Raw genomic sequence first — 130,994 nt, 5'->3', positions numbered from 1 at the left:
CAGTAATGTTATGTTCGCGGCAATAAGCGGTATCGAATCCAACTAGCAGCGCCTTTTTTTGTCATTAAAAAAATGGCTATACTGTAAGTTATGACAGTTTAAGAAAGAAACACGTCTTGACAAAGATGACAGGACACCATAACCCTTTTGTCGTTTGAAAGTGAACTAACTGATAAGTGATAAACATCAACATCTTCAATTCAAAACCCAGCCAACTCCGACTTGTTTAGAACAGACATCAGCCATACAAGGTAAGCTATGGGTAGGTTTTTAGTCTGGCCCGCCGTGGCATGGCAATCATATATATGCATGTAGCCTAATATTTGTGAGCACGTTTATTATTGGCAGGTTGTCGATACAGGACATTGTGATTTCTCTTCGTGATTATCAGGTTACAGCGTTACACGTTACAGCCGTCCACACTTTGATTGATCGCACGGAGCTTAGTGCTTACAGTATTTAGTTTCTGTGACACTATTACAGCAATAGCGGAATTTTAAAGCAACCTTGCAAACGGTCCATCCTCACGTCGTGCTCAAACATTACAAACACAGCTCATACGGGGGCTTGGCATCAACATGTAGAAGTTGACTAGACAATAGACAATAAAAGGTCCAAAATATAGGCTACGGAATACTGTTAGCTAAATTTCAGTCGGATATTTGGATTTTTCTTCCAAATTAAGGGGGTAATGCGAATTATTCCGGCCCACCCACACTATTGGAGGCCCACCCATCATCAACTTTCTGCCTACGCCACTGCTCTACACATCTAATATACAGACACGATTGCGATTTTACTTTCACTTTAGACATAACCGACTGTGTTTATGTTAACCTTGTGTGTATTTGACAGTATTAACGCAGTAAGACGACTACTTAGTTCAGTATTCACGTGTTTGACAGGCTTTTAGTGCGCGCGCTCGGAAAAGCGCATGTTAAAACAGTGCACGCGAATGAAACCGGCAAGGCTTTAAAACGCATGCAAATAATTAACTTTCGTGATTTTGAATAACTATAGTGTTCCGTGAGTATAACTCTACCACTAACGTGTGATGTGAATGTATGTCGCGTTGTTCAGTATTGGGATGGAGGCAAATTATAGAATTTGTAGAAAAATAATTAATTAAATGCGAAACCGAAAAAACCGCAATTCACAATCGCGTATTGAACCGTGAATGCCGTACCGAACGGTTCAATATTATATTGAGAATTGTGGCATCCCTAATATATATATATATATATATATATATATATATATATATATATATATATATATATATATATATATATATATATATATAACATTATCAAAATGATATCATACGAATCCGCAAAAACAACTAAAATGCTGTATTATGCCTGCCAGACAAGTATTAGGCGAAGTCACTTTGTAAAGAAAGACTACGCGCCTGCGCACATATGCATTCAAGCACGCATATAGACAAACCAAACAAAAAGTCACCATTTTCACAGATGTGCATTTTTGTAGTTTACACAGACGATAATGGTATCATTTTTAAAAACTTGCATTTTTAAACCTGTTTTAAACGTTTGCGTTTTTAGGCCACCAAAACACCGTTGTCATGTAAATGAACGGCCAAAACGCATAAAAAGTTGTACATTTTTAGAAAACGGTGTAGTATAAACAGCCCCTTTGTTAATTCCTCTCTGTGCTTTTTTTTTTGTGCGTGTGTGTTTTTTTTTACCACCGATTAACTGCCTTTTCCTTTCTGTTAGTTGTCAGTTATCGTAATTAGTAAAGAGTTGTTTGTGTGTATATTGTCCTGAAAATCTTTGAGTATTGCCAATTGTGAATTAAATTCTGTTTATATTGAATTCCTGAGTCATTTGTGTTTGATTGTTTGATTACTACCATAAAAATTAGTGCTTAATTAGTATTAGTGATTCTCACTAAAAACACATTCATAAAACAGCAGTAGCCTATCTTATCAAATGATGCTCTATGGTTACAAGTGCTGTCAGAGAGACACTGCAGTTACAAAAAGGTTAATAAAAGACATATCAGCAATTAACATAATGGCTGCTGTCAGAACCCAGATACTCGTAGATCAGCGTTATCAGCTAGCTCACAATAGTTAACAGAAGCTATTTAGTCTCTACTGTCAGACTGTATTGTTTCAGAAATGACACATTATCATGGAAATTGGCTGAGAAACACTTACAATAGAGGTGAGATAATAAAAATAATAACATAGTGCCAGAAATGAAATATGTCCTATTTAAAGGTGACACCTCTGTAGGTCAGCACACTAATTGAGTTTTGCGCTGTGGATTCTCTGAGGTGTATTAGAATTACAGATTAAGTGCGAGTAAAGAGGAGAGCGGAGGCTTGACTGGAAAGAGTGTCAATAACAAAGGCAAACCGAAATGCCAGTGGAGTCGTGGAATACTTCCAATTTGCCTTGTGCAGCACAATATCACGGAGCACAATAACAGGGTTTTTTTTAACAATGTCCTAAACAAATGAGAACTTTTCTCGTTAAACTGAGATCACGTGGGTCAAAGCCCATGACTTTTTAAGCTAAGCAGCAGAGTAAGACAAAATATGAGAACCTCACCCAACAGAGCTAAGTCTATTGAAGGCATTTGACAAAGGATAATTTACAACCATGTCAACTAACATGCATTCATTTTGCAACTATATTTCAAGTCCACTAATTCTCATTTATCAGACTGTTGAGTTAGGGTTAGTAGAAGTAGGCTAGGCCTAACAGTGTTGCCGGAATTGGGCTACTTCAATACTGTTGCCGCGGGTTGAAGCGACCCCAATTATGTGATATTTAGCCCCGGGAAAGCGATTTTTAGCAGACAAAAAAACACATATTTTACCCTCCAAACACGATTTTTACCAGAGAACCCCCCCTAAAACGCGATTGGGCTTGTTTTGGGCTAGTTTTTTTGAGTAGCAATTGAGCGGGTTCCCTGTCGTACAGTGCTCTGTCGTCAGCATCCCGCAAGCTGTCACGCCGTGTCCCCTGTGCTCTCCGGCACTTCGGTGTATCCTTTTTTGCACTTCGAAAAAGAGCAAAACGACATTTTAATGTCGAGCCACCTCTGTGGTACGTGCAGCTCCGAGCTGTGTACTCTGTCTGGTTAAGGCCCACGTGGATGCAGCTCTAACCGGGTCAGGCTGCTCTCACTGCGAGAGCATGCCAATCTCCTCTCTCCGCTCGCGGATAGCGCTCTTCTCAGAGCGCGACCCTGCCCCTCTCGCTCTCTCGTTCCATTTTCAGAAAAAGCGGTGGAGCCAGAGGGCTGAGTATTCTGAGGCCAGCAAACTCATGCCGTCCCAGTGTCCGCGTGACTCGCTTTCACCTCAAGAGAACATCTCCCCGGTGATGTTCTCGCGAACAGACCTGCACCCTCCGCTTGACGGCGAGGGCCAGGTTTTCTTCGGCGTGTCTGACGATGACACGTGAGAGTGAAATGATGACTCAGTGTCATTAGCCGCTTTAGATGCGGAGGATTGGTCGGCCTCCTTCGATGACCCTGCCCCTTCTACATCTCAGCAACGCAGCAACTCCAAGGCTGGTGTTGACGCCGAACTCATCCGCGTCCTCACGAAAGGCGTCGGCGAACTCGGCCTGGATTGGGCCTGGCCAGAGGAGCCTGCACGCAGTCGCCTGGACGAGTGGTTCCTGCCGGGGCGCCAACTGAGGTTCATGAAGAACTGGCGAAATCATGGCGCGCCCTACTCTGCGCGCCTCTGCTCATCCACCTCGCACGCGTTCTCCTCTCTAGACGGCGCTGATGAGAAGGGATATGAGAAGCTTCCCCCACTTGAAGAAGCTGTGGCCGCGCACCTCAGCCCGCCCTCTTCGCTGGGATGGAAGCCCAAGGTTTCGCACCCGTCTAAGCCCTGCAGAGCCACTTCGACATTAGCGGGCAGGATTTGCGCTTCCGCCGGCCAAGCAGGCTCCGCCCTCCACTCGATGGTGGTCCTGCAAGTGTTCCAAGCTAAACTCCTCCGCGCTATGGACGAGAATGGAACAGATCAGGAGGCTTTCCGCGATCTCATCCACGCTCAAAGTCTACGTTGCAGCTATCACTGTTTTTCACACGCTGATAGCTGGCCAATCAGTAGGAAGGAACGATATGATTGTGCGTTTCTTAAAGGGAGCCAGAAGGTTGAATCCCCCCAGGCCTCCTATGGTGCCTTCCTGGGACCTCTCTTTGGTCCTACGAGCACTCAAAGAGCCTCCTTTCGAGCCATTGCAGACGGCTGAATTAAAGCCACTCAAGTTTAAAACTGCCCTGCTGTTAGCACTAGCGTCAGTTAAACGTGTGGGTGACGCTATTGCGTTAGCGTATGATTCTATGGGCCAACAATGCCCCATAGGTGTCAAAGCGCCCTCCACCAGAGGCATGGCCTCTTCCTGGGCGTGGTCCAGTGGAGTTTCTATCGATGAGATCTGTAAAGCGGCAGGTTGGTCCTCACCGTCTACATTTACCAGATTTTACAACCTGGAGGTCCCTGCTCTGCAGGCACAAATCCTTGGTGTATAAATGAGAGGTTAAACGGCCTCTATGAGCCCTCTCCCCGCTAAGCGACATTTGGAGCCTTATGTACTAATGCTCCAGTGCTAATTCTAGTGTTTAGCTGGCCTCTGTGAGCCCAGTTTGCAAAGGAATGTGTCAAGATATGTCATAACTCTGGTCTGAGGCCCTTCTTTCTGTGCTCTAGCATGAGGGAGTACATATCGTTATGCTATCATAAGCACAGCGGGATTTTATAGGTTCCCCTAGCGTCTTCGACGCAGTACGACTGACCGCTCGAAAGGGAACGTACTCGGTTACGTACGTATGTAACCTCGGTTCCCTGAGATAAGAGAACGAGTACTGCGTAAGACTGCCATGCTATGATGCTGACATCTGGCGACCGTCGCTTCAGTCGTTAAACCTGAATTTATGGCAATACGAGCGTCTTTTATAGGCAGATACCCCGCCCATATTGGTGGGTTCTGTGCTCTGCCATTGGTTCATGCAGTTCCCACTGGCCAGCCAATGGCGTGCGAGAGCCCTCTTCACTGCTATGGCTGTGCAGTAGCACCGCGTGATTTTATAAGCTTTCAGTGAAATCGTGGAACAGGATTTAACCCCTAGCGTCTTCGAAGCAGAACTCGTTCCCTTATCTTAGGGAACCGAGGTTACATACCTAACCGAGTACGTTTTGTTGTGAAAACCTGGCAACTCTGAGGCCTAATTAGGCTAAGTTATTTATAGTCAGTAAAGTAATGTCTGTTGGAGGACCATCAAAATAAAGTGCCGACAGTCTACTTAGTTGACATGTATTTGCAAAGTTACTTATAGTTGGTAGAATTTCTAAAGTTGAATGTTGCATCCACTCTCAAAGACGTTACTTAATTCCAAAGTCTTGTTTCACTACCGCTGTACAAGATATAACAGTTGTGTTTTTGCGAATGAGAGAAGCTGCGTCCTAAATCACATAATACACAGTAGGTAGGACTACTACTTTGACGAATAACTTTAAAATATTTTTTCACTTAAGTGGTCCTAATTATGTGTGTGGTGTGAATACAGCCAACATGTGACCTATGGAGTTGTTGTGGTGCTTCCCTGTCATTGACGACTCCCTCTGTGTCCCATTCATCCACAGTTTTATAAATAGGTACTTGGGATCCTCACATATTTCAGGTATTGCTAAATAAAACAGTCGCTCTAAAGTTTTCTGTCCTTTATAGCCTATGTCCTTTACTCCCATTGCAGTAAAGTGATCAATCATTATATGATTCTAGCCAGAGGTGAGTCTGAGCACAGATATGAGCTTAGCTTTGGCTTTGGTCCATTTTATTTGGAATGGGACATGTGTGCCACCAGATGGGTAGGCCTAACTTCTAAATATAGTGCAAGAACATCAATAATCCCCAAGCAGTGGCTGTTCCTCCATCTGCAACTATGAGTTGGATTCATGGTGGGGGACTTTAGTTTGATAGCATCATAGTGTGAGTTTAAGATTGGCTCAAAGACATACTTCACATCATGCTGGTATAAGTAGGCCTAATGTATTTTTACAGTGAGATGTGGTGCAATATTGTTCTCATCCACTAGGGTGCAGTCTGTGTTTTCATTAGTATGCCTGTCATGTCAAAGAGAACAATGTCTTAAACCAAGGCCGAATCCGAAATCGCCCCCTATACCCTTAAATAGGGCACTAGAGAGGACAGCCATTTGTAGTGGTGTCCGAATCCATAGTGGACGTTATTGAGTGCACTCATTCTATCCCACTTTGCACCACAATAACGAGTGTACAGCCGATGTACACACAGCGGCTGTCCGAATAGCTCACTTGTTTTCATTCACTCCTTCAAGTGAACTGTATTAGTGGACTAAATTAGGGAAAGTGATTGAGGGTTTAAGGGACGATTTCGAATTCAGCCCAAGTCTGTCTTAAATGCTACAATAAAAATAAAAAAAAGCACCGACGATATGTTGTAATGTGTCATTTATTTAATTTAAAGCAAATAGAATACAAAACCAAAGTGGTTTCAACAGGTGGTTTGTGACCTAAAAATATCTCTAAGAGATGTTCTGACAGTATCACAAATAGCATAAAAAACAAGATGATAATAATAAAATGTGAATAAATGTATAATTGTGCATGTATTAAGATAGCAAAATAAATAGCCTACGCTTTTACATTTTTGAAAGGGAAAAAACTCTTTTGCATCCAATCAAACTATAGTAATATTGGCAACTTAAAACAGTCAAATTAGATAAATGCCAGTAGCTATAGACAAGTTGTGTAACATGATCTCATCCTTGAAAACCATGAATGAAACTGGAATAAATATAGTTTGTACAAATTGAAACATCTGAATTTGTTCTAAATTATTGTACACTCAAGCCCATATAAAACCTTACGCTTTTAGTTTTTGTACATTGATACAATTGTGTCAATGTATCATGATTGTAATCATTTTTCAAATCAAAGTTATTTATACCCAGAGAAGCCAATCTGATAAATTCAATGCAACAAAAACAACAGATAAAACAGACAAAATAAAATTCAGTTGCAACAAATGAACTCCGAAACTCTACAAATGGCAGTAAAAAAAAAAAATCTGTAAAAACACAGATTACTCAGTTTGTACTTCTTTCTGAGTGTGTGTGATCGTCTTTAACCATATAGCCTGAGGGCAATCTCGTGTACAATCTGCTGCGCTGTGGTACACGAAGAGCTTGTTTCTGAACAGGTTGGATGTGCAGAAGCCTCCAGGTGAAGCATTGCTAGGTCCATTAGTCACTTGTTCAGTTAAACGAAAGAGCAGTGAAAGACTTCTTTGTTCCTGCTTTTAAATCTCAAATCACGTTTCAGTTAATACCAATAAAGATCTTTTTTCTCAATCACCTGTACACCTAAAAGGCAATCACAAGTGACTTGATTAAAATGCTGAGGGCAGATAATATATATTATATGACTAAAATGTAAAAATGTTTTGAAAGAAATTAATACATTTATTCAGTAAGGAAACATTCAATTGGTCAAAAAAGTCACAAAGACTGAATAGAAAATAAGGGCATTTACCAGAGTTTAGATTGATATCACAAGTCATCTGGTCGCCAAATCCAGGATACTTTGTCCATCCAGACATGAGTTCTTGTTTGGAGGAGGGTACCATCACCGCACTCGTGTCAGGACGATCATTGTGGAGCAAGTTTAACAGAGAATTAGAGTACTGTTGTTCTGCTACCATCAAACCATCCGCAGAGGGGTACATCATGGGGGGCAGAGGGAGACTCATACCCTGCCTAGACTCCCCTGACCACAGAACAGCACTGTTTGCAGGGAAATTTGGTGACATATGATGATTTGATTGAGACTCGCTGCTTGTTCCTAGCCGGAGATATTCTGGAGAAAACATGGGCTGAAACCTGGGTTGTGACTGTGCTTCCCATTGACTTAAACTAAGTCCATCTAAAAAAGGAATTCAATGTTTAAAGTCATTCAACAAGTCAAATATTTCATGTAGAAAGAAATTTGGGGGGACTTGTTTACTTGTTTGAGCAGATCTGCAGTTTCTTTTGATTTTGGGGCGCTCTCCCTTCGGTTTAGTTGCTTTACTTAGAGCACGGGAGAAATGTTCATCCACCATGCTGTTGATGTCTCCTTGGAAGTAGGTGAGGAGGACACTACCAGACTCCTCCTTAATCTTAGCCACTGGGCTTCCCAGATCCTCCTCCATCACTGATCTAGGTATTGCAGATATGGTGTGCAATGCATCATTTATCAACCTAGATTATACATTGCTCATGGTGTCATGTCTTCTCAATCTAATGTGAAATTACAATAAAATCCCATCACTTTTTGATGTTCTTCTGGTTTTGAGGAATGAGGAAGGATATAAGGATGGGATGGATTTGGAAAGCCCAATCGTATCTTATTCTACAATTGCAAATTGTAGGCTATTTTAGCTGAATTCATTGATTATTCAAGTATTTAGGTGGCAATAAGATACCATGACTGACATAGAATGAATATTTATTTTATTATTATTATCATTTGACAGCTTATCTTGATGAGCACTGTTCTGCTAAACAACAAAATCTGACCATTAATGCAGTTTCCACATAAACTTAGGCTTTTTAATTCTTTCTACATTACCCGAGTGCCTTGGAAATTCTTAAATTTTTTGAGTTTGCACTATCCCTTATATCCAAAGAGCACCGAAATAAGGAATTCACACCCCGTGCAGCATTCTTTTGCATTCTTTGTTTTGACAAAAAACATTTTTTATCTTTTTTTAAAATTATTTTTTATATATAATCTGAGCCACAAATTCAATGTTTTTATGTTTTTGTTTACTAAAAAAGTTAAAGTAGGTTGTATCGGTCATTCAGAAATCACTTTAATATGCCGATTTGCTGCTCAGGTAACATTTCTTCTTATCAATGTTGAAAACACTGCTGCTTATAACATTTTTGTGGAAATGGGGATATTTTATCAGTATTCTTTTTTTTCAGGATTCTTTGATGAATAGAACATTGTAATGAACTTTATCTGCATTTATATATATAAAAAAAATATTACATGTATTAAAGCATTTATTAAAGAAATTGCACTTTTGATCAATTCAATGCATTCTTGATGAATAAAAGTATCAGTTTCTCTTTTTTAATCTTATCACAAATGTTTGAAAGGTATCATTGTTTCCGCAAAAATTTTAATTAGCAAAAACTGTTTTCAACATTGATATAATAATAAATGTTTCTTGAGCAGCAAATCAGCATATTAGAATGATTTATGAAGGATCATGTGACACTGAAGAGTGGAGTAATAATGCTGAAAATTCAGCTTTGCCATCACAGGAATAAATTACATTTTTAAATGGATTAAAATCGAAAACAATTTTAAATAGTATAATGTTTCACAATATTACTGTTTTTACTGTATGTTTTCATTAAATAAATGCAGCCTTGGTGAGGAGATTTCTTGTGTAATGTTTCCAAAGTTTTGACGGGTAGCCTACTATATATAGCTTTGGTAACATTTTACAACAATCTTTACAATGCCCTCTTTCTCTTAATACTGCAGACTGTGCTGACGCACGTAAAATTACATTCAATCTCTAACAGCCCGCTTCCAGATTTATAGAATTACGAAAGTTTTGTAAATTGATGTTACGCTAATGTTACAGTCATTTTAAAAAGATAAGATACTAGTGTCATGGAAATAGCCATATAGCTTGTACTCACCGTGCAACAGTCGTGAAATATCGAGTGTTTTAATCAGACGCTGCAGCCGGATAAATTACATTGATACAGTAAAGGTGATATCCGTCTTTGCACGAGATTTACACATGCTGCTGTTGAATCGTTTCTCTCTGAGGTAAAGTTCGACTAAAAGAAACTACTTCAGTTTTGCCCTTAAATGTGGGGCGTCAATCTGTGAACTTTAACCAGTATGAGTAGAATGTGACTGAACAAGTCAGACAATTTAACTGTCATCTCTGGAAAAAAAAAAAAGACTGACAGAAATTAGGTTTTTTTTTTAGAACACGTTTTACTTCACTTGAGACATTGTGGATCAGATGACATTGATCGAATCATCGTTTTATTTCTCATTTCATTATTAATGTCACAATTTCTCTTCATACATATATTGTAACGCAAAATATTTAGACCTATATGTTTACCAAAACCCAGTTAAAATTGTAAATAATTTCTTACTAAAACGTTTTAGAACAGGCAGAAAAAAACGCTAGTGTTTTTTAATACTGATAGTCTGAAGCCAAAATTACTTGCCAAGTAATTCTGAAAAAAGTGATGTCATTTTACATATTGCTAATGTATATTATTCACTGGAATGACACCACTCATAACAGTTTAAACACATGACCTCATTAATTCATCTCTCTGTAAGAAAAGAAAAAAAATAAAACAAACCATTTTAATATCAATGAAATGATGACAATGAATTAAAGTTTTTAAAACTTTTCATGAATTTCTGCTGGAATTCTTTTGTTTTCTGTTCTGTGTCAGGAAGACACCATCATGGCTTGCCCCTGAGTTTGAAGTATCAGAGATCTTCCTTTCACTGGTAGTCATGGATGTTGAGGAGACATGTTCACCGCCTTTCGCTTTGGCCCCCGGTGTCACAGAACGACTCCAGTCTGGTTAAAATTCAAATTATATTATTCTTTTTCATTTTCCCAAGGAATTCTAATTGACAACGGTTGTGTATGTAAATGTTGTGGGACATTGTTTACTTTTTAATCTAGAACACTACTTCTTTATTATTATTTTTTGGGTGTTTGATAGTTTTGTATAATACAGAATCATTATACAATATTATTATAATACAGAATATTTTCTCTTATAGGTATTGACTATATGTTAAGTATGAGTATTGTAAACTATTGTTTATGTGAGCCAAACCTGATTCAGTCTTTCCAAATCTTCCACAGCAGAGATGTATCCTCCACTGCTTTCTTACGTTGTCTTTCATCAGACAATAAAACAGGAAGATAAAGAAACCTGAAATACAGCAAAAAAACAAAACACTTGTCCAATGACCTTTGTATTTCAACATTACAACCCAAAAACAACATATCATCTTTTGTTAAACACTAAATAATGCATTCTTGCTTATATATCACAAGTACCACTGCATCTATGCCCACAGTGTTAGACAAACTTTGAATGCATAGCTTTAACTTTCTCTCCATAGGCATCTCCATGTTACCTTGAAGACTGTTGAGGATGGAGAACAGGTACAGCAGGGGTGTTTTGGCTGGGCCCCAGGCGACGAAAGCTAGCGTCCAGGTAAGTCCCAGCAGGAAGGTGAGGCTTGCCACCACTCGCAGGTCATGCAGGAGTCCTTTTCTGTTGCTGGCAGGCTTATTGACCCGCATCTTACGAATCTGTACCAGCACCACGGCAAACACGCAGATATTACAGACCATGATCAAGGTCACAAACGAAACCACCGTCACATAAAAGGTCACGTCATTCTTTAACCAGCAGCTGAAAATGATGGAGAGAGATAGTATGACCATACAGTTCTTTGCACCAAGAATGCACACTATGAAAATAACCAATGATAACTATGTTAGCGTGCATATATATTTATAAGAGCACCGGTAATGTTCTGTGAATATAGGAAGGCTGTCACATTGGCTTTCAATATTGTAATATTTTCGATCATCAGCTGGACAAACATCACATCATCTTTCTTCTAACACAGGGCCATATTTTAACGATCTGAGTGCATGGTCTGAAGTGCATGGCGCAGGTGCACTTAGGGCGTGTCCGAATCCACTTTTGCAAGTTTAATGATGGATAAAACGGTCGGCACACCAGGCGCATGGTCCAAAAGGTTTGTACCTATAGCCTCTTAATGAGTCATGGGTGTGTTTTGGGTGTAACGTGCAATAAACCAATCAGAGTCTCATCTCCCATTCCCTTTAAAAGCCAATTGCACTTGCACCATTCACTGTAGGGATGGTGTGGCGAGCAGCGAGGCCGAGGGACCGTGAGGGCGGGACGAGGCGGCGCTCATCAGAGAGGATGAGCGCCAGCTGCGAGCCGCAGCGATCTCGGCCCTTGCGGAGGAGTGAGGGAGTATAAAAGAGGAGCGACGACAGTGAGGGACGAGAGAGGACCAGGCCTGGATTTTGTGTTATGTTTTATTTTGTGTTCGCTGCAGTCGTCCGTGAGGGGCTGCAGCTTTTTATTTTCATTTTGTATTTGTTTGTATGTAGGCGGCAGTCGACCGTGAGGGGCTGTCGCCGCCATTTTATTTTGTGTTTATTTAATTAAAAGTTTGTTTATTGTTCGCCGGTTCCCGCCTCCTTCTTCCCGTACGAACAACGTTTACTACAGTGGTGCCGAAGCCCGGGAGGAAGGAGGGACACACTGCCGCTCGGTCCTCAGCCAGCCGAGAGGCTCTTCCTCGCGGTGCCATGCGGTGGTACTGGACGGCCGGTGGACGGCTCGACACTCCTCCGCCCCCTGGCGGCCGGCGGTGGCTCCTCCTTCTGAGGGCGGCCGGAAGAGAGTCCCCGTCCCGCGCTCCCTGCTCCTCCCCAACCTGGCGGACGGCAGCGCTCCGGCTCCTCCCCAATATGGCGGACGGCAGCAGGCTTCGGCTCCGGGCAAGCGCTGGGGACTCCTTCGCCCCCTCGCGGACGGCAGCCACCCCACCTCGACCCAGGGGCACGGCAGCGAGCTCTCCGTCCCACCGACCTTCATCCGCTCCAGCACCACCGCTTCGGGCAGCCGCTCGCAGACTTCTCTCCTCCGCGCTGCCCGAACTCCGCGGCACCGCGATCCCCCTCAGCTGCGAGGGCTCTTCGACAGCGTGTCCCTCCTTCCTCCCGGGCTTCGGCACCACTGTAGTAAACGTTGTTCGTACGGGAAGAAGGAGGCGGGAACCGGCGAACAATAAACAAACTTTTAATTAAATAAACACAAAATAAAATGGCGGCGACAGCCCCTCACGGTCGACTGCCGCCTACATACAAACAAATACAAAATGAAAATAAAAAGCTGCAGCCCCTCACGGACGACTGCAGCGAACACAAAATAAAACATAACACAAAATCCAGGCCTGGTCCTCTCTCGTCCCTCACTGTTGTCGCTCCTCTTTTATACTCCCTCACTCCTCCGCAAGGGCCGAGATCGCTGCGGCTCGCAGCTGGCGCTCATCCTCTCTGATGAGCGCCGCCTCGTCCCGCCCTCACGGTCCCTCGGCCTCGCTGCTCGCCACAGATGGTATTGGCCAGGTGATGAGCGGTGACTGATTTCCTCCATTGCCATTCAGCCCAAAGAGTTCAATCTTTGTTTCATCAGACCAGAGAATTTTGTTTCTAGTGGTCTGAGGCCCCGTCCACATGGGGACGCGTTTAGCTGTATACGTTAAAAAAAAAAGTATCGTATCAGCGTTTCGTCCAGACGGATTCGCCGTTTTAGGAGCCTGAAATCAGTAACCAGGGTGGATAAATCCAACACCCTTGCATTTTCGTGTGTACAGCCAATCCATATATTTTGTGAAAAGGTGATGTCATGACACCACGTCCCGCACGGTAAAGACTAGAAGGGATACAAGTCGCTTGTAAATTTAAATGGATACAGCTACGGGTACTGGGCATGCGCACATTAATATTGCATAATTTAATTACTGCATTATTGTAAGGGTAGGTTTAGGGTTGGGGTATGTGTAGGCGTCAATTAAGCACAATCTGGTAAGTAGCAAATTTATTTATTGTAACTTTATCGTGAGATTTTGCCTCACCTCCGACTGTTGCTGTACCCCTTCTAGCCACAACTCTTCTTTTCCGTTTTTAGTGTATTTCTGTGGCAGAATTACAGCGCCACATACTGGCCTGGCATGTATACTACATAGTTTTGGTGTATACTACATAGTCCTGGCATGTATACTACATAGAGTCGGTTTCAGTGGTTTCGTGTATATGCAGATATTTCTTGAGACGAGGAGAAAAAAATATCGGATAGGGAAAGCTCTGGCTTTGTGTGGATGTGGCCTGAGAGTCCTTCGGGTACCTTTTGGCAATCAGCTGAATTTACCACAGGTGGACTCCAATCAAGTTGTAGAAACATCTCAAGGAAGATCAGTGGAAACAGGATGCACCTGAGCTCAATTTTGAGTGTCATAGCAAAGGCTGTGAATACTTATGTATATGACATGATTTTTGTTTTGTTTTTTGTTTTTAATACAATTGCAAAGATTTCAAACAAACTTCAGGGTATTGTTTGTAGAATTTAGGGGGAAAATAATGCATTTAATCCATTTTGGAATAAGGCTGTATCATAACAAAATGTGGAAAAAGTAAAGCGCTGTGAATACTTTCCGAATGCACTGTACATTGCGGAATTTGCTAGCGGAAAGACTGAACGCTTCTCCAGAGAGGAATCCTTTTATTTTTAATATTTAAAAATGTTTGTGTGCTGCCGCGCGTCCCTGTGTGTGCAATAAGCAGAGTGTAAGCGCGTTGTTCACCCGCCTATATTACTAACACACCCTTTAAATAACAAAAAAATACTGTGCTATTGACTCAACCAGCAACAGATGGGCGCAAGTGCATTTGCTATTAAAACAATGTGGCGCTGGACATGAAAATGATACGTGTCACAGGGTGTTTTGATGTTGTCATCTGCTGCGTAGGTGAGGTTTGTTTAGCCATGTCAAGTCTTTGTTTCGAGTATTGCCAAGTTTTTGTTTCATGTTTTGATGTTTTTGATTAAACTGCACTTGGGTCCAACAACTTGCCTCGTCAGTAGAAAGCCGTGACACTGCGTCAGGCTGAAACTAGCAAAAAACTCTTGCGTCGTGCCTGGCGTTGCATTGCGCCAGGTGTATGATGGGGCCCACAGTCTCATGACAATTCCTAACTATTTTATGTTTTAGTAAATTGGCGAATTTGTACAGTCATGCATGCATTTAAAAAATGTTTCACATTCTTTCTGATTAGGTTGCTTTATGATTATTGTTCTTGGCACAAATATAAATGATGCATTTAAAATTGTGTTGTTTGGCACCTACAATGCAGTGGATTCTTCTGGGAGAAGTCCTCTATAGAGGCCGGCACCATATGAATTTGTATCAATGGCAAGCACTAGACTTACAACCAACAGAGGTAAACCTGCAAACAACATTTTAAAAATTAACCAACAGAAACATTGCTTCTTGTTTCTTTTGTTAAATACTCCACAGTATAACATGTACACGAAGAGAAAAATGCAAAACTGTCTTACCCCATCCAAGAGCACAGAATTTGAGGATGTAAGATGGCACATATGAATTAAAGACCTTGACCAAGGCCAGATACATGTTGATTGCACCCAGTCCCATCCAAATAAAGGTAGCCAAGAAGAAGTAATGTAGAAAGGCAGCTACAGTAATGCAGAGGGCATTGCTGTTAAAAGAGGCAAACCAGGAGTTCACCAGGAACAACATGTTCAACCCTAACAAGGCCACGGAGAGGTTAATAAGGATCTTTGAAGGGTAGTCTCGCCTCAATTTCCTGTGGTAAGAAGACACATGTAAGGAAAGACATAGGATCCTGGACACATAATGCAAAAGAGTCTGTGAACTCACTCAAAGGCCAAATAGGTCAACAGTGTGACTCCAAGAAAGATGGAGGATATGCCACAGCCAATGTATGAGATGACAGTCAGAATCTTTTCATCTTTCATGTTTATTGGAGTTTTAGAGATATCCTGGAAGACAGGTAGGTTCAGGGAAACACACAAAACGGTTATAATAATCGAAATCTAGGCATGAATTATGCAAATGTTGCACACATCTCCATCGTTTGTCATCCATAAATTAACACTGACCTTTAGTTTCTAAATGTTTTCATAAAAGCTATACTGTTACCGGTAATTATTATATTGCATTTGCTGCATAAATTGACCGTTTTAAATCACTGACCTTGTGCTGTTGCAATGGCACATTTATTTTCACACAACCAAAAATAAAACTTTGTCTACTTTAACTGTCTATGTCGTGAGCACACAAAACTGAACTCACAAGAAGAACTCCAAAATGTGTGAGGTGATCACAGGAACAGAATGTATGAGTGGCATTAGACCTCATGGTCTTGCATCCTGTATCGTTCCATCCACCTTTCTCATCTATGAGACATTCAAACAACCATTGGGATATTTACCAAAATGAAGAGCTCTCTTACTATAGATAGTCCTATAAATGTGTATCACAAAACTCACTGTTTTTCTTGAAGTCCCAGAAGACACACTTGACAGTGTCCCAGTCCTATAGAGGAAAAAGAGAGTGTGGTGAAATATTACTTTTATGATCAGACTATGCATTTGTGATAATGTCAGGGGTTATCATAGTGCGTGAAATACAGCTGCCTTAGAAGCTATACTTGGCAAGATATTTGTTGACATAAGATACCATGCATTTAGTGGTAGCATATTATTTTAACTGTTTACTGAAGTTTGATCAAACAGTTGCATAATGGGGCAATAATGATGTTGAACTGTTGATTTTGGGATTTGTTTTGGTGGTGGCTGGTTGATTGTATCCACAGACCTCTTTGTTTTGGAGATGGCGGAGAGTGACCATCACTGGGACCTCAAGGTTGCTCACTGTGGCATTGGTGACACTGGCAGACACCACATAAGAGTTCAGCGTCATGTTGATTGCAGGGTCCTAGATGTAAAAAAAATGTGAAGTACTGATTCTCACAAAACTGCTCCATATAAATAGTTATAAAAAGCAAGTATATAGTTTTGCTGTTATTTACATTAAACTTTCTTCAAATGCTTTATTCTTCTTCTAAAAGTGGGAAAAATACACAATCTGGCCACCAGTTCAAGGAGTATATGTTACCTCAAAGAAATTTTCTTTGGCATAAAATTGGAACTGAACACGAGGTCTGGCTTGATTGTTTGGGAAAAAGCTTTCAATTGCCGGAGGTAAGGATATGAAAGCTACAGTTCCTGCGTCTGGATGTTCTGTAAAGTTCTCGTCATAAAATATCTACAAAAAGAATGGGAAGAAAACATTACTGCAAGAACAATGAACCATTCAATTTCACACTTTTTTATGGCTGAAAATACCTGCCTTCTTTCTACAGGTTACATTTTTACCCCAGGACTATAGGTGGCAACAAGTGACTGTCTTTATGAATGAGTCATTGAATTATTCACTCAGACGATTAGTTGAAAATACTAGTTTGGTGATAGGGGATGTGTGTGGTTGATTCTGCTTTAATTTTGTGACTTTTTTCTTTAATAAAGCAAGGATGGACAAAGTAACTAATGTATAGTTATTTAATATTAACTGCTTGTGCATTTAACTGCACTCTAAAAAAAAGGTTCTATATGGCACAAAAAATGGTTCTCGTAATCATGGGGGAGCTTTTTAAGTGCTATATAGCACCAATTTTGGTACTTCAGTGGTTCTTCAGCGGTTCTTCAGAGGTTCTTCACCGGTTCCTTGACTAAGGTGCTATATAGCACCGCTAACTAAGGTGCTATATAGCACCGCTACCATATACAGAACATGTTAAGATATGGTGCTATATAGCACCAAAAGTGGTTCCTCTATGATTACGACGAAGAACCATTTTTGGTGCCATATAGAACCTTTTTTTTTTAGAGTGTGTTGTATAAAAGCAGTATGACAATCATGCTGTTGGTCCAAATATCAGCTGATATTTGAAAATTATTGCACTCTTACTGGTGTGATGTTCCTTAATTATTTATTACACTCTAAAAAAAATCATAGGGGAACCTTTTTTAGTGCTATATAGCACCAATTTTGGTGCTTCAGTGGTTCTTCAGCGGTTCTTCAGAGGTGCTATATAGCACCTTAGTCAAAGAACCGGTGAAGAACCTCTGAAGAACCACTGAAGCACCAAAATTGGTGCTATATAGCACCAAAAAGGTTCCCCTATGATTACGAGCCAAGAACCATTTTTGGTGCCATATAGAACCTTTTTTTTAATTTTTATTATTGTGTGTTTTAGTTCTTCCTAAACCATTGCAGAATCATGTCATGTCCAGCAAGCTCTAAAGACTCACACATCACATGCGCAGACCACAAGAAATAGCTGATATCAGTCCGCTTTGGGATGTTTTGGGAGTTGGTAATTGGGAATGAATGTGATGCACTCTAAAAAAAAAAGGTTCTATATGGCACCAAAATGGTTCTTCGTCGTAATCATAGAGGAACCACTTTTGGTGCTATATAGCACCATATCTTAACATGTTCTGTATATGGTAGCAGTGCTATATAGCACCTTAGTTAGCGGTGCTATATAGCACCTTAGTCAAAGAACCGGTGAAGAACCTCTGAAGAACCACTGAAGCACCAAAATTGGTGCTATATAGCACTTAAAAAGGTTCCCCTATGATTGCGAGCCAAGAACCATTTTTGGTGCCATATAGAACCTTTTTTTTTAGAGTCTTCTGCTATGCTTCGATCGTGGTCAACGGAGGTTTGCCAAAATGACAGTATTTTGAGAAAGTGGATCTATGAATGGCTTATTTATAGGTGTCTCTGCATATTAAATTGGGATATGAAAGTATTTTAACACACAGAAAAAACTACATACTTCAGCTTTAATGAAACAATGGTGGCTGAATACATTTACATCTCACTTCAGAGTCATTCAGTGGTCAGGCTTAATATCACACCTGACATGTAAATGGAGCTAAAATAGCCACTTGAATCATCACACGATCTATTAACGAAGACAAGGACACAGAAACCTTGTGATCACAATAGTGTGAACACACGTTTGCAAAGGTACTGTGATATTTTAATATCACACTTCTATTTTCGCTAAGAGTCTAAAGTTTCCATAATGATCTTGGTCCCGTGCAGTGTTAGATATACAATCTCTTTGTCTCTCACCTCAGGGGTGCTATCATTATGTAAGGAGGACACTTCAAATGTGAGACCGTGGAACGGAGAGGTGTCAGGGTTGATCAGCTGCAGTGCTAATGAAGGTGCTGTCATGTTATGAGCATCTCCCGTGAACACCGTCCTGTCTCCCATAAGGTCTGTAATAGAAAGAACTCTACCACACACAAAGACAGAAAGCCACAAAGGAGTGAAGACAGTAGGAAAATAGGAAACTGGGACATATTTCAGAGATATATTTATGATGTAATTTTGCATACATTGTAAACACTCAAAATAATTAACTGGTTTGAGTAGAGTCAAATCAAATTAAACAAATTAGTATTTAGAACTTTCTTTTCTTTCGAGTTCTCAAAACTGACACATTTTAAGTTTTATGAACTTCTTTTACATTTTTCTAGACAAACTTAAATTTAACCAAAACTGGGCTGGGATTTCTATTTCCCAGCATGCTTTGCCATGACACTCAAAAGGGACAGTGCCAAAATTAAGTGTTATATAATGTTTTGTTTTTTTGTGCAAGATTAATGTTAAGTGGGAGGTTTAGTGGTGTTTAATGTTTTGTTATGCTAGTTTAGAAGAGTTTCTGTTATGTTTTTTTACCATCATGGTGACGAGTGGAGCACAAGCTTAGTTTGAGAACAGATAGATGTTAAATGTATTATATTGCTGTCCTCATTCAGCAAGTTCTATGCTAATGCTACCAAAACATTGTGTAACCAATTAGCAAGGTGGCATTTATTGAATTAGCTAGTTAAAGTCAAGTTTCCACCACTAAAAATGTGAGATTACATTATACTTTTATGTTAAATGTATGAATTAGCTTACTCAAATATTTCAAGTTTAGAGCAATTAAAATGTATGATTACAAAATAAAAAAACAAACTTTAAATTTCTTTAAAAAATTATAGGCAGCTCTTTGAGTTTTGCCAACTTATTCGGGTTTACAGCGTATGTATTTTTTAAAAATCTAAATCTGCAAACAAAACAATTGGGGTTAAACAAAATGGTTCTACCCTTTAAGGGTTAACCCAGGCTTTATTTGTGATATAAATATTTAAAGGAGCATTCACACAGAAATAAATATTCTATCATCATTTACACATCCTCATGATCCAAACCTGAACGAGTTCTTTCTGTGGAACCCAAAATGTGAAGTTTAGCAAATTTTGTATTATTCTATAAGTGGATGGTGACCATGGACTGTCATGCTCCAAACAGGCATTATCCATTTAAAAAAAGTCCATACAACTCTTTAGCTAAATGTTCCGGTGACTTCTGAAGACATATTATAGCAACTTGGGCATTATATTTACATTTTCAAATGTTGTACCCACAGATGAAAGAAATCTAGGCCTATACAAATTTGGAACCACATGAGGCTGTGTAAATAATGACAGAAAATGTCGATTTTGACTGTATAAAATGTATAACTGCCTGCTTGCATACTTACTTGTTAGTGACTTGGGTGGGATTAGTTGTGATATAACAGATATCTGAAACAATGTTAGTAATGCTGCTGGACAGGTCTGTGGTCAAGGTTCCAACCTCAGCAACTGCAAACAGCTTTTCAAGCACAATGTCCATCTGAGCATCATTCAGACTGGTTTGTTCCCTTAATAGATCCTCAATCATGTCCACAATGTATGCTGAGTTGTCTGGGGACAGATGTCATTAAAGTGGTCAACTTAATTGTGCTTTTGTCTTCTCTAAAAAGTAAAGGATAATAAAAAATAAATTAAAAAAACATATTGATAACTTACCAGCTGTAACTGTGATATTTTCCAAATCATCAAAATCTACAGTCCTTATACACTTGCTCATGTCTGGGGGATCCCAAACTGCTCTGTCAGTTGCCCAGTTTAATTTACTGAATAGAATGGGAAGAGATGTAATTCTCATTCACCCATGTAAAAATGCATTATCCTGACTTTGCGATGGTAATGAGGGAAACATTATGTACAGCAGGAGTTTAGACCAGAAACTGCTTTTTTCTTGTACTCGACTTATAAACACAAGTAAGATAATTTTTCTAAAGCTCTGCAAAAACAAAGGTTTATGTAATGGTGACTGGAGTTATTGCTATCCTGGTCAGTTTAAGAGTTAATATTTGCATTGTCAGGAGTCCAAGCAGAAGCTAATTATTCAATTAAAGGATATTGCTTTCCACAAGAAAAAGATAAGATATATTAATCAGTAGAGCAGCACAGGGTAGTGTGTATAGGTTGTGTGCTAAATGACGCAAAGATAAACACATGGCAAATTAGCTATCTGAATGTTTTTCCAGGGCCATTGAACTGTTTCTATAGAAACAAAACATTTCATTTTAAAGTATATGCCATAGAGATTTGATAACGGAAAATATAACTTCCATAAAACATATTGGATATCACTTTTTTTTTTAAAAAATATATCAATAGTTTAATTGATAAAGAACAAAATGCATTTCGTAATAACTAAATCAACCTGTGATGTTAACATCAGTATTAAATGCTGCACAAAGTGTAATATTACCAAAATCTTGTAGCACTTTCATCCCCTCGCTCACACCCCATCTCATATTGGCTTTGAGCCGTCATGGCGGGCCACATGTATATACCATACACTGTGAGTATGATCTCGTCTGGACAAAGGCCTGGATCTGCAACAATAAACAGCTTGCATTGAGAAACAACACACGTTTTAACTCCATTAGACATTTACAACAGTGATTTGTATTTTTTTGTTGTAATATCTAACATTTTGTCTCCTTTATTTTATGCTTTGTCACCAGTAAAACGCCAAAATCATACCTATATTGTTGACCTTGACTTCTCCAGTTGGGACACTGATACTGATGGTAGCATTGGTGTATCCTTTTGTTAAGAGTTCAAAAATCAGCCTCTCTGTCGCTGTAACATTCACAGCTGCCAATGCCTGTACCTGAAAAGTAGTGATGTACCTGAAAAAGATTTCATTTGATTAATGATACAGCATCTATTTCATCTGCGTTTGAATCTTCCATTTGTTCAGTGTTGGAACACTTACTTAGGAGCTCCTTTTAGCACAAGATTCAAAACGTTCATTTTGCAGTTTCCCAGTGTTTCCTGGAGCTGAAGAAAAGAAGGACATCAAATAGAAAGGTCTGCTCTAAATCGACTTTTTATCTTTTGTGTCTTTACTCACCCATTTCTGTATGGTGTGTTTAGGGTCTGTGATACTGCCATTCATTGTTAGGTTGAGATAGACTCTATAAAAAACATCTCCAAATTCTGGTGAAACATTAGTGAGTTAAACCCCTGTTCAGTTTAATGAATACATAGAACAACTGTTTTCAGTTCGGTCACTTTTTTATAATACGTAAATGACTGGTAATAATATATCAATAATTTAAAATAATCACGTGATAATTAATTCAATATACAGTATTTGTTGTTGTGCAGAACAAAGAATGACAAGTATACAGGCAAATTTGCTCAGGTAGAAACTATCTCATCCAGAAAGCCCTAAAGTGACCACTATGTCAAACATTTTTGAATGCAGGTTTTGTGAGGGTAATATCCCCAATGTACAAATGTTATTGTTTAACTCACCTCTGTATGAAGTTAAGCCTGAACAGATATTTTCAATGGCCAGGGTTTGTAATGATGTGCGAGTTACTAAAGAACAGAATATTTTACATGTGAGTTCTTGAAAGGGAATGTGATCCTTTACCTTTTGATAAAAACTAAAGTACATTGTGCTTCTGCATTGATAAAAGCATTTACTTCAATTGAGTTATGAAGCTATGAATGGCACAGACCTGATGTTGTAATTTTTGTACTTCCACTGTCCGGACTCTTTGTGGCTGGTGCAACAGTGGTCACAGAAGTCACATTTGGTAAGTCAGCTGTAAAATCCAAAACAAAAGAGTTTTGATCAACTGAATTCTCCCCTTCCCACCCATCACACAAACTGTAACTACATACCTACTGAGAGGATGTTTATAGAATCTGGGTTTGTTATCAGGACATCGCTGTAGTTATAGATGGGTATTAACAGCCTCTGTATCTTAGACACTGTTTCACTCACATCAGCTCCAGGTATCACTCTCACAAACACCACACAATCAAACCTAAGATAGAATAATGACAAAAAAATCATTTAAATGATTTGACACAAAGCACAAACTCCCTCTTTTACTGAATATCCACGACATACATGTATGTAGCTAGTGAGGATTTTTTTTACCATTGTGTCTTAATTGGTGGCTCTCCACTACCCTGCAAAAAAAGCATATCATAACATTTATAACACATTTGAGAAAAACACTGTGTTTTGTAATATTATAACATTAGGGTATAAATTATAAATGTCCACTTAATAATCAGTTAGATGTGGTATAATAATCAGTTAGATATGGTACATAATAATATTGTACCTTATTTTTCCCCTTATTTTGTTCAGTTAAACCAGCTCCTGTCTGAAGGCTAAATTAGAGCACAGAAATGAGAAACGTACATGGAAATGTACCAATTAGCTGTGGGAAAAGTGACATGTATGATGCAATAAAAAAACACTACCCCTTTATCTCTTGCTCCAAATGAAAGCAGTTTACAGTGAAATAATTGTGAACATTGAAAACATTGTGTAACAGTGAAATGCCCGTCTTTTGCTGCTAATTTTTTATTATATTTATTTTAAATGAACTATTTATAATTCGTATAACATAATATGACACAAATATTAAACTTTGCATTTAAATGAATATGATATAAAAACAAGCTTTTAAAATGACTAAGTTTAGATGTTTTCTTTTGATTTATTTGCCATAAATGATCATTTCAATTGATTTGCTTACATTGATAAAGTCAGATATTCTCCTTCAACTGCCTTCTCAAACTTTCACTGCAGCAGCAGTGTTTATTTTTTAAATACATTTACATTCATGATATATTTCATAACAATCTCTTAATTTTCAAGGGAGAAGTGAAATGTTCTATTGCGAAAAGTCGTTTATATCGAGTGTTGTGAGCCCGCTGAACCTGGGGCCAACCATGACTCATGGTTGTGGCTATGTTTCAGTTTAGTTTGGGCCAACTCTGGGTTTGGGCCAAGCCTGCAGCACTCGTGTTAAAACTGAAGCCGACGCGCCTTGATCGCCCCTATGTGGTTGGTCCCATAGCTCATAACCCCCGCCCCTCCGTGTATTCTAATGGAAGCAAGACAAACTAAACAATCAAATTACGCTACACTTCATATGATGGTTTCCAAAAGTTCATTTTAGGTCATTTTAGGCAGTTTACGCTGATTTCATTTCAAGTGTTTGTTTTTTAAATAAGTTGAGTTTTAGTTAGTTATTTGATGCTATAAAAACGGGGGTGTGAGGTCATGATGGATTGCTGAGATTGACGGCTTCTCTGAGTGGAGTTGTCACTGAGGCACCGACTGACTTTTTTCTGGATTTTCAGGAGGGGATTGGAGCTTTAGCTTTAATTTATACATTTCCATAACTGTTTATTTCACTGCATAATGAATTGTTCTGCATCTGCGAGAGTGTGGGCGGGCTTTTGATATTGCGGCTCTACTTCATGCTCTGTACTGCGCAGACACCGGTCCCGAGGTCACTACTGCGCAGACACCGGTCCCGAGGTCACTACTAAGATGTCAGCGCCATATTCGGACCTCCGGAGGCTTCACTTACTTCAGCGGAAGAGAATGAAGTTGCGTCGCCATATTCTTTTACGTTCTATGGTTTGGTCACCATGAAAGTGGTTTGGCTTTTAGCAGTGTTCATTTCCATAGTAACTTACACTCCACGGCTATCCTGCTCTGGGTCTGGGACAGGTTGTGTTCCAGGTAAAAGATCTCAGACCGATATTGGACCAATCAGCTGTGAGCAAAATCACACGTCTGATGCAACAAAGTCACTCTCTCCATTTGTACTCTAAGTTAAAGGTCACTACATAGCAAATTATATTTAACGACGAATGTTTAACTTCACAAGTTTTACTGGCACTGATATAGCTGAGTTTATAGACAGCTCTTTTCTTCTTGTCGTGTAAAATTGTCTAAATTCTTAATATTTTTCATTCTCATATATTCTGCAAAAGAGAGAAGCTTATCTTGCGAGAAGTGAATCTCAGTTACACTGATCCATAGCATGTGATTGGCTTTTTGCTACTGATGTCACACTCCTAAACTCAGGATCAAAGCCTGATTTGACAGAGAAAGTTGATGATCAGCATCATGGGACCAACAAAGCCTGATTGGATTGGTTGGGATTTGTCAACTCAAAACTAATCCTGTAACCCTGAGTTTGTTCAGCTACCATCATGGCACAGGCTCCTGATCTAAACCAGGTTGGATTTGTGTGGTTTTGTCAATTTTAAACCAACTCTGAAACCAAGAGTTTGTTCAACTAATTGCCACATGAGCAGGGTTGAAAACCTGTGATTTATTATGTTTAAAAAATGAAATAATTACCTTAAATCTGACAGGAACACTGAATGCACTGATATTTCCTGAGGGAAAATGTGCTCAAGCTGAAATAATAATAAATAAAAAAAACATACATTAACACAAACAGCTTACAGGCGGTAGACAGTTAACGTCACATTTAACATGGGATATTTAAAAGCCTGTGTGTGTGTGTGTGTGTGTGTGTGTGTGTGTGTGTGTGTGTGTGTGTGTGTGTGTGTGTGTGTGTGTGTGTGTGTGTGTGTGTGTGTGTGTGTGTAAATACAGTATATAAATGCTAATATGGAAGTGAAAATGTTAATTATTATTATAACATGATGTATGTTATAATTATACATTATATATACATATATGCAAATATAATCTTACCCAGTGTAGAACAATCTCCTGGGTTTCATTCTCAGTGTTGCCATTATTGGCATTTAGATGTGTAATAGATGTGTTCATTTGAATTTTATATTTTGAGGATTCTGAAATGTTTTAAAGATACAGTTCATTAGAGTGCAATTTCAGTAACGCATAAAATCATATAACACAAGTTCTTTGTAACATGAATTCTATATTTCCTCTCCTTAACAGAGAAAGACAGAGCAGAGCAGTTTCTCTCACCACACTTCAAGCTGTCGTCCTGTATTGGTGGGCACTGATAATCCCAGTCCTGTGTTCTCCAAGTCATAATGTTCCCATCTGCACATTTGCATGCATCCAGCTGCAGTGGACTCAACTGCACTCCCCACATTCGGAACAAGGACATATCTCCAAGGAACTCTTTCCCAGTCTCAAAATCAATAACGCCTCCAACAAAACTGTGTGACACTCCTAAAGTCAGGGTACCATTTGCGGCAAGGGACCTGGGGGATGTTTCATTCAAATGAAATTCAAATACGGCTTTATTAACGATCATCTGGAAAAGCCTAGTGTGACTTGACCATGTCAGACAAACTGTGTGCCACTTGTCTTTGGGAAGGTCATAAGCAACTATCCATTCTTTTCCAAAAAGGGAGGCTTTTAGATTTCCCCTATTTCCAGCCAAGCCAAGCTCCACGTGCTGTTGCCCTGGACCTTTGTAGTCGAAAGCAGTCCATTCCGAAATAATCGTCTTTTGCATGATGTTGACACAAACACTCAGTTCCTCTAAAGGTGGGATGATAACATTTTTATTCAGCTGCCGAACGCAGGATCGGTATGTAAAGGCCATCTTCTTCCCCCATAGGCTTGAGCCTGAAAGTTATAATACGGATTAAGCGTCTATTTTCAGTTATAGGGTTGGCTTTGGATCTTGAGTAAACTATATCCTACCTTTGAACATTAATAACCAACAAATATGCTCTTTAGCAATATAAAAACTTCAATCATATTTTTTTCAAGAAATACAAGAGAAAAAATATTTACATAGAAATGCAAGGAATATTTTTGATAATGTGAAATATCATACCTGAACATATGAGAGAGGAGCCCACAATCCATATGTAAATAGTCACAGGCAGGTATTTCTTAAACGTATGCATGATTTCTCTATAAATAAAAGAGAGAGAGAAAAACAATAATAACGTCTACGGTGTCCTCACTTCAAAAAACGTTCAAAAAAGGATTTAAAGTAAGTTTAAAAAACGTTAAATAGATACACATTTTTATAACTATATTTTCATAATGAGTTAGATACTTACTGTGTTATGACATGTCTCTAGAAAGGAAAAACTTCAGTATTCACAAAACAAAGTAAACGATGGAAACAACTTCAACCTAGAAAACCATATGACATAATAAGGGTATGTTGTCCTCTAAATATATCCAGCGCAGGACCTCTCCCCAGGAGACAAAATCCACGCCCAATCTCTTGTTGATAAGTTATTTATTAATCATAAAGACAGTAATAAACATAAAAGGATCCGTACATGGGTCAATAAGGAACAGTATCCGGAACCAGTTAATCCTATGATGAACCAGTTAGTTAAACCCTTTCGTTTTATAAATCTGTGAATGTTACACTTTCACATAACTGAGACCCAGCTTGCTTATTTTGATTGTGATATTTGCTTGTTTTGAGACCCTGTTTATGATTATCACTCATGAATGTGGGAGGAGACACACCTCATTTATAGTTAAAGATTAATAGTGCAAGTTATGTGATGAAATACTGCAGAAAAGGCGTGAAGAATGTTTCTGATAGGCTCACATGGGAATGTGATTGAAGTTGTGATTATTGCATTTCCAAAAATACAAAAAAAAAACTTCAATGATAATGCCATAAAAGACAGCACATGACAGTGCATGATGTACTTTTCATGTTTTAATTACATATATTTGTGTGGGCAGAATGTGTCTACCATCTTAACAGGAAGTTGTTTTAGATTATAAGCAAGCGGTTCAGTTAATGTTCTTCCTCAGGTGTTCAGATCCAAATCAGGTCTTCCAGAGAGCTTTCATCATTCAAATTTAATTAGATTTTATAGTGGCTCTCCATCTGCATAGTTATCTCTGAGCTCAATTACATAATTCTCATTTGGACAGATATTAGCATTCATTCATTTGTATACATATTTTGTGAATATAATTTTTATAAAAATATTTTAAACCCAACCCAATGTTTCTCCATATTTGACCCAAACATGGTTTAAAACAACCCAGCATTTTTTATTTTTTAGCATTTCTTAGTGTAGGAAACCACATGTGTGACATCTGTCGGCTGTGGTAGCCTACCCTTAAAGGGTTAGTTCACCCAAAAATGAAAATTCTGTCATTAATTACTCACCCTCATGTCGTTGGACACCCGTAAGACCTCCGTTCATATTCGGAACACAAATGAAGATATTTTAGTTGAAAGCTGATGGCTGAGAAAGGCTTCACACAGGCCTCCATTGGCATTCAGTACATTGACACTTCCAAGATCCATGAAAGGCACTTAAAACGTCGTTACAAAGTCTATCTCACCACAGTGGCTCTACAATAATCATACAATGCGACGACAATAGTTTTTGTGCGCAAAAAAAATTCAAAATAACACCTTTATCCAACTTGTTCTCGACTTCCATGTGTGCCTCCACGACGCATGCGCGAGAATATGACGTAGCGCCGGTGTTCGGGAATCGATGAAATACACACTTAAGCCCCATTTTGAGCACTACGCCGAGACCTAAAGCACGATCAATGTAGAATCCAACAGCTTAGACACGCGCGTCTTCCTCTGCTCGTAAACAAATCGCTTCTGGGTCATATGTCCGAACGCCGGATCTGCGTCATATTCTCGCGCATGCGTCGTGGAGGCACACACGGAAGTCGAGAACAAGTTGGATAAAGGTGTTATTTTGATTTTTTTTTGCGCACAAAAACTATTGTCGTCGCATTGTATGATTATTGTAGAGCCACTGTGGTGAGATAGACTTTGTAACGACGTTTTAAGTGCCTTTCATGGATCTTGGAAGTGTCAATGTACTGAATGCCAATGGAGGCCTGTGTGAAGCCTTTCTCAGCCATCAGCTTTCAACTAAAATATCTTCATTTGTGTTCCGAATATGAACGGAGGTCTTACGGGTGTCCAACGACATGAGGGTGAGTAATTAATGACAGAATTTTCATTTTTGGGTGAACTAACCCTTTAAGTACCAGCGGATGGCACCATACTGCTAACTGCTCCCTACTCCCTAAGCACGGTATATCACTTGAAGTGGACTTCGCTGACAATAATCGCTAATTTGGAACGCCCTGCAATGTCATCAAAGAAAGGCAACGACAGAGTCGCGCAGATTATGATATAACATAAATTAATATTGTAATTTACTCTACTTTCAAATTGAAAACCATATAGGCTAATTAAGCATTTCAATTTACAAAACACACATTAGGCTATATAAAAATATAATCAAAACATTGTCTATTAGTTTTATTAGTTTACATATAGGCCTACCTGTTAATTGACTATGAACAGATTTGAAGCTGCACCTGTGATTCAATAATATGAAAATTAATTTTGATTTGGTTAACTATATATAAATGTATATTTAATCAATGGTCTTTGTAGGGGTCTCATCTCGTGCTGCACATTCTTGAGGTAAATCAAGTAAAATATTAAAAAATGACAGCCCTCGGCTGCTTCTCAACACTTTTCACGACGCGCAATGACAGTTGGGTGATTTTCACTCTCCACTTCCTGTGAAGTGATGTAGGCTATTGATGTACCGACCCTCATTCCCTACGCCGTTCGCAGTAACCTTCAAACTGAACATGTTCGCTCCCTTTGGATTGGAATCTCACTTAAGATGGCGGAAAACCCTGTGAAGTCCACTTCGCAGTCCACTTACGGTCAAATGGAACGCACCTTGTGTTACTCCCGGACTCCACTTCCCAGAACCCACTGCTCATTATTGGTTTACTGGTTTCAGTTGTGTTTTGTTTATCATATAATTTACCCTGTTTATTTAAATGCTGTTTGCCCTTCATTCATTATGAAGTCTTGTTTGTTTGTATTGGTTTGCATGTTACGTTCAGCATTCCCGAGCAGTCTCTTGGTTCTTGGTAATTATTTTTCTTGGAAGGAGTCTTGGATTCCTTGTTCCTTTCTGCCTTTTGTGGAGTATGTGTGTATTTGGACGGATTAGGCCTATACAGGTGCTGGTCATATAATTAGAATATCATCAAAAAGTTGATTTATTTCACTAATTCCATTCAAAAAGTGAAACTTGTACATTATATTAATTCATTACACACAGACTGACATATTTCAAAGGTTTATTTATTTTAATTTTGATGATTATTAATGACAACTAAGGAAAATCCCAAATTCAGTATCTCAGAAAATTTGAATAATGTGAAAAGGTTCAATATTGAAGACACCTGGTGTCACACTCTAATCAGCTAATTAACTCAAAACACCTGCAAAGGCCTTTAAATGGTCTCTCAGTCTAGTTCTGTAGGCTACACAATCATGGGGAAGACTGCTGACTCGACAGATGTCCAAAAGACGACCATTGACACCTACACAAGGAGGCGAAGACACAAAAGGTCATTGCAAAAGAGACTGGCTGTTCTATATCCAAGCACATTAATTGAGAGGCGAAGGGAAGGAAAAGATGTGGTAGCAAAAAGTGTACAAGCAATAGGGATAACCGCACCCTGGAGAGGATTTTGAAACAAAACCTATTCAAAAATGTGGGGGAGATTCACAAATAAGAGTGGACTGCAGCTGGAGTCTGTGCTTCAAGAACCACTATGCACAGATGTATGCAAGACATGGGTTTCAGCTGTCGCATTCCTTGTGTCAAGCCACTCTTGAACAACAGACAGCGTCAGAAGCACCTCGCCAGGGCTAAAGACAAAAAGGACTGGACTGCTGCTGAGTGGTCCACATTTATGTTCTCTGATGAAAGTAAATTTTGCATTTCCTTTGGAAATCAGGGTCCCAGAGTCTGGAGAAAGAGAGGAGAGGCACACAATCCACATTGCTTGAGGTCCAGTGTAAAGTTTCCACAGTCAGTGATGGTTTGGGGTGTCATGTCATCTGCTGGTGTTGGTCCACTGTGAGGTCCAAGGTCAACGCAACCGTATACCAGGAAGTTTTAGAGCACTTCATGCTTCCTGCTGCTGACCAACTTTATAGAGCTGTAGATTTCATTTTCCAACAGGACTTGGCACCTGCACACAGTGCCAAGGCAACCAGTACGGGGTTTAAGGACCATGGTATCCCTGTTCTTAATTGGCCAGCAAGCTCGCCTGACCTTAACCTCAATGGGGTATTGTGAAGAGGAAGATGCGATATGCCAGACCCAACAATGCAGAAGAGCTGAAGGCCACTATCAGAGCAACCTGGTCTCTCATAACACCTGAGCAGTGCCACAGACTGATCGACTCCATGCCACGCCGCATTGCTGCAGTAATTCCGGAAAAAGGAGCCCCAACTAAGTATTGAATGCTGTACATGCTCATACTTCTCATGTTCATACTTTTCAGTTGGTCAAAATTTCTAAAAATCCTTTCTTTGTAATGGTCTTAAGTAATATTCTAAAGAGATACTGAATTTGGGATTTTCCTTAGTTGTCAGTTATAATCATCAAAATTAAAAGAAATAAACATTTGAAATACATCAGTCTGTGTGTAATGAATGAATATAATATACAAGTTTCACTTTTTGAATGGAATTAGTGAAATAAATCAACTTTTTGATGATATTCTCATTGTATGACCAGCACCTGTATGTTATATGCTTGACCCTCTGCCTGGCATGGACTATGACTTTTGGATTTTACTTGTAAATAAACTGCATTTGGATCCTCACTCCTGCTGTATGCTGTTTACACCACCAAATCATTACAGAAACCTATAAGCAGTGGGTTCTGGGAAGTGGAGTCCGGGAGTAACACAGTCTGAGGAGACATTGAGGAATGAGGCTGCCATCTGCTGGTACTTAAGTGTACCACAGATGTCACAACATGGAACATATTTTATAATTAATATTAGGCCTTTAATTTAATTTAAACTCAAAACGTTTTAATATAGTTATCAAATAAAAGATGGTTATTTATACATTTTTATAGTTCACCTTTTGTATTACTTTCTAAACAGTTTAGATTATTATTTTTTTTAATTCTGTACATATTTATATATATATGTGTGTGTGTGTATATATATATATTGGACTGGACATGTAAATAAAAGAGGAAATACTGTTATTTTAAAAAGTAATGCAGGTAAAGTTGTGTGTTCTACGTTTAAATAAAAATACAGAGCTATTTAGCAGAATTACAGAATCATACAGAAAGATCCAATGTTTTAAATGTCTTGTGTTGTGTAAAACAGGGTGTTTTCAATAAAAGCATGAATGATCTTCTGGATTTATGTCTGTTTGTATGATATATCATTTTAACAGAAGGGGAAAGGAAGGTTTCAGCCTCAACCTCACCATTTCCTCTAAATTTCCCATTCAGGGTATTACAAGAAGCTTGAAAGAATTTACCACAAGACTGTGAAAAATTACACAACGGTGTTCCCGTGTTTGAGGTTTCACACATACTTTTATATGCCTACACCTCTTTCTTCCACATTTAAAACTAATAGTATGACCACACTTATAGAAAGGAATTTCATAGTTTTGACAATAAGGTGTGACAGATATCTTTGATCAGTTTTGTTTTAACAATAGTGGTCAAAGCTAAATTATTGTGCAAATAAATATTGGTTGAATTACTTGTAAAGATGACTTCAAATAACCTTTTGCAAAATGCTAATATACGAAAGACATTTGCAACATTATAGCATATTCTTCAACTGTATCAGTTAAATCAGGTCACACAAGTTTGTAAAACCAGTTTTGTTTTGCCCTGCACTGGTCACTGAATTAGTTATAGCAGCTATTGTTATAAGATTGTATCTCTGTTGTCTCTCAATGGGATATATGGGCTAGCGCTTCATTTACTCTCTGAACCCATGACATTCCCTCACAGGCACACGGCTGCGTACTGTAAGTGTTAAATGACACAAGTGCTGGTGCATTATTTAATACATGTAACTGATACAAAGCTCAGCCTGCTATAAAAAATGAATGAGGGGCCTGCATGCAAGCTATATGGTTAAAATGAAAGCAAGCAGTCTGAGATGCCTGAAAGCAGTACTACCAAAGGGAATATGATGTTTTCTTAAAGGGAGGGGTTAACCACAGCTTTGCTGATCCTATCAGTTTCTCATTCAACATACTGTCAAAGCTTATACAGTAAAAGAAAATATACAAAGCCTGTACACCAAACCCTTCGTTTAATTATTTTGTTGATTTAAATCATAAAACAAATATCCATTGATATCTCAAAATCTCTGATTATAGCCTACGTATTATTAGCCTCCTAATGTAATTACATTGTTTAGAGCATATAAGAAACAAATGGAAAAATCTTTTTTTTTTTGGAAAAATGATATTTTATGCATATGTTATGCTATATCCTCATAAGTGACATTACTCAGTTGTTTAAAAAAATGACATGAAATGGCATGTATAGACAAAAACAATGGGATTTTATTTTTCATTCAAAAAAGCTGAAAAAGTTCCCGTATTTCTTTAACCAAACTTTGTTTAAAGATTATTCTCAACTTTGTTATGAAAGATATAATGTAATGAATTGATATACCATTTTCCTTTATGCAATATGTGGGTAAAATGGCCATATATGCATGGGCTTTCCCACTCAATGCAATGTAGACTATCTAATTTGCATATTTATGTGTTCTTGGAGCAACATGTAGCCTAATGAAAAAAAAAGTGTAATGGGAGTAATAGTTGGCAACATTTTCATAATAATATATAATATTTTATAGGAATATTGATATGTAATTTATTTCCCTATTCACTTGTTGTGTCCTAAAATGCCTGATTAACATGATTTAAGTGTCCTCTGTGAGTGGACATGTATGAAATCAATGCCCTGTTTCGTAACAAAAGGTCATTTTGATTAGAAACCCCATAACATTTTCCTGAGATGTTTATTCATAACAAACAATTTGAAAAGTAGTCAGATTTAAATGATAAGTACAAAATATTATCATGCTAAATTTGATCATTCAGTCATTTTTAAAGACAAGGAGAAGTCGTTGTCCTGGTGAAACCTCAAAACAAATGGTATTTCTGAAAAGGCCTGAATGTGCTCTTTACAGTACATTACAGGACAAGACTAAAAACTGTGACATGTATGATGACAGATAAATTTACTAAATATAATGTCCTCGTACGTGGACAGTGGAGGTTAGAGTAATGTGACAGCCCTAAAATACATTTAAAATGAAATATTTTTCTTTCTCATGTTTTCCACGGACCCCGTGGCTCCCTCTTGTGGTCACGGACACCAGTTTGAAAATAACCGACTGAAGTGGAGAAGTGGAGAAGGGGGGGACCACTCATGTTCAGTCATGCAGTGTGTGCTGTCGACCGCTAGATGTCGCTGTCACCATCTGTGGCGCTTGGCTGGTTGAGCTGTCGGCGTCCTCGCGCGCCTCTAATGTGTCAGCGCCAAACAGCAGGAAAAAAAACTTCGGCAAAAATGGCGGAGGGTGCAACGTCTCTCAAAGGGTTGCGGGCGCAAATGGGTAAGAATTTACTAATTTACAAGCTCTTTTGCCAAGTTCTCGTTTCGTAAATCAGTCATATGACATATCTTCAGTACTATGGCTTTGTTTGGAGGCTGTTTTGGACGGCTGAGGACTTAAATCCATTACTTTCATTGAGGCGGTTTTGAGAGGGGAGAGTTAGCGGGCTCAGATGGACGGATAACGGCCAGCTAACTGCTAAACTTACTCCAGCACCAGGCAACAAGTTTGTGTTTGTTCACTGGTATATTCTAGTGGAGTTGAATGCTTAGTTATGCTGAGTTTACGAAGCCCTACGCGTTTTTAATGTGTTCGCCGGATCTGTTGAGAGGTTTGAAAAGTGATGTCTTGTTTGACAGGGATACATCATCACATCTTTGTATGGAGCTCTCGTCTGTACGGACCGAACCTATTCGTTTATTATTTTGAAGTTGTTAATATACTAAATATTCTCTTGACAAGGTGCTTTTAAAATGTGTACAAAGTCTTCTAAGTTGGTTTCTATATGCGCTTCCCATCTGACTAGCAAAAAGAGACTGAAATTGATGTCGAAAGAGTTATAAACGTATAAACTCCAAAATCATTTGGAGAACTGCATGTTTGATGAAAGTGACCATTATGTATTGAGTTGAGCCATATAAGTGAAATCATCAAGTTTTAGTGTATTATTGCACGTGAAATTAATGCAGGCAGCACTAAGCTAGTGTTTACTGATCGTTGGATGTTTAGCAGTATCTTTCGCTTGATATCTTGTGTTGTGTGGTTGAGTTTCTGTCTTGCAGATGCTGTTGGCCATTTTTGTCAGTAATTGCTAAACAGGATGTCTACACGTATGACTCTCATTACACTTGGAGATAGACCCTTAACTAGGTCGTTTACCATATGCTCTTTTAGGATTAATATAAACTGTCATTTTTTCTCACTATCAACATTATTGCAGATGCATTTTGCAGAAAACCATCAAATTCTATTTACTTTACTTCGAGTGCCTCTTACGAATACACGTATGCCTGTTTTGCATTCTCTTCTGCCTTGCTAATGAGGAATGATTTGCACTTTTGATGTATTATGTTTAGCCTATGCCACTAATAGACTAGTAGATTTAGCTTTCACTGTAGCCTGTGGTTAATCTCATGGAGTTGTAAAAGATCTTGGGGCCTGTTGTGTAAGGTACACGACTGTCCTGAAAGGCTTATGCTTTTGAATGTCATTTTAGCTTTTTTTTTTTTTTTACTGTAGTAGAACTTGAATTCAATTAATTTGATTGTTAGAAGTGGGTCACAGTGGGTTCACATCAAGATCTGCATCCTGCCATTGTTAACCCTGTCCTGACTGAAAGCACTAGACCCTATATGGTCTAGTCCAGTGGTATTAAAAAAATGCACGTTATTTTTGTAGTTATTTATTTATTTTGATTAATTTGTCTCTTGCATTTTAAAGCTATTATTGAAGAGAGTTAGGGCCATTTGTTATCATAATCCACCGGCTGGTTATAAGTCAATATTAAACAGGTAGCACCTTTGTTTATCGAGCGTACTCATCATTCTTGGCTGTCAGAATGAAGGCTTTAATTCTCATTGTTAATAAATAGCGTCTTTCCCCTCAGAGTTATTTTTTTTAAAGTCATTAGCTTTTAGTTAAACCAGTATATGGAACAAATTTGTGAAGCAGAATGGCTTATTTTTGTATTTCAGTCCTACAGGTGCTGTACATGACCTGCTGAGCCTTTTGACATTTGTTTAAGTGCTGCAGCATTCAAATGTGCACCCCAGTCTCGTTGGAAAATCCTGCCTGTGGCAACATTTCTACTAAATTATATTTACAATGCTTTTAAGTTAAATATCAGTGAGTGTCCAAAAATGTCATTCAGTTTTAAGCTAAATAGATGAATGTGAACCTGGCAATGTTTTAATGCATTGGTTGTTGTACATATCCCGGCAGCTCAGAAATATTGTGCATAATTTTACAGTGTGTTCACACCGCCACAGGCGAGAGCGTCAAAGTGGCCGGAAGTCATTCATTTTCAAATGCCTTAAAGGGATAGTTCACCCAAAAATGCAAATTAGCCAATGATTTACTCACCCTCAAGTCATCCTAGGTGTATATGACATTCTTCTTTCAGACGAATAAAATCGGAGGTATATTAAAAAAGTCCTGGCTAATCCAAGCTTTATAATGGCAGTGAATTGTTGCCCTTGCCTTTATGAAGTCCATAAAAATGCATCTAACCATCATATAACTGCTCCACATGGCTCCGGGGGGTTAATAAAGGCCTTTTGAAGCGAAGTGGTGCGTTTGTGTAAGAAAAATATCCATATTTAAAACTTAATAGACTAAAATAGCTAACTTCCTGCGGGTTACTGTACGCATCGGTTTACGGCGAAGGAGTGACCTTAGTTTCTGAAGCCATAGTTTAATGTGAGGTACAGATGAATATTTAAGTCGTTAAATTCAAATTCATGTGAATGCTTCCCTCCGCTGCGGCTGTCAGTCATTCTCCATTCAGCATTCATTCATTCATTCAGTTTTGCATAAAATGACTTTATCTGGCTGGAGTTTATTGCTGTTTCACATGTTACTTTATCTCGGGTGTCTGTTAGATCACAACACTGGTGTAGATAGCGCTATAATTGTTCTTCACGTGCACAGTAACTGAAATATAAAACCGTTAAAAGAAAAGGCTCAATAAAATATTGCGGATTACACTACGCATTAGGGGTGTAACGGTACACGTATTCGTATTGAACCGTTTCGGTACAGGGCTTTCGGTACGGTGCGCGCTTGTACCGAACGGTTATGAATGCAATCTTTAACAGTTAACAGTCGGCTTGTTTAAAGCGCGGAACACACTTCAATCCGAGTTTCCTCACAAACATATTGAGTATTCAGTCCATTTTATCACGAAATTCAAACGATAAATGCCGTTTTAACTCTCAATAATGTGACGTGACTGATAGACGCGTATCAGTTCAACTTCAAGCAGCAGCGCGCGAGTGAACGCGATCATCTCCTCCTAAAGAAATGAATATCTTAAGGTATGTTGAGGATACATTACAACTTACTGAAACGTATCATATGTTGTGTAATCGCTCCATCTGTGTTTCAACCGCGGAAAGACAATAAAACAGCTTGTAAACAATGTCATGTAGAATCACGTTTACCTCAGAAGTCATTCAGTGTCCACAGCTGAGAGTTCACTAGAGAGATTAACACTTTCACTGAATACATGCACTATATTAGCCTATATATTCGTTATATTAGCCTATATATATTCATTATATACTACTTAGCCTGTTAGTGATGTCTTGTTTATTTATGTTTAAATTAGGGGTGCACGATATTTCGATTCAATATCGTTATCGCGATATCACGTTGCCCGATATTATATCGTAAGTCTCGCGATAATTATGCGATATTTTGTTTATGACAAAATGAGACGCGTTTCACTGTATATACATTCTTTATCGAATCTATTTTTTTTAAAAACGGGTCCATCCTACTCGCTCCAAAGCTAACTGTCACTCTCTCACTTCTCCCTCGCTCTACACACACACACACACGCACTCTTGTCGGGCCGGCTCGACGCACACACCAGCGCACAACAAAAGGAAGTGAAAAGAAAGAAACGACCTAAAGAGAGAGCGAAGGGAGCAAGTGGAGCAAAAGAAAGAACACAAAAGTAAGAAAATGAGTGATGCTCAGGGAGAAGATGAAATAGTTAAGAACCACCACAAGCCACTTTTTATTTCTCTCCGTTTTAAATATTTCTCTCAGTTTATTTCGGCTCTGTTTGAGTGTGCCTTTCAGTCTACGCGCTGATATGAGCAGATATCCGATCACTATGCACAGGTTAGGGGTGTTTAGCCACACTTGCAATGCTGGTGTCAGAGAGTTATACTCACGGAACACTATAGTTATTCACAATCACCAAAGTTCATTATTTGAATGCGTTTTAAAGCATTACGTTACCGGTTAAACATTTCATTCGCATGCTCATGCACTGTTTTGACATGCGCTGAGCTCGCGCACTAAAAGCCTGTCAAACACGTGATTACTGGACTAAGTAGTCTTATTGCGCTAATACTGTCAAATACACACATGGTTAACATAAACACAGTCAGTTATGTCTAAAGTGAAAGTAAAATCGCGTGTCTGTGTATTAGATGTGTAGAGGTCTTACATTGACAGAAGCGCAGCCTTTAGTGAACATGCTGCCGCTTGTCCTTAAAGGGACAGTTCACCTCTAAAACAATGTCATTATTTACTCACTCTAATGTTGTTCAAACCTGTATTAATTTATTCTGTTGAACACAGACAGTTGAATACCAGACAGTTGATGGTACTGATTGATAGGTTCGTGCTGCGGAGCCTGGCGAAAGTATAAACAAGCGCTTGCGCACGGATGGGAGGGGCGGGTGCCATTCATTTTCGGTTTACGTTTTCGGCTGTTTTTTTATTTCGGCCCGAAACAGATAATGCCATTTTCGGCGGCCGAATTTTTGGTGCACCCCTAAATTTAAGGTGATTGTTTTGGCTCTGTTGTTAATCTTTAATAGCAATATGTAAGTAAGGGCTCCCTATATAGTTTACAGCATTATCTTTAAGAAACTTTTAGTTATATCTGAATTAATTTAAGGACAGACACAATTTTTTTTCCCTAAACCACTGTTGAATAAAAATTAATAAAAAGCAATTTTGTAAAACTGCTGTACCGAATCCGTACCGAAACGTGACTTCAAAACCGAGGTACGTACCGAAGTTACCGAGTTTTGTGTACCCTTACACCCCTACTACGCATCAATATCTCTTCCCTTTGTGCTTTGAACTTTTCAATGCTAAGCAATGTGACTCAAGCGCATCATTCCGTGCACGTGATGCGCATAAAGCTAGTGTTATACTTTCCGCGTGCGCGAGGGTCTGCTAGGGTCAGCATGACGTAAGAATCATCATCGGAGGGTATACGCGGAGGCTCTTTGCTGACATCCACGTGCCTCCCGTTTTAGCCTCAGTTATACTCCAGTTTGGACGTACACGGGCCGCTGCGGACAAACGAGTTTAACTGAGCCTTAAGCGGTCTGTGATGCTCTGTATTGGAGCCTTTTATATTACAATAGTTTTGTACAATGAAAGATTATTAATAGCCTTTCTTGTTCTGTCCTATTTATCATATGTTGCTGCTTCATTAAAAAGTTGTGCTTAAAATTGAAAAGAAATGTCTTAATTTTATAGTATATATTTATAAATATATTTATTTGCTTTTCATGAATGTACGAGTCAGCCTGACTCCTGTTTATTTTGAATTTCTACCAAACCAGTGAAGCTATTGGTTTATTTGCAGTTGTTGCACTGGTGCACAATTATTTAATAAATAATTCACCTCATTTGTGTCTGTGTTTTGCTTTACAAAGTTAGGAAATAATGTTTAAGTCAAGACTGATGCCTTTTTCAAAAGAATGAAACAGAATCCACTAGGGGTGTGACGAGATCTCGTGCCACGAGACTAAACTGTGACGAGATTTCTCGTCGAGGGTAAAAGCTGTCTCGTGTCATAATCTATTTTTTTTTACAGTCTATGGTCATAATGTCATGACGGAGTGTGAGGGTGAAGTTAGGATAGAATAGGCCAACAATACGTTTACATTACGCATCCATTCTAGTTTTGCGTTTTATATAAATAAAAACTATTTAATTCAGGCGGATAACAGTCGTTTCAATTCCATCAGCTCACCCAACACGAGCTGTTTTGAGTCGTGCGCGCAGTACTGATCACTTAACTAGAGTGTTATGAGTGTGCGTTACGTGTGTTAGTTAAGGCGCTCGCATTGTACGAGTGTGTGTTACATGTTAGTGGACTCGACTGTGGTGAGTTTACATTTTAAAATGCGTGTTCGGCACCACCGCTCCCTATAGAGATTGCTAATGTGTCGTCATCATGACGTATTCCCAGTGGTAAACGCAAAGCATTTTGGGAATCCGCAGCACAAACGGGCGCCGGTCGCCACTCGCCAAACTTCTTAGTTTGCATGGAGGGAAGAACGCAGTGTTGATGCCGTCTACCTGCTGTGTAATAAACTGCAATAGTCGTTCTCACGATAGAAGTGGCATAAAGCTTAAGCACGGGATATACAAATATAAGTTTGCAGTTTGAATGATGTCCTGTATGAACAAAATGACGGAGTATATTTTTATGTGCCCACTGTTGGATTGCGCCCGCTCCTCCCTCTCTCAGGCCGGCTACACACTGTGAGCATGGTGTTTCTGTTGTGTGTCAGCTGCGTGGCGTTTTCTGTGTCTTTGCACACCAGAAGCGTGTCTGACGCGGCGATGCTGCTGCTAGGTGACGAAGTGGAAGGCCTATACTTCATGTTAAAGGGGTGTTAAACCACGATTTCACTATTCTAACTTTAGCTAACGTGTAATGTTGCTGCTTGAGCATAAACAACATCTGCAAAGTTACAACGTTCAAAGTTTAAAGCAAAGGGAGATATTTGCTTTTAAAGAAATCAGTTTCTAAGAACTACAGCAAACGGCCAGTAGGCGACTACACACATTCCTCCAGGGTTGGTGACATCAACAGGCTCAATATTTACATAAACCCCTCCTCCGAGAATATTAAATAAGGGGGGGTGAGGCCATTTTGTATCGCGGCGCTGTTGTGGTATAGTTAGGCTGGAGTGTTGTTGCCGCGATGCCGAGGAAACGCTGTTATTTTCATCCGGATTGCAGGTCTGGGGTACTTGCTCTGTTCAGCCTTCCTTGGGACGGGGGTGCGTTGCAGAGTGTTTAACATACAGCATGTTATATGCACGTGTGTTTGAGTCAGCGGGGAATCAGGCGCGCGCAGGGCTCCCTGCAGCACATCTAACAGAGGAAAACATCCACCGTCTTCGCGATTTCAATGCCAGATTTGCACAACGTCAGCTGCGTGAAAAAAACACTGCCGGTGCGTGGATGCATGACGCGCGCGCTGCACATTTCACGGAGGACAACACAAACTTCCACAAACTTCGTGAGTTCAATACAGGATATGCACAACGGCTTGTCCTGAAAGCTGGATTTACAAACAGAAGCTGTTCACGGGCCACAACCTGTAAGTCTGATTTATTTTTCATCGATGTGTTTTCCTGTAATAGGTTGTAGCAAGGAAGTAAACAGATGACAACGCTGTTCTGCAAACCAGTCTGTTAAATGCTTATTCATACTTAACGTTATCCGACGAACACCTAACGTTACAAACACTAACGTTAAAATCTCAACAGCGAACCTGGCATTAGTGTAAATGATTCTTTGATTAGAGCTTTTATTTATTGTTAATCTACAGGCTTGCTAAACATGGTTCTGTGTGTGATTTGGCTAACTTACTAGTTAAAGCCAGTGCTTAGTGTTTGTTTTGGGTTAGTTCTTGCGACAGATATTTGGCTATAATCGTTCTAAAAATACAAAAGTTAAAGTGCCATTCAGTAGCGATCATTATAGATCCGCAGTCTTTACTCTTGAGGACTGAACAGGTTCTGCTCGATCATCTTCACTCAAATGTTCTGGGTCTGATTCGGGCTCAGATTGGTGTGGTTTTATTGACGCCGTTGTTTCTAACACTGACCAAAGCACAGCCTCCGGTAAGGGGCGTGACGTTTCCGACATACGTGCACTAGGCGTTTAGCGAATCACAACACACTGGGCCAGCTAACCAATCAGAGCCCACTGCGTATTTTTGAGGGACTGGCTTCATACAACCCGGAAAGCATCAGACCGTTTTACAAGGAGGGACAGAGCAGTGTAGAATAAAGGTCAAATATATGAAAAATAAGGCAATTTTTTTTAAAACGAAGCATGAACACATGTTACAGTGCACCCCACAAACACAGTCAAGCCTTCAAAAGAATGTGTTTTACCACCCCTTTAAACGCTTCCAACACGCAACACGCTTGACCTATTTCTAGCATGCACGCGTTTTCCGCGTCTCACGCAGGCAGTGTGCACGCTCTAACCTGTTAACATGGGAGCCGAAATAAAAACGGACACGCCGCGCTTGCAGTGTGTGGCCTCACTCACACACACACACACACACACACACATACACACACACACACACGCACGCAGGTTTGTTGAATTCTGACTGTATGCAGATAGATGAGAGAGAGCGAGGAGTGTGGTGCTTAAAACTTAGCATAACTTTGAACGGGCGACAGTTTTCTACCCCACTTTTACAATCTCCTGGTGCTAGACCCATCCATCTGTAAAAAAGACTGCAGCGACTTGAATTCTGAAAATTTTGCGTGTGCGTGTACGCACTAACAACACTTAATATCATGTAGTTGTATATATATATATATATATATATATATATATGGGTGCTGGAAGTTGGGCAACAGTTTGACATCCCTTGACCAGTCGCTCAGCTCGTAATGATCCAGCCATTTGATTCCCTTTTTCTCATCAGATCTCGTCTTTGCATTAGGATTTAGTTTTAGGCAATATGGTCTGACAATGTTTTCTTTAGCCCGCTGCATTTTGTAGGATTATATTCTGCTTTTCTCTCTAATGTTTAATTATTTTCATGCCAGAACACTAGCCTGCTATGCCAGGCCATGTAAACGGGCCAAACGTACCCATAATTCTTTGCATTCTGAGGATGTTGCCGTGCCAGTTGGTCACATGTCTTAGCGATCTCTATTCCCAGAGTACGCACGATCACGAAATTCAAAGTGAAAGTAAACGCGAGCGCGCATTCAAACGCGATTTCAATACGTTACCGCTGTTTGAAAGCGGCTCCTTGAGGCACGCGAATATCTCCCAATATAAAAGCTATCTCGTTGTAACCATCTCTTAGCTCTGTATCATGCTTGAAGATACATTTGGTCTCTATTTGCACTTTGAATATTGAGTGCAACCACATGTCTAACCTCGCAAAATGAGACAGTTACTTGCAAAATATGCTACACGGTATTAAAATACAGCAGTAGTACAAGCTTCTGACTGGTGGAAAGCCAATAAAAGGCGCTGGCCACTCTAGCGAGGTGATCACTTAGACATGTTTTTTTTTAAATATAAAAAAAAAAAAAACATACAAGGTGTGCATTGAGGTAGGCCTGCTATTTTTATTTGACAAAAAAACTATTCCGGTTCTTCAAAGCTTCAAACGTATTCAGTGTATTTGCGTTTTTTCATTTTATGCTTTTTATTACCGTCTTTTTAACGGGTCAGACACTCGTCAATTGTATTTTTATTTAATGCCAGTTCAATATTATAATCTTATCAGTTAACGGTTAATAATCGGATAATGAGCAGCGGTTGTCGGTTGTGAAAATTAACTGAAATGAACATCCCTAATTTCCAGTGAGCCCGTGTTGCACATGTGGGTACACTCACTTGTTTATAGGTCCAGAGCTTATGATGATGCTATCAATAGCCTCCCGGAAGGAAGCGTAACCTACTGCCCACATGTCATCATCGCTCTTCCTCTTGAAATAGCCCGAGCTTACGTAGCCCAGGTGTCCCCACTAATCTTGTGCAAGAACTACATTGTGAATGGCGTTGGGTCAACTAATTAGTGGGTCAACTAGGTCATCTAGACTTCTTTTTTTTTTTTTTTTACTTTTTTAGCAACTGTGCTTTTGCTTTAATTAGCACGCTGTGATTTAGCTGTGAAATTATGTTTGGAAAAAAAGTTGCATCTTTTAAATTCATTGCCTTTAAGCACCATTGCAACAGCCATACATGTTCACATACATATCTCTTTAGATCAGGGGTTCTTGACAGAGTTTAGCGCTAACCTTCATTAAAGTCACCTGCCTGTAACTTTCTAGGGCTGTGTTTAAGTCCACTTTTTTTATGCTCTTCCCTCACTAACTTCCCTCCATCTCATTCACTCGGAGGTACGTCATTGCTTACATTGCATGAGTGCCCACTACTAGCACAACCTGGTTTAAATGGAATGCCCCAAGCCATTGATCACTTGTGGGTAAATTAAGTGCACACACACACACACACTGTGAGTTGTGTTGCAAATAATTAATACCGTGCAGTGCACAAAATTAAGATTCGAGAGATGGTTCAAGTCAGTGTTCAACAGGGTTGGGTACCGTTCACATTTTAACCATAATCGGTACCGGTACCCAACGGTACCTTTTTTCGGTACTTTAGGGATGTTTACATCAATAAATATAAATAACCTGTAAGTCATTTATAGAAGTGTTATTGACATTATGCCAGAGCTGCCCTGGTCTCTGTCTGCCATTGTCTCTGATGTTTTTTTACTAGTAGGCTACTAGGTACTTAAATTTAATTAATAAAAACAATATTTTTTTTCTTTTTAATTTCATTTCTATGAAAAGATTTCCCACAAATGATGTGTTGTGTATTTTCTGGTAATCAAATGAAGACATAAGACATTAATTTAATTTATCTTTTAATTTAATTAAACTTTTTTTGTCAAATAAAGTGCTGCACAACTGAGCTTTATACGGTTAAAATTAAAATATTAAAATTGAGTTTTTTTATTTATTACTTAAAATAAAGTTTTGATTATTATTATTATTATTATTATTATTATTATTACATTATTGGGGCGGCAGTGGCTCAGTGGTTCATGTAGGTTGTCTACAAACTGGAAGGTTGGTGGTTCAATCCCCGTTTCCACCTGACCAAGTGTCGAAGTGTCCATGAGCAAGACACCTAACCCCAGCTGCTCCCGACGAGCTGGAATGGCGCCTTGCATGGCTGACACCGCCGTCGATGTATGAATGGGTGAATGTGAGGCAAGATGTAAAGTGCTTTGGATGGCCATGGGTCTGTTGAAAGCGCTATATAAATGCAGTCCATTTACCATTTACCAAAAATAATTTACTAAAATGAAATTCAACACTGGCCATATAATTGCACGTGAAAAATTAAAACGAGTTTATTCTTTTGTGGCACTTAAAAAAATGTAGAGCCTAGCTTGACCAATGGCTCCTTAATTTATTTATTTTTTGTCGGGAGCCCTGTTGTCTGCTGTGTTCAGACTCAAGTTATGTTTTATGTTTGCTGCATTTAAGAAGCTCTGTTTCTTAAAATGGGAGGTCATATATATCTCACTGTATGTATTAATTGACAAAAATGTAGCCATGTGCAGTAGGGTGATTGAATTTGTCATCAGTAATAAAAATCCCTTTAATTGAACTAGAAGTGTTAGAAATAGGACTGGGTCAAAGACGAGACGTCACAGTTTTGGTGTCCGCATCAAAGTAAGTTTACAAAAGTAATTTTATATACATGTTGAATTAGGGATGGGCGATATCTTATCGTTTGCGATATACGGGTAAAAATTCTCCCCATGATAAGAATTTGTCTTCCCACGATAATAACGATAAAGCCTAGTTGATGGCGCGACCCATCCGCACAGTGCCGCCGCTGGCCGTCTTGATGCCCTAAGCGTTATTACTTTATGATGGCCGCTGTGGCTGCGTTCGGCACTTTGTATAGCTGAACAGGGTTTGGAGAGAGAATTTTCTTGTGGTGCCCTACGCGCAGCGCGTGATGAGAGGGGCGGCACTGAATCCGCATCTCACCTGCAGAACGAAAACAACTATGGTGGAAGCTGCGGAAGAGTTAATTGCTAAACGAGGGGCTACCTGAGGGCAATCTGAACCTGTACAGATGTATTTTCACTCGCTGAGCACTTGAACTGAGCGCTTAAAGGTCCCATGGCATGAAATTTTCATTTTATGAGGTATTTCAACATTAATATGAGTTCCCCTAGCCTGAATATTGTCCCCAAGTGGATAGAAATGTTGATCGGTGTAAACCCGAGTTCTGGCTGTCTCTCTCTGCCTTTGAGAAAGCCTTTGAGATCTTGTGAGTCAGTGTTTTTGTACGTCCTTGTCGCGTCTATCTGTTCTAAAATGTGCATACAGTCTTTTCTGTTTAACATCAGCAGTCACATCTTTAGAGATAAACTTCACGCACGCCGAAGCTCGGCCTCCAACATCCCCGACCCCCAGTACTGCATCTGGCCCACAGCGGAGGAGCCAAACGCGGCGTGAGATTAAGCAGAAGGGGGGTAAGCGTGAGGGTATCCGGCTAGGCTAGCCAGCTTTCCCCACAATAAACTGGATTAACGTTACATTCGATTACAGCTGTTGTGTCTTTGTTTGCGCTGTGTAACGTTACTCAATGCGCGTCAATGACGCTATTCATATGATTGGAACATATCTAGAAATAATGCTATACTCAACACTTACTAACTCGTTCATCTCGCTGTAATGGTACATTGCATGTGTTACAAAGTTGGTAGAATAATGATGAAGAGGACTTGGTGTGACTGGGACTCGTGTTTATTCAGAACTCTCAGATACAAACACAATAAACTCGCGCTGACTGACAGCGCTCTCATAACTCAGTAGTTACTATAAATAACTTTGTTAGCAATCGCTTCGTCTCCGTGATGTCCGGTTCGCGAACGAATCATTCTTTTGAATCGGTTCTTTTTAGTGAACCGAACCAGTTCACCAAATCGGACTGAATCGTTCTAAACGGTTCGCGTCTCGAGTCAGCGCTGATCCATAATTTACTAAAGTTACTAACTTTCTGACATGAGTGACAGCCCCTCCGACTAGAAATAAACTAATAACCTGAAGTATATGCTAGTAACTACAACAGTTCACCCTGAACTGAGACATGCTGAGAGAACTGATGAGAAGTGAACACAGGTCCATCCGTCTCTCTGGCAGACTCGTGCCTGCTCGTGCCTCGTTAAACCACGCCCCCTCCGCTCATTTAAAATGCAAAGATGTCAGCCAATCACAACAGTGGGCGTTTTTACTGAAGTCTCACAGCAGACACGCCTCTTGAAGCAGGGCATTCAGCCACAGGGCAAACAGCAGTATAGAAAAAATGCCTTTTATTTCTAAATTATGACATTTTATGATGTAAAAATCATACTAATAATATAAGTACACCTCAGAAAACACTATAAAATAATAGAAAAATGCCATGCCATGGGACCTTTAAGAGATTCGCTCTTTCTCAATCGATCGGTAAAGCATACTATTTCAGTTCATCTCAATGAATACGCAGTGTTGACGCACAGTAAACACTAGTGTGAGGCGCGCGACTGAGAGCGCTCAGTGTTTCACACACACTCAAAGAGAGAGTGAGAGAGAGTCTTATACCACACAGAATTGACGTGCTACATGTAAACAATATCCTTTGTTGTATTTTCCTGTAAAATAATGGCGTTCATTTGGATTATTCAGCCTTTCATGAACAGGAAGAAACGAATGCACAAACGGGAATCTCATTGGCTGGCGTGCACCTATTACTGTGCCTGTTTTGATTTCAGCAAATCAGTTTGAATGAGCGCTGACAACGTGATTAATATTCATGAACCCAGAAGCTCATTATTCGTTAGTGCAGTTTATTTTTATTAGTAGAAGAATTTGTGGTATTATCTTATCAACTCAAATTACTGAAGTTCTATCATTAAATCATTATTTTCAACTTTTTTGTAATCTGAAGACATTTTTGGGATAATTACTTTTGCTGTTTCTGCTATTTTTACCACTGTTTGCACCATGAGTGTATGAATAAATACAGAATCGATTTACATTTAAAACTTGTCATTGATTTTAATTATTATTGTTTGTATTGTGTGATGTTTTTCAGTACAGTTGCACTATTTAAACATTACCTGCACTTTTACAGAAGACAATTATATCTGCAACTTTTCCATTTCTGAAAAGGCTGGTGTGGAATTTTACATAAAAAAAAAAAATAAATAAATAAATATATATAAATATATATATATATATATATATATATATATATATATATATATATATATATATATATATATATACATACATACATACATACATACATACATACATACATACATACATACATACATACATACATACATACATACATACATACATACATACATACATACATACATACATACATACATACATACATACATACATACATACATACATACATACATACATACATACATACATGCATATATTATGTATTATAGGAGCCTATTTGATGACAGGTGCGTTTTACTAGATCATTGTTTGAGTCTTTCAAGAATGCATACAACTCTCAATGGTATCCAAAAACATGGGGAATGATACTACATTTATCGTCATTGATATCGTTATCGCAATAAATACTAGAAAATATCGGGATACATTTTTAAGTCCATATCGCCCATCCCTATGTTGAATGAGAGTAAAGTGTCCATTTTAATATTTCAAATAACTTTTGTCAAAAAGCGTAATGGTCCGGACTTTGATTTTGCCATTACATCTTTAAATAAACATATAAAATACCAAGTTAAATTATATTTGTTTTCTTGGCATTTTCAAATAAGTGCTGGCTGTGTTATATTAAAAGGACTATGTCTCTCTTTTTTTTTTAAGTATTTAAATAACCAGGGGACTTTTGTCCCGAAAATGCAGTTTGTAAGAGATCTTTCAGTGTAACAGGATCAAGAAGCCATTCTGAAATCATATAAAAAACAGTCATTCGCCAGTCTGTGACATCATCAAAAGGCACCCAGAAGACCATGTGCTGTTGCAGAAAAGTGAATTCATTGCTCTTAAATATTTGATAATTCCACCTTTTCATGGTGTGCAAGCCTGTTACAAAAACACATGTGATCCAGTGAAATGTCAAAAAACACACTTATAATGTTAGATTTTTTGTTTTTAAATAGGAAGATGTTGTGAATAATTGGGATTAACTTTACTGGTCAAGCTCACTGTTTGATATAGGTGGCCAGTTCATGTCCTGCAATATAAGCTGAAGTAGAAGTTTCGTCATTCAGGAAAATGCTTTTTTCCTTCAGTGTAATGCGAATACATTGAATGACAGTATCACTATATAAATAACAATTTTAGCATTGTATTTATATTACGATAAATGAGGAATGTTTAGCACTGACACATTTTTAAAACGTAATAAATATTAATATTTTAATGCATTTTTGTATTGTTTAATATGTGTTATGGATAAATTTTAGATGCCCACGAACAGAGAGAGTTGAAAGGCACTGTAAAATGACAAAAAGTAAATGCAGACTCAATAGCTTGGGTGGCACTCTTAAATCTCATTCACACCAAGAACAATAACTATTATGATAATTATAATGGTAACTGATAAAATACCCATCCTGATAACGTCATTTATGTTGGCAAACAAAAAGTATTCATAAATATCGCTGCAAGGAGTAATTTGTCAACATCTGCTTCTGCTGTCATTTACTCAGGGATATTATTCAAACTAATTTAATGGTACAGACTAGTACTAAAAGAATTGCAATTTTGGGAAGAATGGCAATATTATCTCCCTTTTTGGCAAAATGTCATTCAGAGTAGCAAACCATGGTCATTACTGTAATTATTAAAATATATAAAAGAGTATGTGATCGTACTAAATTGTATTATATTTTAAATGATTTTCACTTCCTTGCAAAAACTTCTTGCTGACAAATTGGTAAAACCTAGTGGTTTGACAGATAGTGGCAAAGTATAAAGATTTAAAAATTACAATTAATTAGTATTTGAGGGCTGCACTGTGATCCTTACATAGACTGTATTAATGTCATCAAATGATTCCTCTTTTAAATTTGCCTAATAAGATTTTCTTTTACATAAATATTCTTACACTGAATCACATTTTAGTGTTGTAGTATTGTCGTCTTTACTTAAAAAAACGCGTTTTGTTGTCATGTAAACGCACCCAAAAAGTGGAGGTAAATGCAGCCTAGTAGGCCTGAATACCTTGATTAGCTTGTTCAGGTGTTTGATTAGGGTTGGAGGAATAAATATGTTGGGTCAAGTGTACCTTAAGATCAATTAGTTAACTAGTCTTCCAAGTAGAGTTGGGCGAATATTTTTTTTTTATTTATTTATTTATTTATTTTTATTAATTAAAAATGTTTGTTTTGCTGCAACTTCATTATTTTTAAAACAAGAAATCATTATTTTTTTTTATAAAAATGTTAGTAAACGTTACATTTAGACATGTTGACAAAATAGTAGGGCTGGTCCGAATACCATTTTTTGAGCTTCGAAGCTTCAGTAGAAATCAACATCGAATATTCGAAGCTTTGGAGGGAAGGAGCTAAACATATTCTTCTCTCTAATAAAGGCAGGAATCCCAAGAAGCGGTGTGCCCGCAGGGCTTATATGCACCGAGAACGGACACTGCACTGCACTAACGATACAAAACACACCGGTCTGTTACGTCCCAGTTTTGATATATTATTATAGCAGTAAAAATAATTTAGTCAATTAGAGAACAGATGAACTACAATTAAAAACGGAATGTGTAGCGTGAGCCGAACGAGAGTCAGATTTCATTCATCAAGAGAGTGAGAAGCTGAATGACAAGATGATCGTGGAAGATTTGGTTTCAAAGCGAAATGTAAAAGCGCCTATTTAAGGGAGTTTGTCATTGTACTGTTTTGGTGTTGTGTTTTTCATTAAGAATAATAGGCAAATTAACCCACCATTCAAGCAGCCCGTCCCCGAATTGGCAAACCGAAAGTAAACTGCGCACAGCTGCATTCGTTCACAGCCGCTCAGTGCACAAGCACTGCAATGTGATGGTGAGGGAACATTTTCTCACCGTCATATTCCTGACGGGTTAAAAGTCTAATACATTTTGATTCTATTATTCTATTTTCCACTGTGTCAAACCAACTCAGCTTTACACAAAATGCAAGTTCAGGCATGCGCTTCTTCCATATAAGCTCATGCAGTCGTGCGCTCTAGACAGAGACTACTCTGTTGCAGGGTAGGGATGAAACGGTATGGAAATTTAACATCACGATTATAGAGACCCAAATTATCACGGTTATCAATATTATCACGGTTTTGTTCAAACGAGATGAAAGTGTTCAAAAAGAACTGATGCACTCACTTAAAACATTTCAACAAGTTTTATATTTGAAAATCAACAAACAACAAATAAATCAAGCAGCTCTAAGCACTTTAAGCTAGATTCAGTGGGATTTCCTTCCTTATAGGCCGTCGTCAATAGCAACGCATAACGCATAAGTAATAATAATTTGTCGTAAATATAATCTCTAATATTATCTCTGATGAGAATATTGCTTGAGAATATATTTACAGTGTTCAGCAATGATGCATTTAAATCTAGCATAATTTGTGTTAGAGCCCAAACAGTATCCAAGTGAAATAATGCATATCCATATTTCCATATGATTTGACAGTTTATTTTATTAAATATCAAAATGTGTGCATCATACCTGACACCTAAATGATCACTTTACAGTCAGTTGTATGACTGTCATTCTCTTCAAATGCTATTGAAGTCAGAAACGTGTATAACGTTACCAATGTTGTATGTAACTTTAGAGACGGTCCCTAAATTCACCAGCGTTATGCCAGTCATGTCAGATGCGCTGTGCTTCTGCTGTGTTTTTAAAACCATTTTCGCTGCTGAAATAGAACAAAAACAGTACAACCACTATATGATGAATGAATCTCCTGCGTACATCGCACATTTATCTCTGCTTTTAGTGTAGATTTCAGTGAGTAAGAGCGGCGCGCGCTCTGAATGAAACTCCGGCTAATCTGAACGCCTCTGATTATGAGACATTGCATTCATAAACTCAATAGAAACACGTGTGAGTGATTATAATGCGCAACGCGATTATAACAGATGGCTTTTGAGAAGACTATTATAAGTTCAACAGCCAGAGTGACTAGTGTGCAGCCGAAATAACGTTACACCCGCAAATGGCGGTTGTTAATGTCAAGCCCTGATTATCCCTTAAATGTCACCCTAGTCTTGACTAAATTTGTTCGTTCGCTTCACGTTATTATTTCCCAGATGTAGTTTTGGTATTGAGGTCAAAGTCCACTTGCCGTTCGTAGTTTTGAAGTGTTTCCCCTATTACAGCGACTTTCTTCTGGCATGTTCTGCAGTCAGGGTGACCATCTTAGATTAAGTTTCCCTCAGGACTTTTGTAAAAGCCAAAATATGACCACACCTCAGATTTGGTCCTTTTAGAGGCTGAACAATCCCCAGAAGTGCTGTCACTGCCTTCTGCCATTTCTTATCATTCAAAAAACAGCGGTGCTGCGCCTGACTGACGCTGACTACACAGGATTTACCGCGAGTTTTCACAACCGTGATAATCACACGCGGTTTTAATGATAATAAAATTTTATACGATATTACTAACCGTCACTAAATTTTATCGTGGTTTATCGTGAAACCGGTAATCGTTTCATCCCTATTGCAGGGTTAGCGAGTTAACGAGGTTGGGTTCCTATTCAACTGTCCATCCTATTAAAAACTGCTAGGCTATAAAATAATTGTAAAAAAATAAAAAAAATAAAGAGTATTGTATTTTGCCATATTTTATAGTGTAAACATGCAGGCGCAAAGGAGAACCGTCTCGAAGGGGATGCCAGGTGTACGTGGAAAAAAAACTAAAATTAGAATCCCTAAATTGAAAATCAAATACCAACCCATCGAATGAATATTCGAATATTCTGGTCCAGCCCTACAGAACAGCAATGATAACGTTAAGAGAAGAAAATGATCCGACAACATGATGACGCACCTGATTAACCGCTCTCATGTGACATGCTCTATGAATGTAGAACACATTACGTCTTAAGTAGCTGACTGTTCGGTTCACACAGAATGCGGGTGCATCTCAATCAGCTCCGTAGCTTCCTAGGTCATGAATCAGTATATCAAGTTTTTTTTCAGTGTATTAAAAAAAAAAGTTGCGGGCAGTGGAATGGGAAAAAAGGGCAAAGATATTAGATGCGAGTTGAACTTTGTTCTAACTTGAGCGCCTTATTTTTAGAATGGGTGAGACACTGCTAAAGACGCGAGACATGAGTGCAACAGCCAAACATAAAGAGGGTTTTGTTGTAGTTACGTTTTTAAGTTGATTAGTTAAGCATTAAAAAAAAATCCAAATCGTGAATTGATCAATCGTTCTGAAAAAAATCGAGCCCAGCCCGTCTTTCAGGCAACTCACCAACTAGTTAATTTTGGTATCTTTACACAATGCTGCATGTATTTGTATTTAAAAATGTGTGTGTATGTAAAATCACAGCTGTGCCTTCTGTTCAGGCCTGAATAATTGAAAAGTGCAGGCACGTTCCTCCCCAGGCATCTGCCCTAGAGCACTTCCTGTTGTCCCAATAACAGGCTGCTACTTCAGCAAAAAGAAAAAAAGAGTGAGGCAAACAGTGAGCGGTAACAGGACCCCACTGACCCACTGAGCGCTGACTCTCCCTGACTGCTAGATCTCCTTGGATGTGCATGGCGCAGGACATAGAGAGCATAGTGTTGCTATTTGTATAACCGTTCTTTGTGTTCTGTCAGACTGAGTGAATGAAGGTTTGTTGAACAGCCCATCTTGTCATCTGACAGTTTAAACGGGGCAGCTGTTGCCAGAAGGGATGATGCAATCCGTGTCTGCTTTTAGTGTGTTTTCGCTCAAAATATAAAGCTAAATGATCAGCAATCACAGTTGTTTAAATATTAAGAACAATGCAGTCTGGCTTTTGATTGTGTGTGGCAGTGATATAAGGCAATAGTGCAGGATCTGATAGCTGATGTGATAACTGTGTTTTGACACCAAGTGTGCTGCACACGTCCTCAAAGTGAAGCCAAAGCGTCTCGATCATCCCCCAGGTGGTTGGTCCCAGTATAGGTCATAAACCCGCTGCCTCCTTGTATTCTATTGTGAAGCGAGACAAACTAAACAATCAAATTACGGCTGCAACTAACGATTATTTTGATAAACTATTAGTTGGCCAATTTTTTTTTCTTCGATTAATCAGATTGAAATTTTTTGTTTTTATTGACAAAACGCACTATTCCACTTCAAATCCATTGTTTAACTATGATATCTGTGTGGTTATACAAATGGTAATCAATACGCCAAAACACATGGTTTTACTATAATAAAAACTAGGACTGGATAAAAATGCAGATTTCTCGATTTGAATCGATTCTTGAATCGAAATCCATAATATATGGTATATTTCCATAACTGTTGTTTTCACACCGACATAATGAGTTACTTGCAGTAAACTGTACTAACAAATACTGCGGGAGTGTGGGTGGGGTTTTGATATAATGGCTCTACTTCCTGCTCTCTTCTGCGCAGACGCAGGTCCCAAATCAGCGCTAGATGTCAGCGCCATATTCGGACATTGGCGGCTTCACTCTGCTACAATGGAAGAGAGTGAAGGTGTCATCCTTTTTTTTCCAGTCTATATTTGACACTGGTAATTGAGCATCTTAACCGCATCAATGCATTGTGGAACAATGTATTGTTTCTTTCTTGTACAGATTAAGACCAAATGCTTGTTTTATTTGCATGGCTAAATAACATATTTTACTTATGAGACTGTCTGCTCAAAAAAACCTTTTCCTTTTGACCATGCTGTGTCAAGGATTTGCAAACAAAAACATGTGGCAACTGTTTGCTGTTTGCTCATTGATATCGTTCTAATTTCCTCTGTCAGGTAACAATAAACTCTTAGCAGCAGCTGTTAGCAATCCACATATGTATTATTGTTTAGTGGCCCATAAAGTACATGCAGACTAATTGGAGTTGCACTAAGGAACCGTTTGAGGTCAGCTTGGGCTTGCCTTCATTGTCTTTACATCATGAATGTATGTGCAAGGCATAGATAATGTCTCCTTTGTCTTTGTCCATTGTAGGGCCGGTGTTCATTTGCATGCCGCGTGTCGCAAAGCCCACAGTGTGAGGCTCAGAGAGTATGACTCAGATGGCGTTTGCATATTCAATGAGTCTGACGGAGTATGGCCTGAGTACTCTACTGCTACATCCCTCCTCCTCATTGGTCGTCCTGAGCTTCAGATGAGACATTAAGATAGTGAAAAAACAAAAAAGAACCACTAAATTAATTTCAGAGCTGCTTGCTTAAAATGGAAATACTTTAATAAAGCATTTAGTGCAGGTGTAAATGGTACTTTCACTTCAGCAGGAATTACCCAGCCTGCACTTTCTGCTGCTATTTTGGACTATAAGCAGCATTAAAGCTCAATCCATTTCAATTTAGGGATGTGCGAAACTGCACTTTTATTATTGGTTTGATGGTTGGCTGTCTGAACAAGGAGCCAATTGAGTCATAATAGTAATAATTGAAAACAATGATGATAACATTTTATTATAATATTGTTAACACATTTGTCCAAAATATTAAAGCTCTAGTCAAGAACTAGTCAATCTTACTAATCCATGCATCCAATGAGTTCATGATATTTGTAAAATAACAGTTATCATTAAATATAACAATATAATAAATATGATTAAATATAACATAATTTTGGATGTCAGTCATTGAACAAAGGCAATATGGGTTAATATCTACACAAGTGATTTTCATTCATTGCCTGTGCAAATGTAGCTAATTGATTCTCAGATTGTTGTGTTGTAGCAATACGGCCTAGAGATGATGATTGCACCGTCTGCTCCCAACTTAGCATGAGTGTCACTCAGCAACAGTTGCTATGCAATTCATGCAGAGGAGGATTCAAACAATCTCAGGCAGGGACTTGGATTTAGGGATGTCGCAGCAAAGGAATTTCCCTTGCGGTGAATTTGAGTGGCTCAATGTCGCATTTTTATTATTATTATTATTATTAGAAGTATTAGAAGTATTAGAAGTATTATTATTATTCAGGGCTCTAAATTAACTTTTTTACTTGGTAGCAGTAGTGCTCCCAACTTCATAAAGTTAGGAGCACCAGCGAAAATTTAGGAGCACCCACCGAAAATTAAGTAGCACCACAACTACAATTTATGTATATTAAAAGATTTCTTTTATTTAAAAAAAAAATTGTTGAGAAATTAAAATGCACCATTCATTTACAGAGTCATGCAGAACATGCAAGGATTCATATTTAAATAGCCTAGTCTTTTTGCAGTTTAATATTCACAGACACTAGTCTAAATCGTGATTTGATTTAAGTGTACTGACCTACTTTTGATTTATTCATCTAAGATTTGACAAATTCCGTTAAATTCTGCTTTATACAATAAATTCAGTTTTTATGACTCGATTCCGTGATTCCGTCTGTGTTTTCTGTATCACAGAAATCATAGGACCCTAGATAAGGCAACTGGTAATGGTCTTTATACTCTTCAGGACTGTGTTTTTTAGGAACTGGTATAATAAGGTAAATAATAGATTTTTTCCCCCAAATATCTGGGATAATATGGGAATCAATGGACCAATTGGGCGATAAACAGTATCATATCATATTTCAATAAAATATTTCGATGGGTCAAAACGATGATAAGCTCTGGACATTTTTACTCGATATGGATTAATCTAACAGACTATCAGACAACTGAAATAAACGTAACAACAGTTTATTCAGTCCCTCCAGAAAAACGCAATTATGCGATCGCATGATTTAATGCATAATCAGCCGAAGTCCGCATATTTATGCAGGGGCCGCATTTTTTAAAATATGGCGCACTTTCGCCGCGTAAATTGCCTATTTCCCCGTGCAAAATATGCGGGGCTAGCATGATTTCATAATCCCGCATTTTCGTTGCAAAAAAGTCATAAATATTAGCAGAAAGTTGAAAAATGTTTGTTTACTTCACACAAGAGCCGCCATTTCCGCCTATTGCCATGGGAATGTTTTGAAGTGACGTAATTACCCGACGTGAACGTCATCGAAAAGCTGCAAACCCCGTGGTGATGAAACCATAGATATTGGTGAAACCATGTTGAGGCACGCAAATTCCCATTTGCCAACAAAAATAACAGCAAAAGACCGCGCAAAGCAGTTTCCCGGTGTGTTGACCGATTTCAAAAAACAGCATCATGAAGCTTCGAAGCGTTATGAATCAGTGAGTCGATTCAGCGGTTCGGAACGCAAAAGTTTGACACGCGATCCGAATCATGAATCAACTCGCTGATTCATAACGCTTCGAAGCTTCATGATGCTGTTTTTTGAAATCGGTCATCACTATATAAATCGTTATTTAGGTTTAAGCACAAAAACTATTCTCGTCACTTCATAAAGTTATTGTAGAACCGCTGTAGTGAGATGGCCTTTGTAACAACGTCTTTAGTACCTTTTATGGGTCTTGAGAGTGTAAAGTGCAGTGCACAGGACCTTTCTGAGCCATCGGATTTACACTTAAATATTTTTTAAGAAAACGTGCCGCATAATCAAGGATTTTTGCTCGCAACAATCACAAAAAAAAGCCGCATTTTTCTGGAAGGACTGTTTATTCTGTTTAGAAAAAAAAGAAAGAATAGGCAAAATTATGCTAGGATTACTGTCCTTCCTTTGCCGTACCTGAAGATTCCTTCATGCACAACTCGTATTCTTTCGGATGTTTCGTACGCAAATGTTGTAACAGCGGCTATTGTTTAGGGTCCTTGCCACCACGAGACAAATCGGCATTGCAAATTGAACATATAGCTCGACTTGAATCGCCTTCTTTTGACTGAAAGTACTGCTAAACAACACTTTCCATTTTCACTTTAAAAGTGACCAAGAACCCAATGGTCACTCTGACAGAGATCCAGCGTTTCTCTGTGGAGAGAAGAGAACCTTCCAGAAGAAAAACCATCTCTACAGCACTCCACCAATCAGGCCTGTATGGTAGAGTGGCCAGATGGCATGTGACAGCCCGCATGGAGTTTGCCAAAAGGCTCATGAAGACTCTCAGACCATCAGAAACAAAATTCTCTGGTCTGATGAAACAAAGATTGAACTCTTTGGCCTGAATGGCAATGGAGGAAACCAGGCACCGATCAACACCTGGCCAATACCATCCCTACAGTGAAGCGTGGTGGTGGCAGCATCATGCTGTGGGGGTGTTTTTCAGCGACAGGAATTGGGAGACTAGTCAGGATTGAGGGAAAGATGAATGCAGCAATGTACAGAGACATCCTTGATGAAAACCTGCTCCAGAGCGCTCTGGAGCTCAGACTAGGGCAAAGGTTCATCTTCCAACAGGACAATGACCCTAAGCACACAGCCAAGATAACAAAGGAGTGGCTACAGGACAATGGTGTATGTCCCTCAGTGGCCCAGCCAGAGCCCAGACTTGAACCTGATTGAACATCTCTTGAGCGATCTGAAAATTGCTGTACACCGACACTCACCAATCCAACCTGATGGAGCTTGAGAGGTTCTGCAAAGAAGATGGGAGAAACTGCCCAAAAATAGGTGTGCCATGTTTGTAGCATCATACTCAAAAAGACTTGAGGCTGTAATTAGTGCCAAAGGTGCTTCAACAAAGTATTGAGCAAAGGCTGTGAATACTTATGTACATTTTTATTTTTAATACATTTGCAAAGATTTCAGACAAACTTCTTTAACATTGTCATTATGGGGTATTGTTTGTAGAATTGAGGGGGAAATAAATAATGAATTTAATACATTTTAGAATAAGACTGAAACGTAACAAAATGTGGAAAAGGTAAAGCGCTGTGTATACTTTCCGGATGCAGTGTAATATGTTTTAAAACATAAATCCATCTCTGTACTTTTGATCATAAGAACGACAAACAATATGCGTTACTCTACACTGCACAGAACTCATTTGAACAGTCAATAGAAAATACTTTAATAATAAAACATACTTACAGGCTCTGATTCAGAAGCGCCAGATTGCCCTAACAAAGTTGGAATTACCCCATTTTTTAGAAATAGCCTTTGTGCACAGCTGGTCTTGTACTGTCCCAGGTTCAGGAAACTGTCCTCCATAAAATGCGCTGCACACACACAAACATTTGGGCTGTAATGTTCTGGAACAGTGTTGTAAATAAATCTTAACCACTGATTCCTAATTGTGTCCATTTTTTGAAGGCCAAATAAAGTGCTACCTTTGCTTTTGCATAGAAGCACTCTGCGTCTCCATGACATGATGTTGACAACAATACTACGATAAATGAAGCCACGCTATCTTTCTTTGCATATGAATTGCGGCCCCATTATGCAAATATTTCCACATTATTCCACAGTTATGTAGGTATGTGAGGGACAATTCGATCAAGGCGTTTAGGTCTAGATCTGCCTTTACTTTTAGATAGAATAAATATTTTTGTTGGAGACTTTAAGCTTTGTATCTTTGCAAATCTTATACATGCACAAACAGCTACATAACACACTAAAGAAAAAGGAAAACATGAAAACGCATCACATGACCCCTTCAAACTGTAATAATAACAGTAATAATTAGAGCTGGGTAAAAAATATTGATTTTCTTGATTTTAATCGATTCTCATTTTTTTACGAACCAATATCGATTCTTAAATCCCAAGAATCGATTAGTCATCCTGTTTTCAGGTGACAAAGGAAGGAACATTGTAGCGCACCTCCCATCCAAAATATCTGAATATATCCCATCCGAAATAAACATGAATGAGCATCTGAAAGTTTGTAAAACTTAACGAAATCCGTATTATGTCACATGGAATCGCTCAATCAGTGTTTCAACCTTGGAAAGACGTCATTAAAACCGCTTGTAAACAATGTCATGTAACGTCACATTTTCAGAAAAACCATATCCAGTGTCCATAAACTTCTCATCACCATAGTCAGCTAGAAAAATAACTCTAGAGAGGAGCATTTTGATAAATAAATGCACCATATTACATATTCATTATAATTTTTTGAATGTTTTTCAAATATTTAATGCATGTTTGAATAAATTTAAATGTTTATGTTTCAAAAACGAATTGGAGTAGAAATATGATTATGTAATTGTAAAGTTAATATTATAACTTAATTATTACTATAAAAACATAATTGAGTGTAATTTAAGTGTTTGTATACAAATCAGTTAATTCTTACCTTCAATATTATAGTACACAGGTACAACTGACTCCCATTGTTTACAGCATTAGTTAAGAGATTTGTTTTCCTTGAGAGAATTCGCCATGTATTGTACCTGATCATGATCATTTCTGTATTTTCTTTGATATATTGATCTCTCCTGCCATTGAAACTAGATATGTCTCTGTCAAAAAGAGATGCTAAAATGAGAACACGAATGTGCTGTTTATGAAGGCTATATCTCTAACACCAAGCATATCTGCAGACTCTGTTGATCTTCTCCTTGACTCCTTTAACTCAAAAGTTAAGAGTGTAATTGATGATTTTGCTCCTGTGAAAGTCAGGAAAAAGAGTGGCAGACAAAAAGCACCTTGGAGAAACTCCACAGCAGTGCAAATAATGAAAAGACGATGCAGAAAAGCTGAGCGCATGTGGCGGAAGATAAAACTTGTAGTCCATTATAACATTTATAAAGACAGCCTTCATGCTTTCAATGTGGAACGAGGCAAAGCTAGACAGACCTTCTTCTCAAATATTATAAACAGAAACATAAACAATACGCGCACTCTTTTTGCTACTGTAGAGAGACCAGCCTGCGCCCTTGATACACTCCCCACTTCTTTTTTCAAAAGTGTGTTTAACTGTTTAGAAGCAGATCTCCTAGAAGTGGTAAACGCCTCACTTCTTCCTGGGATTTTTCCAAAGTCCCTTAAAACCGCAGTAGTTAAGCCTCTCCTGAAAAAGAGAAATCTGGATAACACCATATTGAGCAACTACAGACCAACCTCAAATCTTCCTTTCAAGATCATAGAAAAAGTTGTTTTCAATCAGCTGAACAAATACTTTCAAAAACGGATACTTTGCCAATTTTCAATCTGGTTTCCGACCACATCACAGCACAGAGACAGTCCTCATAAAGATAATAAATGATATTCGCTTAAATACTGATACAGGTAAATTATCAGTGCTGGTACTACTCGACCTCAGTGCTGCATTCGACACTGTCGATCACAACATACTTCTTGACAGGCAGGAAAACTGGGTCGGGCTTTCTGGGATGGTCCTTAAATGGCTCAGGTCATAAGTTTAGAAGGGAGAGGTTATTATGTGAGCATTGGTGACCATAAGTCTGAGTGGACAATGACATCCATGACATGAGGGTCACAAGGGTCAATTCTTGCACCACTCCTATTCAACCTGTATATGCTGCCACTGAGCCAAATAATGAGAGCGAACCAAATTGCTTACCACAGCTATGCTGACGACATCCAGATCTACTTAGCCCTGTCACCTAATGACTCCAGCCCCATTAACACCCTGTGCAAATGCATTGATGAAGTTAACAACTGGATGTGCCAAAACTTTCTTCAGTTAGACAGAGACAAAACTGAACTCACTGCATTTGGAAACAAAGATGAAATTCTCATGCGAGAATGCATACCTTGAGGCTAGAGTTCTGAAAACAAAAAATGTCAGGAATCTTGGTGTGATTTTGGACTTAGACCTGAGTTTCAGTAGTCATGTCAAAGCAATAACTAAATCACCTTACTATCATCTCAAAAATATATCAAGAATAAGATGCTTTGTTTCCAGACAAGACCTAGAGAAACTCATTCATGCTTTCATCACCAGCAGGGTAGACTATTGTAATGGTCTTCTCACCGGCCTTCCCAAAAAGACCATTAGACAGCTGCAGTTCATACAGAACGCTGCTGCCACGATTCTGAGCAGAACCAGAAAATATGACCATATCACACCAGTCCTCAGGTCTTTACACTGGCTTCCAGTTACATTTAGGATCGATTTTAAAGTACTGTTACTTGTTTATAAATCACTCAATGGCCTAGGACCTCAATACATTGCAGATATACTCATAGAATATAAACACGACAGATCACTCAGATCATCAGGATCAAGTCAGTTAGAAATACCAAGGGTTCACTCAAAGCAAGGAGAGTCTGCTTTTAGCTATTATGCCAGCCGTAGCTGGAACCAGCTTCCTGAACAGATCAGATTTGCTCCAACAGTAGCCACATTCAAATCCAGACTCAAAACACATCTGTTTAGCCGTGCATTTACTGAACGAGCAATGCCACTGTACGTCCAACTGATTGCACTTTATCTTGTCTATGTATCATATTTTTATTCTTTTTAGGGCCTGAGCACCGATGGTGTGAGGACCCTATTGGAATTGCTCTGTTTATAATTTCATTGTAATTCTTTTTATAACTGTTTTAATTTAACCTTGTTTTTATTTTTGGTTACGATTTTATTCATTTTTGGTTAATGCTGTCTGGTTGGGAGAGTTGGGAAGTGAGCCTGTACACACTCAGATGTGAGTGTGGGACACCGGGTCCTTGGAAGGGCAGGAGGTCACTTGGAAGCTGGGTTGCTACTAGTGTGTCTCACAAACCGAAAATCTCGGACTCTTCTGTTCAGACAGGGGAGCCCCAAACTTAGTATTGTTATTTGCTTTCTTATACGTGGTATTTAAAAAAAATTATGTTGTGATTATTCTATCAATATTTTAATACCTTTTCTATGTAAAGCACTTTGAATTACCATTGTGTGTTAAATGTGCTATATAAATAAACTTGCCTTGCCTTGCCTTGCCTTACCTGATATATATCCAAAATAATCGATATTGAATCGGAATCAAATAGAATCGAATTGTGAAATTTGTTTCAATACCCAGCCCTAGTAATAATGCTTCATCAAAATTCTATACAAATATTTAATGAAAAATAAATATACTTTATTTGTTAATGCGATTATTATATTTTGGAAGTGACGCAAGGGAAAGCAAACACTTCCATCAGCCAAGCAGACATGGTTATCGTATATAGCTGCTGTCAGTCTTTTTAATATCGTGCTGATAATCTCATGATATATGGCTCGACTTTGTATTTCAGTGTGCATTTTGCAGTTTCTATTCAACCAGTTAGTCCCTAATAAACATGTCCATTATTCCTTCATATTTTACGTGTTCACACTTCTTCTTTGCTGATTTTTTCAAATGTTTTGTACTCAGTCTAGTGCTGACTATAGTTAAGTTTAAAAGCAAGATTTTTATGTTAGTGATATACATTTCCAGCCGTTGATAACCCTCTCTGTGTTATTGTTGTCACTCTTCCAGTGGAGCCCCATTTCCATCATGCTTTTCTGCTGTGTTTGGTTTTAATGGGTACTCACACTGCAGCACATGCCAGTCTTCTTATAGCGGACATCAAGATAAAAAACAAATCAAAATGTATTCCTAATAATGAGCATAAATCAGTGGGCTTAAGCAGAATTTTGAACTAAAGAGATGGCTTATTCTCAGCCAGTGAAATGTGCCCAATGGTGCCCTCTTTTCAGCTGACAGTCTTATCAGCAGCATCTTGATTTGCACCATACAGACATCACATGCTCCTTCATCGCCAGCTTAACAAACACCCTTTCTTTTCCTCCCTGACACACTCTGTGAAGGGAGAGAACTGTTACAAAAGCACACAGACCTGATCATTTTTCTATAAACTGCCCTTATCCAATCCTATCCTTCCTCCTCTCCTGCCTGCTGCAAGACTGTTGAATAGCATTTGAAAGGTGTTTTGTGTTGAGCAGAGATGGTAGTATTTTATGTTACTTTGACTCAAACTTTGTATACCTGACTCTATCGTGCAATAAAATATTAACTCAAGCCATCCTGATGGGCAGTCAGAAGCACAGGGGTTATTTGTGCTGGAATTTTAAATCATTTTCACAGAATCAAAAATTCCTTTGGCAGGTCTCTTTGAAATGAAACCATATTGCTATAGACTTTGCTTGTTTCCTCTTTTCTCTTTTTTCCTGTTTAGTAGTGTTTAGGGCTGAGGCAGCCATCTTCACATACTTTTAATGAAGTGCTCATGCTTTTCTGAAAGGGCTTTTTATTTTCTGAAATACTCTGAAATATTTTATTATTTACTGTGAAGTATTACAATAGTAATATTTATTATTATTATATAGAAAATATATAAATTTATTTTATATTATTAAAAAATATTATATAAAAAAAAGCAATTAGACCCCACAACTGTGCAGGCATAGTAGTGCTACCTTGTAGATTTTAAATGTATTTTGTCTCATTACATTTCCAGCTGCAGCTGCGCAGGCGCAAGCAGAGGAACGGCGCAGCCAGGCAGGGAGCAGCCCAACGCCAGCAGCTCCAGCCATCACAACCAAGAGCCAGGCCAAGCCAGGTAACAAACATGATGTCAGATCTCTGTCTGTCACTGCAGGGATCCACAAGGATTTTCCCCCCTGCAGATCCAGTTGAATGATTACATAGAACATTACTTGTCCTGATGACTCTGAAACAAAATGAGAAGAAAAAAAAAGAAACTCATGTTAATAAAAAATAGACTACTAAGACTTTATAACATTATTTTTATAAAAAATATTTTCTTGCATACACACTTTGTTTTAATTACCTAGATTCAAAAGGTAAGTTTGTAGCAAAAAAGACATTTGGGGGAAAAAACACAATAGGTTTGTACTAAACAATCCTTATTTGTGTAAGAGCTTTTGTTTTGTTTCATGTGTTGTCACATGACTCTACACTTATTAAGGCCATTACAGCACTGTAGCATGTCCTCACACACGCCCATGACTCAGTGTCAATACTATATCAGGTGTGGTGAGCTCATAGCTGAATCTGTAACCTGAGCCTCATGTAAGACCATGCCATTGGATTATCTACGCATCGGATACTAGTGCAATCTGCCGAGAGCTTTTCATGGCCCAGGAAGTGTTCAGATTTCACTTGATGCACTAGTTGTGTGACGTTGTGTTCTGTTATGCGTTTTCAGTCATTGATGGGGCAGCCCTAAGGATAGACGACAAACTTCGAGTGGCCAAAGAGAGGAGAGAAGAGCAGGAAAAGCAACATGGTGACAAAACAAAACAATTTCATACAACAGGTGTTAGCAACCTTAGGCGTACATGCCACCATTGGCACACAACTCAAAGACCAGAAGAAACACTATGTTTACAAACAGTGACGCAGTCATTTGCATAATTTATTCATGCTGAGGTGGAAGCATCCAAAGAAAAACACAGTATAATACAGCATTCATTTTGCATGGTGATGCACAGTGATTCAAAATAAAAAAAGTCCCTTCATGTCAAAAATGTTGCCAAATTCTGCACACAGTTAGACATAATTAACGTTTTAAAATTAACATAATTAACTACATTTTAACAAATTGCACAAACACACCTGGGTTAACACACCCTGTTTGGCCTGTTCAGCGGCCCGTGAGACTCAGCTCCTGGAGCGAGAGCGCAAGGCCCGGCTGCAGGTGGAGCGTCAGATGGAGGAGAGACAAAAGAAGTTTGAAGAGCAGCGCAGGAAGGAGGAACAGAGGAGAGTTGCCGTGGAGGAAAAAAGAAAACAGAAATTAGAGGAAGAAAAGGTAAATTGTCTACATATGTTTTGTGTTTGTACAGAGTCAAGGTTAAAGTCACTGTCATCTGTTTTGAAAGAAATTAATAATTTTATTCAGTAGGTGTGTGTGTCATATACTGGTAAACACGATAAACTGGTAGACTATTTTCAACCGGTAGAGATTTTGGACTATCGTCTCTATCACGGTAAGCATTGCAGTTTAAAAAACAAGTGATTTTAAACCATTGAAGTGCAATAAGTAACGAAAGGGAACTAATTTTCAGTATATGCGTGTGTGTACCCCTTTGAGGCGTATGGAGTACGTTTATGATGGATAGATGCACTTTTTTGAGCTTCAAACTCATGAGCCCCATCCACTGCCATTATAAAGCTTGGAAACATCAGGATATTTATTAATATAAGTCCCATTGTGTTCATTAGAAATTAGAAAGTCTTACATAAGGTCTAAATTGACATTTTTTTCTTTCGTTATCGATAAAGGTATACCACCAATAAATACAGATACTGTTTTATTACCCAGGCCTATGTATTAGTATATTAAATCAGTGCCTTTGGTCTTAAAGTGACAGCAGCCTAATAAACCTGCTGATGTTAATGTTAATCAAAGACAAAATCACTCACTGCTCTTGACTGAATGACTTTTGTAACTTTAATAAGAATAAATGTATATTTAACTTGCACAGTCAAGACTATGCAGTGTTTTTGTACATTTTATTTCTTTATACAATTTATAAAAGTAAGTTTGTCCTATTGCTTGTAATTAGTATCTTTGTTCTTATTTTATCACTGACTTGAGAACTTTTACTTAGCGGTATGTTTTTTTGTGATACTGTAATTGGTGATGAGAATTATGACATTTCAATTATATAAAAATAGCTGATATCATAACCTTATTTAAAGCCAAAATAACTATATTGTGATAAATATATCATTATCGTGAAATAAAATTACGATTTTGTTAGTCTTGCGGTTTCACAGCAGCAAGCGTTTGCTCTGTTCAGTACCTGACATGCAAAAGAGCCTGGAATCATGGACTTTGTTTTAGCATTTTCACCCACACCTTTTCCACAGTCCACTGCTGCACAGCTCAGAGGATGTATCATAGCTCTATTTGTCTAACAAAGTGTGTTGTGTGTGTGTGTGTGTGTGTGTAGGAACACTATGAGGCTGTGATGAGACGTACCCTGGAGCGTAGCCAGCGAGTAGAACAGAGACAGAAGAGGTGGTCCTGGGGTGGACTTTCAGACTCTGACAACAAAAATGGTATGCTTTTCCTAAATGCCAAAACATCAGAAGCACCAGATAATGAATTCAACAGCCTTCGTTGAATTATTATGGCACAGTCCGCCCAAGTGTGTTCTGACTTATAAATCGATTAATAATCATCTTTTGGCAATCTTCATTGCTCTGATTTGATGTTAAAGGTAAAATGTGGATTTCTACATTAAACCGATTTGCTAAAATAATGCCTCAAACACACACGCCATTGGTCAAGACAGATCCTCCCACTCATACCGTTGAGAGAGAGAGAGAGAGAGAGATAGATAGATAGATAGATAGATAGATAGATAGATAGATAGATAGATAGATAGATAGATAGATAGATAGATAGATAGATAGATAGATAGATAGATAGATAGATAGATAGATAGATAGATAGATAGATAGATAGGTATGTGTGTATATATATGTATATGTGTGTGTATATATATATATGTATATATATATATATATATATATATATATATATATATATATATATATATATATATATATATATATATATATATATATATATATATATATATATATATATATATATATATATATATATATATATATATATATATATATATATATATATATATATATATATATATATATATATATATATATATTAGGGATGCAACAATACAGTTAGTCCACGGTTCAATACATACAATATGTATTAATATTGTATTAATAAAAGTAATACAATACACACCTCGGTTTTTACCCACGGTTTTCGGTTCGGTTCTGATGGCTTGTCACATCAGTTTTTTTTTTTATTCTATTCTTAGGCGACAGGAACAGCAAGAGGTTAAGGAGAAAAAATACTATTTTTTTATTGCAATACTCTTTCTTTATTTTACTTAAAATAATTGAAAAACCTCACTTAAACTTAAAACTTTACTTAAAAAAAACCCTTGTACACATTCCTAGTGTATTGGATAATATAAAATAAATACATATAAAGATTTACATTGGCAGCTCAGAGCTGTAGAGCAGCATTTAAGTATGAAATTGAATGAATTAATGTAAAAATAAAACACTACATAGACTTCACTATAAAATATACACAGATTCTTAGCTACTGTATTAGTTTTTCAGTCAAGAGCAGTGAGTGATTTTCTCTCTTTTGTTGTTGTATTAACATTAAAGGGATATTTCACTCAAAACTGAAAATTCTGTCATCGAGATATTAATACAGGTTTGAAACAATATTAGAGTGAGTAAATAATGACATCATTTTATAGGTGAACTGCCCCTTTAAGGACCGCGTGTTCACTGGCTGCGCTGCTGTCAGTTTAAGACCTCTACACATCTGATATACAGACACGATTGCGATTTTACTTTCACTTTAGACATAACCGACTGTGTTTATGTTAACCTTATGTGTATTTGACAGTATTAACGCAGTAAGACGACTACTTAGTTCAGTATTCACGTGTTTGACAGGCGTTTAGTGCGCGCGCTCTGACAAGCACGCGAATGAAACCGCAAAGGCTTTAAAACGCATGCAAATAATGAACTTTGATGATTGTGAATAACTATAGCAGGGTTTTTCCTGGGTCAAAAATGGTCTTCGGTGGTGGCTGACAGACATGGTCACCCATACACACACACGCACACACAGTAAAAAAGTACCCTACCCACGTGATCTGCAAGCGCAATACTGACAACACATTTTAAATAAATTCAAAGAAAGTTTGTAACTTTTGCTTATCTTATTTTGATCCCACATGAAAAAATACTGTAGTATATTATAGTAAAATTACTCTAGTAAATACTATAGTGTTTTTGAACAGTAAATAAACAAAGTGTAGTAAATACTATAATATACTACAATATACTACAATTTACTGTTGTATCTTTACTATAGTATGGTTCAAAAACACTAATTTTACTATAATATACTATTGTATGTGGGATTCATGTGGGATACCTTGATGTTTGTTTTTGTTCCTCATTTTTCCACTATTTACTGATAATTGTTATAATCATATCAATATTAAAAAGTAGTATTTAAAAAATGAACAAATAGCCTAATTTTCTGCCATATACAATTTCATAAAATGATCAGCTAGCTAACAACAACTTTGTTCTGGGTTCACCTCACTCCAGTCTAAACTAAGTGATTTATAGACTATTTATTTTACTACACATTATGAACATAAATAAGCTGAAAGACTGTGGATAATTAAAACTAACTCTTACACCCACTCTTGCTAAAGTGGGTAAGCACACTTGTGTTCTCATTTCAGATGTTCTGAGTAAATGATTAAACTGATTCGTGAGTTCAGTGTTGGACAGATGAGTTGTTCTAACCAGTCGTTAAAATGATTCGGTTCAAAGGAGTCATTAGGTGGCGAATCGGACATTAGCAGACGCGTTGTGTGCGAATCCCGTCTGTTAGAACATCGCGAAAGATTTGTCAACACACAGAAAACACTTCATAACTGGACACGATTTGTTTCCCGTTTATTGAAAGTATGGTTTATGTCAGCTGGTCAGAGAATCAGTCAATGTTTTTTGAGCGCATTTCACACCCAGCGGTAATGAAAGGAAAACATCGTCTGATAGCGCCACGTGCAACATGGATTCGGTCTTCCGACCTTTTGATTTTGATTAACGTTTGATTAACGTAATATGTGAAATATTAGAAACTAAGAATGCTTATTTTGAAGACAGAGAGCGTGCGAGCGAGGGAGGAGCTCTGATCGTCTCTCTGTCACTCAGTTACAAGCGCAGCATCTATTCTACATCATTCATAAATCACAATAACTCATCAAATAAAGCTTTGGCGGGACAAAAATTTGTTTTGGCGGCCGCCAAAAAAATTTCAATGTAGGAAAAACCCTGTATAGTGTTCCGTGAGTATAAAACTTGTGATGTGAATGTATGTCGCGTTGTTCAGTATTGGGATGGAGGCAAATTATAGAATTTGTAGAAAAATAATTAAATGCGAAACCGAAAAAAACGCAATTCACAAGCGCGTATTGAACCGTGAAGGCCGTACCGAACGGTTCAATATTATATTGAGAATTGTGGCATCCCTAATATATATATAAATAAATAATCCGTGTTTACAATATAAATAAATGTAATAGTATATTGAACTGGGATAGGAGAAACTATTTCCCAAACATCCAAAAAATGACACACTTAACGTTTTACAAGTCATGTTTGTTTGTTGATCTGTGTGCTGTGGTTGTGCGCAACACTACTTAGGGATGGAAATCTCATGTTGTCAGCTATGGTTTTCCACCTCTCTCACTCTTTCCATGGAGAGCAAGTCCATTTCCAATAGCGACCTGTCTGTCCCTGCCCACAGGACAGAGTGACAGTGGCTCCACCTCCTCCCCGATTGCTATAGTAATCTCTCCTGCTTCTCCAGCCTCCAAGCCACCCAGGAATCAGACGTCACAAGGTGGTTTATACTGTTTGCCTGCCCATGGCGTGACTTGACACAAAATGCCCACTTCTCCTCTTTGCTCATACGTGCACTAATCTGACTGGGGCTGTACTTGCTGTTTCTCATTCACTCACTCAGTTTTTTATAACAATATATTTTATTCACTTGCCAGGGATTGTAACAAAGAGTGTTCTCTCCAAAGCACCTACATTGGTTCCGGGGATGCATGTCGCTTTGAGTTTGTGATTTTTCTCCCCTCTTTTTATCCAGATGTAACGACTGTTTGAATGTTTACTAACATTATGTGTTGTCCCTGCCTTTTTAGACTGGGTTCGCTGTAGTGCACAATACTTATGATTTATCCCATTATTGATTTATTACATATACATACATGCATGCATGCATACATACATACACACACGCACGCACGCACACACACACACACACACACACACACACACACACGCACATATATTAGGGGTGTAACGGTACATGTATTCGTACCAAACCGGTTCGGTACAGGGCTTTCGGTACAGTGCACGTGTGTACCAAACGGTTCTGAATGCAATCTTTAACAGTTAACAGTTGGCTTGTTTTAAGCGCGGAACACACTTCAATCCTAGTTCCCACACGAACATATTAAGAATTCAGTCCATTTTATCACGAAATTCAGAATGATTTCTGAAGGATCATGCGACACTGAAGACTGGAGTAATGATGCTGAAAATTCAGCTTTCCATCACAAAAATAAATACAAATTTAAAGTAAATGAAAATAGAAAACCATTATTTTAAATTGTAATAATATTTAACAATATTACATTTTTTCTGTATTTTTGGTCAAATAATTGCAGACTTGATAGCATATGAGACTCTTTCAAAAAACATTAAAAATAATGTTTCCAAACTTTTAACCGGTTTTATTTATTGATTTATTGATTGATTTATTTTAAACAAAATTGCATGTTACATACATGTAAGGCAACCACATGACTTCAGGATTAGCTATTGAGCAAACCCTAATTTTGTTTGTCCATGTGTCACCCCATCCTTAAAATGTAGATAAACCAGCTTGTATTATTGTAATTAACAATAACTTAGCACGTGCAAACCCCTGTAACTCTAATTCCACTCCCTGTCTGTCTCTGTCTGTGTGCGTATTTACCCTCCCCTGTAGATAAGCGCTCTTCCTCTACTACGAACCTGAAACAGACTGACTCAGTCATCAGCAAGCGTCTCTCCTCATCCTCTGCCACCCTCATTAATTCTCCTGATAAAAGTAAGTGTCCTCCCTGCCCTCTCCTGCCTTTTCCTTATCCTTATGATACATGTGCATGAGTACATACTCTTTAATGCTGGTCATGTGTTCTAAGCAGAACTTAATGACAAGTCATGTCTCACACAGGTGCCTCTCCCTGTGGTTCATTTTATACTGTTATTTAAATGCAAATACACCATTGTGTTTGTGAATGGGCCATAAGTGTTTTTGCCATCTCGGCAGCTTATGATTCTTGCAGACATGCTGTTTCTCCCCACAGTTTCCTTTTCCTCTAACAGGAGCAGCCAGCCATGACTCAGGCGGTTTCACAACAGTCACCTCTTCATTTCCTTCTGTGCAGGCACATTCTAGTGTGGTGCCAAGAAAGATTATTATTTTCGATCACTTTTGTGTCGATTTTAGATTTTGTGTGTGTGTGTGTTTCATCTTTGAAGTATGTCTTTAGTCCCTCATGAGTAAAACCCATGTTCTCTATTCAGGAGCTAAGCTCTCTTTTGTCCCTCAGGTGCGAAGCGGAGAAGTTCATCTTTGAACCGGTTGCCTAGCAATGCTCCTCAGGCCTATAAAGAAGCTCATAAGCAGCCTCAGGTGGAAAAGACAGGTGCCAAACTACCCGTGCTGCTCATCTTTTAAAGAATTAGACTAATTAAAATTGTCTTTATTTACTCACCCTCATGTCGTGCCCTACCTTAAATATTTTCTTCTGTGAAATACAAAAGGAAGAACTTACTATTTCCCCCCAAATTACATGAATGCGGGCTGGAGCTTCAGCACCATAAAAGTATCAGTCATTTCTCTTAATTTCTTCTTTTGTGTTCCAAAGAAGAAAGAAAGTCATATGGGTTTGAAGTGGTGAGTAATATGATGATAGTAATATGATGGGTGAACTATCCATTTAACATATTTCTGCACACAATACAGAGCTAGAGAACAATGAACAATCATAGGATCTCCTACATCATTTTTAATGAAATAATGGGTGTGAGCCTTTATTTGCTTACTTTAGCTCAGCAGTTTTCACATTGTCATTCTGAAAATCTAGTTTCTATGCAAATATGCATTTAAGCCGGCATGGACAGGGAGCTTGCACAGGCATTTGCAAGCATGCGCCTCTTAAACCTTTACAATTACTATGCTCCAGATCCACTTAAAACCTACTGTAAATAGAACCACAATTATAAAGCAGAGCCTAGCTGCATTGTCCTCATCAAAATACCATTTCTTCATTCACTGCAAATGGCACGTGTAAGCTGAAACAGAAGAGGCCCTGCTTCCTGATTGATTCTAAATGCTGCCCTGTCCACTCTGTCTGTAGGCCCAATCCCGAAGAAGCGAAGCTCCTCCCTCTCTCGAATGGGGGCTAAAACACAGCCCGCCGCCAAACCAGAGAAATCCACAGCAGATGAATCAGGTGCTTAAGTCCTGGCCGGGACATTTCACATGTACCTGTTCGCCGTTTACTAATAAAAAAGCGCAAACTTTTTCCGCTTTCTATGGTTCGCCCTGCTCTTGTTTTATCTGCAACCTAAAAGAACACGAAGTAGGGTTAATAAGGTTATTGGGGGGAGCATGGGGTTTAAATGATTGGTTTGTGTTTATAAAAGTGCTGCGTCTCTCTCCCTACGTTCTTTGCTTGCCTCGCCCTTCTACTCGTGCATCAAATCATCATGCATCCAGAAATATAACAATCCGCTAATGTTGATGCTCTTTTGTCCACAAATCGTTTTTTTTTTTTCTTCTCCCTTGAGCTTCCAGTTCGTCTTAACCTTTCCTTGTTGCTTCGTTCTCTCAGGGATTTCTCGCTAACTGACCTACTCACCAGGAATGAGCTTTTTTTGTATGTTAATACAATGTGCTTTTTGTTTATGTGAACATTGTGTTGTTTTTCTTCCATATGACATTAACCAATGAGTTTGGCCCCTGGTGCCATGGCTGTTTTCAGTGTGTGTTTGTGAGTGTGTCTGTTGCAGAATGTTGACTGGTTTTATATTATTATTATTAACAGGAAGGCTTTTTCTTGTGCTGTATTTATTTCTAGATGTCATGTTTGCAGGACATCTTAATACTTCTGGTTATATAGTCACTCTTGAAAACTAAATTACCTACTGAATTGTGTTGTGATGGACCATTTTAGAGTTTGCCTATCAGTGCGTACTTGTTTAAGTAGACACCAGGTTTCTATGTTTTGAGAGCACTTCCTCATTACTGAGCTCACAAAAGCTTCACAGCCTCACCCTCTCTTCACAACTTCGAGTGAATCTATACAGTGCCAAGGGGGAAAAGAGACATTACGTTTTTACTCCTTCATATTTCTGTTTTTCCCAACTGCGAATTTGTAACCCAGGTTACAAACATGTCATGACAGCAAGAGCTTTTTGCACCTGTTAGCATGTTCTGCTACAGTTTTGCGGTGTACAAACTTTATCAAATTAGTGCTGTTTGACCAGAATTTTAGTTTTCCCTACATTCTGTAAAACAGCAGAAGAGACGAGACTAAAAATCAAATGCTGACCTTTAATCGGTTTCTTAATACTAAATTTGATGTACACCTCAAATTTAAAACACCTAACTGAAAGTATTTGACTCATCAGATGGATCTCAAAAAGCTCTTCAAGTTACTCTTTAGTCCTGGCTTTTTCCCTTTTGTTTTCACCTCCAAGTCCACAGCCCTGCTCCCAGTCACCTCTCCCATATCTCACTAATGTTCTTTTTTTCTCCAGCATAGAGTCTCACCTTGAATGCATCAGCCGCCCACTGTTTACATTTGAACCACAATCACTTTTCTCTTTGGTTTTTGTGTTGATTCTTGCATTTTAAATCACATTGGTGTCGTTCCTTCCTCCTTCCTCCTTCCTCCTTTGTGTTTATTCCTTAACCTCTTTTTTCTTTTCCCTTTTGTCTGCTCTGTTTTTCGTGTCTGTTTGGGCACACCGTGTCTATAGCTCGCCGCTCATTGGCCACCCCCGTGGACATCGATGTCCTCAGTCGGCTGCTCACACCCACCCAGGCCTCGCTAGCTAGAAGCAAGAGTGCCGCGGCCCTGTCTGCCGAAGGAGGCGACGTCCAAGGTAACACTAGAGAGAAAGGGAGGCCCAGCTCGTACCAGAACCCTCCACTTGTGTGTAGATATAAAGCGCTCTGCAGGGGTGCTTGGTTGGCGTGTTATAGCGGGCGTGCTGGAGTTTTTTAATGTAGCTTGAATCACATGCATCGTTTTATACGCATAGATAAGCAGTCTTGGCAGTCTTCTAGAGATGCACAGAAATGTTTTATCATTGAACTTTTTACCAAAATTCTATTGAATTTTTCATGTCTGTCGAAAAGGAAAAATGTCCTGGAACATGTAACAGAAATTGTTTAGTTATCCAAAGCAGCGTGCACGAGAATCGATCTAGGTTTAATTGGATTGAATGAATGTAGCTACCATCTGATGATGATATCAGAAATTAGATGGCATTTACAGTTAACGAGGCACGTGTACCTTCTCTGCATGATTCACATCTAGACAGATAAGCGTGACTGCACAACAGTGCCAGCGTCAATGTAATGCCACAATGTATACAGATGTACAAATTACTCCATTATATATATCAGTTCAAGCATTAGATGTCTGAAGTCACTCAAAAGTTTTCATTTCGGTGCATCACTAGTTTTTACCCTTCTCTCAATCTCTAAAATACACACACACACACACACACACACATAAACATTTGCAAGGTGTTCCAGGGCTATTGCTGAGGGAGCTTTTGTAAGCTGATTAGCCGAGCGGTTCTGTGTGTGAGAGGGAATGAGTGGAGTGAATCTTCGCCCTGCTGTTGCTACTTCAATCCCCAGCTGATCCACAGAGGGCAGCTCACATCCTAAACATATCATCTTCAGTTTCCAATGCTACCATACTCTCTTTAAATTCCCAGCAACCTGTAAGCGCTGAAGTTCAAATGTGTATCGTGTTTGACTGGGTGTGATGTTGACAAGATGCTATCAGCATTGCTAAGTCTGAACTGCATTATTGGTTTCTTAATATAGATGGAGAGATGATTATGAATCAGCAGCTTATGGATCAATTACATTTATAGGCTTTCCATGATGCTAACAGTCAGAGTTAATTATAGTGGGTCGAGATTATCCCAGAAATCCCACTGTCACAGCAGACCCATTCGCCAGGTCGGCCCTTATTGCTTACCTCACTTCACCTCAGCTTCACCAACAGATACTGGGCATCCCTTGATCAGTTACCATCTCTATAGAGCACAACAATGGCTAACCGCATAATTCTAAGCCATTAGCTAAACCAACCAACTAAAAGATGAAGCATAACATTTTAAACTTTGATTTGAAGGAGAAAGTATTTGAAAACTGGAAAAAACAAAGGTACAAGAATGATGGGTCTAATATGAAACCATTAGTGGGGTGAATTGCAACAGTTTGCGAATGTTGTAGATAGTGAAAAGTCAGTTTAACATCAGATTTGGCATGATGTGGCTAAAAGGGAAGAATGAGTGAGTGAATGTTGTTAAATTTGCTGTGTTGTTGAGCTGACTAAAACTGCAGCCTAAGGTGCTTGCTTGGTGCAGACGAAGGTGTGCTTTAATGTATTGGTGACCAGTGTGTTGTCTGTCCCCTGCCATGTTTCTCTCTGTCTCACTACCACCAACCCACCCATCAAACCCTGCCTTCCTGAGGCCATCGGTGCTTATCAACAACAGTTCCCAATCAACCAGTATTACTGATCTAACTACACCAATGTTTTGTGCTTTTATCATCCCTTTCCCCTTCTCTCTTCTTTTTTCTGTCCCTACCTCTACCTGCTTTGCTCACCCACTCGGCTGCTTGTGACGTCCCTTCCCTGCTGTCCCTGGCTGTGCACCACTGACTGTGTCCTTTACCAGAGTCTCACCTGTGTCCTCGTTCAGCATCTGCCAGCCCCATGCAGCCCCCGGCCCGCGGACCACTACGCAGTCGCAGCAGCGACCGAAAGAAAGGCCCGCCTACTTCTGTCTCTGCGGATGCCATCTCCAGTATGACACAGGTGAGCAGATGATATGTCAACTTCTACTTTGAAATTGTTTTTCTTTCTTTTTCTTTATCTCAGTAAGAAATGGTTACATTTTCATTTAAAAATGTTTAGGTTTTTAAAAGAAGGTTATACTCTCCACGGCTGCATTTATTTAATACAAAAATTACAGTAAAAACAGATTCTTGTGAAATAATATTACAATTTAAAACAGTTTTCTGTGTGAGTATATTTTATTTATTCCTCTGATGGCAAAGCTGAATTTTCTCATCATTACTCCAGTCTTCAGTATCACATGATCCTTCAGGAATCCTTCTAATATGATGATTTGCTGCTCAAGAAGCAATTATTATTATTATTATCAATGTTGAAAATAGTTGTGCTGCTTAATATTTTTGTGGAAACAAATTTTGTGGATATTTTTTCAGGATTCTTTGAAATAAAGTAAAAGAAAACAGCATTTATTTAAAATGCAATGTAAATCTATTGTAACTTGGTAAATGTCTTGCTGACACTTTTGATCTATTTAATGCATCCGTACTGAGTAAAATAATTTTTTTTTTTATCTTACTGACCCCAAACTTTTGAACGGTACTTTTATTAAATTAGATAAACGCAAAATTGATGCATTTTCACTAGTGTTTTAGATATTTAGACCCCACAAAAACAATTAAAGAAAAACTTACAGATGAGATGCATGGTATATGTATATAATTTGATCTCAAGAGTGTCCTTAATAATCTCATTACTAGGATAAGCTTAACGGAACTACAGTTATCTGTGTCTTTGTTAGTTGTTTTGCCATAAAACAATATGTACTCATTCAGACATTTTTATGTCCGTATATTATGGTTTGCTTTGCAAAACAGCTTGGATTTATCCCTGACGTTAATCAGTGAGCTGTTCGTTCTGAATAACACTATCTGATCCCGGCTTAAGACCGTTCCAGCAGCAGCAGCAGTGTGTATTGGAGAGACAGGGAACTGGGTTTCATCAGTAACTTTAAGCCCTCCTCGCTTTAGAAATGATGGGATAGTAAAGAAGGCCAAGTTTGTTAACCCATACTACTGAATTTGTCCTCTGCATTTAACCCATCCAAGTTAGTACACACCTTAGGGGCAGTGAGTAGTGAACACACACACACACTGCAACTTGTATTCTGTGCAAGTGTGCAGATGCTCATGCTTGGCCAAGGCATTGGAAGTCCTGTTGTACATACTTGATGTATTCTTTCATTACTGTGACTGTAACAGATCTCAGTACAGAAAGGGGCAAGAGTAACCTTCTAATGTTTTTGCCATTTTAAAGGACAACTCCGGTGAAAAATGAACCTAGGGGTAATTAACACATGGTTACCGAGTAGATCGTTCACTGGGATGCGTTTTCATGAAAATCAAATGTAAAGAGTTTTATCTCTAAAAACAGATTAGCTTATAACGCTAGTATATGGTGCATAGAATAAGTCAAATTAAATCGCTAGTTAATACCACTAACAAGGCTCAAAATAGCCTCACACTAACACGGTAGCATAATGAGGGTCCCTACATGCAAACCGAAGCACTAAGAACTTTTCAAGTGTACAAACAGTTTAATAAGAAGATACTTTATAAAGACAGTACATTACGCGCATACAGACAGGAGCCATCTTGGAAAACAGTCTCGACGAGTCGAGCCACGAACGCTGTGCAAAGTGAGCTGGTCGATAGGAATTATCGCAGCTTAGCACAGCGTTCGTGGCTCGACTTGTCGAGACTGTTTTCCAAGATGGCTCCTGTCTGTATATGTGTAATGTACTGTTTTTATAAAGTATCTTCTTATTAAACTGTTTGTACACTTACAAAGTTCTCAATGCTTCGATTTGCATGTAGGGACCCTCATTATGTTACCGTGTTAGTGTGAGGCTATTTTGAGCCTTGTTAGTGGTATTAACTAGCGATTTAATTTTACTTATTCTATGCCCCATATACTAGCGTTATAAGCTAATCTGTTTTTAAAGATAAAACTCTTTACATTCGATTTTCATGAAAACGCATCCCAGAGAACGATCTACTCGGTAACCATGTGTTAATTACCCCTAGGTTCATTTTTCACCGGAGTTGTCCTTTAACTATTTATTTATTTATATATTTATTTAGGTAGTCAAACATTTAAGTAACTTACTCAGCCTCATCAGTGTTGTATTCAAACTGCTGGTTCAATATGACCAAAGTTCCATAGTTGGATTGCGTTTGGACATATTTCAACAAAGAAGGAAATTTGAGTGTGTGTTGGTAGAAACGCTTGCTTACACACACTTGTGTAGAATTTTTCATTCAGTTCTAAAGAACAAAATAGTCCAAAAACCTTTGAACGGTCATGTATGTTAAAAATTTGAGTCTTTTAGAAATATTCAGGCTCTTAACACAGAGCTTCTACATTTTTTTTTAACTTAAAATTAATCGGCGGCTAATGATGAAGGCCAGGAGCCAAACTATCCAACCTGCCTCAGAGTTCACGTCTGAGACTGCAACTCCCAATTCTGACTTTCGAGTCACAATCTACGCTGCATTGGTGACCCTCATCCGATGTGATCTATGGTCTCCCGAGACTGGCGGATACCTTACAATCAGATACAAACTATATGTGACAGTCTGATCCCTCATATAGAGGTTTAGAAATGCCCACTTCAGTGATTCATTCAGACACAGTTAATTTGTAGCACTGCCCTACTTAAAATGAACGCTAAGCGAGCTTGAGTGTGTGTGGGTTTTGCAATGGTATATTCACTGGAGAAATATAAATTGAAACTGACATGTTTCCCTCTGATGTTCGTACTGTAGCTTCTCCAGGGGCTTGGCATTATAGCTCAGTATATCTGATCTGCTTGATAATCTTTCGGAGAGTTTGTCACTAGAGTCTGCTGAAAACATGGTGTACTCACTGCTAGCTGCTTCACTGTGTTCATGTGTTTTTCAGTAAAAGACATCTTCACATTTATGAGCCTGTCCCACACTTAGTTAATTTGTCCCAATGACATCCTGAGCATGTGGACCGAAGATTAAAATAGATTGAAAGGACATGTTTACTCCATTCTTGTTCATATTGATGATAAAAGTAAAACCCTAACCGCAATAGAGTAATATAAATATTACTGTGAACATTGATGATCACTACTTATTAAGCAAATGTGAGGCTCTTCTGTTTAGTCCAATAGTCAGACCACAAAGTTAAGGGTTTTGCTCGTTATTCCATAGGGTGGATGAGGTGTGATCTCTCAAATTTGTTCTTTTTTTTTGCATTTGTAAAAGCAGAAAGGTGAGGAGAAGCGCTTCACGTCACCAGTAGGAAAACGCCCTGCCTCACCCTCCAGTCGACACCGATCCCCGTCTCCTGCTCCCGCTGCTAACACCTCCTCAAGAGCGCCCTCACCTGGAGCAGCCAAGTAAGACCCCTTAGATCAGTTTTAGCCTGCGGTGGTTTCACTCTAAACTGATAGTTTGATTTCAAACCTTTACAATCTGCTGCTCAAATTGCATCTCCCATTGTAGTAGAAGCCCATATTTTTAACCCCTCTGTCCTTTTACGTTTGTCTCCTTCAGGCAGAGTCCACGTTTCCGCCCTCCTTCCCCCAGCGGCTTGAAACAACGTCCACCATCCCCTCAGCCCTCTGCCACATCCAAACCTCCACCCATCCAGAAACCTGCTCTAACCCCCACCGGCCCGCCCACCCTTCGCAGGAGGGATTCCAAGCCAAAAGATATGTCTCCCATTATGCCTGTCGCCCCACAGTCTCCAGAAACCAGCACGACACCCACACCAACACCAACACCCACACCCACACCCAAGACCAAAGAGGGTGAGTGAACTCAAAAACCCAAATATAGAGAAACAGAGAAATTAAAATGTTAGGGAATTTTAAAATTGTGATTTCCACGTCAGGAAATGTAATTGAAATGTTAAATTAAATCTAAAAATTTGGTAGTGGGCCAGCTCTACATAGTTTTTTTTAGTGCGACTTGTTTCAATTCCCTGACTGGTGGATCATGGGTAATGTGTTTTTTTTTTATTTATGAATTCTGCGGCTAAACCATGTAGCTCACAGTATGTCTGTCTTTAACAGCTTAAGTTATCGTTAAAAATTATTTCCCCTATTTTTTTTTTTTTTAAATGAATGGGATTTTTACTTGTAGAACTCGAAAGAAATAGTTTAAATGCCTTCTCTGGCAGATTTTAAATTCTAACATTTGTGGAATTTAATTGACATTTCTTTCAGAAATGATCCATTTAAAACGTATAAAGTTTATCAACAGTGTGAAATATGTAACTCTCTAAGGCTGAAATATCTTCTTAACATCTTTTGAATTAAGCATTTAGAGTTTAATTAATTGTAAAAAAATAATTGTTGAATATGAAGGGAAGGGTACAGTACTACTTTTCAAGCTCTGTAATTAGTGTTACTTTAAATACGTATAAGATCCTCTGCCCAGTGTTGTAGTAATGATTGTAAAGCAGATTTATTTAATAATTTTACGATTTGAAAAAGCTTGAGTTTAAGCACTTCTTGTCTCGCCAAATGTCTGGCTGGCTAAAACAAAGCCTTTGAGTTAATACAGCAGCAAACCGAGAACCGTTTGTGTGATGAACTGTCTTCTTAGATATGAATTATCAAGGTCAAGTACATCTGGGGTTACTCAGATTGTATACAGTGCCGAGCTGGTTTATCCTTGAGACACAGTGCCCTCTGCTGGAAACATATCACTAATCATGCCTTCACCTCTCTTTCATTTCATTGTATTGTGTATTACTGTAACAACTGCGGTAATGTTGCACTTTGGATGTTAATATACATAATGTATGTGTGTGTTTTTCCAGAATCCAATTCCAAAGCCAACGCAGGAACCAACTCAGCCGCAGAGGCTTCCAAGATCCTGGCGGAGAACCGTCGTCTGGCCCGCGAACAGAAGGAGAAAGAAGAGCTACTCCGCATACAGAAAGAAGAAGAGGAGCGGTGTGTTTAATTGATTAGCTTCAGTGCCGTGCTTTTGCATTATTATCTTTAACCCCCCTTTAATCAGGAAAAATCATAACAAAGTCTCTGGCATATGTTTGTAGTCATATTCTTGTTTTTCTTGTTCAGGGTTGTGATGCATACAGTCATTATGAAGCGAACCCTGCATCTGTGTTAAAACTATTTACCTTTGAAGTGTGAAAGGCCCTGAGGTATCGTGTGTCAACAGGCTGAGGAAAGAGGAGGAGAAGCGGCAAGCGGAGGTGGAGCGCTTGAGGCGCCTAGAGGAGGAGAAGAGGCTCGTGGAGGAGAGGAAGCGAGAAGAGGAGGAGCAGGCTCGTGTAGCAGAGGAGGAGAGACAGCAGACAGAGCTAGAGGAGCAGCAAAGACAGGTTGAGGAACAGAAAGAGGTTCGTTGACTCTACCATTGCATTGAGATCATGATAGAGATGTAGATGTTTCTGGTTGAATAATCGACTTCCTGCTCATCCAATGACAGCGTGAGGAGGCTGAAGCAAAAGCCCTAGAGGAGGCGGAGAAGCAGCGTCAGGAGAGAGAACGCATTATGCAACAGAACCAACAGGAGCGCATGGAGAGAAAGAAGGTGGACACTATCACATGACACTGACATTTACACATTTTGCATTTCAGTTAGCTGCTGTAAATTAAAAAAAGTTGCTTGAATATTTTGTCTCCATCTGCAGAGAATTGAAGAAATTATGAAGAGAACCAGAAAAGCAGACCAAATGGATTTTAAGGCAAGTTTAACAACTTGAATTGTATAGCGCACAGCTCATTATTATATAGTGTCGAGGCATGATGTCTGTTGTGCACCATTTCCATTCCCAAAAAGTTACTTATGTTGTGTCTGTGTGTGTGCTCTCAGAGTAATGATGAGAGAGACAATTCTGATGAAAATGGAGAGGAGGCTGAGGACCAAATAAACTGTGAAAATAAGGGTCAGTATTTTTATGGCAGAATATTACTTTGTTGACAACAGCAGTTAGTTTATTTGTAGTGAACACTTATTTTACACAATATTTACTAAATAAGCAAATTCAAAAAGGCAGCCAGTGTTAAAAATCTCGAAATATTGGCCAGGTTAATCCATCACAATTTGTACGATATAGCTGAATGATATAGGAAAAATATTGGTTTTTCTGCAATCTATATTGTTGGGGGGGGGAAACTCCACAAAAAAATTGGTGAAAGGGGTGGCGAATTATGTACTCCCAAATGCAGGTTATAATCGATCCAAACTGATGAAGAGATAAAGTTCATGTGAAGCAGCATTTAATGCAAACTAAAGATCATGAGCTTAATATTTGTATTCAATCGCAACATTCGCATTTTGATAATCGCACTAGGCCTTATTGTGCTTTTTATTTCGAAATATTGTGTAGCTCTAATGTAGGATGGAATAACTCGTACATTTCAGAGAATGAGGCTGAGTCAGAGCAGAGTGCCAATGAAACAGAGCCATCAGACTCTCAGGAGCATTACATGCCTGTGGAGGAGCCACTTGCCGAACGGGTGGAACCAGATGTTAGTATGAACAGACAAAAAGATGTCGATAATATGGAGAACAGCAATGGACCTAGCACAGAGGATCCCTCAGTGGACAGGTAAAAAAAAAACAACCTCTTTTTATTTATTTTTATCTGGGGTTGTGGTGCATAAAACAACTTCACCTTTAAAAATATGTGCTTTAATCTCCAGCAGCCCCCCTCCAAAGTCCTGTCTGATGGAGGGCTCTGAGTTTGTGAACGAGGACTCTAAAGTGAGCCTGGTGCCTGGGTTGAATGGTAAAGGAGGACCCTGGAGCTTTGAGGAGCTGATCGATCTGGGTGTTCATGCGAAAAGCAAACCCCTGATGGACGATGGGGGCCCTGAAGGGCCTAGAGTGGCCTTTGAAGAGAAAACAAGCTCAGTTCATCCAGCCCAGTCTATTGAAACCCTGTCCGGTGAGAGCTTGGCGTCTCTCTTAAGTCTGTTAAATGTTATTGTATTAGTTTATATCAGTTTGACCATGTTTCTCTTGTTCTTTCAGAGATGTGAATGCGCAGGTCTGTTTAAGGCCTGCTGATTATTGCACTCCACGAGTCACGTCCAGCTGAGCCTCAGAGTGTCAGCGCTCAGACTCGACGCACAGAGAGCGCACAGTGCCGCACAGCCTCTGCAGATAATAGACGGATAAAGCAAGAGAAAATAAACACAAGTTGGAAGAAATTAGCTAAATAAATGCTTCAGGGGAATTGATAGATTCCTTCAGTGTGCTTGCTTCTTTTAGCAGCTCTTCACCAGGATTTTTTTTCATAAATGTTTTGGGGTTTCTTTTTTGTCTTTTAAAACGTGGAGACAACTTTATTTATTAATGTGGCTTCTCCACATATAAACGGCTGCTGTCTCATGACGGTTACCACGTGCACTTTTTTGCTAAATTCCAGTTCAGGTGTTCACGTGGCACATACAAATTCATTATAATTTCAACGCAAGCATTTTGTAGAAGGATCTGATTAGTTATTGAGTCAGTGCAGAGCGTTTTAAGAGAGGAAACATCTCGCATATCTTCAGCTGACACGGCGGCTCCAGTCACAGACGTACTAATTAAAACCCTGTGTCTGAACTGTGAGCAGAGCTCAGGAATGTGACCTAAGACGGGCTGCTGGTGCAGCAACTCTAGAGTGCTTTTAATGTGACCTCAGGATATTTATCTCTAAGCTTCTGTTTCTCCGCTCCAAAGGAATAAACATCACCACTGTATAGTGTTTAACACTCTATTCCCTGTGCAAGAACTCGAGGAGCATTCCTACTGTGCAACACTTGTACATAGCAAATCCTTCTCAAGATGTTTCATTAAACCCGTTTACCAGACTGTTTATAATTCAAATCGAGCGCAAACGTTCATGCTGCTCTTAAGATTGAAGGATGACGGCATAGCACTTGTGGCTTCTGTTTAATGAGGTTTTTATGTTGTACGTTCCTGTTTTGTAGTAAATAAACATGTACATAAGTATGTCTAGTTATCAAATATCTAATTTAAGTGCATTCTCAATAACTTTGGATGTCTATGCGCTATGATATTACATAATATAACAGAATTACTGTAACTCTAACTTGCACACTTTTTGCATGTTTCTGGTGTCTGTTCCCTGGAGTTTGAAGAAACGTGTTTCGTTAACTAAACTTGAATGATTTAATGTTCTCAAATTCCCAAAGTCCCCTCAGGGTTGTACTGTACTATCACCTGATGTTTTCTTTGTATACAGTTCTTGTTAGTTCACTTCTCACCATCCATTAATGGGTTAAATAACCACACTAAATTTGGTTCTGTCTTTGAAAATGCATAATATATATTTAAAACTCTTCTAAGTATTATGTGAATCAGTATTAGGCTGTCTAGCCATACTTATGGTTGGGAATAACTAGGCGGCAGGTTGGCGTACTCTGTACTAAAAGATGAAATGCTGTCCCACACTCACAGGCCAGGTACACGGCAAGTTACAGCAGCAGTGCACGTTTATCTTTTTGAACAGTGTAAAGTGACACGAGTAGGGAAAACGAATGTAGACTTGAGGGCACAAGCAAAGTCAAGAGGGCTTTTTGTTTATGAAGCTGCTGTGCGGTTGAACAGGGGTGTTTGCAGAGCAACCGACGAGCATGTCATCTCTCGTTTGGAATTGTGATTTACGTTTGCAGCTAGAGGATTCAGGGAAGTTTAAGAGATGTATGCACTAGACTTTATCTATAAGGATTTGATATTCGACCATTGAGCATTTGACTGTTGACTTAAATGTCCACACGGTTGTAATGAATGATTGGTCTCCGTATGCTTGAAGAGTTCAGTTGGCGTTGTGTAATGTAGTTGTGTAAATGGTTGAGGAGTTTCCTTCCAAATATTATTCAGACTATTTTTATCATTCAATGGCCATAGCTGGTCAATCGATAAGTACATTTCGTTATTTCTATCATTCCATTTGTGTTTAGGAATACTGTAGATCCCTCAATGTGTGTTTACTGTTTCTTCTGATATTTTATATGCATCCGCTTTCTGTTGTTTTTATCATTTGTTGTATGATAGTCACTTTCAAGATTGCTTTTTGACTCCGACTCTTCAGTGGGAAAGTGTTTGCAGAGGTTCTAAAGTGATGCTCGCTTGGCATGAGACTTGTGTACATGTTCAGTGCAATTCAGAAATGGTTTTGAGATCATTGTGACCCCTTGGTTTGGCCTTTTATATGTACTCAACACTTTCAATTTCCAAAATTGCTTCATGTTGTGGTGTAGCTGCTGGAGACCCGATCATCGAGGCATGCGTGTACATGTTTGTTGCATTTGCTTTTGTAATACGCTGGCACAGCCACTTTTAGTCGAGTTCATTCCAATGCAAATATTGTTTCCACTTAACAGGACCTTTTGAGCCCTTTGTGCTGTAAACATCAGAACTGAAACTGTTCTTTAATGTCAATTGTACTCAATACAGGGGTAGAATAGGACGGTGCCTTAGATGCAGAATGGGCTGTATTTTATTTTCATATATTAATATCTTAACGCGTCACGTGAGCTTACCTCGGCCATGACAATCATTCTACTCGACCAGGGTCACGAATAGGATCTGCTTTTGTTAGAGCAGCTTCTTGTCTTGAAATAGCCCTGACTACAAATTATATTTGTAAATATATCTAAAGTGTACTGGGAAGGTATAAATTGTTAAAATAAAGTTTTGGAAGATAAAATACTGTTCTTTGGAGTCGTTTATTGTTTCATGCTCAATTGCTTGAATTTGTTCACAAAGGTTTCCTTTCTTTTTTTTCATTCTTACAATTGTGTTAGGAAAATGATTTATCGCAACATTTCAAAGGAATTATTCAGGGGGGGAAAAGAATCAAACAAAAAAAAAAATTTCCACAAAGCAAAATTAATGTTGTATTCCTATTGTGACGTCACACAGTTTTAACATAGCATTGCAATAACTGAAGCTTAAAATGCATTGTTAGGTTTGCAAATCCAGCGATTACATTTATGATTGCAGTTACATGTTTTGCAAAAGAAAAGCCCTTCACATAGCACTCGCTATTTGTTCCTTTATAAAAATGAATCTCAAACTTCCAGTGATTTATCAGCACAAACACCCTCACTGGTTTCTCTTTAGTTGAACACTCAAAGCTTCGCTAGTTTGACGCATCATCCTAATTGCTTTTGTTAATCAGCCTCATCACATCCCATCAGGCCCTCACAGCTTTTTAGCACAGTCAGAGCAGTAGATGTCCTCTCCTTTGATGACAAAGCGCTTGTGGGCCATGGAGAGTGAGCATTTTTTGCAGTTAAAGCAATATTCATGCCAGGACTTGTCCTCGTAGTTCACCACGTTGGTCCCTCTGCCAAATCCTGGGACGCAGAAAGACAACAGGTGTAAATATGGACATTATTAGTGTTGCTTTCTATTCTTCTGAGGAAATTATATGTTGTACACATTTAAAAGTGTGTAAATTGCAATCGTGGGGGGGGGGGGAATGATATTTAATATTGGTACGTGTGTGTGTGTGTGTGTGTGTGTGTGCGTGCGTGCGTGCACATTTATACCTGTAATGGGATTCTGACATCCAGAGCACTTTTTGGCCACATCAGTCTTATAGCAGTCCACGCAGTAGAACTGATCTTCATGGGCCGTGAAACGGGCTCCAGCCAGTGGCTTCTTGCATGTGTTACACACAAAGCACTCAGAGTGCCACGGCTGGTCCTGATAAGATATCCCACCGCTGGTAATGGCCTGATTAATAAGAGTTTAGACAGAAGAACAGAGGATTCAGAACATGCCTGATAGGAACTGTTCTTTCTGGTCCACAACAATTTTTTTTTTTTTTTTTTTTTTTTTTTTTAAATAAGCATCCATTGATATATGATTTGTTAGGATAGGACACTATTTGGCCGAGATACATCTATTTGAAAATCTGGGAATCTAAAGGTTGCAAAAAAATCAAAATATTGAGAAAATCGCCTTTAAAGTTGTCCAAATTAAGTCCTTAGCAATGCATATTACTATATTAATTATACATATTTGATATATTTACGCTAGGATTTTTAATAAATATCTACATGGAACATGATCTTTACTTAATATCGTTTTGGCATTTGACCCATACAATGTATTGTTGGCTATTGCCACAAATATACCCGTGCGACTTATGACTGGTTTTGTGGTCCAGGGTCACATATTATCCAATTAGGCCCTGTCCCAAATGGAACCCTAAGCCTTCGTGATCTTCCTCCGAGTTAACACTTCCGTGACGTAATGCCGCTTTGACTGTCGGGTAGAAATTTGCTGTGGAGCTTGCAGGCTCGACAAAAGTGCACATCGAGTGCGCATATTGGCCACAAAGGAGGTGCTCACAAGCACCCTTCTGAAACCCTAAAATGACAAATGGGACACTCTGCGGTCTTGTGGCCTTGTAAAGTCCACATGACCGCGAGTGCACATTAAGCGTGCCATTTGGGACAGAGCCTTAGTGTTGGAGATTTTTCAGTGACTGCAGTTGCATCACACCAGGTGGCGACAAGTGACTGTCTTTATTAGTTAAAGAAGCTTTCGACCAATTCCTTCAAAAACAATGGTTAATCTATTTCATTGGGATTCTATGTGATGGACCAACCCAAAGTGGCACATAATTGTGAAGTGGAAGGAAAATGATAAATGGTGTCCAAAATTTTTTTTTACAAATAAATATCTTAAAAGTGTGGAGTGCATTTATATTCAGCCCCCTTTACTCCGATACCCCTAACTAAAATCCAGTGGAACTAATTGCCTTCAGAAGTCACCTAATTAGTGAATAGAGTCCACCTGTGTGTAATTTAATCACAGTATAAATACAGCTGTTCTGTGAAGCCCTCAGAGGTTTGTTAGAGAAAGTTAGTGAACAAACAGCATCATGAAGACCAAATAACACACCAGACAGGTCACGGATAAAGTTGTGGAGAAGTTTAAAGCAAGTGTTAGGTTATAAAGCAATATCCCAAGCTTTGAACATCTCACGGAGCACTTAACAATCCATCATCCGAAAATGGAAAGAGTATGGCACAGCTGCAAACCTACCAAGACATGGCCGTCCACCTAAACTGACAGGCCGGACAAGGAGAGCATTAATCGGAGAAGCAGTCAAGAGGTAACTCATGGTAACTCTGGGGGAGCTGCAGAGATCCACATCTCAGGTGGGAGAATCTGTCCACAGGACAACTATTAGTCGTGCACTCCACAAATCTGGCCTTTATGGAAGAGTGGCAAGAAGAAAGACGTTGAAAGAAAGCCATAAGAAGTCCCGTTTGCAGTTTGCAAAAGCCATGTGGAAGAAGGTGCTCTGGTTTGAGTCTGCAAAGGACTTGAGACTGGGGTGGAGGTTTACCTTCCAGCAGGACAACGACCCTAAACATACAGCCAGAGCTACAATGGAATGGTTTAGATCAAAGCATATTCATGTGTTAGAATGGCCCAGTCAAAGTCCAGACCTAAATCCAATTGAGAATCTGTGACGAGACTTGAAAATTGCTGTTCACAGATGCTCTCCATCCAATCTGAATGAGTTTGAGCTATTTTGCAAAGAAGAATGGGCAAAAATGTCACTCTCTAGATGTGCAAAACTGATAGGGACATACCCCAAAAGACTTGCAGCTGTAACTGCGGCAAAAGGTGGTTCTACAAAGTATTTGGGGGCTGAATACAAATGCACGCCACACTTTTCAGATATTTATTTGTAAAAATGTTTGGGAACCATTTATCATTTTCCATTTAACCACACACCTAGAGTTTAGGTTATGTTTCTGTACCATCTATGACTACAATTCTTCAGTTTTCCTAACTGACCTCTTTGCAGCGGGCACAGTGCTTGGCAAACTTCTTCTCATGGCAGGAAGTGCAGTACATCTCGTCACCCTTGGTCAGGAAGCTCTGGTTGCAGATGGGCTGCTTGCACTCAAAGCAGATGAAACACTCTTCATGCCAGACTTTATGCTTGTACTCCACATTCTTAGAGCCTAAAAGAGAAACACAAAAACTTGGCTATCATTTACAACACCCTATGTGTGGCTGAGATATTTTATGTCGACAAAGGGTGTTATGTGCTGTGACAACTGTACACACACCTGCCGTAATCACTTTGAAGCAGCCCTGGCAGCGAGGCGATCCGTCACGGTCTCCACACTTCCCACACATGATCTTGCCATCGTCCTTAGCCGCAAAGGGCTCATTGGCCAGTGGCTTGTAACACTTGGCGCAGCGGAAGCAGCCCTCGTGCCAGTGGCGGTTCTTATGGTTCAGCTCCTGGATAGAGAGCACTGTGAGTACTGCACATTGTAAAATGCTCTTTAAATGAATTGAATTCACCCCACCTTTGCATCAGCGCTTATAGGTTTGCGACACTCAGCGCAAGTGTTGGCGCAGAGCTTGTCGAAGCAGCGCACGCACACGGGCTTGTCATCCTTCTTGGCGTATTTCTTGCCCTGCAGGTTTTCTCTGCAGTAGAAGCAGTCAAAACGCTCAGTCATTGTGGAGCTCAGGTAGCTGCGGGGGCCTGCAGACACAAAACAATGTATAAAAATGACTGCCAAACTGTTATTTTAATGTGCTATGTGGATTTTAAACCATGACATCACCTCTAGTTTATCATTGTGAAGACTGAACTCTAACCAGACAGTCCATCATACTGTTCTGTGTTTAGTCCTTAAAGGTCCCCTTCTTCGCGATTCCATTGTTCAAACTTTAGTTAGTGTGTAATGTTGCTGTTAGAGCATAAATAATACCTGTAAAATTATAAAGCTCAAAGTTCAATGCCAAGCGAGATATTTTATTTAACAGAAGTTCCCTTTCAAAGCCTACAGCGAACGGCTGGATAGACTACATCCTGGTACTTCCTTCTTTAATTACGTCAGTAGAGCAGTAGAACAGACTAACCTCCGCCCACAAAGAAACGCGAAAAAGGGGGCGCGGTCTTGTTGCTGTCCCTCGTGGAGAAGCGGACGGTCGCGTGGAGAAAAGGAACTGTTGCGTTGAGTGTGTTTATCGCCATGTCATCGAGACGCTGTTATTTTCATCCAGGAGTCAAATCACCTTTGTTTGGCTTTCCCAGGGACGCTGTAGAGATTATTGAACGCATACATCTCTCCGTTAAGAGGCGTGACCTTTCCAACGTGCGCTAAGCTGCTGTCAAATTACAACACAGGAACCGCTTTCACGTGCGCTAAGCTGTGGTCGAATCACAGCACAGGAACCGCTTGCACAATCAGAACTCTTTACGTGTTTCTGAAGGAGGGACTTTATAGAACAAGGAAATCACCAGCCGTTTTTAGGACAGTGGAAACAGCGGTATACAGATAAGTAAATAGTGTGAAAAATACTGTGTTTTTTTACACGTGAAACATGAACACATGTTATATTGCACACTGTAAACACAATCAAAGCTTCAAAAAAACACGAAGAACGGGACCTTTAAATTGGGTAGTGCACCACTACTAATATTGCTTGAAATTTGTCCTTTGTACTAGAATAAAGTAAAAAAAATACTTCACTATTGTCCACCTCTGGTTATTCAAGTTTTTTGTCATTTTATATTATATTTTTATAATTGGTTACTTTATTATTATTGTTTTGTTGTTATTTTATAGATCTTAAATGATTAATTCACTTCAGAATTCAAATTTTTTGACCCCCATGTCATCAAAGATGTCAAAAAACACTCCAGGATACTTCTCCAAATAGTGGACTTCAAAGGGGTCCAACGAGTTGAAGGTCCAAAAATTGCAGTTTCAGTACAGCTTCAAAGGGCTTTAAACGATCCCAGCCGAGGAAAAAAAGACTTATTCAAAACGGGAAAAAAAAGAACAAAAATTAGCCTGGATGGCAGCCGAACTTAGCCCCGCCCACAACATTTGAGGTCAGGAAGTTCGGTCTGGACTTGATCCGTTGAGGAGCAACTATGGCCCTGTCCCAAATGGCACCCTAAACCCTCACGGCCTCCCTGTGAGTCCGCACTTTCACAAGGTGATGCCGCTTTGACTGCCGGGAAGAAGTCCGCTGCGTAACCCACACCGCTTCTTCCAGAGTGCGTGCAGTTGAGTTATGTTGACAACTGCGTCGCTCCGTTGCTCTGATTGGTTGAAGGTCTATCCAACTGAGTGCAGAGACATTTTCTTTCCTGGTTCGGTTGAAACCAAGCGAGCGGCAACCTCCCGCAGTTTCTCTTGAAGCCAATTCGGAAGTGACTTAAACTGCAATTCATCGACTGGCCACTAGGGACAGGCTCTAGAAGGGAGCAGAATCTCATTGAGCCCCATGTTAAAATGCCCAACTTTACAGCAGAAAAAACATGTTTACAGCCGGATACAAATTGTGGTTTATTGTTGTCTATACGGCTAATTTTGCCCTTCATGACAACTGTGAGGGGGCTGAATTTTTTTATAACTCATTCGTTTACATTATATAAAGCTTTAAAGTTCTGCATAATTAAGGGCGTGGCCACTTTGAGTGACAGGTGGATAGCCATTTATCTGCTGTCTGTTAGTCATCACGTCACCTCCGCTCCACCCACGTCCCGCCTCTTTGCCCATTGACGCGTAATGACAAGATGGCAACGGCCAGCTCGTCCCCACTTTACGCTTCAAAACTGCTCTTCAGAATCCTATGGGTGACGTCACAGACACTACGTCCATATTTTTTTACAGTCTATGGTTGAAACATGCTTCATAATCACAGCCCAATGGAGCAGTATCAGACTCATATTCTGACTAGAATCTGAGTATAACGTGTCACGCTAAAAAATTATTGTTTTTTTACCACAAATGCTCATCTTGCATTAGGTCTGTGATGCGCGTCCACGACTTCACGCATGACATACTCACGTTAAAAAGGTCACGTGATATAGGCGGAAGGGTGAAAATCTCATTTTCTCCTCCAACTTCAAAATCGCCTGACATTATTGTTTTACCTTTTTTTGTAAAGGCCGTTTGACTTAGGCCCTGTCCCAAATGGCACACTTCTTCTTCTTGTGGACTTACAATGGCTGTCCGGTTAGTCCATGAGACCATAGGAGATCCCATTTGTCATTTTAGGTTTCAGAAGGTTTCTCGAGAGCGCCCCCTTTGCAGTCGGTATGTGCCCTTGATACACACTTTTGCCAAGCCCCCACTGAATCGAGTTCCCTTGCAGACTTCATTCCGACAGTCAAAGCGGTGTTACGTCACAAAAATGTGGAAGTGTTTAGGGTGCCATTTGGGACAGGGCCTTAGTCTTTACAGTGCTTTGTAAACACTGGTTTGGTTACAGATTATTATGTTTAAAGTATCTAAAAACTCTTGGAATAATGAATAGTGGACAGCTACTCTTCAATAACAGGCCATAAAAAGGCACTTCTTGCACTTAGCATCAGATTCAGCACGTATATTCTTCTGCCTCGTATTGATATTTGCTTTGTCCCTTGGGCTGTAAAATGTTGTCGGGATAATCGTTTTGTCTGCACCTCAGCATCTGTTGTAAACACAGCCTAGCAACCGCATACCAAACAACTTAGGAAAGTCCGCTTGACAAGACAGATGCCAAATCACCCTACAGATGTGGCTACTAACACTTCATCCCTGATAGTGCCAGAGCGGCATTTTCTAGCTGTTGACAAGTAAAACTGTATTTTTAGAAGTACTGACTCATTCTTCCCAATGGAGTTTGTCAATATCCTATTGTTAGCACTCAAGCAAATAGCTATCTACATGGTTACATTCATTAAACGAAAGTACCAGAGATAAGATCATTTGGATGAAGCGTCAAACAAACTTGACCAGATTTGTGAAAAATCCAGAACCAAATATATCTAGGTTCATTAGTGTAGTGTCCTTTTCCTGAATTATCTCCTCTGACTTCAGACATATAGAGTAGTGTTGTGTCTTTCTGTGAACTGAAACATCCTTCTGACCTGAGCAGTATGCTCAATCCCTAAGCCTTTTGGGATACCGTCCATCAGCTGTTCATTTTTAGCTAACTCTGTCAGAGTGTTATCAAATGGACCGCTTTGTCCCAAAGCGAAGAGCAAATGCTGCTTCAAAGGTCAGCATGAGATCAAATTCAGCCATGTGGAGAGCAGTAACCAAAGAGAGCATCCATTGATTGAGGCACCTAATTAAGTTTGACACTAACAAATGTAGTCCAAAAAAAGTAATAAGAAATGATTGTCCGTACCACTGTGTAATCTTCAATCAGTGAATTAGCTTGAGCACTATCTTGACTTACACTAAAGTGGTCTAGAGTAAGAACTAGTGCTGTCAATCGATTAAAAAAATTAACTAATTAATCACACATTTTTTTCTCAAATTAATCAGCGGAGTTTTTAATATTGTTGTAGTGGAATAATTTTACAGTTACTCTTCAAATTAAGGTAGAAGCAAATTAAATACAAATATATTTTTAATATTTGTTTAATGGCATCTTTTTATGAATGAAAGCCAGTATCACTGATACAATGCTCTGATGTCTCTATGAAATTTTTTTTTTAAACATTAATGATTGACATTCAACATTACAGTATAACTGAAAGCTATAAAATTCAACATTTATTTGCTTAAAAAAACAACATTTAATTTAAGTGAACTTAAAGGTGCAGTGTGTAGTATTTATGAGGATCTATTGACAGACATGCAATATAATATACATTTTCAGTTTCAGTGGTGACCTTATGAACCGTTATGTTTTTAGTACCTCAGAATAAGTCATTTCTATCTACATGCACAGCGGGTTCAGAAATTGAATAAAGTTATAAAACACGTAACAGTCTTCTGACGCGCATCTCATTTTCTCACAACTCTTTAAGGTCTTTCTTTTAAGACGTTATTTAACTCATTTAAGACTGCTCTTCAAAACCGCCATTTTTGCATAATTCTGTGTGTTGTTTGTTCAAGCGCGAAAGAGAACTCGCTACTGGCGCGCTTCTTTCTTGAACACATGATGTGTGTGTGTGTGTGTGTGTGTGTGTGTGTGTGTGTGTGTGTGTGTGTGTCAGGAAATTCACAGACAGCGCGTTGAACACAGATGATGCATCAATTGCGTTCAATATTTTGTATGTGTTAAACTGAAAAAAGTAATCGCATGCGTGACAGCCCTAAGAACACATTCAGTTATACAGAAGTAGGCTACACAGCTGCTACCTGAGCTCACCATCACAATTACACAGATAAATAAATATTTGCCTTTGAAACATTGGGTTACATTGGGCTAGCTAGTATTATATGATTTGCACAGATCTTAAGATTAATATTGATCTATACTGGAAATATAAAGCAAACTTCACCGAAAAACCTCCAAAAGCTATGCAAAATGCCACAATTTTCTTGGACACATTGGCCAGATCACAACACATACATTATTGTTCAAAAGTTTAGATTTTTAGAAATGTTTTCGATATGTTCTTAATTTCACCGAGGCTGCATTTATTTAATCAAAAACAGTAAAACTGTAATATTGAGAAATTATATTAGCGGTTTTCTGTTTCAAAATGCAATTTATTCCTGTGATGGCAAAGCTGAATTTTCAGCATCATACTCCAGTCTTCAGTGTCACATGATCCTTCAGAAATCATTCTAATATGCTGCTCAATCAATGTAAAAAAAAATCGTACTAAACCTAAACTTTTGAATAGTTTCATGAACTATAACTCGTATCCAGCAAAAATTTCCGTTGATAAGTAAAGCAATGAGAATGCCAATGAGGAGAATCCACAGCCTGGTTCACCAAAAGTTTTTCATGGCTGCCTGTACATCACGCAGTGTCTCTTTACCTGAGTGCTTGTAGAAAGTCATGTCTGCTTTCGGTATATACAGGAAAGCCTTGAGGAAATGAAAGAGATGGAAGGATGGATGGAGAGAACCAAACAGCCAAAGAGTTACAGGGGAACTCCACTCTTCTCTTTTAGGTATTTGTCATATATACGACCCCAGCTGCCCCTTAAAGCCTACACCCTGCCCCCCTTGTCGCACCCATGGCATGTCCTCCCAAATCACAAACCAAGTAATCCCAGACAAAGCATCAGCTGCCCTCTCCATGTTAGGCTATGTTGCAAAAGATAAATGAAGGGGAGGGAGCCAGAGAGAGAGAACCAAATTCATCTGAATTCCTTGCTTGTGACATCAGAGAGCAGAATAAAGGCATTTTCACAGCTTTTCGTTGGGATCTGGTGTATTGGAGAGTCTTGCAATTGTGTGTTCGTTCTGAAATAAATTAGTTAAAGGCTTGTTTAGTAACCAGAGGGCTAAACTTTGAGTTCTCCAGGAAAAATGTTGTTTATTAGTGCTTATGTTGTGAAGTAAACTTCGTATTGCATTTGGCTTGTCTTTTTAAACAATAGTTGCGATAAAAATGAGGAAAGTGGAGATTCTTGGCTTCTCAAATGCTGCGTTCCAGTCGTTTTTGAAGGCACTATCACACAAAAGAGTCACTGTCCTCAGATACCTTTGATTCTCAACTTGACCCTCAAAAATAAACTTGGAATTTTGACCATCTCAGCTAGACCATGTTTGTAATAATTCTGTTCTCATTTATTAACTTATTTCTGAAAGTTCTCAGGCTTGCTGATTGTGATGTATGAAGAAAACTATGCTTCATTTGGATTCAGCCAACATTCCTTTAGTAGTTTGTGAATATGTATGACATAATACAAAAACATACTAATGATTACAGACATTTTGCAGAGCTGAGCAAAGGCTACAAGAACAAATGATTTCCATGAATGGACAGAAGTCCGAAGCAGTAACTCATCCACAAACATCAAAACTCCTAGACACATTATCCACACAAAAGCATATTTTTTACCACTGCCAGTCAGAACAATCTTCCACTTAAAACATCTCAGAAAAGTTTAAAAAAGGGACTAGTATAATGTTTTTTTTCCCACTTGGTTTGATATTTTATGTTACATCCATTTTTAAATGTGACGTGAAAAAATGTGTCCAAATTCTGTATAATATGTATAATATGTATGATGACTCATTGGTCAGAGTTGAGCCATGGTGGACAATGGAAACAGATCCACCTGTCCTTTACTAATATCCTGCCTTGTGGGAGGCCTGAAATAGCCCTGCTTAAACAACCTGGCATCATACGCTAAAACAACCCCTTCTCATCTCTTATCTAAACTCTACTAGAGAGCAGATCACAGCTGAAGGGCTGCCACAGGAATCTGCAGACTGTTGACAAGACCTACGATCTGAAAAATAGTACTAGTTAAGGTACTAGTCGATGCATGTGTGATTGTTTCAAGAATTGGTCAGTGTCGATGTAAAGAGATAGGTGCACAAACATTTGCAGTAGACTTTTGGTCATCTGGATTGAAGCACCAACTATGATGCATTCATTGAAGAATGTGAGGTAAGAAGGTATAAGTCTGGGGCGGTCTAGAAAAAAACAGCACTATTATGGCTCATAAAAGCGAATGGACCAGTTGTCCTAAACATGCAAGCAATTAAGTTCATCTCCCATCAGAGATCTTGTGCTTTTCAGTTTACTAGTGTTACTTGAATTCAGTTATCTATCAAATCTATCCCATTAGGAATTAAAAGCAACCAAAACAGGCAGCTCCGCTCTCAGATTTTCCAGGAATGTTTCTTAAAAGCCTCTCAGTTACAAATATAAATCCACTCAATTTATCAAAACACTATTAACAGACTAGTGACTCATCTGATGACCAGACACACAGTTAGGGAACATGACAACGTGTGCGGTCAGCGATGTGAAGGTCAGCATACCAGTGTTTTCCATCTCATTGACGAACAACATGTACGCTACTTAGTAAAGCTCATTGGAAGTCTTCTTATGTGTAAATACACACATTTTTTGACTGTTGACAGCCTAGTTGAAGCCAAAACCCTGTTTCAGATCACTTCACCTTACAGTTCTGGAGAAAACATCCACTTCACTCTGTTAAGTTAGTGCTGTAACAGACCATTGCTATTGAGAATGTTGAGATTAGACAGAAATGTCCACATTCATGGCTCTGTAGTGAGGACTTGAGAAACACAGACCTGTAACCTACATAGAATTTAACCATGTTTACTAAGCATGTAAATTCTGATTAACAGCAGAATTGCTCATATTCTGATTATGTGTCATAAATATATAAACTGCCATTATCTGACTCCATATATTATGGTTTCTTAAAATCTAAATAAAGGCTGGAATACACTAGACAACTTAAAATCGGAGGATGACTGAGGATCACACTCTACAATACTTTCAAGTCATTCCGAACATAGATACGTGTATATATACAGTATGATTCCGAACACAACAAAGTCACTCAGAAATATGCACCTTGTTGCTAGGAGACACATGACAAATGAAAACAATCCTCCGACTGGAGGTATTCATAGTCTGAATCTGACAACTAGCATCAAGTCCTCCAGACTGTAAATTTACAAAAGTTGTACAACGTATTCCAGTCTTAAAGGAAAACTCTACTTTTGAAAATAGGCTCATTTTCCAACTCTCCTACAGTTAAACAGTTGAGTTTTACTATTTTTGAATCCATTCAACCAATCTCCAGGTCTGGCGGTAGCACTTTTAGCATAGCTTAGCATACATAATTGAATCTGATTAGACCGTTAGCATCTTGCTCAAAAAAATTACCAAAGAGTTTTGATATTTTTCCTATTTAAAACTTGACCCTTCTGTAGTAACATTGTGTACTAAGGCCGACGGAAAATGAAAAGTTGTGATTTTCTAGGCTGATATGGCTAGGAACTATACTCTCATTCCTGCGTAATAAGGAACTTTGCTGTAGTACCATGGGTTCAGCAGTGGCGCAATGATATTACGCAGCACCATGACAGCCTGTTTGCACAGAGAATGTGCTGGGGACTATTTTCAGGTGCTGCGTAATATCATTGCGCCACTGCAACCATGATACGACAGCAAAGTTTCTTATTACGCAGGAATGAGAGTATAGTTCCTAGCCATATCGGCCTAGAAAATCACAACTTTTAATTTTCCGTCGGCCTTAGTACACGATGTACGAAAACGGTAAAACTCAACTGTTTAACTCTAGGGGAGTTGGAAAATGAGCCTATTTTCAAAAAAAGTGGAGTGTTCCTTTAAGACAGCTGGAATACATACCATCGCATTAATCATATTGGGATGTAAACACTCTGTTCTTACCTGTGCATGTCTAAGTACCAGCTGTGAAAAGTCAAACTATCAAAGAATCTGATTAAAAATGAAAATGAATTAAAATTGTTTAATTCATCATGCTCTGTTCTCAAGAACAAGAATTAATACATTGAATTGCTAAAAATTACTTGTAATAAATCTCAAGAGTGAGCATCTCCAGTATTTCCACAAGAGAAAAGTAATATGCGGATTACTTGCTACTAGCCCTAACCTATAATATAATATCATGTAATGTAAATGAGATCTGTATAACGTGCAGACTACTTACATAAACTGCATAAAAAGATCAGCTGTCACTCTTGGTAAGATGATATTTGGTATAATGATGATATAATGGTTAGTTTTATGATCAAAGCTCTTTAGTTTTTATTGTGGGGGACAAAACTGTATGCACTCTTCTATGCAATGATGATTGATAGAAGTGCAAATAAATGTTCCTCAAAAGCCTGCTCAATTATATTTGACACTTATACATTTTAACATGATTTTTCTAAAAATGATAGAAAAGTCAATCTTACATTTACTTTATAAAAATCGGTAAAGATTTCACAGCAAAATGACCAACCTGAAGGTGGAAATTGTTAGACCTATAAAAGGCTTTTTGCTTTCTAAAAAACTACAAACTTAATCAGCGACAGTGTACAAGAGGTTTTTCAGCAAAGTGTTGATCATGTTGATCCTTATACATCTGAAAATGTATCAAATATGATGCAGTAGGCTTTATATGGTTAATAATAGGGTGAATTCAGGGTGATTGGGACACTTTTTCCAAGTCATCTCAATGGCAAAAAGTGTACCAATCACCCTGAAATCACCCTATATGTTTACAGTCTGAGATTAGGGAAAGCTGCAGCTGCTCAACGGCGCCCCCAGTGGACAGAATGAGGTCACACAGTCTCCAGAGCAACACATTTCCTAATTAGGACCTCCAAAGCTGTGTGCACAAATGTTGAGTTTTAGACATATACACGGCACCTAGTGGATTACAGCAGATGTGTTGAGGCTGTTAAACTAAAGTGTTTTATATGGTGTGTGAGATCCCAAAAGTCTTTGTCCTTATATGGCAGGATGATTTCTATTGAAACTGTTGGAAAGTAACAATTCTGCAATGGTACTTTATTTCTGATGCTTTCAGGTTAAAAACAAAACAGAGGATGTGCATGCAGTGGACGAGTTGCACAGGATATGAGTCAGTTGGAAAATGAGAAATGTTTCCAAATGAAAAAAATGTAATAAAAATAAACATTTCTTAAAAACTTAAAGTCATTTAATTTAACCATGCATAAACAATATTCAAATATCCTATTGACATTATAATGCAAATAACTTTAAGGATAAAAGGATCTCCTACTGGATAAACTGAAATTCTGACCAAAATAGACAGAAAATGTATGCAGGATCTTATCTGTCTCTTTAGGAATTCCTAAAAGAATTTGGTCCCAATAAGAATTCCCTTTGCATTCCTGGCACTCAAAACACGGGACAGACTGCATTAATCGTCTCATTGTTGCCGAAATTGGATAATATCTTTACAGTATAGAAGTACAATTCTATACATGTGGCTCAGGGAAAAAGTTTAATTGAGGACAATGCACTTAACAAATAACACAAAAGTCATCCCTTGCACATAAACTCATTTAGATAACAAAAGGATTAATAGATTTAGAAGACAATGTGTTATAAAACACCACCATTTGCATCAAGAAATTACATATTCTAAAGTCTAAACCTGCTACATAGTTTCAAGAGAAAATATCTACATGGTAATTTAGTCTTTCATATGATCACTTATATTTCTATTAAAGAATCCCTCAAAACGAGATATATGCATTTCCCTAGATAACACTTACCAGTATGCTCTGAGCAGTGTGGATCGCAGCTGTCTGCAGTGGTGATGAGAGATGGTCTCCTCCTAGTCTGAAGGATCACTGGGTTTAAAAAGATCCACGAGGGGGAGTGGGGAAAAAAAGTCAGGATATGATCCAAATACTTTAAGTTCATATCAACAATGACATCAGACTGGAATTCAGTCTTTGCGCTTAACCAATTGTGTATAAAAGCCTAGAGACAGTAGAAATATTGAATTGAGTAGTGATAAATAATCGTTCGTTTAGAGATCTGCAGAAGAAATATGAACATGTTTGAAGTCTTTCATATGATATAGCTCAGATTTCTAATGTGTCATTTGAGGTGCTTTACGCTAAACATATTCTCTACATGACAATGCATCTCAGTGTGGTTGTATTGTGGAGGATCGAATTCACAAAAATGTGCAACCTTTGTGACAACTAGCCCCTGTCTTCCTATCAATAATTCCTTAACAATATATGATTTTGTGGCAGAAGGGAATTCATTGGCTCCGTCATCGGTGCCAGGACATAAATAAGCATAAATGTGCCTGCTGCTGCCAGGCCCTTAGCGTCTGTTCTCCATGTCACTGATGTCTTCAACTTTTTGGAGGCTCTCCAGGGACTGATGACAGGCTCGAGGTTGTTTAAAGGTGATGATATTTGTGCACTGTGTTAATTCCACAACACTGTATATGTCACTATAGTGTCATACAAGTATGTTTTCAGTTGTCAAGGCCTTGCAGCACTAAAAACTGCATCATCTCTAAAAGCTATTAAATCATTTCAGTGGTCTGTCTTTTTTCCTTTAGGCATGTAGCCAACTACATGATTGCCGGTACACTGAACTGTGTACTCAGGACAAGAAACAGCATCTTTGTTCCTGTGCAATAACAGTGTAAATGTTCAATATATTTTTGTAACCAAGACATTAAAGTCGGCATGAAACAGAAGTTGCCAGTCTTCCTTATATTGTGACAAATATCCGAGTGAAACGGCTTATCAAGCAAGAAGAATTGTAGGACTGGACTTGATTTTGTCCATCAGGAATTGATTGGATTGTTGTGGTTTGCTATTGCTCTGTGGCCTGTTGCACAAAGACGGTTTAGGTTTTAACCCAGGTAAGTTTGCGGTTAGTTTGAGCAAACTCAGTTTTTTCGAGCTTATGAAGGTGGATTGGTTTTTAGCAGTGTTTATCACCACAGTAACATTACACTACACGGCTAACCTGCTCTGGAGCAGGGTTTATTCTGGGTTAGAGATCGCAAACCCAAACTGGACCAATCAGCTGCAAGTAAAGATGCAATAAAGCCACACTCCCTGATTCTCATTCCAAATTAAAGCAGTTTATAGTGACAAAATTGGTCATCTTTTGGTGCTAATTTATTATATGAATTATAATTACTTTTAATTCATATAATATATTCATATAATTATTATATTAATTGACTAGTAGCCAAATATAAATTTAACACATGCAACAACGTGTATTCATTTGAGCTCTTTGTGAACCAATAATTATTAGATTAGACATATTTCTTTGATTTACATCATGCATCGATATCTAGTCGGATATTCTTTCAGCTGCCTTCTCAAACTTTTGCTGCAGCAGCATGGTTTATTCCTGCTTTGTAAACGCATTTCATTTTCAAAATGATCGGTCGATCTTCAGAAGAGAAGTGATTTGAACAAAACTCAGAGTTTGTTCAGCTAGCTTCATGCAAATGACCATAGCTCTGGTCACTCACATGACATCAGAGGCCTGTTGCATGAAGCTAGCTGAACAAACTCTGAGTTTCAGAGTAGGTTTAGAGTTGACAAATCCAGATAAATCCAACCTGGTTTAGATCAAGTTCAACAGGTATAAACGTTCTCTGTCAACTCAGGTTTAATCCAGAGTTTGCGATTAATTCTGAAGCGCATGCACCTGAAAATGTGACAGGTGCGGTAAACAGCCAATCACAGTTTCCGTTTGATTCACTTCTCGCAAGAGAGACGGCGCAAATCACTTCTCTTCTGAAGATTGAGCGATCATTTTGAAAATGAAATGCGTTTACAAAGCAGGAATAAACACTGCTGCAGCAGCAAAAGTTTGAGAAGGCAGCTGAAAGAATATCCGACTAGATATCGATGCATGATGTAAATCAAAGAAATATGTCTAATCTAATAATTATTGGTTCACAAAGTGCTCAAATGAATACACGTTGTTGCATGTATTATATTTATATTTGGCTATTTGTCAATTAATATAATAATTATATGAATATATTATATGAATTAAAAGTAATTATAATTCATATAATAAATTAGCACCAAAAGATGACCAATTTTGTCACTATAAACTGCTTTAATTTGGAATGAGAATCAGGGAGTGTGGCTTTATTGCATCTTTACTTGCAGCTGATTGGTCCAGTTTGGGTTTGCGATCTCTAACCCAGAATAAACCCTGCTCCAGAGCAGGTTAGCCGTGTAGTGTAATGTTACTGTGGTGATAAACACTGCTAAAAACCAATCCACCTTCATAAGCTCGAAAAAACTGAGTTTGCTCAATCTAACCGCAAACTTACCTGGGTTAAAACCTAAACCGTCTTTGTGCAACAGGCCACAGTTGTCCCGCCTCCAAACCGTTGATCATATCATCAGAGAAGAGATGTCGTTGCAAGAGAAAGGGAAGTTATCTTGATAATGGAGATTATGAGGGCAGATTCATTAAAATGATGTGCACACATAAATAATTTATAAGTACAGCAGAAAAAGAATTGGCCATTTTGATTTTATGGTGACTTTATTGTAAGAATAGAAACTGACTAAACCTACTTGATAAACATTCACTGCATGGAGTAAAAAGTGTGATGCCTAGCCCCTATAAGTAACAGACATGCCTCTATTTAAAGAGTGAAATGGTTGTTTAAATTTGGAGCAAGTATGGATTTTTTCCATCCATTAGCGTTCACTTTACTGTTGTCATAATATTTGAATCTGCTGTTGATGTCACAAGAAATGCTTGTGAAGCAGACAGAAGCTTTTATCCTTTATTTCGCCTCAAATTTCCAATATCTTTCCACCATTATATTATGTATTTGTTTCACCTGTACAGGTCTCCTTTACAACAGTGATGGACTAAATCTGTCACATACAACAGAAAAGAAAGACAAAAATACAAGATATAACATGTAATTTACTGAAATAGAAACTAGTTGAATCTACTAAAAATATAGTCTTTAGTTCTTGATAAGCATGTCTGGTTCGTTAATGTGATGAGGGTGAACGTGTTGCTGTGTTTTCCCCAATAAACTGACACAAATCATCTTTTTCTGCATTGTTGTCAGACTATGATGTAAATGTTGGACTGGATGTGATTCCAGTGAGGATGGGCTCTTGTTAAGAGTTCTGACCATATAAGGAACATGTTACCTGATCCTTCTTCAAACTGACTTCTCCTGTTCTCTCCTCAAGTGAACAAGGGAGAGCTGCATGTTCTGGGTCTATGGTGACAAATTAGTCAACAGACATTAAAGTAAACGGAACATACAAAAGACCATTGAGCAAATGTGATTTTGTTTCCTCTATAGTCCCAAAATATTGAAATAATTTATATATATTATATACAGTGGGGAGAACAAGTATTTGATACACTGCCGATTTTGCAGGTTTTCCCACTTACAAAGCATGTAGAAGTCTGTAATTTTTTATCATAAGTACTCTTCAACTGTGAGTGATGGAATCTAAAACAAAAATCCAGAAAATCACATGGTGTGGACAAATGTGTTTAAGAAAGTATTGTGATGGTGCTTGTTGCTATTGAGCGTTTTTAGAAGAAAATAAATCAAAAGGGCCTTTTAACTAGGGACCATATTCATGTAGTATCAGACATATTTCATTTGCACAGCTTCCAAACAGCTGCTTTAGGAATGATGTCAACACCTAAGGAGAGTTTTAACAGTGCTTAGTTAGTGAATATAGTCTGGGAATATGGTGGTTGTAAATAAAGACAGTCATACATTACACATGATCATTTAATTGAAAGCACAGGCTTCTGTTTATTGACCATTGCACGCACATGAACAGATGAGAATATTTACACAGATGTAAACAGTCAGTACCTGTAAAACAATAGAGTAGATCTGCACATAGTGTGACTAACACACAGCTACGTACCAGTACAAACAGCACATTTACCACCATTGAAGCCCATTCAACTTGCTTCTGCTACTTTGGACAAGCTCATATGCACATGCCTGTCCACTCTTACACTGAAGCATTCATTGTTCGGATTTTAAGTATTTTTTGGAGAAGCAAGTAGCCTCTGAGAGTGTTTAAAAAAAGAAGAAGAATGTTTTAATCAAAGTAAATCACACCCCTGAATAAATGGGAGTCTTTACTGTAACAACACCTTTACAATGTACAGAAAATTCTAGTTCATCTGTACCATTCAGTAAAACTCCAATTTCATAGATTCACATACTCATTTGCTGTCTGAAAGGAACAAGCTTCATTCTCCAGAACTACAAATATAAACCTTTAGAAATCCAGCTGCTGCTTACAGATACTGAACACTTTTTCTCTAGACAAATATTTTTCCCCAAAAGAAGAATTTACCAGGATGTCTGAATTTCTCATTCAAAGGACAAAAAGTAGTGATATAATCTGTATTGGAGTTCATTTGCTCATCTTATGATGCTCTGACAAACAATATAAAGATGTATCAGTAGGCTTTTCTCAGATATCTCTTTAAATGCAAATTAAAAAAATAAAAGTGCAAATCTGCTAATAATGCAACTATTTAAACACACACACACACCGTTACTGTGTATTATAATACTGTGGCCTCTCATCACATGATCCTGCACAGCAGGAGATATCTGTGTAGTGCCACTGTGATGACCAGCCGTCATCCTCTCGTTCCAGAGCTTGTACAAGTTTCCATCACACAGACGTTGTTGGCAGGGCGGTGGCTTATCAACACTTCCTGCTCCACAGTTAATGATGCCACCCTGGCCCTCATCCAAACAACGGCGGTTTCTACACAGTCCACTAACTGCCAGAAAGCAAAAGAGAAACTACAAACACACAGACTGAATTTTACAAAAAGATCTGTTTGCTCCTCTACTAGCGTTCCTTCATTTTCTGATCGTGCTGGGTCATGCCTTCCTGCATTATTTTGCTATCAATTATATAACTCGAAATCATTAGCTGCATCCCAGTTTACATACTTCTTGTGCACACTTAAATGTATATACTTCACTGATGATGTGAAAGTACATTATGTATAACACATAGTAAAACAGTATAAAAAAATTGAACATCGTTAAATTTGTGTTAATACCATTGACCCCCTATTAATGTATCCTTTGATTTTGCATTCAAGTATTCAATCCATAACCTAAAATTATTATTTGCAGTATATACACCCCTTTCCCCTGTGCAGAATCTGTCAAATGTGCATGCGTGTGTGTGTATATATATATATGTATATATTTATGCATGTGTGTGTATACTGTATATCCTGTATATAATTTTTCTTAATTTAGCATTTCCTAACATAACAGATTTAAGTATATCCATCACAGTTGATCTGATGCTACAAACAATAAGACGAATCAAGGGAATGTAAACTTCTGAACAGAATAATTGTGTAATTTCAGTTATTATTTTGTGCAAGTTTTGCTCCTTATCGGTCAAAAGAAATCTAAACAAGTATGTAACGTTTTTGCACTAATTCAAATCCTCACTCTCATACTATTTGGGATGGAAAGTATGCAAATTGAGATGCAGGTCTAAATGTAAATATCTTACTATAATACCATAAATGCAGATTGATTTTACTGCGTTCATAACTGCATAGAAAACAAACCGTTTTCATATGCCTGTCAATTGGTCACGTTGTCAAGCCTGAAACTATTAGACAGAACTCGATGCTTCAAACAGTGTTTTTTTTCATTCTATAGTTTTGAACGTTAAAACGTCTTTTATTCATTAATCCCTTTTAAAATGAGTCTAAAATCTGAAGAGCTACAGAATTACTCTTATTTCAACCTATGTAAAAGTCACAACGGTGCCGGGGTGACGTTCTACACTGATCAAGATAGATAACGCGTTTACAATTTGTTAGAAAACATTAACACACAAAAAGGACTTTGGGAAGAAACGTGGAGTGTTATGCTCCTCCACATAGTCATGCAAAAAATAGGAATAAAAAGAAAAAGGTTTAAGTCCCACTGCTATTTTTTTTCTCTCTTTTTTTTTTCTTAAACTGATCGCCCAATTCTGAATGCATTATGCTAGATGGCCCAACTACAAAAAGTATAGGCAATATTTCTTTTAATATATTTTTGGTTTGTAATACCAATGTAAAATGTCAAATGCATGTCAAAAACATTCTTAGTTAATCATGACATTTGTTCATTAATACAATTTTTTTTACTTTATGGAAAATAGAAGAAAAACAATTATATCTTAAATCTATATTCAATTAGTTGTCTTAGAAAAATGTTACAACAACAAAAAAAGCAAGAAATTGCACTATATGAATGGCTCTCTATCTTCTGACTGGGCGGAACAATAACACAAACAACAAGGCGTAAAAACCTCCATAGATTCACAGTCAAAGGTCACAATATAAGATCCAAGCACGTCTCTACAGCCAATCACAAGTTACTCTGAGTGGATCGGCATCCGCCCGCACAGCTCATACAAACAAAACGGTATGAAAATACAAGACCTCCCTCTAGTGGACGGCAAAGAGTGTCATTTTGCTCAAAGGGGGAAAACTACATTCGACAGGCACTTGATTGAAACTGCACAGCAAGCGCAGAGCCACCGGCCAGCACGCCTCTGTCAGACTGTCACAACAAGAGAAGGCAGTAGAAAGCTTCAGACCAACAGGAATGGGCCACGGACTGTTTTCACATCTCCTAACAAGCGCTCGCACGACAAGAGAGGACACAAATAAGCATGCAGGCCAGGTCATGGCAATTTTACGCCTTGCTATACAGACAATAAAAGTATGCTTATTCTGTTGTCACGATAAACTTCGAGAAACCAGAGCATGCTTTCAATCCGTGATGTCAGATGCTAAGTGGTCTGGTTAGTGGCAAAAATCGCCGGAAACAGGAAAAAGAAGCCCATAATGCTTTGCAGAAGAGAAACGCATAAATAATTTACATTTCTGTAATGATGTAAAAGAAAGAGTGATGAATGAGGTAGAGACATCAAACCAGCCACGTCAGAGACAGGAGAGGTGCTGAGAGAGATCGCTCCGGGTGAGAGATGATAGAGAGAAGAGAGACTCGTTCGGTCACCGCTTGCCCCGTTCAACTCATCGCTTCGTACTTGTGCCGGTTGCGGTGGGAGTCAAGAGGCAGCGGGGGCTCCGAATCATCCATGGGCAGGACCAATCGGGTGCCTCGGATCACCAGCTCATGGTCGCCGAACGCCAGCTCTCGATCCAGAGCCTCGTCAGAGTTCACAGCCACCCCTCCGACGGCCGTACCGCTCGTGTGAGCTCCTGAAGCGTCTGTGCTCACGGTGATGTCGCCGTACGTCAGCGTGATGTCACCGTCATTCAGGATCAGGTCGGAGTCGTCATCTTTCAGCTGCTCCTCATTCTTGAAGAAAGCACAACGGTGATTTCATCGTTTGAATTTTAGCAGAATTTTTTTTTTCTTCAAATAAATGCTTTTCTTTTGAACTTTCTATTCACCAAATAATCCTAAAAATGTATCACAATTTCCACCAAAAATATTAAGCAGCATAACTGTTTTCAACATTGATAATAATAAGAAATGTTTCTTGAGCAGCAAATCAGCATATTAGAATGATTTCTGAAGCAATATAAACTCAATGTCAACTCAACCAAGAGGTCCCGGCTCAAATTTTTGATTTTGTTAATATTTCTTTTGCACAAAGACAAACATAAATAGTGATGAAAGCCAAAATATGAAATGTCACAGATGTAGTATATGTATATTCTATGCAATTGAGCTGATAGAAAAACATGAGATACATTTCTAGTTTCAGCATTATTTGTTCTTCAGATTTTCCTCTTCAAAAGACAAAAAGTATCAGCTGTATGCAAAGGGACCCAAATTTGGTTTTTGACCACTGAAAATGTGTACAATTTACCAATTTACTCATGGAGCCACATTAAGATCTCCATAACTCTGGGATTGAACCATCGAGGGCCTTTAAAATGAAGATACCAAAAGGAAAGAACCAGAATCTAAAAGGATATTAAGATATCTGTAATACTTCTTGAGTTACAGGCCTGCAAACTTGAAGGGAAAAAAAACACAAGAAGTGCCTTTTTCCACAGATTGCTAAAGTAAACCGATCTGACTAACAGACCTACAAATCTCTGTGTTCAAATAAAATATTTATGCTGCCATCTTTCTAAAGTCAACTCCCCTGTAATTTGGCTCAAAATCATTTTGACCCCCCTCTACAAAACAGTAAATATACATCTGTGACATTTAATATTTTGTCTTTCATCACTATTTATGATCGTCTTTGTACAGAATTAATATTAACAAAATAAAACATTTGAGCCGGGGAAGTTTCCGAAATGTGGTTGATTTGACACAGAATGACCCAGCTTTAAATAAAGCAATAAATACAAGAAAATAAAAAAAAGTTATTTTATTTTGTAATAATTTTTCACAATACCGTTACTGTATTTTTGATTAATTAAATGCAGCATTGGTGAGCATAAGAGACTTCTTTAAAAAAAAAAATCTTACCGACCTATAAACCTTTGACCAGTACAGTACATAAAGGTTACTTAATCATACATCTTTTTTATTACCTCATAATCTTTTATATGTAATGTAACATCTCTCATCACAACATGTCTTCATAACTTGTAATGTCAGCCAAATAAAACAATTTGCACTAGCAATTAAAACCATCGCAGTCCAATAAAACATGGTTAAAAATATGGTCAAATAAGTAGAGTTAATTAGTGTGGATGAGTAGTAGACTTATTTAATATTTTTTATTTATTAATATTTTGCATGGAAGGTAATACAAAGGGGATGACTTTGTATGATAAATTCAAAGAGGTTTTTAGCCTTCTGTGCTTTAGTGTCACGTCATTAGCATTGGATTTTTAAAACAATAAACATTTAAAAATGTATATGTAAAAATAATAACAATAATATTATAATAATAATTATCCTAACAGTGCAATAGCTATATCATGACTATATCATTCCAAATTCACGGTCTGTTCACAACTCATTGGATAATCAGCTCTAAGAGGAGGTAATATGTTCCAGCCTATTAAATGGTAAGTAAGAGGGGTCCGTCCCTTGAACACAGATTCGGTCTGTCACCATCTGGTACACAGACATAAACGACTAGTTTCTGCCAAATCAAGACCTTCTTTCTAGCTTAAAGAAGAGGAAGATCCAGAACTACATATAATTATTAGCCCACACAGCATGCGGGTAAAGTACAAACCTCATACGCCTGTGGGCTGGTGAGGCAGCGTGCCAGAGGGCCACAGCAGGTAGGAAGTGTGGCAGTGAGTGGTGGTCCACTGTGGGTCAGAATGGGCTTCAGATAACTGCAAGTCAACAGGGTTAAGGAAGGCATTGCGAACAAAAAAAAAACTACAAATTACATATCAGACACTTTTATCCAAAGCAACTCACTGTAGGACCATGATTGAACCTCCCAGCTGACCATTAGCAGTGTCAGGCTACGTTCAGAATAGCAAAATGCATCTCAAAGCGCTTTACAAGAGAAAAGAGAAACAGATACATGCAGGAGAAACACATTAGAAAACAGTAGAGAAGTAGAAGAAAACAGTATAGAATAAAAACAATTACAAGTAATCAAATAAAAGAAGTGAGTTTTAAGGGAAGATTCCTAATCTCAGAGGAAAGAGAGTTCCATAGATTAGGAGCAAATGAAGAGAAACCCATAGATCTTAAACAATTTGGTGTAACAGTTTAACACACAAGCTTCGGAGGTGCAGAGATCATGCGTAGGGGGTTAAGAGCTCTGAAAAATATATTGAGAAGCCAAACCATGCAAATCCTTTTAAACAATCAACATGAAACCTGACAGGGAGCCAGTGCAAGGACTAAAAGGTAGGAGTAATGTGATCCCTTTTTAGCAGCTGAATTTTGCACAAACTAATTTATTTAGGGTAGCTTTTGAAAGCGTGGCCAGTAGAGCATTGCAATAATCAATGCGGGAAAATACAAAAACGTTGATTAACTTTCCAGCCACAGCGAATGAGAACATGGGACATAGTCTGGCAATGTTTCTAAGATGAAAAAAAAGATGTTTTGTAACATTATTCTGGACACGAGGATCAAATGTTAAATTAGCATCAAATATAATCCAGAATTTTTTTTGTTTTGTTTGAAACTCCAGAATAGAGGTTCTCAGAAAAACAGAGAAAGAAAGGTCACAGCCACATTATCATCAGGTTTTGATTCATTCAGGCTTTGAATGTTTTCAATGCAAATCTAGGTGTCATTTGCATATAAATTTAAGTTAAAAGGATAGTTAATCCAAAAATGAAAATTACCCCATGATTTACACACCCTCAAGCCATCCTAGGTGTATTTGACATTCTTTCAGACGAATACAATCAGAGTTATATAAAAAAATGTCCAGGCTAATCCAAGCATTATAATGGCAGCCTCAAAATTCGAAGCCCAAAAAAGTGCATTCATCCGGAAACTAGACATTATACTTTATACGTGTTAAATATGGATATTTTTCTCACACAAACGCATCGCTTCACTTCAGAAGGCCTTTATTAACCCCCAGAGCCATGTGGAGTACTTTTATAATGGATGGATGCACTTGTTTGGGCTTCAAATAAAGCCTAAAATTAATGAATTATAAAGCTTGGATTAGCCAGGACATTTTTTTATATCCCTTTTTTATATACAAGAGATTGTATTCATCTGAAAGTAGAATGTCATATACACCTAGGATGGCTTGAGGGTGAGTAAATCATTCGGTCATTTTCCTTGTTGGGTGAACTATTCCTTTAAGACAGAGTGATTTTAAGATTTGAACAAGGGGGGAAATGTAAATGCTAAAGAGTAAAGGGCTCAAGATTGATCCCAGAGGAACTCCAGATTACACCAAAATCTCAGACCTGCATCAATCCATAACAAATTGTTTACAATCTGAGAGGTAGGACTTAACCCAGTTTAGTGCAGTATCAGAAACACCTCTTAACCGGGGAAAAAAAGAAAGACCTACAGTGTCAAAAGAGACACTGAGATCAAGAAGAATCAAATTTCAGAGACAGCAAGAGTCTAAAGAAATTAACAAATCATTAGTGACCTTAACTAACACTATTTCAGTGTTATGGAGTTTACAGAAGCCGGATTGAAGGGGCTCAAAGAGATTGTTTACACAGTAAGATAAGAGTGCAACAATTCGCTCTAAACTTTTTGCAAGGAAGGGTAGATTGGAAATGGGATGGAAATTGTTAAGGTTATCTAAGTCCATGTTCGTTTTTTTTTTGCATTTTTAAACACTGCTGTGCTGAACTCATCACACAACGTAATCCTCAGATGCATTACTTTACCGCCTACACGTTCATGCATGTGCTGTATCCGAAATTTGTTCACTTATTCGCTCAGTACACTGTGAATCTTTTATGTTCTTTATGCAGGTTACCAATAAGAGCTACATGGCAAAGGATACTTGTGATCAAAGTTATACCAAATCCTAAAGGGCCAAGCGCTCTCATGTTTAGTGCTCCTCCTCACCACTCCATCAGGCCCTATCTGCAGATGGACAAAGAGGAAAACCATCATTAAACAGCTCTGATATAAAACCTAACATCTGTCCACAGCAGACCAAAAACACTTACAGAGTTCTCCTGATCTGCATCCACTCCAACACTGTCAAACACAAAACAGTATTACAGCAAAAGTAATAAAACACTTGGAGAACAAAAACATTTTCCATCCACTCAAATGTGAATTTTAGCTGCTAAATAAGTTTTATATGGCTCCCGCATTATATTACACATAGAAAAGGGACACAAATAAGAATGAAAAAAAAAAACATGTCAAATGAGTTACTCATTCCCATAGTCTACTTGTCTGACAAGAAAAGGTCATTCAGACTAAAGGTGAGGTTAGAACTGACCGGATTTTCTGGCAGGACAGCATCTGAGTTGTGCCTCCACCACAGATCCAAACGGTGAAGAAAACCACCAGCAGCGTGGTGGAGAACATCATTTGCCGTGCATATGTGGCCGTGTCCCTGATTGACAGGGCAAAAGTCATGGCGCCACGAAGACCTGGTGAGCAGTGGGGCAAGAATTGGTTCACACAGGCCATGAATCTGATTTGTTTTTCAAATCTGATCTGGAAGACTGACTATCATTTTGAAAGTTATGAAATCAGATTAATCAGATAAATAATGACAAAAGTCTCAATAAGGGAACGTTATTCTTTGTAGTTTAAATCTTGGCTAGCCAGTTGCAGTTCTATGCACAAACCTGCAAACATCATCATGTGCTGGAGGTTGGGGCTGATCTTGTTTTTGCGGCCCAAGTTCAGCAGGAAGGAAAGGGGATAGATGTTCGCCGCTCTGCCCAGAAACACAGCCAGCTTGGTGGAGAGGGGTCAAGGAGTGACTGTAAAAATGGAGCTAATGCTGCACTGACAGAATCTACAACCTAATCAAAATCATGACATTTTGCCCTTCCCGAGTCTTTCTGAGGGCTCTGTTAATGAAAAGGTGGTTCTGGACCATTGATTTCTGAGCTGTAACACCCTGGACATATCACTCAACAACGACAGCCAGCCACTTCCTTGATGACATTAAGCAAAGTACTGCCGTCCAACACGAGCACACACATGCCTTTTTAATAAAAGTGATCCATCAGATTTTCCACTTGTTTTGCATTAGCTGTGAGTATTTTGACTGTTATATCACTTTGTCTGCTCATTTATTCCTTATGCACAAAGCTGAAGTCTTAGGATACGAATGCACCCACTATGAAGATTGGGTTGAAGACGTGGTTCTGGAAGGTAAACAACGTCAAGCCCATGTAGGAAAATATGAAGTTCTCAGCTAGGAAATTCAGTAGCTCGAATAACTGAAAGAGAGCACAGGGACATGAAATCATAATGAGATGTTTATATGATGTATATTTCATAGACCAAAGAGAAATATTAACTTCTGACAAGTTCAAAAGAGCTGCCTCAGCAAATTCTGGAGTAAAAGCATTACATGGGTAAAAGGGAGATTTGTAGATACATTGTAAAATTAACTACATAGTTTTGTGTATTTGTACATTTATTCATTTTCTGCAACTTTGTATTAATGCTTATATTGTAATAACTTTGAGCCCTGTTGTATTATATTTGTTTAAAGTCTGGATGTCATTATTATCTTATTATTTATTAATGCCATTATTTTGCTAAAGAAAAATCAATGCAGGTCAAGCATCTATTTCATAATGGCTTTTAACTTTTTAACTGCTATAATGAAGATGCACAATGACATTCCACAACAATGATAAGTTGCTGATAAACATCAGCTATGTTTTAATGTGCAATGTCATAAACATGTCGCATGTAACTGAGTAATCAGTCTCCCAATGTTCACTAGATCAAGGCCCTTGCTAGTGCCCAAATTTGTTTTCAAGATATACACATCTTTCAAAAGTTGGATGTCAATAAGATTCTTTTTTTATTTTATTATTATTATTATTTTTATTTATTTCAGCAATGACATTAAATTGATCAAAAGTGACATTTATAATGTAAAGATTTGTATTTCATATTACGTTGCTCTTTTGAAATTCCAATTCATCAAATGATCCTGAAAAGATGCATAACGGTTTCCAAAAAAATATTAAGCAGCACAATTTCAATATTGATGATAATAATAATAAATGTTTCTTTAGCACCAAATCAGCATATTAGAATGATTTTTGAAGGATCATGTGACACTGAAGACTGGAGTAATGATGCTGAAAATTCAACTTTACCGCCACAGGAATAAATTACATTTTAAAATAGATTATAATAGAAAATTATTTAAAACTGTAATAATATTTCACAATATTACTGTTTTACTGTATTTTGATAAAAAATAAATGCAGCCTTGGTGAGGAGAAGATACTTCTTTCTAAAACATTTTTTTAAAACAAACTTTTGAATGTACTTTTGAGTGTACATCATCATACACACTATGGAACAGACTGAGTGACGTTTCATCAATAATCTTACTTGTTTAGTCCTGTCCTGAGATTCGGGAGACAGGTTGTTAAAGGTGTAATGGGCCTGTGTCATTCCACAAAACAAAACCGCCACCACACCTAAGGAACACAACAGGATGAGCAAGAACAAGCATTCAAATTCAGAAGTTAGCAATATGTTTCTAGGTAGTTTCTAGAACATTTCATGGGGAGCTCAAGCTCACCTGTAAATCCACATGCCTCAGCCAATAGGAATGTGCTCCAGGACATGAGGAAGAACAGTGCCGTCTCCAGCAAGGGCAAATCCCTAAGCTTAGTGAACTTAGTAACGTGGAAGGGAGTCAATGAAAGTAACTTCAGGATGTATAATAATAATAATATATTATATAAAATTAATAGTGACAATCACATGGAGAGAAGAAGTTGAGATCAATACATGATGCAGATGAGATTTGAACCCCTTTCTTTTTCATAAGCACCATGGATCATACCTCAAAAAAGGGGGGAAAAGTGACATACAATATTGAACCAGTAAAGGATATCAATGCAGTTACGACTCCAGTTGCCACTCCAAGAGCAAAAGAACCACTGAAGACCCCCAGGAAGATGCCAAAGGACTTCAGCATGGCCATGGCTTCAAACGTGTGAGTGTTGTCTCCCACAGGCTGATATGCTACAATTGACCTGGAAAAAGAACACAAACACATTCAAGTAGTTCTAGTGTCAAACCTGTAAAAATCTACAAGGATAAAATCATAACAAATATTAGCCTTATGAGCAGGGCTGGAAAAGTGTGCTAAAGTTTTGGCAACATCTGAACTCAGTATCAGATAAGCGTGCTTATCAGAGATATTCAATTTATTTTATATTTCCCAGTCTTTGTTTGTGCCATTTAGTTTTTCAACTTATCTCTGATTCTTAGAATGAGAAATGTAAAATTAGCACTTTTGTTTACTAAGACAGGGTAGTGTTCTGTTTTTCTCAATGTAGTTTTTAACTGAATCATAAACAGATCATAAAACAAACGCTGCTGAAACATACCACATAAAAGGTTAAGACCAAACTGAAATGATTGGGCAGGGCTCAATATGAAGCCTTCTCATGTGCTTGTCCTTTGGGCAAGTAAATCAACCATTCACTTGTCCAAGTAAAAAATGTTGCTTGTCCAGAAAAAATTTGATTTTTTTGGGGGTGTAAATATAATTTATTCTGAAGCAATATTCACATCAGTGTTCTTTCAACTGTATTTAAATCCGCATATTTGTGATATTTACCCCAAGGGCATTTTATTTACATTTACAAAGGGTAATTTTTACCCTAATATTATTAAATATATGCTTCATCTTTCATTTTAAATTCTTATATTTGATCAATAAATTAAACTAGAATAATAATAACAATAATAATACACAATAGGGCTGTTACTAATCAATCAATAATTTACACTGAAAAATTATAAATGCATTAAATAATGTTATGAAATTATTTTAAACATCTTTTGAAAATACAAATAAGAAATGTTGGGGTAAAAAGTATACTTTTGAATATGAAACTAAACCATCAGTAGGTGGCGACAGGTGACCGTCTTAATGAGTGTGTCACTGAATCATTCATTTAAATCATTTGTTCAAACGACTGATTCATTCAAGAATGAGGGTGTTTATGAATGGGCCATTGAATCTTTGACTCAACCGGTTTGTTCAGTAAAGAAACACGCAGGGCCCAATTTTAACGATCTAAGCGCATGGCGCAGGTGCACTTAGGGTGTGTCCGAATCCACTTTTGCTAGTTTAACTATGGAAAAAATGGTTGGCGCACCAGGTGCATGGTCTAAAACGGTTGTACCTAGTTTCTTAATGAGTCATGGGTGTGTTTTGGGCGTAACGTGCAATAAAGAGTCTCATCTACTATTCCCTTTAAAAGCCAGTTGCGCTTGCACCATGGCGGATTCACTATTTACATGGTGGAATATAGACACCCACAACCTGATGAGTCAGTTTAAATATGTGTGTATTGCCACGATTGGTTAAATAAGTAGCCCATTTCATTCATCATTACTGCAAATAATTCATTCTGATACATGCAATGACTATCCATTATGACATGTAGGGATTTTCATCTTTATGTACACAATAATAATCTTTTATATGGTAATCCTTATATTTTTAATATTTAGCATGTTTGTGTGCTGCTGCATCCCTGTGTGTGTAACAAGCAGAGTGTGTGTGCGTTGTGTGCATATTACTAACGTGCCCTTTAAATAACACGCAAATATACTGATTTTATATTGACTTTAGACCAGGGTTTGTTGGTCAATGGCGCAGTTGTTTTCAGTTTCGTGCCAAATCACACACCTTGTTTTCAGACCAGCACGACCATGGGCGCACAACTAGCCGCAAATACATTTGCAATTTAAACAACGTGGAGCAGGACGTGAAAATGATAACTGTGTCAGGCTGGAACTAGCGAAAAACACTTGCGTCACACCTGGCGCCGCATTGTGCCGGGTGTATGATAGGGCCCCGAGAGTTGCTTTGAGATGTGCTATGGTTCTGCTGTAAGTTTTGTTTGTAACTATTTTCGCTAAGTCAATAATGCATCTAAAATGTAAGTGACTTAATATTCACTACTTGTTTATTGAACTGTCGTATGAAATCAGTGTCACATTTTCAATCGTTCAGTAAAAAAACAGCACTCTTGGTTGTGTGATGTTGCTTAACTGTATCATATGTTAAATATAAAAACGCCACATTTTGAATTTTTACAAATTGTTAACGGAGTTACTTTGCGTGTGCTGTGCTCATTTGCTTTGAACAGCGCAACCTTGTCAGTACATCACCTTGTCATCAGTACATTATTAAATATTATTATCCACTATCGATCGCCACTTACACTAAAAGTAATAAAATCAGAGTCACTCTCGCGTTTTGGTGATTACCTTGTTTTTTTGTTATTGATGTTTTAACCAGGCTATTTGTCCGGTCGGGCAAGTAAAATTCTCTTGCCCCTTCAAAAAATCCACTTGTCCCTGACAAGCGGACAAGCGTTAATGCCGAGCCCTGGATTGGGAACCGTACTGAGAATAAAGTTAGTATGTGCATAGCAGCAGGTGATACACACCATCTAGAAGAGTACTGGTTTTGGTGAACTTTTCCATATTTTTCTCATTTAGCTGTGGATGAATGGTTTTGAGGCTTAATTTAAATACTCTCTTTTCTTTTGATTAGGGTAGAAGTTAAGAGTAGCAGTTACATTAAGCTATTTTAATTAATTGGAACGAGGAAGGTTTGAATCCTCATGAAATGAGATGTACTAACATGCTAGATTTTTAGTACAGAGTATAGGTAGGAACAAAAGAAAACTTTCTAGGGAAACACAGCATCACTTCAAACTAAGAAGCAAAGGGCTATCATCAAATCAGCAAATACCCACAGCTCTGCCTCATCTATACACCCTCTATAACCGATGGACTTCATAATTCCTCTACATGCGGTTAAAATAGAAGTAAAGAGGAATTCTACTTCCTTGAGGCACTACAGGTGCTGGTGTGAAGCATATCTGTGGGTCATTCACTCTGCATGTTCTGGTAAAGACCAGCCAATGCACACACTAAAAATCCACTCGGAAGGCTCAAAGCTCTACATGTGTGGCACACCCATTGAGGGGCGTTCTCAGTGTCTGGTTCCCGCCCTCTGCATAAGCCACACCTCCAGGGCTGTGACGCCCCGCCCCACTTTGCCTCCCGTAATAAAGCAGCATGCTGGAGCAGATGAAAGGTCCAGCAGAGGAAAAACCAGGTGTTAAATGAAAAGCGTTAATTATTCATTCTGCATTGAGTTTATAAAAACCCAAAACAGTTATAACTCAAATTTATTAACAATATTAATGAATGAACCATCAAAAGCAATTTGTTTATACATAGCAGTGTATGATCATAGGCAGTGGAGGACTTACGAGGACAGTACGACAGCGACGGCATCATTCAGGACACTTTCTCCAAAAAGCAGAGCGTACAGATCAGAATCCACGTGCAGCTCATTGAAGATGGCCAGAACTGTCACTACAAAACAAATCACAAATCAATGCCTTCACTAAGCCCTGCATTACAAACATTACCGACTAATCCTGCTTTAGGCATGCTTTTTCCCTATTTTAATGCAATTTCAGATGGAAGTCCTGTGTGTATGGGTAGTAAATTGTTATTATAAAATAACAGTCATTCAATTTAGCAGCACATTTTACTACACTTTCAATAGCATTCTCACATTTATTCCTATGGGACGTCCTGTACAGCTTGTCTTAGTGAGCAACACTAACCAAGGGGGTAACCGAGCTTTTAAAAGGGCCAATTTTAGAGATCAAATTGCTGTTATATGTAACTTAATTATAATCATTTCATAACAAAAAATAGCATAGTGCAGGTGAATTCTGCAACAGAAAGGCTTTGTTTCTAAGAATTACATAACACATTCCTCTTGCAAACATTTTTAGATAATACACACCAAACACCCATGACTGCATTTAGGCACGGTTACAGAGACTCTTGACTGTAATACCTGGGTCAGTGGCTGAGACAATGGCGCCAAAGAAAAGGCAATCTGTGAAGAAGAAGTCACCACCCAGCTGGCCAATTTGCTTCATCAGCGTCACACAGCCGTACATTAACAACCTGAAAAACAAACCGAACACCACTGAATGCTGGTTCACACCCTCATCACTGACGCAACCACTCAAAAAAAAGTACTGAAGAAAGACTGACCCAATGATGAAACAAGACACCACGGTTCCCACAAATGCATAGACAAGAATGGAGCCCAAGTTCCTGAAGAAATGTCTCTGAAAAACAGATAGAGAGAAGAAATGAAATGAATAATGGCCTTTGATTTGTCTACGTTGAACACTAAATCATCTTGTGCACACAACATCTGTCTGTATTAATAAATAAAAAAACAGCCCTTACTCGTTTTAAACTGTATCCAGCATGAAAAATGATGGGGGGTAAGAGAATATTGAAGAAGACCTCTGGGTCAAAGGTCACCTGAAATAGAATTAGAAAGATACAGATACAGGCGATAAAGGCATTATAAAGGCGTTTTACTGTGACTTTTGATCATTTCATTGTGTCCTTGCTAAATAAAACTAACTACACCCTCTTATTAGTTTGACTGGAGCCAAGGGTGCAATAATTCAATATAATGTGACTTTCTATGCACGTAAAATTCAAACATCTAATGTAATTATCATACATTTCAACAACTAAATTATGCAACTCGTAAACCCCATGTTTTGACTGATATAGAAGCATGTCATCTGAGGGACATGTTCTAACAGAGAATTATAGTTTTGAGACTGAACCAACCACAGATTACTTCTGTCAGGCACTGAATTAGTATGTGTGAGAAAATTAAATTATTGGTACAAAGTTAAATCAGGAATTTGCCTGAAGCATCTGGGAAAACACAAATGAGTTCAGAAAAACAGACTGGCTATCCATCTAAAAATACAGATGCAAGTATGAGTCATATTCAAATAAATTCCCCACAGCATTTGTGGTTTATGTCATGCTTTCGATTCAAACTCATCTGAATGTGTGTTGTAGGTCAAACGGCTGCTGTATGATTGTTGTGATGTGATATTTTACCTTGCGGAGCATCTCGTTGTCCTGAATGTCATTGACTTTACTGGCACCGATCTCTCCTTTCAGTGTGTACTCATAGAACTTACCACTGACATTCATAAGCAGTGTGGCTGGACTGGCATTGACATTACAGCTCAATGTAACATTGTTCATGTTGCTGGGCACATGAATAGCATACCGCAGGACGACACCCACAAGCAACCCTGATGAGAGACAGAGACATTGCATTTTATTAAAATGATTATGTTTTTGGTAACACTTTATTTTACAGTGCCCTTGTTACATATTTTACATGTACTTACCATAGTAATTACAGTAAATTATGCTTGATTACATGCAACTAACTCTCAACCAAACCCTATAGTAAGTAGGGCTGCACAATATATCGAAATTATCAAAATAGCGCAAACGTTCATATCGCAATATGCATATCGCAAAGGCACGCAATATCTGAATGATTTTAATAGGCTACTTCAACATTGTGAAAAGTGTACGTTTTAGGTCGACGAATATAGCAGAGAATAGACTGGGCACACGACTGTTACTTATGTGACTTGCTTGACATTAAAAAGAGTTATTAAATGTAAATATTAAATGTAAATGTAATAACTTGCGAAAAACAACTCCTTGCAGTCTTGCGCTGTCTGACACACACAATGAAACGTGCGCACAAGCCGCCTCTCTGAATCGCTTCAGTTCTGTTTTGTGTCTTGTTACACACTCGAACTGTCAAATACACACACAGTTATGTCAAAATAGCTGTCTTGGCATGTATTCATGTAAACACAGTCGGTTATGCTTTAAGTGAATCAATATCAGTTGGGGAAAGAAACCTTATGCGTGTCAATGGGATCCGTGCATAAACCTGCCGCTGTCTGTCAAACAACAAAAGAAAAAAAGAAAATCACTCAGTGCTCTTGGCTGAATAACCTTTGTAGCTTTATTATGTATCAGTGTATATTTAATTCATGTGAAGAAAGATAAATTATCGTATAAAATAATCATCCACCCCTAGTTCAGGAGTGATTTTAGGTTGATATAACTATATATTACCAAGTCAAGCAAAGAGTTTTTGGTATTTAAATATTGGCATTACATTTTTGGTTTGTTTACATTGATGTTGAAATTATATTGTCAGATTTGTGACATTCATTTTTGCTAAAACACTGCTGGTCACTTTCAGAAATTGTAGCGATGCTTTCTTTTCCCAGAAAGAATGTGAAACACATAAATGGTATCATTCTCATTTCTTAAATTATTTTTTACACACTTAAAGCAATATTGGATCGCATATTGAATATCGCATTTTTCTTCAATATCGCACAGCCCTAAATAGTAAGTACACGTTGTTAATTAATATTACTCAGAACTTAAATATATAATTACACTGTAACAATGACACCTTAAAATAAAGTCTAACCCTTAATGTTTTCTGCTTCTAATTCTATGGCAAATATTTGAAGTCAAACCATAGTATGTAGCATCACAGGAGCTGAATTGACACCCATGATGCCCAAAAACACTGTCTGTGAGCAACTCACTGGATGTTTTGGTTACAGTGTAATTATGCATTTAAGTCAATACTGATTAATTACATGCACTTATTATAGGGTTATGGTTAGGATTGAGCTTTTGTTTTATGTTAGTTGCATGTAATTATGCATAATTTACAGTTATTACTACATGTAACGTGTAACAAGGACACTGTAAAATAAAGTGGGCTACACTTGATTTTACAGTGTCATTGTTACAGTGTAATTACATCTTTAAGTATTGAGTCATATTAATTAACAACATGTACTTATTATAAGGTTAGGGTAGAATTAGGTTTTGTTGCATGTAATTATGCATAATTTACTGTTATTACTATGATAAGTACATGTAACAAGGACAGTGTAAGGATAGTGCTACCATACAGTTTTATGGATCTGTTTGTGTACCAGGGCTATTATTGCTCATTTATACTAAAAGTAAAACTATTAAAAGCACTTAGTTTAATTAAGATTAAATAAAATAGAAATATGTATAGTATAAAATAAAACAATATTATTCCATATTCAAATCCTTTAAATCCAAGAGACATTGTCTTTGCAGAAAACTGATACAAGTAAAACTGCAAACTGGAAATAAACAAAAACTACAAATGCACTTTAAACGGGCTGCTTTGGTTTTTAAGGCACCCAGCATATGCAGGGAACGCAGGGAGGCAGATTAGCTCCTGCTGGACAGCTACACCTTACAGGCCCAGTGCTAAAACTCCCACACTGCCCTTTGAACAGTCATAATCATGCATGGCGTACTTAAATGAACAGATCCCACTTTATAGCGGGAAGCATGTTGCGAACTACACAACACATATGCGCGAACAGAGTCAAATGATCTGCTATCACGCCTCTTCTCACCATATATCATAGCCAGTCCAGTCTCGTGCAGAAACCTGAACCGGCGGTGCTTGAACAACCATATGGTCAAGATTGTCAGGGTGAGGAGCAGGATAAAGATCAGCAGGTCGGCACTGTCTTGTCTGTGGCTTTCTTCAGCTTTCTTCTCTGTCACAATGTTCTCCATCCCACTGTCTTCAGCTCTGCTCAGGCACAAGCAGAGGGAGCTCGCCACAACAAACAGAGGCAGTCTTCCCCAAACACTCATCGCGGCGTTGATTTCACATGTAGAACCCATGTTGGCATTTCTTTAGGTGCAAGATATATAAGAAGGCGAATGCACTATGCTCAGGATCGCTGAACACAGGCAGGAGCATTAGCAGAGACAAGCTGTAGAGGCTGCTGTAGATTGTTCCTGATTCTCAGCGACGTACAGCCCACTGCGTGACGTCACATGGCAACCCAACAATGTGTTCGAGAAGTTCATATTGGGAAAACGCTGCGCATGAGGGTCGTTTCCTTTTATTCTGCATCGTCATTGTCGAACAATATATATAACTATACAAATTACAAATTGATTCGAATTTTTAATTATAATATTAATTACATTCCTGGTGTGATATTCCTGCAATGACAAGTCCCCATGCACTCCAACTTTTTTGTATAAAACCCTCATATCTCATTTTCATAAACTGTCAGTAACAGGTCAAACGGAGGGAGGGAGGACAGTCATACATTTGCCACAGCCACATTTATATTTGAACCAAACCCTCAGAATACCCGCCATTGTTTTGATCATTACACTCACTAGCTTACTGTGTGCAGAACAGTGTAGTGAAATGAATAAATAAATATATACGTGAACTACTTTTGAAGATAACAATTTTGTATTCGTGCATTAAACAAATATTTTTATTTAAGTATTACATTCATAAATGTAGACTAAAAAAGATCATACAGTTTGTACAGGTCAAATCTGAAGATTCTGGGTCACTGTAGAGCTTTGGAATTGTATTCAATTTTATTTTTTATTTTTTTTTATTGTTGAGACGTTTGGGTTAAAATGAATCTTGGAAGTTGTGCGCTACCACCTCATTGTTCAGTAACGCTGCCTTCACGTGCTGTCGGAAATTTCCTACTTCCCACTTCTGAAGTCGTGATTACCATCGCATTCAAATTTTCACTTCATACTGTCGATTTTTTAAGTAGGAAACTAGTATTGACGATAATTCCGATATAACGTGAAGGTAAATAAAATATGTAATAATTTTTTTCTGTTCGCTACGTATGTCTCTTTAAATGCACGTGAGCAACCGGAAGTGCGATTAGTGCGGCGGTGATGACGCAGCGCTCATTGAGGAGTGCTTCACGCGCTTTAGCAGTGGCTTGATCGGTTTGTGCTCGAGTGAAAATGGCTTCGTCCTTTTGGAAAGGTGTTGTCGGTGTAGGCCTTTTCGCCTTGGCACACGCAGCTTTTTCAGCGGCACAGCGTAAGTATTGTTCATCCAGAACCGAGAGCTAGTTGGACAGACATGTGGTTGTTCAGTAAGCGGTAACGTTAGCTGATTGTGGTCCGGCGGTGAATGCGGCCTCTCTGTCTGCAGAGCTCAGTGTGCATGACAGCTTCAGCAGGGCTCAAACCCGAGTGAACTGCCTATGTAGACAGCATTTTGGAGTGTGTGCGAACACGTACATTATGTCCAGAAACGCTGTCTTGGTAGGCAGCTCACTAGGGTTCGAGACACAACCTTATAACAGCACAATGCACGCGAAAGAAGTTATTTTCTAACACAAAGCACTGATCATGTCGCTCTGACTAAGACGTATGAAAGATCAGTGTTTGTGCGGTGCGTGTTTAGTTTTATCTGGCCGTTTATATAACGCAGTATAATTGGTATTTTAGAAGTAGTTCTCTGCGATGGAAACTTGCATTATTCAAGCCTTCCCTAAAGACGATGTGTTTATTTAACCTTCAGTAATGTCCATCAGCGCAACCAGCGTTTGTTTCCTTTCCCAATAATGCAATTTCACCTGCTATTTCTGCCGTATTGATGTCCGATTCGTTAATTTGATTCGGATCTCTTCATTGAACACATTCGTTCACGATTCAAAAACATGTTCAACTGAATCGATCCGGTAGCTTTCGACTCATTGAACCGAGAACCGTCTCTTTCAAGCATGTCCGACTCGTAATGAGCCGAGAAACGACGAATGAACAAAAAAAAAATGATAACCTTAATTAAACTACTACAAATAACAAACAGTTATTGCCATTGTTAAACACAACACATCCAATCACTATACATTGAAATACATATTTTTACAGAAAATGTACTATAATAAATATAACAATAATAATAACTATAATTTGCAAGTAATTTCAAGAGTTGTAAGGCATTCTTAATTTCAGATTTAAGGATTGAAATGAATTTTTAAATTTTCTATCAGCAAAAAAACCTGGAGCAACAAATCTTCCTTTGTGTAAAGAAACCTTGCCTATTATAAAAATATTATTAAAAAATCCATCCTCTTTGTTTTGCGCAACACGCTAAACTGTGATTAAAGCTGGTGGTATTTGTAACTAGCCACAGCTAATAAACTGATACGAGTATTTGTTGTGAACTGAGGATTTGACTAATGGTACCCTTATTAATAAAACAATCAAAAATACTAAATAGTAATATTTGCGAGTAATATTTCTAATTTTGTTATGGAGGTCTCCTAGAATATTTACATGCATCCAAGGTCAATCCTAAGTTTCTCATAATATGCATGGCACACAAGCTCTTTTCTCAGTGTTTGAAACTGCTTGATAAACGATTCAGTCTTTCTAAATCCCTGCTCTGATTGGTCAGATGGCCCGTCTGTTGTGATTGGTCACAGTGATATGAACAGTAACATTGGCGTAGGTTTTAGGATATGTATTCCAGTGCGAGTCCTCATCCTTTGGAAGTGCATGCAAAGGGGATTTGCAGTGCTGAAAACAGCACCTTCTCAACATATCGACTGCACATGTTGCTTCTCAATAACCACAGTGTTTGAGGGCGGTCAAAGTACTAAGTAGACATTGTTCGCAGGGAGCCAATGAAGACCATATGCTGGCATTATGCAAATTTGTGACAAACCTACATAGATCTGTTACGGAAGTGAGACTGGAATTGCTGATTGCTCATTTCTGCAGTTCAGAATTGATCCTTTCTTTTAGGAGACAGTGGGTCTTATTCACTAATAACTGTGGATTATTTCGTATTTGTACGCACAGGAGAACTTCTCATGAACAAATTCCACCTAATTCACAAAACGTTTGTACGCACATGAGTTTGTTCTTAACCGTGTTCTGATGTTAGTGAATTTGGAGTATTCTAAATGAGCACGAGGTTAGTCATTTGCATAAAATGTCTCCATATAAGGGCTTTCCACACACGCGTTCCTTACAGCCTTTCATCACTCTCGTCAAACTTTCCGCAGATGTGCTCGCGCCCAATCTTTGAGCAATGCCAAGGCCCAAGTGTGCCATTCTCACAATTAACACCTTTCATAAAGACCCAGATTACAGACTTGGCATTAGCCAGCTGTACACACACGCGTATATTTGCATTATTCCGAGAAACCTTTCAGCTGAAGCTATAACACATGCTTTTCCTACTCTTTAACTGGATATGATGGAATGTAGTATTTAAGATTAAATACAATTGTATTAATAGTTAATTTTATTATATAATTTTATATATGGATTATATAATGCAATTAATGCAACAAACTTCAATATAATTATAGTTGTGTTAGGATGAAATATAACTTAAGTGCTTTCTGCGTATGTGTGGTTTGTTCCTATATTTTTTTCTAAATTTAGAAATCATTTAATTACAAATTTGTGTTCTTAAAATCGTTTTCATCCACATTTCAAATTTGTGCATACACCTGTTTAGTGAATGAGACCCAAGAACTTGATTTGTTGTGCACTTTGATCTTTAAAACTTTGCAGTTTTTTTTTTTTTACATTCACAAACAGCTTTATTACACTGAAGGAAATGTAATATTAGAAAAAGCATAATAAGGGACCTTTAATGTGACTGGTATGTCAGGGACCATGTGATGTAATTATTATGATTTTTTTTAACCAATTCGAAACTGTCAGAAATAACTGATTTGTGGAATAACTCTGACTCCCCATGACTAGATGCAAACAGTTAGCACTAGTGACATCTTTTTGCATGTACTATCACTTGCAAAAAAGGCTTTGCATTTATATGCCAAGCATATACATTTATAAACTTGAGTGAACATGCAAAAAAAAATACAACTTTCAATGTGCAAGGATGGTGATATTGTGCTATTTCCGAGTGCTGTTTTGCGAAATCAGTAATACCCCTTTGTTTAGAGGAAAGGGTATAATGCCTCTCATACATCCTAAAAAGATTACTTTTTCTTTTTTCTAGACCGATCCTACATGCGACTGACAGAAAAAGAGAATGAAACATTACCTATAGATGTAAGTTACAACAAAAATACCAGACACTGATTATATTGAGTCACATGCATTTGTTTTTGCTCAATACAGCTTCTCTTGTGTTGTGTTTTCAGATAGTGTTACAGACTTTGTTGTCGTTTGTGATCACGTGTTATGGTATAGTACACATCTCAGGCGAGTTCAAAGATATGGATGCTTCTTCAGAGCTCAAAAACAAGTAAGCTGATGAGACCATAAAGTAATACCTGGCTGTATCAGAATGAAACTCACTTGCGTCTCTTTGTTTGCTCTAACAGGACATTTGACACATTGAGAAATCACCCGTCGTTCTACCTGTTCAATCACCGAGGCAGAGTACTGTTCCGCGCTCCAGAGCAGGAGCCATCCACTCCAAGCCCCCAGGCCTTGCCCTCCAATCCCCTGCGGTTACGCAAGCTGGAAAACTTTCATTGAGACTGGCCTTCCGTGGGCTGCCTTGCTCGGTTTCATTTTGTTTTTCATTTCTTAAATTTATTTGTTAGCTCCTTGGTTAGAAGGGGAAAATAAGCATATTTCCCTGTCTTTATGTATATGTGAACATGCTGTACAAACACGCATCTCTTGTGGTTACAATTTTGTCAATGGACTGTGCCAACTCCTTTTCCAGCTGATATGTTTGTAAATACTTGTTATTGCTTGGGAGTCTTAAGTCTGTAAGTTACAGCTGTAGCCCTCCGGTTGTCTGTCATGCACAGGGCATGAATCCCACCATGTACAATGTTGGTTTGCCATGCTTTTTGGCTGAACTGACCCCCGACTGCAACAGGTTCTTACCTGTACCCTTCTGAATTGAGGTTAATATTGTGGACCATAAATTGTATTTGCGTTCAGAAGCAGTAGCTCTGATTGCTGAACTTCTAAATTGAGCTTATTCAAATAATAATGAAAATAATTAAAACTGTTAACTTGTCTGAGCAGGGCCACAATAGCTGTAGAATAATAGCAATTCTAACAATACTGTGAACACTCAGTGGGAATGAATGGTACACGTGTTTTGAGGAGGGTGGGGGGAGGGCAATGTTTTCTGTTTTATTTCATGTTGAGACAACTCCTTATTTTTACCTTAATAAATTCTAAAATTTTATTGATGAATTTGTAATTTGGATTAAAACCACTAATTTTTGCCCCTTCATTTTAGAAGTCTGGTTTATACTGAATGTGTAAGAAACAAATATATATATAATAAGATTAAGCATGTTCATTTTACGCTATAGCCATTATGCAATGTCAAGTCCTGCTAACCAGTCAAAAAGTTTTTTATATCAAGCTGAGTTTTATGCTTCTGGATCTGAAGCGTTCAAGGACGATATGGGTGGATGTGATAAATCAACCTGGTTACCCATTGTTTTCCATGCAAGAATGGGCAGTTGAAATGGTCCAGTTTAAGCCTGTAATTATACTAATCCTTCACTAAGCTCCTTTTTTAGCAACCCACTTATCCCAGCACTGTTTAGTCTCTTCTGGTATTACTAGCTTATATGACATTGATTCAAACACTGATTGAGATCATATTACCTTTCGTGAGAATACCTGTGTATTATCAGTACTGTACTGCTGTAGTTTTACTTTGACATCATAAACTAATGCCTGTTCACACTAAGGACGATAACTATAACTAAAGGTATATCTAATAATAAATAAAAAATAGTGTGGCGTCCACACCACAACTAACAACGGCATGTTTTCCCCCAGCTGATGAACGGTAAAAACATTGACAGTCAATAATAATCATTTTGATTAAATTATTTAAAGTCGGCATGAAACGGAAGTTGAGATCGTCTTTCTCTCTTTTTCTCCTTATTGTGACGTTTATCCGAGTGAAACTGCTTCTGAAATTAGAAAAAATGTAGGGCGAGGCTTGATTTCGTCCATCGGGAATTGATTGGATCGTTCTTGGAAGTGGGGCGTTGCTAACAAAATGGAGGCAGATTTGAAGTTTGCACTGAGTAATTTTTACATTAAAGGTCCCATGGCATGAAATTTTCATTTTATGAGGTATTTCAACATTAATATGAGTTCCCCTAGCCTGAATATTGTCCCCAAGTGGATAGAAATGTTGATCGGTATAAAACCGAGTTCTGGCTGTCTTTCTCTGCCTTTGAGAAAATGACAGGCCAGACGAGCCAATCCTGAAGTCTCCTGGTTTGACGTCCAAGCAGGAACGGTTACCTCCCTTTCCCCCGCCCAGAGAATCTGGCACGCCCATGCAAACACTCGAGATCATTAAAGGGTAACTAAACCCTAAACCAACTTTTTTTAGTTAATGATCTGTAATACTGGGGCTTTATTAATGCTGTTCATTGATTCGAGTAAATGTTTTGACATTTGAGTATAAAGTGTTTTAATTCTATAAAATATGGTGTAAAACCGCCAAAGTGCTGCCCTCTTAAGGTTGAACGGTGGCTACTGCAGTTGAATTTTCCTATTGGACGTTGCGGTACATCGTGACGTAGGATGGTACCTCCAACGGCTCACTATCCGCGCCCCTAACACGAGCTCACCACGCCCTCAGAAATGTTTCCCCCAATCACACGATGAGAACGGCTTCACTCCAGTATGAACTGTCATGTTACATGAAGTGGAAACATTATGAATGAAACTCACTTGACACTTGCTTTAACATTGTATTGAAGAAAATACGGTTAAATAATGCAGTTGTCACTACACGTCAGGCTTTTCTTGCGATATTATTGCCGCGCGTCATGTGTACAGATAATTTTCATACAGACGACGCGCTTTCAAACCCTGACACAAGTGGTTGCCGCGGACGCAGATAGATTAGGTCAGTTCTCTTGCGCGGCTGCTTCACTAGCATCGTCGGCATCGGGAGTTAACGCAGTTTGAGCAGCGGCTCGCATTGATAAGGCTCCGGGTTTGTGTCTGTAACAGACAATCCACCCTCCTCCACTTCAGGTGAAGGTATGAGAAATGACCGCTCTGTTGCAAAGCTGGCGTCACTCCAGTCATTCTCCCTCTTTGCGACTCGCGAGTCTGACAGCTGTCAATCAACCCATCACTGCGGGTCTCAGGTGCACGCCCTCCGCTCAGCCCCGCCCTCGTTTCGTCCCCTCTGTGTGCGCCGGGCTCTGCCCACTTTTCCAGCATTTTTTGAAAATTGCCAGTGGGTGGAGTTAAGCTCTGAGCAGGGGTTTAGTTACCCTTTAACGTTACTTGTGAAGGAGTGAACACTGGCAGTTTATCAGTGTTTGGATGTACAAATGAAAACAGAAGTCTTTCTTCAGTTCCTTCTGATCTGTGATCATTGATTTCTTATGTGTAGCTTATTATTTATTATTTGTGGACACGCAGCGGCTTCTCTCTCTCCCGACAGAACAGTGTTTTCGTGTTTTCTATCTTGTGAGTCAGTGTTTTTGTACGTCCTCGTCGCGTCTATCGGTTCTAAAATGTGCATACAGTCTTTTCTGTTTAACATCAGCAGTAACATCTTTAGAGATAAACTTCACACACGCCGAAGCTCGGCCTCCAACATCCCCGACCCCCAGTACTGCATCTGGCCCACAGCGGAGGCACCAAACGCGGCGTGAGATTAAGCAGAAGGAGGGTAAGCGTGAGGGTATCCGGCTAGGCTAGCCAGCTTTCCCCACAATAAACTGGATTACATTCGATTA

The 130,994-nt window shown here is 38.5% G+C and overlaps 6 protein-coding genes across 19 annotated transcripts; 2 read left to right on the top strand and 4 right to left on the bottom strand.

Annotated features, from left to right (window-relative positions):
- Window positions 1-6,475: 6,475 nt before the first annotated feature.
- On the bottom strand, window positions 6,476-9,951 carry vgll1 (vestigial like family member 1). Its single transcript, XM_079839675.1, has 4 exons — window positions 9,738-9,951; window positions 8,041-8,234; window positions 7,570-7,959; window positions 6,476-7,400 (listed from the first exon to the last, which is right to left on the bottom strand). Exons 2-4 carry the CDS (start codon window positions 8,225-8,227, stop codon window positions 7,360-7,362), a joined length of 618 nt encoding a protein of 205 aa, XP_079695801.1. The 5' UTR covers window positions 8,228-8,234; window positions 9,738-9,951; the 3' UTR covers window positions 6,476-7,359.
- A 527-nt stretch (window positions 9,952-10,478) lies between these two features.
- On the bottom strand, window positions 10,479-26,536 carry adgrg4a (adhesion G protein-coupled receptor G4a; the record flags this gene model as incomplete). Its single annotated transcript, XM_079839259.1, has 17 exons — window positions 10,479-10,654; window positions 10,920-11,018; window positions 11,227-11,507; window positions 15,046-15,145; window positions 15,258-15,526; window positions 15,601-15,722; window positions 16,561-16,680; window positions 18,892-19,057; window positions 20,354-20,558; window positions 20,664-20,770; window positions 21,415-21,541; window positions 21,693-21,841; window positions 21,928-21,992; window positions 22,852-22,993; window positions 23,110-23,141; window positions 25,708-25,808; window positions 25,948-26,536. 17 exons carry the CDS (start codon window positions 26,534-26,536, stop codon window positions 10,479-10,481), a joined length of 2,850 nt encoding a protein of 949 aa, XP_079695385.1.
- Window positions 26,537-34,336: 7,800 nt separating this feature from the next.
- map7d3 (MAP7 domain containing 3) lies at window positions 34,337-86,353 on the top strand. 12 transcript variants are annotated; one of them, XM_079839138.1, is made up of 21 exons: window positions 34,337-34,398; window positions 64,347-64,448; window positions 65,058-65,138; window positions 65,500-65,663; window positions 66,811-66,919; window positions 70,251-70,346; window positions 71,508-71,609; window positions 72,115-72,210; window positions 72,925-73,020; window positions 74,552-74,677; window positions 76,523-76,638; window positions 79,914-80,044; window positions 80,202-80,458; window positions 81,475-81,610; window positions 81,840-82,020; window positions 82,110-82,214; window positions 82,315-82,368; window positions 82,497-82,569; window positions 83,049-83,235; window positions 83,330-83,574; window positions 83,661-86,353. In XM_079839138.1, the coding sequence occupies exons 1-21, from the start codon at window positions 34,353-34,355 to the stop codon at window positions 83,666-83,668; spliced, it is 2,511 nt and encodes an 836-aa protein (XP_079695264.1). In that variant the 5' UTR covers window positions 34,337-34,352; the 3' UTR covers window positions 83,669-86,353. The 12 variants fall into 12 exon arrangements, with proteins under 12 accessions (XP_079695264.1, XP_079695263.1, XP_079695261.1 ...); XM_079839137.1 differs by having other exon boundaries at window positions 79,911-80,044; XM_079839135.1 differs by having other exon boundaries at window positions 76,499-76,638.
- Window positions 86,354-86,523: 170 nt separating this feature from the next.
- Window positions 86,524-100,975, bottom strand: fhl1a (four and a half LIM domains 1a). Of its 2 annotated transcripts, none has more exons than XM_079839158.1 (6): window positions 100,646-100,975; window positions 89,990-90,171; window positions 89,744-89,921; window positions 89,466-89,635; window positions 87,194-87,380; window positions 86,524-86,998 (listed from the first exon to the last, which is right to left on the bottom strand). In XM_079839158.1, exons 1-6 carry the CDS (start codon window positions 100,794-100,796, stop codon window positions 86,844-86,846), a joined length of 1,023 nt encoding a protein of 340 aa, XP_079695284.1. In that variant the 5' UTR covers window positions 100,797-100,975; the 3' UTR covers window positions 86,524-86,843. The 2 variants fall into 2 exon arrangements, with proteins under 2 accessions (XP_079695284.1, XP_079695285.1); XM_079839159.1 differs by lacking the exon at window positions 100,646-100,975 and adding an exon at window positions 95,413-95,842.
- A 3,678-nt stretch (window positions 100,976-104,653) lies between these two features.
- On the bottom strand, window positions 104,654-123,301 carry slc9a6a (solute carrier family 9 member A6a). Of its 2 annotated transcripts, XM_079839796.1 has the most exons (17): window positions 122,877-123,294; window positions 120,478-120,677; window positions 119,797-119,874; window positions 119,596-119,672; window positions 119,393-119,505; window positions 118,791-118,896; window positions 118,492-118,596; window positions 115,379-115,520; window positions 115,061-115,166; window positions 114,868-114,956; window positions 113,616-113,729; window positions 113,127-113,238; window positions 112,772-112,925; window positions 112,491-112,521; window positions 112,322-112,404; window positions 110,102-110,207; window positions 104,654-108,249 (listed from the first exon to the last, which is right to left on the bottom strand). In XM_079839796.1, exons 1-17 carry the CDS (start codon window positions 123,151-123,153, stop codon window positions 107,956-107,958), a joined length of 2,187 nt encoding a protein of 728 aa, XP_079695922.1. In that variant the 5' UTR covers window positions 123,154-123,294; the 3' UTR covers window positions 104,654-107,955. The 2 variants fall into 2 exon arrangements, with proteins under 2 accessions (XP_079695922.1, XP_079695923.1); XM_079839797.1 differs by lacking the exon at window positions 118,492-118,596 and having other exon boundaries at window positions 122,877-123,301.
- An 870-nt stretch (window positions 123,302-124,171) lies between these two features.
- On the top strand, window positions 124,172-129,342 carry mmgt1 (membrane magnesium transporter 1). The gene is made up of 4 exons (XM_079838425.1): window positions 124,172-124,345; window positions 127,295-127,347; window positions 127,440-127,543; window positions 127,623-129,342. Exons 1-4 carry the CDS (start codon window positions 124,267-124,269, stop codon window positions 127,777-127,779), a joined length of 393 nt encoding a protein of 130 aa, XP_079694551.1. The 5' UTR covers window positions 124,172-124,266; the 3' UTR covers window positions 127,780-129,342.
- The last annotated feature ends 1,652 nt before the right edge of the window (window positions 129,343-130,994 follow it).

This window comes from Gobio gobio (genome assembly GCF_949357685.1).
Source record: "Gobio gobio genome assembly, chromosome: 16".
In the NCBI taxonomy this organism is placed as follows: domain Eukaryota; kingdom Metazoa; phylum Chordata; class Actinopteri; order Cypriniformes; family Gobionidae; genus Gobio; species Gobio gobio.
This window is presented reverse-complemented; position numbering and strand designations above follow the sequence as displayed.

Excerpts from the sequence above, each read along its gene's own strand:
- vgll1 (XM_079839675.1), bottom strand. The coding sequence starts at position 8,227 with ATGGAGGAGGATCTGGGAAGCCCAGTGGCTAAGATTAAGGAGGAGTCT. Across the intron at positions 7,960-8,040 it reads CTGCAGATCTGCTCAAACAA|ATGGACTTAGTTTAAGTCAA; the intron begins GTAAACAAGTCC and ends TTCCTTTTTTAG. Across the intron at positions 7,401-7,569 it reads TGATATCAATCTAAACTCTG|GTGTACAGGTGATTGAGAAA; the intron begins GTAAATGCCCTT and ends ATTGCCTTTTAG.
- map7d3 (XM_079839131.1), top strand. The coding sequence starts at position 34,353 with ATGGCGGAGGGTGCAACGTCTCTCAAAGGGTTGCGGGCGCAAATGG. Across the intron at positions 76,639-79,910 it reads CCATCTCCAGTATGACACAG|CAGAAAGGTGAGGAGAAGCG; the intron begins GTGAGCAGATGA and ends CATTTGTAAAAG. Across the intron at positions 81,611-81,839 it reads CAGAAAGAAGAAGAGGAGCG|GCTGAGGAAAGAGGAGGAGA; the intron begins GTGTGTTTAATT and ends GTGTGTCAACAG.
- fhl1a (XM_079839158.1), bottom strand. The coding sequence starts at position 100,796 with ATGAACTTAAAGTATTTGGATCATATCCTGACTTTTTTTCCCCACTCC. Across the intron at positions 90,172-100,645 it reads ACACTGCTCAGAGCATACTG|GCCCCCGCAGCTACCTGAGC; the intron begins GTAAGTGTTATC and ends TTGTGTCTGCAG. Across the intron at positions 89,636-89,743 it reads CTTCAAAGTGATTACGGCAG|GCTCTAAGAATGTGGAGTAC; the intron begins GTGTGTGTACAG and ends TTTCTCTTTTAG.
- slc9a6a (XM_079839796.1), bottom strand. The coding sequence starts at position 123,153 with ATGGGTTCTACATGTGAAATCAACGCCGCGATGAGTGTTTGGGGAAGA. Across the intron at positions 115,167-115,378 it reads CTGGAGTCGTAACTGCATTG|GTTACTAAGTTCACTAAGCT; the intron begins ATATCCTTTACT and ends ACTCCCTTCCAC. Across the intron at positions 114,957-115,060 it reads TGAGGCATGTGGATTTACAG|GTGTGGTGGCGGTTTTGTTT; the intron begins GTGAGCTTGAGC and ends TGTGTTCCTTAG.
- mmgt1 (XM_079838425.1), top strand. The coding sequence starts at position 124,267 with ATGGCTTCGTCCTTTTGGAAAGGTGTTGTCGGTGTAGGCCTTTTCGCC. Across the intron at positions 124,346-127,294 it reads AGCTTTTTCAGCGGCACAGC|ACCGATCCTACATGCGACTG; the intron begins GTAAGTATTGTT and ends TCTTTTTTCTAG. Across the intron at positions 127,348-127,439 it reads ATGAAACATTACCTATAGAT|ATAGTGTTACAGACTTTGTT; the intron begins GTAAGTTACAAC and ends TTGTGTTTTCAG.